Raw genomic sequence first — 113,985 nt, 5'->3', positions numbered from 1 at the left:
AATGCGTTAGAAACAAATGCATGAAAGAAAAAAAAACATTTAATTTTTTTTTAACTTTTGTCTTAGTTACCCCTCCTTCCAAGGAAATGAGCCTCAATTATTTGCACATGCTCAAAGCCAGGAAACACACACTTGCCATGTCAGACTGGCTGTGTCTTGGGACAATTTAGAGCAATTTCCCTCCTGGTCTGTTGGTGGCAGAGGAGCCCTGGCATTAGAAAAGGGAGGCAGGAGGCCACCAGGTTAGGGGGCGGGGGAAGAGGGAAAGACATGCCAGAGTGACTGGCAGTAGCCTTCCAGCTGTGGAAGCCCCCAGCAAGCCAGGGCCACTGCTCTGGTGCCTAGGGGATGGAAGCAGACTGGGCAAAGCCACCCAAGGCCCAGAAGGAGCCAGGGCAGGTGAGACAGTGCCAGGCCAGGCCAAGGCCAGGTAGTGAGTAGCATTCTCCCTGAGGGGGGTTCCATGAGCTAATGATGAATCTCCCCAGTTAAACATGTCACCATGGGGCTTGGAAGCCACAGATGAAAACCGGGGTAAGGTAATTACTTCCAGGGGGCTCCTGGTTGTGAAAAGAAATCACACTGTCATAAAAAATGCATGAATCAGCCAGCCAGGAGTAGGAGCGAGCCCCGTGCAGATTTAGAAAGCATGCGTGTGTTTAATGTTACTTTTACAGTAAGTTGGGAGCCTAAAAGGCAGTAAATTAAAATGAGAGAGTCGGAATCCAGCGGCCTGAGTGGAACACTTCTGACCCGCACTTGGGTGTCTTTGTTGTAGGAACACACACAAACCCTGGGTGTCGCTAATGGAAGTGGCACGTGGCATATTGTTGCTATATGAGCTGAATCTGCTTAAAGGTGACGCGGGCTCACACCTAGATACTCAGAAAGCTGAGATCTGAGGCTTGCAGTTTGAAGCCAGCCTGGCCAGGAAAGTCCCTGAAACTCTTATCTCCCCTGAACTGCCAAAAAAGTCAAAGTGAAGCTGTGGCTCAAGTGGTGAAGTGTTAGCCTTGAGCAAAAAAGCTGAGAGACAGCGCCCAAACCAGGACTGTCAACAGTAACAACAACAAAAACAACACGTGTCAGAAAAGAACTTGGGAAGTTCTGCTGGTTTTTGCTATCTTGCCCAGAGTGGCACAGCGTCACCTATGAATGCCTGAGAACCTTCTTCCTCCCCTTGTCAGTCTGCTTGGAGCACTGTGGGCTGGAAAAGCAGATCCTGAACCCAAGAAATGATGTTCAAGCACCATTATAGTCGGCTTTGATCTAGGGGTTGGAAGAAAGGCAGAGAAGAGGCTGCAAAGGCTGCCTCACCTTGACAGTACCCAGACTTGTTTGCCCTTGAGTTCTCTCCCCTCCCCCCTCCCCCGCAATGTGCAAGTGTGCATTTGGGAATTTTCAAAGTTCTCTCCCCCCCCCATGGGGACTGGAATCATCTAGGGATGTTCTGGGGTCACCAGGGTTCACCCCGGCTCCATGAGTTCAGCCTCTGCCCAAATGAAGACCCATGCCTGTCTGGAAATGAGAATGTAAAATTAAGTCAGCCACCACTCCAGGCGTGCTCTGTCTGTCTGTCTGTCTGTCTCTCTCCATAGCCTCTCCCCGCCCCCCAAAAAAAGAATTTCCAAGCTACACAGTATTTCATAGACCAAAATAGATTTTTATTTCCAAACATAATTCAGATATGTCTTCATCGAATTATTTCTTAGAACACTGATACTTGCAACTTGAACAGGAGGAGAAAGAAGCCCCAGTGACTTGAACGTACATTCGCTGAGGAGCCACGAGGGGCCCAGTGCCCTTCCCCATGGCCGGGAGATGGGAGGCTCTGTTTCTTTTGCACTTGATATGAACTGAGATAACACACATGTGTTCCAAGACATTCATTTGGCTCCAATACTGCTTGCTTTCCCAGAAAGCTTAATTTATTGCAAATGCATGTGTTTAAAAAATTACAAATATGACAAGAGGGTATGGGGGGGTCCCTCTGTGCTGTTTACATAATTGAACATTTTCAACAATGGAATTCATTTATTTTGGACACCAAAACCCACTACTCAGCATTTATACACATGTGCACACACGGGCATATATATGCACACACGTGCATACAAATACACACACACACACACACACACACACACACATCACCACCTGCTCCATCCTGAATAAACCACACTGCACCAGTTCTACAAATTGGTCCATATCAGGTTAGTGTGGCCAGGTCTTAAGAAAACAGGGCAAACCTGCCCATGTAGACTGGTTCAGAGCAGTAATGTGGCAACTGGGCTAGTGCCTCTCGGAGGGGAGGGGGGGGTGCTTCTGAGAGGCCCAGACTCCCAGGCCTGGCAGCTTTTGTCAAGAGAGAAGGCTGATGACAGTAATCAGTCTCCAGAAGGGGAGATTGGGGATGGGTGCTGTGGAAGGAGAGGGCTGGCCTTGGCCTTGACATGGAGAGGAAAGCATCCATTCTGGAAGCTTCTACTGCTTGAGGTGGGGGCACAGAGCTGAGTCCTTGTGCTAGTTACTTTTGCACAGCTAGGACCAAAATATCTGAGGAAGGCATGGGGGAGAGATTGATTGGGGCTCTCACTTCCGGAGCATCAGTCCGTCACAGTGGGAGGACGTGGCGGAGTGGCTTACCTTGTGGTGGCCAGGAAGCAGAGAAAAGAAAAGAATAAAGGAAAGGGCCAGGGCCAGATACGGCCCCAGTGATGTTCCCCGCCACCGTGGCCTACTTCCTCCAGTTGGAACCACCTGCTCCCTCTATCTCCCAAGTATGAATCTATTGACTCTTAAAATTCATCGTTAGGTCCGAGCCCCCAGGTTCTAAGCATCCTGGCAAGGGCCTCACCACCCCTCTCCCCCAAGAGGTGTGGGGTTCTAATCTCCAAGGTGTCGCTTGGAGACACCACGCTCTCCTCCATAACCAGGTCATCACTCTCCTGGGAGAGAAGGAACACCATTTCTAAGGCAGCTGGAAGAGTTTCCATGGGATAAGAGACCTTCCCTGTCACTAGAGAGTGTCAGCCAGGACCAGAAGTTGCTTCTACAAGATCTGTCAAGGACTGGAGCTCCGGGGAATCGTCTGGGCCCAGATCTCCCACAGACCAGGCACAGAGGGTTTCTGCTGTTTTGAGCTGGGACTAGGAGTCCACACTGCCCAGCTGTGCTTCTTGGGGAGAGTGAGGGAGGGGGCTGTATAGACCCTACATACAACTCATATCTTTCTCTGTCCTCCTCCTCCTCCTCCTCTTCTTCTTCTTTTCCTCCTCCACCTCCCCCTTCTCTGGGCCTGCTCAATGGGCAGTGGCCTTGGGAAGTAGGCTGTGCCTTCCCCTGGCCCAGTGATCCCTGGCCTGTGCCTTCTCCAGGTGCAGACAATCATCAGCCCTACCTCTACCCCTTGGCACTTCCAGCTCCTGATGGTGGCAGTGTGAACTAGAGAGTTCCCTAGCAGGCATGGGCCTAGGACAAAGCCGGGAGCCATGATCAGGAAAGGCCTTTTCCCCAACAGGCTAATCAGGGGTCTACAGGGGAAAAACTATCGTGACTGGAGTGAAAAGTTCCCTACCATGAGAGAAAGAACATTGGGCTGGGAGCCCATCATGCCTGGGTTCGGCTCCCAAGCTGCTTGCTTACCAGCCGCTTGCTTGTAGACAGGCAGCTCTCCCTCTCTGTGTCTGGTGTCAGCATCTGAACACAAGGCCAGGACTCCCAGCACAGGTTAGGTGGCAGGCATACTGCAAGTCCTCAATACGTGCTCTTACCTCTCTTTTCATCAGAGTGGGGAGAGGAGCTGTAGGCCTTTGTTCCTCACTTCATTGAGTTGCAGGAGGAGACTGGCCTGGTGTCCTTGTTGCTGAGCACGCCAGAAAGACAGCCAAGGATCCTTTGAGGAAACTGAGGCTCCTTTCTGCAACTTATCTTCTGTCTGGATGAATGGTTGGGTACCACTGTGTAAACAGCTGTGATGTTGCCATGACAACCAAAAAGGCAGGCAGGTGCTGTGTGTGTATGTGCCCGTGCATGTGTACGAGCTGAGTCTGGCTGAAAAATGTGCTTTTATACCAGAAGCTTTTGTTTTTAAATGTCTTTTTGAAAATAAATTCCAATGTGTATCTTATTTGGAAGACAGAAGATATTCCTCTTGTGAGCAGGAGTTGGAGAAATGTGGGCTGGTCTTAACCCTTTAGTTGTAGCCCTCTGTGGGAGGAGCTTGTGGGCTCTGTCTAGGGGGTGATAGAGGTTTCCTGCTTATCTCACCCAAGTACCAGACTAAGAAAAGGTGATTTCAATTGTTAATGTCCTAATTTTGACATAAAGTGAAGGAAAGAGAAAGACAGGAAGACAGAAAAGGAGGAAGGGAAGGAAGGAGGGAACAGGAAGAGAAAGAAAGGGGAGGGAAGGAAATAAAGGAAGGAAAGAAAAAAGAAAGGAAAAGGAAAAAAAGAGTCTAGAATTAGGAGTCTTCCTTAGGGACAAGCGTTGGAGAGCGGGAGGAGAAAGCCTCAGTGCTCAACTACTCATGTCTGCCATGGCTGCAGTAGTCGAAGTAGTGGCCTACTTTTCTCCTCCTATGCTGGTCTGGACTGGGGAAAATCAGATTGGGGTGAGGGAACAGGGGATCCCTGCTGGACCGAGTAAGTGAAGAGGCTCACTATCAGAGTGTGCCAGTGAGAAGATCTCTGAAAACTGGCTTCAAGGGAAGGCACTGGTATCCCCAGTGAGGGGCCTTGGCCCAGTGCCTGCTAGGACAGCCTCCCTTGGGCCCTGAGCTCCCTTGCTTTGTAGAATAACCAGAGGCAGGAGGTGAGAGGGGGCAACAGACAACCTTAATCTGCAGACAAACGGCTCACCAGAGTGTACACTACCAGTCCAGGAAATCCTAGCTTGCCATTTCCAGATACAAGGTTTTCCCTTGGCTATAGACTTATACTGTCTGGGAATAGAAGTAACAATGAATGGGGTAGTGTACTGTAGCCCTCAGCCTTGGACTTCCTACCACGCCTGTGCTCTGAGACCCAGCAAAGCCCAGGGATCCACCTCCACTCCCTGGCAGGCCCAGCCAATCTGCTTCCTCCTCCTGTTTTGCCAAGTCCTCTCCCTGTGCTGTCCAGTGTCCTGACCTCCTCTATCCATCTCCTCTCTCTACCTGGTAACCATGGGAACCTCCCAGATGTAGGGTACCACCCTCCTGCCTGCCTTGCCCTCCCCCATCTCCTCTCCTGCCTCATCTCTGGGAGGGCATACAGCAAAGTCAAAGGCGATGGCCTATGTCTGGTTCAGTATCTTGTGAGGGACTGGGAGCTCCTTGAAGGCAGGACCTCAATCTTAGTTACCCATAATCTTCCAGCACAAAGCCTAGATAGAATAGAGACCCAGAGCATTGCTGCTCAACAGAGGGGGAAAGAGGCAGAGGCACACGAATGGCTGGTGGATATATGTGTATATATATATTTACATGTATAGGTGTATAGATGTATATGGGTATAGATGTATATGTATATATGTATATATATATTTTTCCCTTCTCTAAAGACCACCACTGGTGACCTCTGCCTCTCCCTAGCCCAGAGCCATGAGCCACATTCCCAGGGTACCAATTGTGCCCTCCCTTCTCATGGACTTTCCTGACTGGGCTGGCTTCCAACCATGATTCTCAGACCTCAGCCTCCTGAGTAGCTAGGATTACAGGCGTGAGCCTCTAGCACCAAGCTGAAAATTGGGTTTGATCCGATATTGTCTCCATGCCTCTGTCTCTCTTTCTGTCTCTCTGTCTCTGTGTCTCTTTCCCTCCACCTTTCTTAAATAGTGCTAGGTAGACATAACACAAAACAGCACCATCATGACTTTTCAATGCAGGGTCAGTAGCACTGAGTTTGTCGCCATCTCTGGCCTCCGATGCCTTCTGTCCTATGTCCCTGTCTGCCCTCTCCAGCTGGGCCGTCTGGGGTATGAAGCAGGTCTACAGAGCTCTGCCTCCCCATTAAGCCAGGAGAGGAAGAAGTGCCACCTCCTGTCCCCTCACTCCCACACACCCCTGCAACGCAGGCGTCTGCATCTTCATGCCCAAAGGAGCAGCAGAATTCTCCAGACCTAGAGGACTGACCGAGGGCCCAGCTTCCTGCCAGAAGGCTAAGGTGAACAGAGCCCCAGAGACAGAAGTGGATAACACTGCCCAGCTCCCACTTCCTCCACGCCCAGGAGGGTGTTGGTGTCCCAGAAACACCTCTGGCTTTTTAATATAACCCTGTAAACCCTGCTGAAGCTCTTGCCCAGGCTGGGCACACTGGAGATGCACAACTGTGCCACTCACGACCAGAGACCTCCGCCCCTCCACAGGGTGCCTACAGGGGTCTCCTGACCTCACTTGCTGCCTGGTCCACCCTCCGCCCATCCTTACCGCATCAGTATATGCTGGGGGCCGTCATGCTCTGGAGATAGGAAGGAAAGGACAAGGGAGGACCAGCAAGGGGGTAACCAATGGTTATCTGGTGGGGTCTCCATTCCCCCATTCTCTTGTTCACCACACACACACACACACACACGCACATGCACACACACACGCACACGCACACACACAGTCAGGATACTCTAGGCACCCTCTCTCTCTAGAAGGGGGCGACACGCAGGTTTCACGGCACACCCCGTCCGAGGGCTTCTGTGGCCTCTCCATGGCTCCTGCTGGAAGTGTTAGCGACACAGCAGCCATCCGCTTCCACTCTCAGCAAAAGTGATTACATTTTTAAAAAGCTTGCAAAGGCCTATTGTATCCTATGATAACTATATTGATACAAAGTAATGAAAACACCAGTTTAAAAAAAAAAAAGCTATGCAAACAAGCACGTTTTATGGCATCAGTAACGAAGTTTAAAAATATAGAGACGTTCCTACCCACCAGCCCAACTATTGCGATTCTCCCAACCTTCTGTACGCGTGATCCCCATGACTCAGGTGACAACAGGTGACACCAGGTGACATATAAACAGCTCTCCCCTTCTCCCTCCAGCACACACTTCCTTCTTTTTTCTCAGCACTGAGGGTGGAACCCAGGGCCTCACACAAATGCTCTGTCTCAGCCTGGCCTTTGCTCTGGGGAAGGGGCTGAGCAGGTCACAGGTTCGGATCTGGCCTAACAGCCTCTTGCTGTGTGCCTATGGGTGAGTCACACCCCTTCTCTGGGCCTCCTATTTCTGACCGGTGACACGGGAGAGTGGAAAAGGAGCACCCTGGCCCAGCGTTAGCCTAAGGTCTCAGCCCTGGATCCTTCAGGAAAGCAGCCACGTAAGGTTGGGTTCCCAGCACCCAGAGAGAAGTGCTTTTCCTGTCAGTGCCAGGAGCTCCCTGGCACGGCTCTTCTGAGCCATGATGCCAGCTCTTCCTCTTCACTGGGCCAAACATGAGAGCTGCCCCTTGGCCTAGGATTGGAGGGGATTGGTGTGCGTTGGAGAGCCATGGCCTCGCTGAGCAGGACCCTCTGAGGGCCCAAGTTTCCCTCTGTTTAAAGTGCCTCTGTCTCTAACACTACATTTCCAGAACTGATACAAGGCCTGAGGATCCAGTACCCCCAGGGCTCCGACCCAAAGTTCAACAGACAAAAATCCACAGGCAAAGAGTGAGCATTAAGTATTTGCTTAAAAAAAAAAAAAAAAAAAAAGACTGTCGGTTTACAAAAAACATGATCCAGTTTTAAAGCTCTTAGGAGCTATCCCAGAATCCTTTAGAGAGGAAGAAACACTTCCCACCAGCTTAGAGGCCTGCCTAACCAGGAGTCACCAGCCCTATGGTCCCATGCAGGGTAAGTATGTATGGGCATGCTTGGCCAGTGGGCCCAAGGGCTGTACAGGAAGGCCCTTAGACAGGCTCCACCCCCAGGCCCAGGCCTTCCTCTCTGTCTTGGCATCCATCCCTGGTCCCTGACCCGCAGATACCCCTCTCTGCCCTCAGCTCAAGTTCAACATGCATGGAGAAAAAAAGCCACCAGCAGGCAAGGGGACACAGATCTCCCAGGGCTCTCCGGGGCCAATGCTGAGTTGGTTTCACCCTTTTGAGTGGAAATAAGAAATCATTCCTTTTTTGCAGGAACACATAGACCCAAATCTAACCACCTTCACTAGCGGGGGTGGGGAAGCTGCTTTTCTGCCAAGGGTCATCTGGATATTTATATCATCATCATTTGTGGCCCAGATAAAATTATCCACACAGGCCAGTGGACACAGAAAGCCCAGGGAAGTTCACGAGAAGCACTGGTGTCCATCTATGATGGACCAAACCATTTCATAGGCCTTCTATGGCCTGTGGGCTGGGCAGGTCCAGCATTGTGTCAGCCTCTGGTGATGGTCACTTCGGTGTCTGCTCCATGGCATGAAATCTCTTGAGCTTTACAGAACTAGCCTGGCAGGTCTGCACTCACTGTTGGTAAACTGAGTCCCTGGGCTCTGTGTGCTTTGTAGGCTAACAACTCAGAAGACACCATTCCCTAATATCTGGCTTTACGCTAAGGTTTCTGGGTAAGAAGTTGCCAAAGAAGAAGTGGATTATGGTCCCTGGGTTCTGGGCTGACAGCTGACACAGCGCCATGACACCCCCCCGGAGAGATACACGGTCAGGAAAATTCTCATCTACAAATAGACATCATACATGAAATGGTAACAGGAGCCTCTGCATACAGAGCCGACGACATCCTGAACACAGAGCCCGAGTTGCGCACAGAATACATTTAGTATAGACAAAGACGATGAATGCTGTATAAAAAGTTAGTCTGCCCTGGGAACCTGCCGGAGACATCCATGCAGCCGTGGTGGATCTGTGCTCTCTAGCTGGTCCTGTCTCCAGTTTTCCCACCAGGGAGCCCCAAAAGGAGCCTGGGGCGCGCTGGAGGCTGCAGAAGGTACCTCACCTGGGCACCCCAGTGGGCTAGGTGGGCGGGGGGCCGTCGTAGCGTAACATGAGCGCAAAGGAGCGGGCGAAGTTGTTGGCCAGGGCACAGCTGCGCCGCTCCTTCCCAGCTGGGAGCAGGAAGAGGAGCAGCAGCAAGAGCAGGAGCAAGAGCTGCAACGGGAGCGCCAGGCGGCAGGCCTTCTGCAGGAGGGAGCAGGGGCCCCAACGCCGCCGCCGCCATCGCTGGGCCTGTGGGACCAACACAGGACAGGACGTGAGAGGGGCTGGGGGCTGCCACGGGGGAGGAGGGGCGGTCTGCACCTCCGTTTGCCTACCTGTGAAATGAGTTTGCCAGAAGCTAACACCTCTGCAGTCCTCTCCAGCCATGCAAGGTGGGGGAGAGAGAAAATATATGGAAAGGAATGTTCTAGGCGTTCACATACAGTGAGACCAGGAGGATGCTCTTAGGAGAGGAACGCCTATGTGCATCTGATTATACAAGATAGTATTTATCAAAATGAACTCCAGGAAATGGAAACAAGGGTTTTTCTTCGTTGGGGTTTTTCTTTTCTTTTTTGTCTTTGTTTATCTGTCTTTGGGAGGGTAAGGGGGGGAGGACACAGAAATGGGGAGACAAAGGCTAAACAAATTCGGCAGTGGTGCTAACTAGACACTGTTGAAAGTGAACTTGTGGGTGGGGATGGGAGGGAAAACCTGGGAGAGAAAAGGGAAGGGGTGACATTGTCCAAAAAGAAATGTACTCCTTACCCGACTTATGTACTGTAACCCTTTATTACATCACCCTTATAATAACAATAAATTTTTTTTAAGAAGGCACATTCTGCTGCTGATTACAGACAGTCCCCAAGTGATTTTTCAGCTTGACAATGGGATGAAAGCAACACCCATGCATAGAAAGCATCTTGCTGATTGTGTGATAGTTTTGATCTTTTCCTAGGCTAGAGACAGGTAGGGTAGGTGTCCCCTGCTCTCTGGAGACGCCGAGTAGCACCCAGTGAGCCCTAAGACCAGAAGGAAGGTGAGCGGCCGGCCCTGAGCTGGTGGGCGGGGCTGGGTGGGTGCATTCCAGGCTTATTCCACTTGCAGGATTTCCCTCCCCTGGTGGCTTGATCAGGACAAAAAGCCCATTCAACATGAAGGAGCATCTGCGTGCGCATGCTTGCTGGCGGTCTGCAGGGCAGACGCCAGGTTAAAACCCCAGATTCTCATAGGGCGATGACGATGGCTCCATACAGACTTGTGATGTCGTGAGACAGTGCCTGGCGTGTGGAAGGTCCCCACATATCCACTGCCACCACCGCCACCGGCCCTTTCTTCCCATCCCATCTCCTGCTCCCCCTCCCCCTTCCGGCTCCTCCTCCCCTGTGCTTCCTCTTCATTGATGCCACCTTGAAGGTGTCTCACCCCCCTCGGCTGGAATGCCCACAACAGTACCAAAGGGCCCTGCCTAAGTTCTGTGGGGACCCCTGGGTTGTGGCTCCCAGGGTGTTGTGACCGCTAAAAAGCACAGGCCAAGAGCTGGTTTGCTCGGGAAATGGAGGCCCTCTTGGCCAAGATATGGCATGCTGCGGGGCAGCGGAGCAGCTTTCGGAACTTGGCCAGGTAGGCTCCAAGCTGGATGCTACCAAGGTGACCTCGCTGTGTTTCGAGAGGTGAAGGGCCTGAGCCCGCGTGCTGGTGCGGTGAGACTCGAAGGAAGGCAAATCAGTAGTTTGGGTCCTAGCACTCTATTTGTGCTACTAGTTCTGTTATTAAAGATAGCCCTAGCTGGGAGCCAGTGGCTCACGCCTATAATCCTAGCTACTCAAGAGGCTGAGATCTGAGGACCCTGATTCAAAACCAGCCAGGGTAGGAAAGTCCATGAGACTCTTATCTCCAATTAGCCATCAGAAAACTGAAAGTGGTGCTGTGGATCAAGCGGTAGAGTCCTCATCTTGAGCTGAAGAGCTGAGGTATAGGGCCCAGGCCCAGAGTTCAAGCCCCACAACCAACAGAAAAAAAAAAAAAGATAGCCCTAATACTGTTATTTTAGAAGTGTCTGCTAGCTCTCTGCAGAGCACACACAGCCACCAATGACAAGGCTAGCAAGGATAATGGGGGTGATGGGGGTGATGGCGATGGGCGTGGGCGAAAGATGGTAAAGGGTGCTGATGGTGATAGTGGAGATGGCACTGAGGGTCACATTGAGGATGCTGTGGTCATGGTGGTGGTGATTATAGTGGCAATGATGGTAACTGAGGATGGTGGTAGTAGTGATTATGGTGATGGCAATGATAACGGAGATAGTACTACAGTGAGGATGTTGGAGGTGATGGTGACAATATGGTAGTGATGATGGTGGTGGTAGCAATGGTGACAGCATGGTGATGGTGGTGGTGATTGATGATGGTGGTGGTGGTAATGATGTTATCATAGCAAAGGTGATGCCAAAGCCACAATACTGGGTAGAAAAGAAGAAGCCAAGATGACAGGCTGGGAAGGTGGCTTAGTGGTAGAGTGCTTGTTTAGCATGCATGAAGTCCTGGGTTCGATTCCTCAATACCACATAAACAAAGAATGCAGAAGTGGCACTGTGGCTCAAGTGGTAGAGTGCTAGCCTTGAGCAAAAGAAGCTCAGCACAGTGTCCAGGCCCTGAGCTCAAGTCCCAGGACAGGCAAAAACAAAAACAAAAACAGATGACAGTTCTTCCTACTACAGTAGAAGTTCTTGATTGTTAAACACCAGGCTTATGAGTGTCCATTACAGCACCTGACACAGTAGGATGTCATATAAATGTCATGGCTAGGAAGATCTTGCTATCTAGCCAGAAAGCTCGTGAAATGTGACATTACACTATTTCCTCTAAGCTAAGACATGGACTGTAAGGAGCATCATTATTTTATCAGCCATGAGGGAAGTAACCTCCATGGACTGGAGGTTTGATTGACACACCCATGGAATGCTGGGGCAGGAGGCATAATCCATCCCATGGGGACGGGCAGAGACAGTCAACATCTTCCCTCCGCTGAGCAGAAGGGAACAGGGTTCTCTTTCCTGAAAATTTGAGCTCCCTCAAATTTGCAATCTCAAAGGTACACTATCAGTGTGGTCCAAAGATAAAGAAAACCAAACATGGCCTACAAGCAGGTTTGATTTAAAGCAGATCCGGGTGGGCAAGGTCAGGAAGCGATGACTGCAAACACTCTTTGGGAGAAGAACTAGATCGGAATGGATAACTAAATGCCCCAGATGAGAAAATGGGAAGATTTATGAATCTTGAAACAATCAAGTGAAAGAAAGGCATCAGTGGCTCACACCTGTAATCCTAGAAGGTTGAGATCTAGGACTGAGGTTCAAAGCCAGCCAGAGCAAGAAAATTCATGAGACTCTTATCTCTAATTAACTACCAAAAAGCCAGAAGTGGAGCTGTGGCTCAAGCGGTAGGGCACTAGCCTTGACCAAAAAAGTTCAGGGACAGTGAAGGCCCTGAGTTTAAACCTCAGGCTGGCACGTGCGCGCGGGTGTGCGCGTACACACACACACAGACACACAGACAGACACACACACACAGACAGACACACACAGACACACAGACACACAGACACACAGACACACAGACACACAGACACACACACACACACACACACACACACACACACACACACACACACAGTGAGCCAAATGCTGCTCTCTGTGGCTGACTACCTGCTGCCTGAATGTCAAGAGCCCACACTGGGCCATGCCGAGAACTGTGTGCCCATCCTCCCTGCAGATGACGCTGGTTCAGCCAATTTATTCCTCAAGCTAAAATAAAATCAATGTGTGTCTCAGGACAGCAACACCACCACATCCTGGACCAGTGCAGGGCTTGAGCTGACACACTGCAGCTCAAGGAGCACTTATGCCTCATGTGTGTGTGTGTAGACACGTGTGCACGTGTGCGTGCATGTGCCAGGGATGAGCATCCAGGAGCACTGTGCTGCAGGCACATGGGCAGTTGCAGATTTAATAAATCTTAATTACTGTTTATACAAACAAGCAGGCTGAAGCCATGGATGGAGCCGGAGCCTTCGCCGACTTAAGAGCCAGGAGAGTAAAAAAAGTATAGAAAACCAGCCATTCAGAAATAATTAGCTTAGGAGCAAGCTTTTTTCTTTCCCTTGGACTAAAAATATGTGGAATGTTTTTTAAGTTGGCAAGATTACAGCCTTGGCAGACAGCACTTATTTTCGACCTGTCAGGCCTGTATGTGTATATATGCATGTATGTAGAGCTGTACACACACATACACACACCCTAACTAGCAAAAAAAAATCCCAAAAAACAAAAACCCTCCAACCCCAACTCAAACAAGTGGAGCCCTGGTGCCATGAGGCACTGTTTGGAGTTAGTGGAACCTTCGGCCTGGGGAGAGGTTCTGAGGCCATTGGCAGCTTGCAGTTAAAGGGGATAGGGGACCCTAGTCTTTTCCTCTTCTTTCTGCTTCCTGGTTGTGAGGTGAGCAGTTTTGTTCTACCATACAACCCCTGCCATGACATGCTCCCTTATCACAGGCCCAAAACAAGAGGCCAACTGGCCAGACTAGAACCGCATCACCATGGGCCAAAATAAACCTTTTCTCTTTGTAAGTTGATATCTCAAGTATTTTTATAATAGCAACAGAAATCTAACATAGCAAGACTAGCAAAAGATAACGTGAGAGCTAGTGGCTCATGACTGTAATCCTAGCTACTCAGGAAGCTGAGATCTGAGGCTCGTGGTTCAAAGCCAGCCAAATCCAAGAGAGTCTTATCTCCAATTAACCAGCAAAAAAGCTGGAAGTGGAACAGTGGCTCAAGTGGTAGAGCACTAGCCTTGAGCAAAAAAGCTGAAAGATAGCACTTAGACCCCTAGTTCAAGCCTCAAGACTGGTGCGCATGTGCGTTCTCTCTCTCTCTCTCCTCTCTCTCTCTCTCTCTCTCTCTCTCTCTCTCTCTCTCTCTCTCTCTCTCTCTCTCTCTCTCTCTCTCTCTCACACACACACACACACACACACACACGTTAATATGAGGATCAAACCAAACTTTTTTTTCATCAAGAGAAGCACAGTGATGGCTATAATCCCAGACACTCACGGCTGAAATAGGAGGATTGCAAGTGTGAGGCCAGGTTGAACTACATAGTGAGACCCTGTCAGAAGCAGGGAGAGAAAGGGAAGAGGGGAAAGAAATGAAAGGGGAGGGGAAGAGATGGGAGGGGAGGGGACAGGACCTACAGAGGTGCCGGGCCTTCATGTAAAACAAATGAGAGCCTACTGCGTGTCAATGGTTACAGAAGGAACTTTGCCTGCGATTCTCTTGGTGACTGTCACTCATTCATTGGAAGACAGTGATTAAGTGACTTGCTAAAGGCCACACACACTAGTGGGAGAGGGGGGGACTCAAATCCAGATTGTCAAGCAATGGTTCGCAAAGTGTATTCCCCAGCAGCATCAGTGTCACCTGGGAATTTGCTAGAAATGCAGATTCATGGCCCCCTCCAGGTCTACTAGATTAGAGTTCCTGGTTCTGGGGCTGGGGTGTAGCTCAGCAACAGAGCCAAACAAACAACATGGACTCTCTAGAAACAGGCCCAGCAATCTGTCCTGTCCTGCAGCTCCTAATTTTCTTCCTCCTACAGGCTCAAAGCCAGCCAGCATGGAAGCCAAAGTTTCATACATAGCCCAGGAGAGCAGATTTTTGTGGCCCCTTAGATTCTTCTTGCTTATCCATCTCACAAAACTGTGCCCAACACCTGCTGGCCATAGCTGAGGCAAATCTTGGGGTCCTGCAGGCCCTGCCCAGCCACTGTCCTTGGGAGCTTTCTGACCCAGAAGCCCACGCTGCAGCCCAGGAGCCCGGGCACCTCTTTCCACCCAGCCAGGAACATGGCCTTGCAGGATCAATTGCTCTCCTGTTCCCTGTCACGTTCCCAGAGCAGAAAACAGAGCTTGGCCCAAGCTTAGTGCTCCATCAGTACTGGCTTCTAGGTAGACTCAGGCATAGGAGCTGCATGAGGAGTTGAAAGCTAGAAGCAGTCTGGCCCTCTGGTCTTAGGGCAGCTATTTTCCACCAGGAGTCACCTGGCTGGGCCATGATGGATGCCTACTCTTTTCTGCCACTCTCCCCCATTCTAAACTTGGGAGGAACCAGCTTTTGGCTCTAGGTATCTCTCTACAGAGCACAGTTCATGCAGTCTTCAGTGTTGAAACAGGAAGTGAAGAAAAGCAAGATTGGCATTCCCATTTAACAGACGGGAAAACTGGGCCACAAAGGTTAAGCCACTTGCCCAAGGCCATAGAGGGGGTTGGTGCTGGGCGCAGGGTACAGCCTTGGTCTGATAGCCCCGCCCAGTTCATGGCTTACCCACTCCCCCGCCCCCACAGGTGCCAGGCTTGAACTTAGCCAGCAGCCAGGGTGTCAGGGCCCCGTATGGGCCAATTCTTAGCAAGAAAACAAGTGTATTTCCTTTGGAAATGGCCACCTGGGGACATTTGGCAGGAGCTGGACACACTGCAGGCCTCAGGGAGGCCTCCTCCAAGACATTCCCTGGAAGGCTAAAATGTAAGCTTGGGTATCAGCGGCTAGACACCAGCGGGGAGCTGCATGCCACCGCTGAACAAGCCAGTTTCGCTTGCTGCTAAGGCCACTTGGGTGTGGCCAGGTGGGTTCGGTGAGATGCCATCACCCAGCAGAGCAGGGTAGCTGGTACACAAGAGGCAGCTCAGGTATCCCGTGCTGAGTGCCAAGAACCAGTACCCCTTCCTATCCTTCCGGCTGCTTCTGCTCTTGCTTCAGCTACAAACAGCCCTGTGCGTGTCTCTGTGGGCACAAGTGGAACCCCGTGCCAGACAGAACAAGGGGATTCCACCACCACCTTCTTAGAGTGGTGTGGAGCCCTGCAACCCCTCTGTCCTGAGAGTGGCCCCATGGTCCTTTGTCCCCAGAATGGCCCCGGCTCCTGGGACAGTTCCAGCCGACACCTGCTGTCATGGTCATTTATGGATAGCTTCCTTGTCCCTCCCCATGAGCCCCGATTCTGATGAGGGCCTGGCACCTCTGAGCCTTCTGTACACCCCCACGGGTCATTCCTGAGCCTGGCCTTTCCAGGACCCCACCCACTACAGTGCAGAACCACTTTGCCATCAACGCGTCTCAGATCTCACAGAACCTACTAGAAAAACCCAGGTATCCTGCCCCCAGGGTCATTGCAAGTTCCCCCTCAGCTCTGTGGAGCAGATGGCAGACATGTACGAATGTACGTACCTTCTGGAATCCAGTCGGCCCCCCTGGAGAACTCTGCGTCTGTTATTGCAAGGAAGGAAAGAAGGGGGAGGGAGGGGAGATGGAGGTGAGTGAAATTTAAATCCCAGCAGAACGTGTAATGGAATATTCATTTTGTCAAGGGAGCGATTCGTGAAAACTTCTGGTCATCTGCACAACGGAGCCAGCAGGAGATTCGATTTAATGAGCTTTTGAACACACTTCGGGCCCAGGTGGGACTGAGTCTGGGAAGGCCTGGGCCAGGCGCTGGGGGACATGGCCGCCTGGCTTGGTCTGGGCTGACATCTAGTGGCTGACATCTTGGGGACCAGATGCCTGGAGTCTGACCTGGGCCTGGGAGGAGAGGCGCCTCCTCGGGCCCCCTCCTGGGCTTCACCCTCATGGTCCACAGGGATGGACAACTAGCCTCTCTATAGATAGGTTAGAGCGCTGCGTTAGAGCCACGGTTGGTTACTGGTGTCGCTGTGGCTATTCTGTGTAGGAGGCACGGAGGCCCAAGAGGAGAGAATCCTTAGTCAATGCCAGGCAGGGGGGCCAGTCGGGGAGGGGAGCTGGACCTCAGGGCCCACTCAAGCCCAGTGCAGCACCCCCTTGGAGACCACGTGCGGATTCTGTCAGAGGAAGCCCCTGAACTGAACAGAGAAAGGCACCGACAGCTTTCTGCATGGCAGCCCGCAAATGAGGCCCAAGGCTCTGCCATGATTACTGTCCGGACGCTGGCCGCACAAGGCAGTAGGTGGCCAAATGCATCATGGGAAGCAAGAACCTGTCTTCTCCCCCCCACCCCCACCTCCAAGCTGTCACCTAGGTATACACAGGGCCCACGTGTGTCCCCAGCCCTGTCCTTCCTGGGGCCTGGCTGTCCCCTGAGCACCTACCAGGAGCTGGCCAGAGTCCTTGAGCTTGGACTTGTACAGCATCCAGCGGTAGCGCAGATCTTCCAGCTCCTCTGAACGGTCCCCTGCTGGACCCAAGCGAAGAAGGTTCTCAAAGAGATGCTGACCTTCTGGGACTCGAACCTCCAGCTCCTGAGGGAGAAGGCAGAGTCAGAAAGAGCCGCTTCTTGTGGCTTGTACAGACGGGCAATCAAGTGTCACTGCATGGAGAGGCGGGCAGAGAGCTGGCAGACAGAACCCATAATGCAGTAACTTCACTTTATGCCATTTCAAGCCAAGGCCTGTAATCAGTTCTCTGGAATGTTCCAGAATGGCCTTAAGTGTGGTAGGTCAGTTAGAATGCTAACCAATGGGGTCCCTTCCAACTCTGACATCATTAATAAAGTGACCACCATTGAATGATGTTTCCAAGGGCATTTTTGAGCCTGACAGACTTTTCTACACAGGCAGAGTACTGTGGTCTCATAGCATGACAACCTGAATACTACGGTATGATATTGGGGTGGTTCAAGGCTTTATAGGCAGGAGCGTGATTTGAAATGTTGTCTTGGGCCTGCCCCCTCCATCCTTTAGCCGTATGATATGGGGTAATTGGCTTAGCTTTTCAGAGCCTACTAGAATGCCAGTTGGAAAACAGCAAAGGAAGCAGGGGAGCTAAAAGCTACAGCCATCAAAGGGTTAACAAAGAGTACCATAGATCAGATGAACTCTCAAGAAGAGGAGGGGGACTGGAGGTGTGGCTCAGTGGTAAAGCACCAGTCTAACATGCATAAGGTACTGGGTTTGATCCCAGCACAGAATAAAGGAAAAAGCAAAAACTCAAGCAAGGATGAGAACCAGGAGGGAATGTCTTGTGTGTCTGGACTTCCGTTTGCCAGTCTGGCAGATGAATAATTAAGAAATACTGCTTTTGGCAGCCTCACAACGTAAGGAGAGGAAGAGGGGGAGTTCCCTCTTCAGTGGAGACTTTTGTTCACTTCACCCTAAGAGTAAAGGTGTGAGCCTGAAGTGAACCCCAACTTGTGTGTACTTGCAGCCCAGCTCCAGCATCTCAGTGGTCCAGAGGAACTTGGACTCAGCACCCTCAGACTGATAAAGCCCCTACTTCTTAGCAATAATAAAAATAAAAATGAAAAGCCCTCTGTGGAAAGATGACTCTACATCTCAGATTAGCCATACACATAATTTGTCAAACACAATGCCGAGCACACAATCGAAGCTACCACATCTAGACACAGGCTATCAAGAAGAAGCAAAAATATATAACCGACACACTGCGAAAATCCTGGGCGATGGGAAATTTCAAACCACACTGTAAAGCAGCTATATTTACTCTGTCTAAAGAATTAGAGCCGGGCGCCGGTGGCTCACGCCTGTAATCCTAGCCACTCAGCAGGCTGAGATCTGAGGATTGGGGTTCAAAGCCAGCCCAGGCAGGAAAGACCCTTATCTCCAATAAACCACTCAGAAAAGCAGAAGTGGCGCCGTGGCTCAAGTGGTAGAGCACTAGCCTTGAGCTGAAGAACTGAGGGACAGTGTCCAGGCCCAGAGTTCAAGCCCCACTACCGACAAAAAAAAAATTAAAAAATATAGGGGCTGGGAAGGTGGCTCAGTGGTAGAGTGCCTGCCTTGCATGCCTGAGGCCCTGGGTTCAATTCCTCAGCACCACATAAGCAAAAAGAAAAAAGCCGGAAGTGGTGCTGTGGCTCAAGTGGTAGAGTGCTAGCCTTGAGCTGAAGAGCTGAGGGACAGTGCCCAGGCCCAGAGTTCAGGCCCCACGACTAGACCCCCCAAAAAATAAATAAAAAATAAATAAAAATAATTATAAAGCAAGATGGGCATTGGTGGCTCATGTCTGTCATGCCAGCTGTACAGGAGGCTGAGGTCTGAGGATCCCAGTTTGAAGCCAGCCTGGGTAGACAACATTTTGCCTTCAATTAGCCAGCAAAAAACCCAGAAGTGAAGATATGGCTCAAGTGGTAGACTGAAAAAAGCTAAGCAAGACTGAAATCATGAGTTCAAGTCCCAGTACTAACATACACACACACACACACACACACACACACACACACACACACACGCACGCACACACACACACGCACACACACGCACACACACACACGCGCGCACGCGCTAATAGAGTTTTCTAAAAATACCCTGGACAAAAGATGTAGGAGTTTGAATCATTCTCCAGCAGGATAAATAAATAAATTTCAATCTCTACCACAGTACACTTTTATAAAACCAAAGAGTAAGCCAGGAGGTCCAGGGCCTGATTAAAGAGTCATCTTAGATGACAAAACAGAGCTCTAAGCCCATCCTGAGCACTGTACTCAGTGTGTAACACTGATTAACCACCAAAAAGACCTGAGTGGAGCTGAGGCTTAAGTGATAGAGCACTAGCCTTGAGTGAAAAAGCTTAGGGACAGTGCCCAAGTCCTGAGCACAAGCCTCAGTACTGGTGCGTGTGCGCGAGACCCCCCACGGACAAGGAACCAACCTGCAGTTTTGTCTCTCTGGCCCTCACATCCTGGGCTGTGGTGGTTTTCATTGCGATAATTCGGATCAGCTTGGAATTTTCCGTCTGCAGCCACTGCTCGAAGTTCCCGAACAGCCTGGAGAAATCTTCACGGCCGCCCTCCCTTGCCTCCCGCAGGCCCGCCTGAGGAAGTCACATGACCAGGGGTCAGAGGTGAGCAAGGCCCTCTGGGGATTCCACAGAGGGGCAGGTAAGGACTGGGTGCTGAAGGGAGGGAGAGGCTGGCCAGTCCTGCGGGTTGGCAAGGTTGTAGACTACAGACATACTCCATGGGGAGACGAGGGAATGACCCGGAGCGTGAGTAATTGACATTCTCAGCCTGGCTTTTGAACTCCTGGGCTCAAGTGATCCTCCTGTCTTAGCTTCCCAAGGGCTGAGATTACAGACATATGCAATCACACCTGGCCTGACAGATTGTTTCTGAACAACAAGCAATACAATTCTTTTCCACATGGCTCAGGTTTTTCTTTCTTTCTTTTCTGGTCCTTGAGCTTGAACTCTGGGCCTACAGGCTATAACCCAAGCTGCTTTTACGCTTCAGGATAGTGCTCTCGCACTTGAGCCACAGCTCCACTTCCAGCTTTTCCCCAGTCATTTATTGGAGATAAGAGTCTCATGGGCTTTGCTGCCTGGGCTGGCTTTGACCAATGATCCTTAGATCTCAGCCTCCTGAGAAGCCAGTGTGCAGGTGTGAGCTACCAGCACCCAGCTTATGGCTCCATTTTGGGGTTTTTCTGTTTGTTTTTAAGACAGTAACCGCTGATGCCATGTAGTAAATATTTTTCAGTGGGGGGGGGTCTCTGAGTCCCCTCTGTGACACACAGCAAAAGCAGCCACCTCCTGCCCCCCCAACACCCGCCAGACTCACCCCACGCCGCCTCCTGGGAATAGGATCCCCGGGGTTGACGAGGAAGCCAGACTTGGGGATGTTGTTGGTGAAAACCAGCTTCCTGTCCGAATCCACTGGGGTCATCCGCAGCTGCCATTTCCTCCTGAGGCCAGAAGACAGGGAGGGGGATGGTCCATCAGGTGGAAGCTCTGGGGTCCCACGGTTCGGCTGCTGACCACAACCTCGAAGTCATCTCTGAGGGGTGGCAGGGCGCTGCGGGGCCCATTCCCACCCTGTTCCCAACTTCCACCCACATCACCCCCTCCCCCCAGGTCCATGCACAACCCCAGAGATGGAGAGAAGAAAACTGAGGCCCAAGCCAGACAGGATGAAGAGATAGAGCCCTGCTTCTCATGGCCTGATCAGAGTCGCCAGCTGGGCCCAAGTGTGCAATGACCTCCACCCGGCCCCCGGCGCCATGCCTGGTACACAGGCTGTCCAGCACCTGCTCTGCAGACAGCAGGAGGGGGCCACCTCTCACCTCAGCGCTGCCTCCTCCAGCTGCCTCAGGGCCTGCCAGGACTCCTCCAGCTCCCGGAGCTCCTCCCGGACCACAGCCGCGCCCTCTGGAGAAGTCTTCTCCATCACCAGCTGGCCCATGGCCTCCACCAGTGGCAACTGGGCCTCCTTGCCTGGGAGCTCCGCCAGCAGCCTCTGAGGGACACAGGGACACGGACAGTGAGGTCCCAGGAGTAGAGAGGGCTCTGCCGCCACCCGTGGGAGCATCGGCGGTAGAGGCTTGGGAGGAGGCCGGTAAGGCAATGAGTAGCCATCTCACCTCCACCTCTTGGGGCTCGGTCTCCCCGGAGCCTGCCTCTGCCCGGTATGACGCCAGCATCTGTGTGACCACAGCGATCCACTGTCGTAGCTCCAGCAGCCGGTGGCTCCAGGTACAGTGCTCCCTCACGCTCTGCCCACACCTGTCCACCAGGTCCTGCGGCACAGCCCAGAGGGCCAGGGTGGCCTGAGTGTGGGTGGAGGCAGGGACCCGGGCACTGCCTAACCCCTGCAGGACTCTCAGGCTTCCCCCAACTCCTAACGCCATCAGGAACAGCACAGGGCTGGGCCTCCCCTCTGCCCAGGCCAACTCCGGTGAAAACTGTGCTTCTATGGGATGGATGGGGCGTGCCCAGCTCCCATCCACCCCCGGCACGCCAGCCCTTTGCAAAACCACTGGGAAGCATCAGGTAAAATGGAATTGGGTATGGTGGTTCGTGCCTGTAATCCTAGCTACGCAAGAGGCTGAGGTCAAGAGGCTCATGGTTTAAGACCAGCTTAGGCAGAAAATGAGATCTTATGCAGAAATATAAAAGAAGGCAAAAGGACTAGAGGTATGGCTCAATTGGGAAAGTGACTGCCGAGCCAAGCACAAGGCCCTGAGCTGAGCCCAAGTACAGCCACACAAACACAGGAGTGCCTCCTGACCCAGCCATCCTGCTCCTGATATGGATAAGCACATTCCCCATGGCGGAATGTTCTAAAACAAGCGTCACATGCAAAGCCCACAACCGATGCCAGCTGGATTTCAAATCTGAGGCTAGAGTTGCCCCTGAGGGTCAGGTGTGCCAGGAGGGCATAAAGGACGCTGGTGTTAACCTGGCTTTTATCTGACTGCTGTGACTACTTGGGCCCAGTTGGTGACAGATCCTTGTAAGTTTTAAAAATCTGAGTCAGGCACCAAGTGGCTTGCTCCTGTAATTCTAGCTACTTGTGAGGCTGTGAATAGGAGGACTGCAGTTTGAGGGCTGCCCAGGCAGAAACAGTCACAAGACCTCTTCTTAATCCCATGGCCGTGTGCCATGGAGAACACCGTCATCCCAGCTATGGGAGCCGAGCCGAGGGCTGGCCTTGTCAGTTCCAGGCCAACGAGCACAGAAACATCAGTGAGACTCCATCGCCACAGAAGGAGGCTGGAGGCGGTGGCACGTGCCCCAGAAACACTGAGGGCACGAGTGGGTGAGGGACCCCTGACTCACACCTGAGTTTTCTTCAGGAAAATGGACAGACCTAAGCCTCCGTCAGAGTCCCTGCGTGCCCAGCCTGGAGAAGCCCTGGGCTCCATTCACTGCACGAAGTGGAACAGATCCGGTGAGAATGCCAGCCAGTGCTCAAGTGGCCACTAGAGGGTGCTGCTGACAAGGCTCTGCAGAACCTGGCTTACTGCAGCCTGGCTGTCGTGACCCAGGCAACCTCAGCTCTCTGCCCAGGCAGTGGCCCCGGTTCCCATGCAGAATCATAGCTGCGGGCTAACTGCCACCTACCCGACCCCGGAGAACACAGCCTTGCCTGCCTCGTTCAGGCTGTGTCTCACCCATGGTGCCTAGAGCAGTCCCCAGTGCTGGGTAGTCATCTGCTATCCGAATGGAAAAGGGAAGGAAGGAGTAAGAGAGGAAGGAAGGAGGGAGGGAAGGAAGGAAGGAAGGAAGGAAGGAAGGAAGGAAGGAAGGAAGGAAGGAAGGAAGGAAGGAAGGAAGGAAGGGAAGGAGGGAAGGAACAGACAGGCCCCAGGCATGTAGGCTTCCAGGGCCCGGACCCAGTGGCTTCTTGGCCCTTGGCTGTCCCCCTACCTCCAGGGCCCTCTGCAGGGTGTGGTGATCAGAGCAAAGCTGGTCCAGCTGGTGCTGGTGGTTGGATTTCTCCTGAATGAGGGGCCTCACCGCCTCTATTTGGACTCCCAGCTCCATACTCTCTCCTTGCAGTGCCTGCAGGGAGACGGGAAAAGGTCAGCTGTGCATCCTGCTTCTGCCTCAGGGAGAGACTGAGGGGCTCTGGGTGAGAGTCCAGGGAGAAGGGGGAGGGGCTCTGAGAGAGAGTCCAGGGAGAAGGGGGAGGGGCTGAGTGAGAGTCCAGGGAGAAGGGGGAGGGGCCAGGGAGAAGGGGGAGGGGCTCTGAGAGAGAGTCCAGGGAGAAGGGGGAGGGGCTCTGAGAGAGAGTCCAGGGAGAAGGGGAAGGGGCTCTGAGAGAGAGTCCAGGGAGAAGGGGGAGGGGCAGTGAGTGGGAGTCCAGGGAGAAGGGGGAGGGGCAGTGAGTGGGAGTCCAGGGAGAAGGGGGAGGGGCAGTGAGTGGGAGTCCAGGGAGAAGGGGGAGGGGCAGTGAGTGGGAGTCCAGGGAGAAGGGGGAGGGGCAGTGAGTGGGAGTCCAGGGAGAAGGGGGAGGGGCAGTGAGTGGGAGTCCAGGGAGGGGAGGGGCTTCCAGGATGGCGGCTCCCCACAGCAGCAGCTACACCATAGGCTATTCTGATAGGCCCCTCTCAGAGCAGATAAAAATTTCAGACAAAAATATTCTGGAGGCATCATGAAAACAGTGTGGGCGAGGCCAGACGGCGTCCGCAGCGCAGACATCAGAACCTCACACGCTGACTGACCCTCACTCCCAATGAAGATTCACCGCTCCTTTGGTCGCATGGTGAGTGAGTCCCAGAGGACACTCATTTTGTGTATGAGCCACAACGGAATTTTAAACGACAACCACCAAACTGGGTGCCAGTGGCTCACGCAGTTAATCCTAGCTACTCAGGAGGCTGAGATCTGAGGATTGCAGTTCAAAGCCAGCCTTCAAAGGCAAGAAAGCCCATGAGATTCTCATCTCCAGTTAACCACCAACAAAAAGCCAGAAGTGGAGCTGTGGCTCAGGGACAGCACCCAGGCCCTGTGTTCAAGGACAGGACCCCTCCCCCCCCATACACATATACACAGAAAAGACAACATGCACAACATGCATCACATGCATCACATACATCTCATGCATTTGGAAAACCAGAAAGCACCTCATCCAGCCAACAGTGGTCAATGAGCAGCCAGTTTGCAGTATACATGGTTTATTCAATGGAAGGCTTCTAGACTCACTAGGAAGTTAGCAAGGAAAAAAACAAAACAAAACAAAAATAGAGAATCGGGAGGCAGGGTTAAGTGGTAGAATGCCAGCTCAGTAATTACGAGGCCCTCCGTTCAAATCCTAGTCCCAGAAGAAGAAAAAAATTGCCAGGGGCAGGGGCTTATTCTTGTAAAACTAGTACTCGGGAGGCTGAGAGATAGAGGATTGCAGTTTGAAGCCAGCCTAGGCAGAAAAGTCCACAAGACCCCCATCTCCCATTAACCAGCTAAAAATATCAGGCTGGAAGTGTGGCTCAAGTAGTAGAGCTCCAGCTGAGCAAGCAGGCTGCCCTGAGTTTAAGCTCCAGTCATGGAAAAAATAAAACAAAAGCAAAAAAACAAGTATCAATGTTGGACTTTGGAACTCCAGAGTAAATAAAGGATCTGTTTCTCATTTTGCTCCATTCAATAGCCCTGTGGAGGCCAGGAAGCATCAGATAAATAAATAGACAAAAAGTCAGATCAAGTGAGATGGATCACTACCCTGGGCTCCAGCTCCCTGCTGCTCCCCAGTTCCCCTTGTGAGGAGGGAGGGCAGCTTCTGTGCACAACCAAGCCTCCACATGGGGTGACCAGGGCCCACAAACCCCCTCACCTGCAACCTTGAATGCTGGGCCTGTTTTCCAGGGATGTCCCTCTGGAGCCCTTTCTCCGCCTCCATCCTGACTTGCAGGTCCAAGAGCTTCCTCTGCAGGGGTTCAAAAGCAGCCCCAAAGTCTTTGTGCTGGACAAGCAAACTCTGCAGAGACAGAACCAGGCTGCTGCAAATTAAGTGCTTACCTCCTGGGTACCTACTTGTATGCGTAGACTTGCAATCCAGTTGCTCCCATGAGTACTGGCGTGGGAGTCTGTCCATGGGTCACAGCTCTCTCCCAGTGACACACTTTGATCACACCATTTTAGAACAGGGGCTGGCAGCCTCCCCCCACCCCATCCTATTAGAGATCTCTTTGTACAAATAAAGTTTTATTAGAACAAAGATGCAGCCATTTGTCTCCACTGTTAGAATTTGAATGACAGCTGAGCCAAGGGCCCTGCACACATAGATCCCCTCTGCTCTTGCTCTTCACAGTCTGTGGGCCCTTGCTTAAGATCGACATCGTGATGGGCCCTAGGAAATGCTGCCCTGCTGTCTCTGCCACTGGCTTGTGTCTGTTCCATGGGGAGACCTCAGCTTCCTCTCTGTGTCCCCCTAATCTTCCAGTTCCTGAAACCCAACCTAGCTCTGCCAATGAGGGTCAGAGCCCAGGGTGAGATTGCAGCCTTGGAGTAAAACAAACAGCAGTATGTGCAGCCTGAGTCTTAGCCCCGCCATTTCTAGACCACAAGCCCCTCGTTTGAGTGCCTCTGAACCAAGACAAACCTCCTCATGGGGTCCCTGGGGTCAGATAGATCACAGGTGTGAAGCTCTTGGCAAGAGCCTGACCTGCAGCCAGCGCCCCAGAGATTGTAATCATTATGGTCACCATAATCAGAGACCCAGCGGACATTCATCATACAGAAGAGGCTGCTCACAGAATTTCAAGCTATGTAGGCCAGTGCCAGCGGCTCACATCTGTAATCCCAGCTACTTAGAAGGCTAAGTTCTGAGGAACACAGTGCCAAGCCATCCCTGACAGAAAAGTACACAAGACTCTCATCTCCAGTGAACCAGCAAACATCCAGAAGTGGAACTGTGGATCAGGTGGGAGAGCACCAGCCTCAAATGGAAAAAGGGATCCTGCCAAGGCCCTGAGTTCAAGCCCTTGTACTGGCATCGAGAGAGAACAACAAAAAAACAAAAACAAAAAAAGCTCTAGCTTTGTTTTAGTGTGACAAGAGTGTGTCTCCAGTAACACCCATATTCCTAGCATGTGGTTGTTTCATCTTCACAATTACTCTTTTTCTCCAAGCTTTCCTGTCTCTGAGGAAGATAGTTCAGTTGGATTGCGGTTGGGAGCTGGCCAGGGAGCCAGTTCAAGGGAGACCAGAATCCTTTTACACATAAAGGGCCTGAGATTGCGGGAGACAAAGAATCACCCCCAGGGTCACAGTGGCAAGGGGTAGAGCTGGGATTAGAACACCCCCGGGGCATCCTGAGGGTCCATCCACTCACCTGCAGCTTGCTCCTTCTCTGCAGAAGGCGGTTGTGCAGCAGGTCCCTGTCCCTCACGGCCCCCGCCACCTGTTCCAGCAGCGCCTGCGCTCTCTCCTGACCAAAGACGCTATCCAGCAGGTCTGCCTTCAGCGGGAGTGCGGCCAGCTGCTCCTTCAGACGAGAACTTTCCACCAGGGCTGCCTAGGGAACCCAAGCCCCCTGTGAGCCACGGAGCACACCTGGGCTGGCGCATAGGAGGCCCGGGAAACAGTAAACCCGAATGGGAAGACACCTCCTCGAGGAAGACGCGGCAATAGTTCTTCTCTTCGCCCCGCCCCAATCCATCACCTTGGCCACGCCCACGATGCAATTCTGCCTCCTACTTGTCTCAGAAATCCCCCCCGCCACCAATCCCACCTCCTCTGGCTGCCGTTCCACACTCGGCTCCTGTGGGGATACCGCAGGACTGCCTTCCCCACAGTGGCCCACGCCATGCTCAGCAAGGTGGGTGTCCAAGGGAGATCTCCATCACTGACAGGGTCTCTGGGGCCCTGCTAGCACCCTCTGGGAGACACAGACTTTACTGCTTTAAGCCACCTGTAAACACCTAGGGTTTAAGGGCAGCCTCAGAAAGGAAGGTGCCACAGCCGGGCACTGGCGGTTCACACCTGTCATCCTAGCTACTCAGGAGGCTAAGATCTGAGGATCACGGTTCAAAGCCAGCCCAGGTAGGAAAGTCCGTGAGACTCTGATCTCTAATAAAAACCACCAGAAAACTGGAAGTGGCGCTGTGGCTCACGTGGTAGAGTGCTCATCTTGAGCTGAACAGCTGAGGGACAGCGCCCAGGCCCAGAGTTCAAGCCCCTCAACCAACCAAAGAAAAGAAAAGAAAAAAGGAAGGTGTCAGGCGTGGCCTGCCATTAGGATTTATTCTGGATGATCTTTGGAGATCTGTCACAGAACTCAGAGGAAACTGGAGGTGTTTGCCCAGGCTGGCTCCTTCCGTTTCCCTCGGCAGACAGGCGCGGGAGGAGCCGGCCCTGAGGCCAACAGTCAGGGTGAAGGTACCGGCCTGGAAGAGAGGCTCACAGGCCACACGCCAGGCTGGCACCTCTCCAGACACATGAGTCAGCCGGCCTGGCCCGAGCAGGGTTAGTACCTCGATCTGGGGCAGGAAGGTGTGAATGGAGGGCAGGTCTGGCAGGCTGGCAGTGACGTCCAGGAGCCGCTGGGCCAGGGCCTCCCACAGCTGCAGATCGTGCAGGGGGCGCTGGAAACGCTGCCACAGCTCGGCCCCCGTGGCATTGCGGAGCCGGGTGCTCAGGGCCTTCATGCTGCAAGGATCAGAGAGGGGCAAATGGAGAGGAGAATGTGCGGTTGGGGACCAGCATGGGTTCCCCGGAACCCAGTGTGCACTTCTCTTTCCTACTTTTTGGACTACAGGCAGTAACTGCAGTGATAGGTATGGTAGGTAGATGGCAGAGACCTCTGAGCACTGATATGCAAAAGCACTGGGCAAATGCAGCAGCAGTGCTCGCTGGACACTATGTTGAAAATGAACTGTATGGGCTGGGGAGGTGGCTCAGTGTAGGGGCTGGGAAGGTGGCTCAGTGGTAGAGTGCTCACGTAGCATGCATGAAGCCCTGGGTTCGATTCCTTAGTACCACACAAAGAGAAAAAGCTGGAGGTGGCACTGTGGCTCAAGTGGTGGCCTTGAGCAAAAGAAGCTCAGGCATAGTGTCCATGTCCTGAGTTCAAGCCCCAGGACTGGCAAAAAAAAAAAAAAAGCATTGGGCATGGCTCAGGTCTTTCTGAGGTCATACCTACAGACTCTTTATTATTATTATTATTTTTATCATTAATTATTTTGTGCTGGTATTGAGGATTGAACTTGGGACCTTCTGTTCTCACTTGGCTTTTTCACTCAAGGCTGGTACTCTAACACATGAGCCACAGCTCTACTTCTGGCTTTTTGGTAGTTAATTAGAAATAAGAGTCTTTCAGATTTGTGTGTCCAGTGTAGCTTTGAACCATGATCCTCAGATCTCAGCCTTCTGAGTAGCTAGGATTACCAATGCAAGCTACTGGTGCCCAGCTTAAACTTATAATTTTTAAAAAGATGAGTAAGACAGGCACTGGTGGATCATCCCTGTAATCCTAGCTACTCAGGAGGCTGAGATCTAAGGATCTCAGTTCAACCCCAGACCAGGCAGGAACATCCATGAGACTCTTATCTCCAATTACCCACCAGTAAAACCTGAAGTGGTACTGTGGCTCAAGTGGTAGAGCACTCATCTTGAGCTGAAGAGCTGAGGGACAGTGCTCAGGCCCGGAGTTCAAGCTCCACCACCCACAAAATAAATAAATAAAAAGATGAGTAAACAACAGAAAGGTAGGTCTAATACCCAAAGCTACTCTGCCCCCTTGGGCCTTTGCCAATCTAGAATCTACAAGACGGAGCAAAGCTCTGCCCCCTCCATCTACCCCTCTGCTGCTTTGCACTCAGGAAGTCCAGCCCCTTACCCACACTGCCTCAGCATCCCACAGGGGATTCAGGCCCTGTCCCAATTTACAGATGTGGGCCCAGCACAGCTGTGAATGGAAGCCTCCATCATTCGGAAAGAACCCCGTAGCAGGCAGAGGTATGCGACACACCGAGGCTGCAGGCACCTGAAGCTGTGTTCAGGACACCCTGAATTCACACAGCTGGTACACATTCCCACGCGGGAAGCCTTTATCCTATAGTCTTTGCTGGGCAAGGAAGCTGGGCAACTGGGTCTGGGAGCCCAGGGGTCAGGTCAAGGCTGGGCTGGCATGCACACCAGCCACCCCCACAGATCCATGCACACAGGCTCTGATGGTTTGGTTTTGGTGTAGTCACTGGCAGAGAATGGCTCTTATCAGTGATCTCTCTCCCTTCCGGCCATCACACACTAAACCTCACGCTGAAGTGGCGCACGGAGACCCAACAGAAATGGAATGAGCTGCCTGGAAAGGAAATCATGCTCGACATGGCCTAGGACAACCTCAGTCAGCGAGCAGGGCCACCTCCTGGAGAGAGGCCAGCAGTGTGGGGCATGCCCCTACCCCGGCCTCGGCCCCCACGTACCTCTGATACTCCTGGATGGCAGCCACCACATGAGCAGAGAAGGACTGCAGGTCAGGGAAGGCGAGCAGCTCCTTCAGCTGGACCTGTAGCCGGTCCACACGAGGCTCCTCCAAGGCCAGTGCTGCCCTTGTGGCCTGTAGGACAGGACAGCACCATGGGGGGAGGGAATGTGAGAAGGGCGCTGAGCATGGGCCAGGGAGTGTGGCCCACCAGTTTCTCCAAACTGGTTACCAAGGGCAGGAACCAGAGGCTCCACTATCGAGTTCAGTCCCTGTTCCCCACCTAGAGCGTGGCTTCCCTGCCTCCCTTAAGTCTTGAGCCACACCTCCACTTCCGGCTTTTTTGCTGGTCCACAGATTCTCACAGAGTCTCACAGATTTGTCCGCCTGAGCTGGCTTCAAACCACCATCCTCAAGTCTCAGCTTCCTGAGTAGCTAAGATGACAAGCATGAGCTACCGGTGCTGACTTGATCAGTGACTTTTAAGCAGAGGCTGAGTACTTGGGAGTCTGATCATGGGGGTTCAATGACCATTGCCCCTTCTGTGCATATGAGGGGGGCGTCAAAGCGGTCCCATAGCAAGGGGAAGGGGCAGCAGGTCCTGGGTGGAAAGACGGTGCTGTAGGGTGACCTGGTTCACAAGGAGGCTGGATAAGAGACCACAGAGGGCTGGGAATGTGGCTGAGTGGTAGAGTGCTTGCCTAGCATGCATGAAGCCCCGGGTTTGATTCCTCAGTACCATAAATAGAAAATCTGGAAGTGGTGCTGTGGCTCAAGTGGTAGAGTGCTAGTCTTGAGCACAGAGAAGCTCAGGGACAGTGCCCAGGCCCAGAGTTCAAGCCCCAGGACTGGCAGAGAGAGAGAGAAAGAGAGAGAAAGAGAGAGAGAGAGACCACAGAGCGAGCACTTACACACACACTCTCAACACATAGATACTGTGCATAAAGGTGAAGATTCAAAGGAAGAGAGGAAATTCAAGAGTGGTGGAGAGGAAGGAAATGGGATGATTTTTCTCTAAACCACTTCTTTCATGGAAATAACCAAGGCGAGGAGGGGAGGAGGGGTGCTGATCCACGAGTCACCCCCTGAGTGTCCCCACAAAGACCCACATGCCATGGGCATGATCTCAGCAGTAGTGCTGTTGGGAGGTGCCATGAACTTTTGTCCCTAATGGGACATCCCTGGCTCTCTGGGGGTGGGGGTGGGGCTGAAGGGGCCCCTAGGGCCTGAATGTCCCAGGGTTATTCTGCTTCCTGCCTTATGATAGGCCCAAGAAAATGCAAATCCCAGACCAGAGCCTCCCTGACCCTGAGCCAAAACCTTCACTCTTTGTAAGTGAATTGTCTCTAGTATTTCATTACCGTGCCATGAATGTAGGTCATCTGTGGAGTGGACAGGATGGGGTGTCCTCTGATTGGGTGTCTGGGTCCAGGCCTCCCCGGGGCCCCCCCTCATCACAGGCATCCTTGGCTCAGCACCCCCACATGCATCTCTCTATGACGCATTCCTTCTGGCCCAACATTCCAAATCCCTTCCAAGGAAGTCTACCCCTCATCTCGCACCGGCCAGGGACGGGCTCTGAGGTCCACGCCTGCAGTCCTGTGCTTCCTCTGGCCTTGCTCTTCTACCCGCCGTGAACCTTGACCCTCATTGAAAAGTGTGGACAGGCTCCATCTTGACTGTTTCCCCCAGGGCAGGGGCCAACCGCTGCTTACCGAGCAGCGCCTCCAGTGAGCCACCAGCTGGTCCTCCGTGGCCCCGGGCGCCATGGGCTCCAGGCCCTGCTGGCCCAGCCGCTCAAGGCTCTGCCTGAACTCCCGGAGCTCGGCTTCCAGCTGCCGGATGCGCTGCTGGCAGGCGCCCTGGGACCGCAGCAGGCCCTGGAGCCGCCCATCCTCCTCCTGCCAGAGCACCCGCAGCTTCTCCAGAACCATCCGCATCTCCTCCAGTTCAGCCGTGAGTCTCTCCGCACCCAGGGGAGAGGTGTTCCCAATGACGGCCGGCACCCTCTCCTCCAGCCTCGCCAGAGCCTCCTCACCCCTGGGGAAATCCTTGGCGATGTCCTGCGGGGGCGAGGGGGCGGGGGTAAGGAGGAGAGGGGACACCAGAGTGGGGGGGTGGGGAGAAAAAGCAAATGTGAGCAGGGCACCTGTGGCTCACACCTGTCATCCTAGCTACTCAGGAGGCTGAGATCTGAGGATCATGGTTCAAAGCCAGCCTGAGCAGGAAAGTCTGTGAAACGCTTATCTCCAATAAACTACTCAGAAAAAGCTGGAAATGGTACTGTGGCTCAAGTGGTAGAGCACTAGTCTTGAGCACAAAGAGGCTCAGGGACAGCACCCAGGCCCTGAGTTCAAGCCCCGGGACTGGCAAAAATAAATTAATTAAATTAAAAGGAAAAATCAAATGTGTGTCGCACATTCCGGATCCAGAAGGCAGGCATAGGCTGATTCCCAGATTCCTGAGCCCAGAAGCCTACCAGCTGCCCAAGGCAGGGCCACGGGCTGAGCCACACACGGGCTTCCTTTTCTCATCAAGCCATTTGATTAAGTCAAGAAGCAAGTCTTCTGTTGTCTTCAGCATTTCCTAGCATTTCTTCTGTTTCTTCCTTTATATTTTTGTGCCAGTACTGAGGCTTAAACCCAGGGCCTCACACTCTTGCTTGGTTTTTTTTTTTTGTTCAAGGCTGGCACTCAACCGCTTGAGCCCATACCTCTACTTCTGGCTTTTTGATGGTTCATTGGAAAAAGAGTTTCATAGACTTTTCTGCCTGGGCTGGCTTCTAAGCCTGGATCCTCAGATCTCAGCCTTCTGTGTAGCTATATTGCCAGTGTGAGCCACCAATCCCTGGCCTCCTGGCAGTTTAAATTTTTTCCTTTTAAACAAACAGGCTTAGAGCCATTGGCAGTCAACACTTAAATAGAAACTAGGGCTAGGCATCTCACACCTATAATCCTAGCTACTTATTAGGCTGAGGATTATGGTTCAAAGCCAGCCCAGGTAAAAAAGCCCATGAGACTCTCATCTCCAATGAGCCACCAAAAAAAGCCACAAGTGGAGCTGTGGCTCAAGTGGTAGAGTTCTAGTCTTGAGGACAAAAGCTCAGAGACAGCACCCAGGCCCTAAATTCAAGCCCCAGGACTGGCACAAAAACTGACTGACTGAAGGACGGAACTTGAGCCTGGGTGCTGCAGGCTTCGGGCAGTGCTGGGGCTCTGGTTAGGACTGGAAGGACTAACCTGCAGGGCAGCCAGGCGGAGCTCTGTGGTCAGCTGGGAGTTCCGTCCCAGGCAGCTGTGAACCTTCTCCACCACTGCCTTCAGCCACAGCTGGAACTCGTCCACACTGGCCTGGTACTGCTCGTGCTCCTGGGCAATGCTGGCCAGTAAGTCCACCCGCTCCTAAGGGCAAGAGACAACTGCCATGAGCCTTCAGAGCCAGCGGTGCCAGCCTGCTACATCTGTGTGGATGGGGAGGGGAGGGTAAACAGCCCACATTCAGTCCTGGCAGTAGAAACTGAGAGGTGTTCTTTATCTCAAGTAGCACCACGTCAGAAGATGGGTTTGAAGGCCCAGATGCTGACCCTGGCACCTGCCTTCACTACAGCTGGTGTTCTTTCTCGTGTCCAAGGAGTGGCACCCGAATGGGGTGTGAATACAACTACAATGACAACACTGCCCGGAGCACGGGCCTGAGAGTCTTCACCATGGTAGATTTTCCACACACAACTCCTTGAATCTCCTGACCACCTATGGTAGCTTCCCATTAGGATCCCGGCTTAGCGACACCCAGCCTCCTAGAGGTGACGTGACTGGCCCAAGGCTGCTGGACCAGCACAGGCTGAAATGCAAGGCCAGATGCACGGGTGCCTCTCGCTCCGTCCACAGCAGCGGCTGCAGGGTAAGCCACAATTGGCAAGCCATTCCATGAACGTGGCGATGCTCCCTGCATAGTGGGAGTCTTCGCCATTCCCATCCAGTCCCACTGCGGGCCAAACCACCCAGGTTGGTGTCTCGAGGGTAGAGGGCATCTGAGGGAAAGACTGTCCCTGCTGTAAGCCTCAGTCACTGTTCCTAGAGATTAATTCACAAACCACCCATGCTAGCGCTGTCTCCCTAGAGCCCTACAACTATGGCTCCCGCTGGCACCAAGCCCAAGCGAAAACCTTGAATCTTAGTGTTCAAAACCTCACAGGGTGGACTGAAAATGAGGCTTAGTGGTAGAGTGCTTGCCTAGCATGCATGAAGCCCTGGGTTCGATTCCTCAGTACCACATACACAGAAAAAGCCAGAAGTGGCACTGTGACTCAAGTGGTAGAGTGCCAGCCTTGAGCAAAAATGCTCAGGGACAGTGAGTTCAAGCTAGCACTGGCATAAAAACAATCAAATAACAGGGAGAGAAAAACTGGGAGGGAGCAAGGGAAAGGATGACATTGTCCCCCCTGAAAAAATGTACTATTTATCTGACTTATGTTACTGTAACCCCTGTATACATCACCATTATAATAACAACAAAAATCTTTTTAAAAAATCAAACAAAAAACAGGGTCAGGTGGCTCATACCTATAATCCCAGCTATTCCAGAGACTGAGATAACTGAAGTCAATGGCCAGTCTGGGCCCTATGAATCTGTTTCCCAGAAACTTTAAAGAAAAGTTGTTCTTGGCCGGTATTTTGCCACAGCAATGGAAGTCGAGTTTGGAGGGGGTTTGTGCTGTGGGAAGCCAGAGGGAGGGAGGGGCCTCGGTGGACAAGTACTTCCACGTGGCTGATGTGGACTGCCACCTCACACTTACAATCCCACAGTCTCTGCCCTGCAGGACGCAGGTCCCGGAACGCTGGCCGCACCCACAGGGCTGAGATTCACACAGCAAATGTGAGTCCCCAGCAAGAGTAGACGCACAGTCACTGCTCAGGCTGGGGCTTTGCAGACCACGCCCCTAGAGGGTCACAGGGGGACGCTTGGCTCCTCCACGTTCAGATTCTGCAGCAGCCGTTTCCAGAGGGCGCTGTGTGCACCGCAGCTGGCACGTTAGGCTCTGTGGACACTGCGCACAGGACGGCCCTGCTCCGTCACCCTTCTCTGGGGACGTGTCACTTTGACATGAGACATATATTATTCAGCTCTCAGTTTTTGTCCCCTGGCCCCCATTCAGACATGAACTTGCCACATGAGCCCTAATGTGCTTTTTACCAAGTTCAGAAAGCTGAGATCTGAGGATCAAGGCCCAAAGCCAATCCAGAGGCTCATCTCTTAACTAGCCAGCAAAAAGCCAGAAGCAGAGGAGTAGCTCAAGTGTTAGAGCACCAGCTGTGAACAGAAAAACTCAAGCAAGAATGCAAGGCCCTGAGTTCAAACCTAAGTGCTGGCATGCACACACACGTGTATATGCACATGCACACACATATGCACATACCTACATACACACAAGTTCTCTGGAATATAAAGCAGACAGATAAATGATCTTAAAACTTTTCCTAGCTACTTATATATGCTGCCTCTCTTCAAAATCTAATAACAGTCAGGGCTAGGAAGATAGCTCAGTGGTAGAGTGCTTGCCTTGCATGCATGAGGCTCTGGGTTCAATTTCTCAGCACCACATAAGCAGAAAAAAGCCAGAAGTGGCGCTGTGGCTCAAGTGGTAGAGTGCTAGCTACCCAGGCCCAGAGTTCAGCTCCCACAGCTGGGGAAAAAAAAAATCTAATAGTAACTCACTTAAACCTCTGCAGCAGCAACAGCCAAGTGGGAGAAGAGCTCTCCACCTGACAAGTGGAAGCAAAGAATTAGACCAGGCCCTTCCAGGAAGTGCTCAGAAGTCTCTCTGCAGTACTGCTTGCAGCAGAAGAGGACCCCTGATTGGGGCGATGCCTTTGCATCTCTGCCCTGTGGTCCTCAAATCCATGTTCTAGCCCCTCCCATTCCTGCAGGTTCCCCCCCCACACTTCGATCCTGAGGGTCAACCTCCAACAGAACCCTGGGAAACCAGCCCCGCCCCGCCCCACCCCTGGACGGGCTGTGTGGAGCATGTTGGGTTAGGAGAGGCCTGCGGAGACTGTGTGTGCGTGTGTGTGAATGATGAGGCGCTGCCACCCAGGGCAGCAGAGAGTAAACAAACTGTCCGTGATCGGAAGCAGGCGCTTGCGAGGACTGGCGGCCGGCAGCCATCCACAAGAGATGTGTGCCAGGCACGGCCAACAGCGAGTGCAGTCCCAGGGGAGGGTGACAGCGCTGACGGATGGGAGAACGCCCCACCTTCTCATTAAACCAAACAATGAAGCCATCTGTAGTGGGAGCCTTGTCAGAAATGTCACAACGCAAGCCATTAACAAGGGCAGCCTGGATTTATGTCCCTGCAAAGGATGCACCGACCATGGCGAGAAGCCAAACTCCCCTTCTCTCCGGGCTGGAGCCCAGGACGCTGCTGTTAGCCTGGCGCTTTGGAAAACAGAAGCCGTGGGTTAAATATTAACCAGCTAGCAGGGCGCTGGAGGCTCACACCTGTAATCCTACTAACTACTCCTAACTACTCAGGAGGCTAAGATCTGAGGATCTCAGTTCAAAGCCAGCCAGGAGAGAAAGTCCTTGTGGCTTTTATCCCCAATAAACTACTTAGAAAAAGCTGGACATGGTGCTGTGGCTCAAGTGGTAGAGTAGTAGGCTGTGAGCACAAAGAAGCTCAGGGAAAGCACCCAGGTCCTGAGTTCAAGCCTTAGGATTAGCAAGGGAAGGGAAGGGAAGGGAAGGGGAGGGGAGGGGAGGGGAGGGGAGGGGAGGGGAGGGAAGGGAAGGGAAGGGAAGGGGAAAACTAGCAGACATTCCTGGTACCAGCCTACCTGGGATGCTGGCCTTCCCCTTGTGATGATTTGCATGGCCATACTGCTTACTTCTAGGCTAGGCCTGGAACCCCGACCAAGAATCGTCCCTATCCCACCCCCTACCCCCACCCCGCCAGGGTTGAGCACAAAGGAATGGGGTAGGGTCCCATCCACACCAATGTCAGAAGCTTTTGCTAATTCACATGCTGGATGTCTATGAAAACAGATTTTTCTAGATGGAACAGGGCCTGTTGGACATGACTGTTGGAAACAGACTTGCATGGGTTAAAGATGTCAGCAAATACAGTGTGCGGAATGAACCTCCCTGCCCCGGGCAAGGTCTGGGCCCCAGCAAGATTCCCAGCTGCCCACTCCAGGAATGCTTGGTCGCTGGGGTAGCTCTGCCAGGCCAGAGTCTTTTGTACAAGGAGAGGTCTTCACCCAGGGTGCAGGACAGGTGTCCAAGGGGAATCTGGGCCACAGATGATCTTTGGGGGGCCACTGAATGGGAACTACTCCCCCTATTTCCTGATGCCTGAGAGGAAGCCAGTGCTTTTCCTCCTCCAGAGTCGAAAGGCTGGCCGTGCCCAAGAGGTTGTTGTCTGGGGCTAAGTCACACTGTACCCACGAGGCCTTGGGCCTGTAGAAGCCCCCATCTCTTGCCACATGGCACACAGTCCACCCTAGTCCAACAGCTTCTCCACTTTCCCAAGGTCCCGGTGCACCCTGGGAATCTATCAGAGGCTCTGGCTCGGAAAAGCTCACGCACACATCCTGTGAGAGACTTCAGAGTGGCTGAGGTCCCTCCGTCCCCCCCTCACCCCTGTGGCCAAAAACAGCCAAGTAAATTCACATCTAGATGCAGGATCTGGATCAACCCACGTGCAACAGCCCCCCGTTTCCACGTGGTGGCTGGTGAGGCCGGTGGAAGCCACTTCTGGGTGTCAGACAGTTCAGGCAGCAATGATCACCAAAGAGTGCTTCATTATCATTTCACCCTGAAGCCCTGAGCTCTGAACGCCATAGAAATCACAAGAGCCAGCCTCTACCCCTCCACGCCTGCCTCCTGACCGCCACCTTCCTCTGCTCCCTGCACCTGCTCCGGACTGTTCATTGGCACAGGCCCCTGTCTTCCATCAAGTCACCAGGGAGGGGCTGTGGGGCCTCTCCCAGGCCTGAGAGACAGGCCTAGGGAAACCTAGCGCTTCTGCAGCTCTGTGTGCTGGGACAGCTCCTGCCTGGGGCGGGGCGGGGCGGGGCAGATGGCTCCCATCCAGGGTGAGCCTTCCTTCATTTGATAAATAGTTCCGAGCACCTGCCGTATGTCAAACACAGACACATGCAGTGTCTATTTATTCTCATGGCTACTGGAAGGAGAGAACTTCCTCTATGTTGGAAACACACGCGCAGAACTCCTCCAGCCCCTGGAACCTGGCCGTGGCAGGGTGAGACTCCCCAAGGCCACACTGGGAGGAAGCAATGGAGCCTGGCTTCGAACCCAGTTCTTTCCTAATTCAGGACCAGAAACGTCTCCTGATGGATTCCTTTCTCTGTTGATTACACAACTGCTTTCCTGTAAGTTGCTGGGAACTGGGAATCCTCCAGTCCAGCCCAAGAGATAGGCCACCGCAGGAAGGAAGGGAGAGCGGGTGGGTGCTGTTGGATTGCAACGTGCTCACAGCCCATTAAACGTGCACTGTGCCAGCCTCCTGGGAGTTAGGAGCCGGGCTGGGCCATGGGGCTGCAGTGGGAATGGACTTCCACTCTGCAGAGAGGCAGCGCCCTGGAGAGGCTGCCCTGCCCCTGTCAGCCACAGTATCAAAAGGAAGCCTGGAGCCAGGCGCCAGTGGCTCACATCTGTAATCCTGGCTACTCAGGAGGCTGAGATCTGAGGATCGAGGCTCAAAGCCATCCTGGGCAGTCGAATCTGAGGGAGACTCTTAGCTCCAATTAACCAATAAAAACAGGAAGTGGCTCATGGTAAGGTACTAGCCTTGAGTGAAAAAGCTCAAAAAGAACCTGAGGCCGAGTTCAACCCTGTACTGGCACAAAAACAAAACCAGTCACTTTCCAGCATGTATCACCAAAGGCCTGATACATGGCCTGGCCAGGCGGTGGGGGGGGTGGGGGGGTCAGAGTTCAAGCCTAAACAACTTGTTTGACTCAGGAAACAAAGGAACAGAAGCAATGTAGGTAACAAACATGAGCCCTGCTGAGGACAGGGAGCACCACGGACTCACAGACTCCTCCGAGGAGACAGCCACCATCAGACAGACCCTGGAGCGCCAGCTCCTCCACAGCTGGCAGAGGCTCTAAAGCCTCTGTGTGCTTATAAAGAGCGCGCATGCAGTCCGGATCCAGGAAGAATGCAAACATTAAGGCACAAAGACGTTACTTTAAAACAAAAGGTTAGGTCTGGGGATGTGGCCTAGTGGTAGAATGCTTGCCTAGCATGCATGAAGCCCCAAGTTCAATTCCTCAGTACCACAAACACAAAAAAGCCGAAATGGCACTGTGGTTCAAGTGGTAGAGTGGTCGCCTCGAGCAGAATAGCTCAGGGACAGCGCCCAGGTCCAGAGTTCAAGCCCCATGACTGACAAAGATAGATAGATAAATAAATAAATAAATAAAACAAAAGGATAGGTACTCCTAGGAAACAATCAAATACTGTTTCTACAAAAACAATAATTGAATCTACTAATTCAACAAACTGCTTCAGACTCGAGGCCAGGATGAGGTGAGGTATGAACACAGAGGCTGTCAGAGGGCTGGGGCAGGGCCAAGTGAGGGCAGAGCAGGACAGGTTAGAGGGGCCAGAAGAGAGCCCAAGGGGAAGACGTGGGAAGTGAGGAGGAGGCAGGGAGAGCGACAGAAGGCGCTCGGGAGGGAAGCTGCTGGGTGAAAATGGACATCACAGTCCATGAGCGAGCAGTCAGCACATGTGCAGGAAGTGTGTTAAGCCCATAGCAACCCTCCATGTGAACAGTAGGAGGCTGTGTGGATGCACAGGTGGGTGGACGGTTAGCAAATAAGTAGGGTTAAACAAATGGGTTAGACAGGAAATGGTGAGAGGTGGGTGGGTGACGCAGTACACAGACAGAATGGATGAGCAGATGGGTGGGTAAACAAGTGGGTAAGATGATGGGCAGGTAAATGGATGGGCGGGTAGGTGGTTAAGTGGCTGAATAGCTAAGTAAAAGATAGCTTGTTTTAGTGGGGAGGTAGGTGAATAAGAAAACAGATGAGTAGAAAGGATAGATTCTCCTATAAAGGACTGAGTAGGCAAGTGGGTGAGGGGAGTGTTGGACAGGCTGATGGCTGGGAGGGTAGGTGGGAGGTGGAGAGTGAGTGGACAGGTAGATGGATGGTGGGGGGTAGATGGATAGATGGATGATTGACAGGTAGATGAATGGATTTACGGGTAGTCAGTAGATAGAAGGGTAAGTGGACAGAGGGACAGTAGACAATAAAGTGGGTGAGTGGTGACTGGGGGATAAGTAGGTGGATGGATGATAAGTAGGTAGGTAGGTAGATGTGTGACAGGTACGGATGGATGCATGCATGGATGTATGGGTAGATGGATGGATGGATGGATGGTAGGTAGATGTGTGACAGGTATAGATGGATGATGAATGGATGCGTGGATGGATAGGTAGGTAGATGGGTGGGTGGGTGGGTGGGTGGGTGGATGGTAGGTAGGTAGATGTGTGATATGTATAGATAGATGGATGAATGGATGCATGGACAGATAGGTAAGTAGATGGATGAATGGGTAGATGCATGGATAAGTAGATGGATAGATGGATGGGTGGGTGGATGGGTGAGTGGATGGATGCATGGATGTAGGTAGGTAGATGTGTAACAGGGATGGATGCATGGATGGATGGATAGGTAGATGGATAGATGCATGGATACATGGTTGCATGGATGGATAGGTAGATGGATGGGTGGGTGGATGGGTGGGTGGATGCATGGATGCATGGATGGATAGGTAGGTAGATGGATGGGTGGGTGGATGGGTGGGTGGATGCATGGATGCATGGATGGATAGGTAGGTAGATGGATGGGTGGGTGGATGGACGGATGGGTGGTAGACAGATGACAAGTAGACGAATGTGGTGGGTATGTAGGTAGTGAAGGGCTGAGTGGATGGGGTCACGATGGACAGCAGGCGGTGGTTTGGAGCGGGCACACGGCGGAGGGTTGGGTGAGGCAGGCAGCGGGTAGCTGGGTACAGACCCATCCTCCAGGCCTCACCTGGGCTCTGGCCTTCACGGCGTCGTAGTCGGCCTTCATCCTCTTCTGGGCCTCTCCGTCCACGCTGGGGTCCCCGATCCTGTTGAACAGCGAGGCCGCCTCCTCCAGCAGCCGGCCCAGCAGCACGGCCTGGTTGTCCACGTTGTGCAGCAGCACCTGGGCGTGGCTCAGCTGCCACTGCTTCTCCTTCAGGCCCAGCTGCAGCTCCGCCGGGGGCTCCAGCGTGACCGTCATCTTCTGGAACCAGTGGTAGAACTCATCTCGGGCCAGCAGGTACTCGCTCCAGTGCAGCCACACCCACTCAATGCGGCTGTGGGCGCGGGGACAAAGCCGTCAGGGAATCAGCCCCGCTGCTGACCCACTCCAGTGCCAGGGGCTGTGTGACAGGGGCAGGATGGTGCTCTCTCTCTGTGCCAAGTGCCACTGGGTTCTAGACCCTTCCTGAGTTCTACAGGATGAGACCCCCTGCATCCTATATATAAGCCCTCAGGTGAGGCTGCTCCTCAGCTCACCCTCTAATCCAGCAGCTCAGGCAGCCCCAAGCCACCAGGACCCAAATTCTAGCCCTGAATCCCCATAGCCGGTGCACAGATTCCTCCAACCACTTCTGCCTAGTGTTAGAACTCTGTACTCAGTAGCCCCAGGCCCTTTGCACATGCTGCCTACAGAAGACTACCCCAGAACCATGCCTACTAATGCACAGAGCACAATGGTATCTGTGGGTTGGTTCGTGCCTGCCAGCTGGGGGCAGAAGATGTAGGGGGGAGCATAAACTTGCAGGATAACTGCCTCGTCCTTGCCTCAGTTTCCCCATGTACAACATGGACATGGCTTTCTCTTCAACCAACATCAAGCCATTCTGTTTACAATTTCAGGCGAAAGGTCTGCAGGACCGTCCAGGCTCACTCCTGCTTTATGATGGAGAGGAAGCCATTGCTCCAGCTTCCTCAGCACCACCCGTACCACGCACAGCAAGGTCCCTGCTGCCATTCCTCTAACTACCTTCAGGGAGCACTGGATTACCCTCCTGGACCAGAGGAAGCAACTGAGGCTCAGAGAGATCAAGCAGCTTCCCCATGGCTGCACAGCAAGTAGCAGAGCAGGAATCGACGCTGGGTGTGTCTGAGTCTCTGTCTCTCCCACACCCTGACTCTTGGGTCCTGGCAGAGAGAGACCCTGGCTAAAGTGCCAAAGCTAGCCTGCCTTGATGCTGGACCTATTAGGACTTGCTGGCCAGACGCAATGGCTGGAACACTGGAACCGTATCTTATGAACATCAATGGTAATTAGAAAGAGTCAGGCTGGGCTCCAGTTCCTGGGGATCCTAGGACTGGAGAGCTGTCCCTTGGGCTGAGGTCCCTTGGGCACAGTTACCCGGCAGGCACTGCGGACACAGGCCTGGCACGGCTCCCCGGGCTGCCCTACCTGTGGCAGTGAGTCATATAGGTGACCGTCTCCTCCCACTGGGCCTTGATGTCCCTCAGCTGGGCCAGGATCTCGGGCTTCTGGTCCTCAAGGCAGCATGCCAGGAGGGCTTCGGCCGCCTGCAGCACCAGGTCCACCTTCACGCGGCCCTCGGGCTCCAGCCGGCAGATTTTCTGTGTGGACACGAAGGCCAGTTTCCGGAGGTTAGGCAACACCCAAGCAGACATGGCCTGGGGAGGACTGGCCAGGCCTTCTGGGGGAGGGGGGGGGAACCTGGATTCCCTCAGATCATAGCCTGCAGCCCCGCTTCCAGGCCAGGGGGGCAGCCTGTGGAGGGGAAGATGGAGGCCTGGGGGTCAGCCCCACGCAGCCCGGCCTGCCCTGAGAACATAGCCCTCCTCCCTGCCAGATCAGCCGTCTTCCATGCACTTCTCATTCATGTCACCGCGGGATTAATACTACCTACCTCTCGGCGAATGGAGAGAGGAAGGGTGGGCAAAGACAGTCAGAATACTCAACATGCACATGTGCACCAGGAGGCTTGAGGGGATGGGCGGTGGGAGGCACCAGGGAGGGAGCAGTACTCGCGTCCAGGTGCACTGTACTAAGCAGACTTGCTGAATTGAAACCCCTTTACACAACTACTCAAAGATAATTAAATTAAGCCAGGCGCCGGTGGCTCACGCCTGTCATCCTAGCTACTCAGAAGGCTGAGCCCTGAGGATCATGGTTCAAAGCTAGCCCAAGCAGGAACATCTGTGAGACACTTCCTCCAATGAACCACTAGAAAACCCAAAGTGGCGCTGTGGCTCAAGTGGTAGAGCACTTGACTTGTGCTGAAGAGCTCAGAAACAGTGCCCAGGCCCAGAGTTCAAGCCCCACAAATGACAAAAAAAAAAAAAAAAAAAAAGATAATTAAATTAGATGAAAATTAAACGAAGAAAGTGCATTAGTGGACTCAACTCTATGAGTGGATTTGTGCAAAGCTGTTCCCCCGGGGACAGATCCTGGGAGGCTTTGGGGGCCTGTGGTGGATGGCTAGCTCAGGGGACCTCAGAGCCTCACCCAATTCCCTGAGCCTCCAGGAGGCTAGGGCCCTGCCTCTCCTATGGCTCCCGCTCCCTTCTCTCGTGAACATGTCCCCTAACACGCACCTGGCATCTCTCATCTCACCTGGGCCAGGCTCTGTGGAGGACCAAGCTGTCCACTCGACCTGGGGCAGGTGGGGCTCTCTAGCTGCCATTAGCTCTTATTTTATTTTTTAGTGCTGGTCCTGGGGCTTGAACTAGGGCCCAGGCAATGTCCCTTAGCTTTTCTGCTCAAAGCTAGCGCTCTACCACGTTGACCCACAGCGCCACTGCTGGTTTTCTAGTGATTACTTGGAGATAAGAGTCTCACAAACTCCCCTGCCCCTGCTGGCCTCGAACCCCGGCCCTCGGATCTCAGCCTCCTGAGTAGCTCCCGTCTGCTTTCCCACTCCTGGCCAGCAGCTCAGTTGCTCAGTGTCTGCAGTCAAACACAACTAAACAACTCCAGTGCCACTCCCTCGCCCTGCATGACCTTTGTGGCTTGAGAACTCTAGGTCAGTGGAAGACGGAGGTTGTGGTTCTGGTGTCCGGGGGTCAGATGTCAGGAGGCGGCGGGGAGCACAGCCTGGCTGACACTGTGCCTCTGGCTGTCACTAACAGCCCACAGTGACCTCTCACTTACGCGCTTTGTACCCACTGAGCACTCGTGTGCCTGCACCTCCAGCTCAGCTGCCGGCGGTCACATTCCTCACGCTGACGCCAGGGCCTGGTTGTCTCTGTCTGACCTTTCTCTGCAGATAGGGTAGGAGGGCTTCTGACGTGTCAGATGCTGCAACCCGACAGCTGTGACCCCAGGCAGATCAGTCAACCCTGCACCCCCCTTCCTTCCCTGAGACGGCGGGAACACCCCCACTGTGTCAACCTCACCTCGTAATTTTTTTTCAAGTCATGTTGGAGCCGGGCGCTGGTGGCTCACATGCATAATCCCAGCTATTCGGGAAGCTGAGATCTGAGGATCTGAGACTCTTAGCTTTAATTGGCCACCAAAAAAGCCAGAAGTAGAGGTATGCTCAAGGCTAGAGCCCTAGCTTTGAGCAAAAAAAGTTCAAGCACAGCGCCTGGGCCCTGAGTTCAAGTCCCAGAACAGGTACATGCATGCACACATGCGTGTGCACACACACACATCATATTGAAACTGGTTGCCAGTGGCTTACACCTATAATCCTAGCTACTCAGGAGCCTGAGATCTGAAGAGCATGGTTTGAAGCCAGCTGAAGCAGAAAAGCCCCTGAGACTCTTCTCTCTAATTAACCAGCAAAAACCTGGAAGTAGTGTGGCTCAAGTGGTAGAGTACCAGCCTTGAGTAAAAAAGCCAAGCAGAGTGAGCAGCCCAGTACTGTGCATGTGGGCACATGTGTGCGTGCTTGTGTGCACATGCATGCACACCCACACACCAGCTCCTAATGTTAGGCGTTGAGTCAGAATCATGGAGTTTCTTACTGGATGTAAAGCCAATGCTTCACAAGCACACAGGAAAGCTGAGGTCCCGAGAGGGACGGACTCTGAGGTCACCCCACACTCCAGCACTCAAGGAAATGATAGTTCAGGTCTCCGGCTCTATGGTCACCCCTCTTACCCTCTGGCCTTGGGCAGTCCACCTTCAACCAGGGGCACTATGCTGGCAGGCCAGGCTGGGGCGGGGTGGGGGAGAGGGGGCAGGGGAAGAAGGCACAGGATCCAGATCTGGGGATCCACCCCACTACGGGGTTCAGAGGACAGGCTCCAGTCCTTACCATCAAAGCACAGCATCCAATGGAATTTGCTAGAAATGGAGAGTCTCAGGCCCTGCCCCCAACACACCCAATCAGGTTGTGCACTTCAACAAAATCTCCAGGCATCTGTGCATCCTTCAGAGTTTGAAAACTACGGTGAGGAGTCCGCGTCTCTCCCTTAGCAGATGGAAAGCGTGGGGCTGAAGGGGCAGCGCCAGGACCAGGGAGGCAGGGGCCAGGGAGGCCGGGGCCGGGGAGGCCGGGGCAGGGGACACAGGCCCCAGAGGGCCTCGGGACCTCCGCTTACCTCTGTCTCCCGCAGCCGGGCCTCCAGCGCCGCGCGGGGCCCCTGGGTGTTGTCATTGATCTGCAGCCGCTCCTGGATGGCCTTCATCCACTCCTGGGCGTCCTCCATGCTCCTGCTGAAGCCCTCCTGGGGCTGCTGCGTCATGGCACCTGCGGGGGTGAGGATGGGCCTCCCACGGTCAAGCAGAGAGCTGCAGAGAGGCCCCAGGCAGCCCACAGCCCGTCTGGCCACCAACTCCCTCCCGCAGCTCCCAGTGGCACCTCTTGCTGTGGCGGGGTCAGAGAGTAAGCCTGCTGTGGGCTGCAGAGACACACACCGACCCCCCCCCCCAGCTAAGCCCTCAGGACCCCATAGTTCCTCCAAACTTACAGGCGGGGGCTGGCCAGACTAGTGTGCTTCTCACCCACCCCACACACACTGCCCTCCTGGCAGCCCATTGGTCAGTCTTGGGTGATGCTTGCTCTCCTGACACAGGTCATCCCCCCCCCCCAGCCCTCCACCCCACCCACTGGACTGCTAGGTCAGCCTTACCCTAGGCTGTGGAAGCAAAGGCTGACTTTTCTCGTGCAACTTGCTTAAAATCCCACCAATTCTAGGCTAAAACTCTTCTGTCCTCCAGTTCTAGCTGTCCGCTAATAGCAGCTATCACTTGCTCTGGATTAACGTTATTTATATCTGTAATTCATAGAAAGGATTGTGTCTGGCTTATCTTCCAGTCTCCCAGGATGCCGTGCACAAAGTAAGCCCTGTGTCATTGAGTAAGGTAGCTCAGAATGGGCATAAGGTCTAGCACACTGAAAAACAAAGCTCCCCATGCCATTATTTAAACTGACAAAACAACATATATGCCCCATACTGGGAATTGATTCTGTCATTGATGGCTTGTTTTTGAGAATACTATGCAGCCAACAAAAATGTAAGCCTCACATGAATTTGTGAAGATGACTATGGAGGACAGAATCCTAAAAAGTGAGACCCATCTGTACATCCAGCAATCACAACTCTACTCCTAATAAAAGTAAAATAAAACATCATCAAAAGACACAGCTCAAGCCGGGCGCTGGTGGCTCACGCCTGTAATCCTAGCTACTCAGGAGGCTGAGATCTGAGGATAGCGGTTCAAAGCCAGCCCGGGCAGAAGAGACCATGAGACGCCTATCTCCAATAAACCACCAGAAAAAACCGGAAGTGGCGCTGTAGCTCAAGTGGTAGAGCGCTCGCCTTGAGCTGAAGAGCTGAGGGACAGCGCCCAGGCCCAGAGTTCAAGCCCCACGACCGACAAAAAAAAAAAAAAAAAAAGACACAGCTCACAGCAAAGGTAGGGGAGTCTCGCCATTAGAGGTCCATGTGAATATTCTTCTTCTCTTAGGTAGTTATGAATTCTCCAGAAGGGACAGCTATTGCTATTCAGTTAAAAAATAAGCCGGGCACCAGTGGCTCATGCCTGTAATCCTAGCTATTCAGGAGGCTGAGATCTGAGGATCATGGTTCAAAGCCAGCCCAGGCAGGAAAGTCCATGAGACTTGTATGTCCAATAAACCACTAGAAAACCAGAAGTGGCGCTGTGGCCCAAGTGGTAGAGCACTCGCCTTGAGCCAAAGAGCACAGGGATAGTGCCCAGGCCCAAAGTTCAAGCCCCACAACCAACAAAATAATAATAATAATAATAATAATAATAATAATAATAATAATAATAAAGTATTTTTTGAACATGGGTTAAGTTGCTAGTTGTCTTTTCTCAGCCTTTGCTTGGTTGCTCAATTAAGCTCTGGCTGGGAATCTGGGCCCTGCCCAGCAGTCCTGGTTGGATGAACTTTAAAGGAGAATTCTTTTGTTTTTGTGTTGTTTTATTTTGGCCGGGGGGGGGGGGGGGGATACTATGGCTTGAATTTAGGGCCTGAGCACTGTCCCGGAGCTTTTACACTCAAGGCTAATGCTCTGCCACTTTGTATAGCTCCATTTCTTGCTTTTGGTGGAGAGGGGGTAGTTAGTTGGAAATAAGAGACTCAAAGACTTCCCTGCCCAGGCTGTCTTTGAACCACAATCCTTAGATTTCAGTCTCCTGAGTGGCTAGGATCATAGGCGTGAGCCACCAGCACATGGCTGTCATTTTTTTATTAGTACCTATTATTTATACAAGGGGTTTTCATTGTGGTATTTTCACATACACATACAATGCATTCTGATCAAAGTCAACCCCCCCCTTTTATTAAAGCAATTTTGGCAGGTTCCATTCTTCTATTTCCATAATGCATGAAACACAGCATTCTTTGCCTATGTTTGCTTCTTCCACCCTCTCTGTTCACCTTCTCTCCCTCCTGCTGGTACCAGCCCCCCTACAAATCCTGCTTTACATTCTTGTCATCCATTTTACAATTGTACAAAGGGTATATCACACACACACACACACACACATACACACACACATTTACTTTAATCAAGTGGTGCCCCTTCTATTGCTCTCTTCTTCCCATCAAATAGTCCCACAATCGGAGTTATGTTTTATGTGGATAACTATATACAGATACATGTCTATATGTATAGCTTTTAGGTCTGGAGTCCACCTGCAGACTCCTCTGGATATGCGCCCCTTGTGGCATGGTGGGGTCAGAGCAAGATCTATTGAGTAAGTTGAAGAGCTCTGCATCCATTTCCATAGTGGCTGCACTCATTTACATCTCCGTCAACAGCTTGGGAGCATCTTTCCCCATCTCTATCCTCACCTGTATTTGTTCTTTGTTTCTTGTCTTCTTCAAAGACAAGGAGAACTGGAGAGAGGCCAAAGAGTCCACCGGAGAGTGGACACACTGGACATATGCTAGGGTCCACACCCATTTTCCAGGGCCCACCCTGTTTGTTTCAGAGCTGTTTGGATTCTGAATGCCTCTTTTGAAAAGCAGGTTGGAAAGTTCAGGCGAGCGTTACCATTGGTCCTTTGTGTCTCTCAACTGTTGTCTTGTCTGGCTTCCAAAGGTTCTGGTGTATTGTTACAGAGAAGGAATGAAGAGACCAAAGGCATCCCCGGCATGCCAAGTGACAGGGCAGCAGGGAGAGGGGAGAGGTCATGGAGGCAGCGGGGAGCTTGCTGGAACCCTCTCTCTGGCCATGCCCACTGTGGACCTAGGGCCCGATGGGCTGAGAACCTGGCGTTACACTATGAAGCACAGGGGTGGCCGGGCCAGCTCACACTGAGCTCACGTTGGAGCTCACACTGGACTCATATCAAGCTCATGCTGGACTCACACTGAGCTCACACTGTACTCACAACAAGGTCACACTGGATTCACGCTAAACACGCTGGACTCACACTGGGGCTGCAGGCAAAGCTCAGATCTGGTGTCTTTGCCAGAGCTGTCAAACCACTTTGCTTCAATTCAGTGCAGCACCCAGGAATTTAGCACAGTCCACCTAGGCCACAGTCAGCAGCCCCGCCCCTAAGTGGCCTTGAAGAAGCTAGATGGCAGATGAGCCCCAAGCTGGGGGACGGGAGGGCACATTTAACCTGTGCTGTGAATCCCTTCTCAGAAGAAAGGTTCAAGCCAGGGGCTGGGCTTACCCCTGTAATCCTAGCCACTCAGGAGGTTGAGAGCTGATGACTACCAGCCCAGGCAGAAAGGTCTGCAAGACTCTTGTTTCCAATTAACTGTCAAAAAACTGGAAGTAGGGGCTGGGAAGGTGGCTCAGTGGTAGAGTGCTTGCCTTGCATGCACGAGGCCCTGATTTTGATTCCTCAGCACCACATACACAGAAAAAGCCAGCTGTGGCTCAAGTGGTAGAGCACTAGCCTTGAGCTGAAGAGCTGAGGGACAGCGCCCAGGCCCCGAGTTCAGACCTCACGACTGGAAAACACACACACACAACTGGAAGTAGCCAGGCACCAGTGGCTCATACCTGTAATCCTAGTTACTCAGAAGACTGAGATCTGAGGATTGCAGTGCAAAGCCAGTCTAGGAAGAAAAGTTCTTGAGACTCTTTACCTAACAAGCTGAGGTGAAGCTGTGGCTTAAGCAGGTGAGTGCCAACCTTGAGTAAAAAGGTTAAAGAACAGAGCTCAGACCCTGAGTTCAAGCCCTGGAAGGAAGGGAAGGATGGAGGGGAAGGAGGGAAGGGAGTGCAAGAGAAGGTGAAGGAAAGGAAAGGAAAGGGGGGAGGGAAGGAAGGAAGGAGAAGGACGCAGGGAACGGAGGAAGGGATGAGTGAAGGAAGGAGGAAGGACATGCACAAAAGGCCATCAACACCTGGCCAGAGATCAGGAAGGCATTCTCCCCAGGGTCCTGTGAAAGCTATCCACCCTCGTAGAAGCCAGGGTTGGAGATGGGGGCTTGGGGGTGGAGGTCCAGGGCCCAGGTGTTTGCCAGGTGAGTGTGGCAGAGCCAGGAGCCCCTGGCAGGAGCGCGGCCAGCCTGACTTCAGAGAGCAAAGCATCCCTCGGGGAATCTGGACAAGCTCCCGGCCCTCTTCCCATACCCAGTGGCCAGGGAAGCTGCTGATACACAGCCCCTCCAGCCTGGGCTCCCACAGTTCCCCCCCACCCCCTCCATCATCCCGGGGTTTCCTCCCCCACAGCCCCTCCAGCCTGGGCTCCCACAGTCCCCCCCCTGCTCCCCCTCCATCACCCCAGGGTTCCCTCCCCCACAGCACCGCCAGCCCATCTGGAGCCCCAGCACCCAGGCTGTCCCCACACTTCTCTGTGCGGGTTCACTACCGCACGTCATCCTGCCCTTCCTCAATATACATGGTGGACGGATGGCCCCCAGAACTGGGTAGACTGTCCTTACAGTCCAACAAGGACTTCCTAAAAGCCCACATAGGGCGGAACTGGAGCAAACGCCCCACCCCTTCTGCCTCGGTTTCCCCATCTGCATGCCAGGGCTGTGGTCTGCCAGTCCCCCAAGGAAACCCATGTGAGATTTCATCCCCAGCGTGAGGACGCTGCCAGGGGCTGGCTCTTTAAGAACTAATTAGGTCAGCAGAAGGCATTAGCACTGCCTTTGTAGGACTCTAATTCTCAGGGGGAGTTAGCCCTGCTCCTCTGTGGCTGGGCTAGCTAGAGATGGGGTTGTTAAAGCTGGATGTACCCCATCTGGGTCTGCCCAGAGCCCAGTAAACCTCTATTCCTTATACATCAGCCTCTCTCAGGCCTGTTCTGTTAGAGTAACAGTGTAGTAACAGGGAATGGACTGAGAGAGTCTGCCAGGGGCCTGGACATTGTGGTTGAGTAGGCGCCATGTTCTCAGGGCCCCCATGGGGTCAGGCCCAGCCCTAAGCCAAGCCCAGTGATCAGCCTCTGCCTCTGCCTGGCAGGCTGGTTGACATCCGGGCTCCCTCTCTCTTGTCCACTGCCCCTACCCTGGCTTTAGTCAGCTTGGGGCACAGTTTCTACATCACCACCTGTCAACCCCTAAACCACCCAAGGCCCACGGGAGAAGGATCCAAGGGACATTCTTTTTTTTTTTTTTTTGGTCAGTCGTGAAGCCTGAACTCTGGGCCTGGGCACTGTCCCTGAGCTCTTCAGCTCAAGGCTAGCGCTCTACCACTTGAGCCACAGCACCACTTCTAGCTTTTTCTGCTTATGTGGTGGTGAGGAATCGAACCCAGGGCCTCATGCATGCAAGACAAGCACTCTACCACCTTCCCAGCCCCCCATGGGATATTCTTTATGGGCAGGAGGTTGACATTTTGGTTTTGGTGGTGGTGGTAGCAGTGGTTTTGTGGTCATAGGGCTTTACACTCAAGGCTTGGGCATTGTCCCTGAGCTCTTTTGCTCAAGGTTAGTGCTCTATCACTTTGAGCTACAATGCCACTCTGGTTTTCTGCTGGCTAATTGGAGATAAGAGTCTCATGGACTTTCCTGCCCAGGCTGGCTTTGAACCATAATCCTCAGATCTCAGCCTCTTGAGTAAGCTAGGATGACAGGCGTGAGCCCCCAGCCCCCAGCGAAGCTGATGTTTTAAAGGACAAGACAGTAAATACTGTAAATCTCTATGGAACAAGCCTTCTTCCATGTTGGGACTCCATGATTTAAGTCTGTCAGATGCAGATGGACGGACCTCAAACTGGGTTTGGCTTACAGCCAAATTATAGTTTGTCAACTCCTGTCCCACTCAGCCCAAGGCCTTGGCAGGGTACCAAAGCTGCCACCAATGCCACAGGCATATGCCTGTGACAAGCAAGGCAGGCCTTGAGGTTAGCTGTGTCACAAAACCTCTCTGAGTAGATCTCCTCATCTGGAATAATTATTATGCATTAAGTAAGTAAATTTTAAAGAAATGCCATTGAAGAATCAGTGGATTCCATTTACTTTAAGTAAACCAACTATGTTGTACTATCTTTTAAAAATCTCATTATATATATATATATATATATATATATATATATATATATATAACATCTTAATTTAGGCTTCCTTTCAATAGTTTTCTAACGGGTTAAGATTCTAGTTCAGTATGTTTTATAACAAAGAATATGTCATATACTCAATCCACATTCATGTAGAAAGATTTGTGGCTATATTATGTTATTTACCTTCTGTTATATTTAAGTATTTACTATTATAATAATGATTTTGTTGTGCCTATAAAGAAAGAAAATAGCCAGGTGCTGCTGGTTTATGCAGGTAACCCTACTCAGGAGACTAAGAACTAGAGAATCACAGTTTGAGGCCAGCCTAGGCAGCGAAGTCTGTGATACTCTCATCTCCAATTAATCAGCAAAATCCAGGGCTGGAGGTACTGTCAAGAGTGCCAACAAGGAGAAGGCAAGCCAAGTAAGCACATGGCCCTGAGTTCAAACCGGTACCAGCAAGAAAAAGAGAAAGACAGACAGACAGACAGAGAGCATCAGAGAGAGACAACAAGCCAAGTAAGCACATGGCCCTGAGTTCAAACCGGTACCAGCAAGAAAAAGAGAAAGACAGACAGACAGACAGAGAGCATCAGAGAGAGACAACAAGCCAAGTAAGCACATGGCCTGAGTTCAAACCCTGGTACCAGCAAGGAAAAGAGACAGACAGACAGACAGAGTCAGAAAGACAGAGAGGAAAGGAAAAGAAATGAGAGGAAGAGAGAGAAATAAAAAAGAAAGAAAGAACAGATAGAACAGAAAAGAAGAGAGAGAAGGGGAGAGAGGAAGGAAGGAAAGGGAAGGGAAGGGGGAAGGAAAAGGAAGAAAGAAACAGAAGATGAAACAGAAGATGAAACAGAAACTCTAAACTTTTTAGGCATTTCTAAAAAATGAAAATAAAAAGGAAAGAAGGAAGAAAGAGAGAAAGGAAGGAGGGAAGGAAGGAAGGAAGGAAGGAAGGGAGGAAGGGAGGGAGGGAGGGAGGGAGGGAGGGAGGGAGGGAGGGAGGGAGGGAGGGAGGAAGGAAGGAAGGAAGGAAGGAGTGAAAGAAGGCAAGAGAAAGCAAGGAACTATGAATGTCTAGGAATTTCCAAACATAGCAAGAAAAAAAACTGCGGGCAGGGATAAAAATAAGCTGAGCGCAGGCCACTCTGGGGCGGGGCGGTGGTGGCAGCGGGCGGTATGCTCTGGGCCAGTCTGAGCAGCCCAGCCTGGAAGAGCAGGGGAGGCCCAGAGGACACTGACCCTTTCTTATTCAGAGCAGACAGTTCTCAGGGCTCAGAGTTCCAGTGGTTACCAGAAGAGCATCAAGAAAAGTGCTTGTTTTTCTGAATGGCAGGAAAGTCAAGTGGAGCCAATGCCTGCAATCCTAGCTGCTCAGGAGGCTGAGATCTGAGAATGACAGTTCAAGGCCAGCAGTGGAGCAGACTAGAGTCGGCTGGTGAGAAGGTAAAACTTGGATGAAAAGCCATTGGCTGAGACGCTGAGACCACCTGTGGGCTCACCTCTGCAGCCTCCTGGAGATGTGCTGGGAGGGAAAGATCCAGGCCTGAGTCATCGCTTGGAAGAAGAAACAGAGCCACAGGAAAAGTCAGGGGGAATGGAGGAAGCTGAGATGGCCGGGCGCCGGTGGCTCACACCTGTCATCCTAGCTACACAGGAGGCTGAGATCTGAGGATCACGGTTCAAAGCCAGCCCAGGCAGGAACGTCTGTGAGACTCATTTCCAATAAACCACCAGAAAACAGGAAGTGGCGCTGTGGTAGAGCGCTCGCCTTGACTGAAGAGCTGAGGGACAGCGCCCAGGCCAGGAGTTCAAGCCCCAGGACCAACAAAAAAAAATAAAAAATTGCTGCTCAGGCTATAAGGACGCTAAGTGGCACAGGCAGGACTTGAACCCAGGACGATGCAAGTACAAAGCCTTTGCTCTTGGACCTCACAGAGCCCTCGTTTGTCCACCCCCACCTAGACCTGAAAAAATATACCAAGTGCAGGGTAGGAAGGCCAGAGCAGCCCACCCGCTGCAGGTCATCTTCAGAAACACCCAGGGTCTAGAAAATTGACTCCAAGACATAAAGCCAGGCACTGGCTCAAGACTCCGGAACTGAAGACCACACACTGAGCCCCTAGCTGAGCCCAATCACCCGGTGCTGTGCCAGCCCGCCTGCCCACTGACTCTGTCCGGAAGGTGTGGGAATCACGACTCAGGCAAAGCCCACCTCTGAGGTCAGAGCAGGTAGTCCCTGAGGATTCTCCTGGGTCACCCTGGCTGACAGGGGCCACACACCACAAGCGGAGCCAGTGTCCTGGCGGGGGCCTCCCCCAGGGCCATGATTCACCCTGCCTCTGTGACTCAGACCAGTCTGATCACCCGAGGCTCCACCCTTCCCCCCTCTTCCTACCAGGCCTCCTAAATGTGGATGGAATTTCAGGAACTAAGTGCAGCTGGTGTTAATCCCAGAGCTTATTCCAAGTGCATTGTGGGAACATGTCTCGTCCCCCCCCACACACACACAATGCTGAAGTCACTGCCCAAAGCACCAACAGGATGTCCCCTCTCCTGTGGCATCCACAGAAGTGACTCTGAGAGCCAAGTGTCAGAGGAGGCTGAGGGGCTCTGCCCAGCACAGCCTGGCATGGGACCCGGTGCCCGCACCTCAATCTTACAACAGCCCTCCAAGGCAGCTGGGTTTGGAGGTAGCAACAATCACTAGGTTACCTGCCACCCTAGGGGTAAACACACAGAGACCTGGATGGGTTAAAGGGCTGCATGGAGCCTACACAGGCTTTGGGGTACACCCAGCCCCTGTGTCCACAGCTACATAGTGGCTCTCTGTATCTGCATTACACATCTCTAGATCAACTATCCATGGACCACTTTGATCTCAGGTCCTCGTGTTTGCTGGGCCAGCTTATTCAATGGAAAATCTTCTCCCTGCGTCCCTCCCTCCCTTCCCCACCCCGTTTAATTGGAAATAGCATCTTTAGAGCTTTTCTGCCCAGAATGGCTTCAAACTAAAATCTTCTGGATCTCAGCCTCCTGAGTAGATAAGATTACAAACGTGAGCCACTGGCATTTGGATTAAACACATACACACTTTTTCCTGGTCATCCAGCAGATTTTCACATAACATGTACATGCCTGTAATCCTAGCTATCAGGAGGCTAAGATCTGAAGATCCAGATTTGAAACCAGCAGAACATACAATGGAAAGACTCTTATCTCCAATAAACACACCAGAAGCTTAAAGTGGAGGCATGGCTCAAGTGGTAGAGACTAGCCTGGAAAAAAAACTAAGCAAGAGCTCAAAGCTCTGAGTTCAAGCCCTAGTACTGGCACTAAATAAACACACAAATGCTGGGTATAAGGCTATTGCTTGGTTTATAGATGGGTTGCATATCTATAAATGTCAAACGTATTTCCAAGAATTGTGGCCACATACACACTGGACAACAATGGGCGAGGCCAGTGTTCCAGCCCTAGAGCTCCTAGAACTACCTGGAAGGTTTGTGGAAGCTGTCACCAGGCCCTGGCCCAGTGTCTAAAATATGGGCCGGTAGGGCCTGAGATCTCACCTAACTAGCTTCCCTGCCACGTGGGCTGGGGGAGCCAGGCTGCGATGGAGGGGCCTGGGACACAGCACCGGCTCCAGCTAGGAGGCCTGGATGTGATTTGCCAAGTTCCAGGGCCAGTGGAGAACAGGAGTTACCAGGTCTGGGGCAACATGGGCCAAGATTCACAATCTGAAAGCCATCAAAACTGACTTGGTGTCCAAACCAACCTCACCATTCTTCCCTCCACTTCTCCAGAACCATCCAGCAGGCTTTCTCCCTCGTGGTAGAGAAAGACAGTGTCCCTGGGCTCTGCACACCTCCACCCTCCCCTTCTCACCTCCACCCTCCCCTCCCCACAGCCACCTCCCAGCTCCCGGGGAGCAATGCCTGGTAGCTGCTGTTTAATGAATGGACCTGAGTGCTCAGCTGATTCCCCACAGTCAGAGTCACCTAGGGCAGCTGGTAGCTTCCCAGGAGGACAGAATGTCAGTGACCACCAGCTCTGTCACGGGCCTCCCTGTGGCCACCCTGCCCCATAGCCTCCAGGAACTCTGCGACCCCCCCCCCCACCTTTCCTCCTCTCCCACCGGCCCACACCCCCTCCCTCAGGGAACTTGATGGCTGTTCTGAGAGAGGAGGGGAAAGGTTGGTCAGATGGGGAGAGGCTGCGCCCCTCTTCTTCCTGAATCCTGGGTGACCAAGATAGCATGCCCCAATGAAAGCAAAGCTCCTGACCACCTGGAGCTGACCCTGGGAGGGACAGGTGGGTCTTCATTTGGAAGGAGATGGACAGTGATCACCCAGATGCCAGAGGGACTGAGACTCAACCACAGGGATTTCAAGAGGGGACCCCACGAACCTCTATCAGGCTTATTCCTGGGCCCTCTCCCACTGAGAAGCCCATTCTGTCCTCCTCCTCGTCTGGAAAGCAGGTAGGCGACCTCGTGTGGCACACCAACCCGCCAGTAGCCAAGAGGCCATCCGTCCCTTCCCTGGTGCCATACTCCCACTTCCAAGTAAACTGGGCTTCTGCTCCCACCTTCCTGCCTCATAATCCTTTATGTGCTGGAGAAGCCGCCACTCAGGGGGTGCGCTCTGCCCTTCAGCTCCATCCTCACTCCGGAGGGCGCGAGTCCCAAGGAGGAGGAAGCAGCCCAGCCCACCCCACCCCTACTCATACCTGTGGATAGAATCGCCCAGGTCCTGGAAGGGAGGAGACGTCTCTCTAGCCCCAGGCAGCCAAGTCCAGGCATTACATGAGCCCCAGCGCCCAGCACCCTGGCCAGGCCAGGTGGGACGAGCCAGAAAGTCGCCTCTGGTGACTGAACCTGTCCTCGCCTTCCTCACCCCACCCAGCCTCTCGGACCAACAGCCTCCCTGTAGCCCGCCCCAGCAACCCTGCCCCTGGTCTAACTGGCCCCGGGAGTCAGCTGTGTGCCAAGCCGGGTCTGCCCATCTCCCCAGATAGAACCTCAGGCAAGAATCTTCCCCTGAACCCACCAGACCGGCCAGGCAGGCTGGCCCCGCCCCCTGGGCATCTCCAAGGAAACCAGCCACCACCTCCCAGGACTGTCGATCACAGTGACCACTGACACAAGGCCACACCCATGGACCCTTTGAAGACACACACTGTGATGCCCTGCAGGACACCCAACCTCAGCTTTCAGGTGGCTAAAAATGTCTTTCCATTGAAAACCACAGCATCCCCAATGTACGGTTTACATTTCTTATTTATAGGGTTTGGCTTTTTTTCATACTTCAAACTTCCTAGAGAACTCATACATAGTCTCGAAGAAAAATCACAATTTGAGATACCCAGGTCTGGAGGCCGATGGCGGCTTCCTCCCCTTAGGAACCGACCTCAGGGCTGAGGCTCCCATCGAAACCTGCAACCCTAACTGAACCCCGCAAGCCAGCTAGTTCCTCCTGGGAAGTCCTGCCCATGCCAGCTGCCCTTGCTCACTCCTTCACGCTAATTTGGTTTTCTTTTTCTTTTTTATCACTATTGGGTTTTGAACTCAGGCCATGAAACCTGCTAGGCTTGCTTGCTAGGCAGGTGCTCTACCACTTGAGCCATGCCTCCAGCCCACCTTTTTGCCTGTTATTCTGTTGATGGAGTCTTAGCGGGCTTTTCTATAGGTTAACCTCAAACTTCAATGCTCTACATCTCAACTTCAGCTAGGATTGCAGATGTGAGCCCCAAGCATCCAGACCCCTCAACAGATCCTTTTCTGTTCAGCTTGCAGTCATGCTGTGGGCAGCCTCTCCAGTTTAATCCCCTGGCAGGAAGAAACTGTCCCCTTCTTGAGTCTCTAGGGGCCCTGGGCTCGTGCCATTGATGGCATCTTTAGCAAGCACTCCGTCAAAAGCTCCAGGAGGTGGACCCTGACAATGGCCCATTTCAGTGAGAGAGCTGAGGCGGGGGTGTACAGCACAGGGACAGGGCCCAACCATTCCACTGAGCTGGTTGGCACCCACAGCAGGAGGTGCTGAAGAAAGGAAGGGCCAGCTCATCCTAAAGCGGATGGCTGGAGATCGGGGTTGGCAGTACTTTCCTTGATAAGTAAGAAACTTCCCGCTGGGTGCCCCTGGCTCACACCTATAATCCTAGCTACTCAGGAGACAGAGATCTGAGGATCATGGTTCTAAGCCAGCTCAGGTAGGAAAATCTAGGAGACTTTTATCTCCAATTAACCACCTAAGCACTGGAAGTAGAGCTGTGGCTCAAAGTGGTAGAGTGGCAGTCTTGAGCAGAGAGCTCAGGGACAGTGCTCAGACGCCAAGTCCAAGCTCCAGGACTTAAAAAAAAAAAAAAAAAAGGAAGGAAACCTCATATCTAAACTGCACAATGCAGTCAATTTCCACATGTATATCTCACCTGCAAAAGCCACACTCAAGATCATGAACTTATCCATCACTCCGCCACCTCCCTGCCCTCTTCATAATCTGCGCTCTTGACTCTACCCCATTCTAGGCAACTGCTACTTTCTCACAGACACTGTTGATTAGTCTTTGTTTCTACAGTTCCGAACATACATGGGATAGAGAACACAGCACGTCTTTTTTCACATACATGTCAGGGGTGGGAATTTGGCTTCTTGCACTATAATCACTATGAGATGAATCACATTGTTGCTGGTTGTGATGATTCATTCCTTTTTATTGCTAAGTAGTATTTCACAGAATCCTTACACCAGAAGTTGTTTAGTCATTCACAGATAGTTTTGGCTAGAACGAATAAAGCTGCTATAAACACTTGTATATCAGCCAGGTATGGGTAGCTTATGCCTATAATCCTAGCTGCTCAGGAGACTGAGATCTGAGGATCGACCTTGGTCAGACAAATCTGAGAGACCTTTATCTTCAATTAACCCAGAAAAAAAAAAAAACAAAACTAGAAGCAGAAGTATGGCTCAAGTGGTAGATTACCAGCCTTGGGTGGGAAAAGCTAACAGAGAATACAGGTCTTGAGTTCAAGCCCCAATATTCATGTCCATGCTTGTTTGCACACACCTGCGCATGCACACACATACTGCATCACTTTTTTTGCTGTTTCCTGGGATTTGAACTCAGGGCCTCACACTTGTAAATCAGGTACTCTACCACTTGAACCATGCCCCTGACCCAAAATTTTGCTCTGGTTTTTTTTTGGGGGGAGGGGGGTCCGGTCGTGGGGCCTGAACTCTGGGCCTGGGCGCTGTCCCTCAGCTCTTCAGCTTAACGCTAGCGCTCTACCACTTAAGCCACAGCGCCACTTCTGGTTTTCTAGTGGTTTATTTGAGATAAGAGTCTCACGGACTTTCCTGGCTGGCTTTGAACCTCGATCCTCAGATCTCAGCCTCCTGAATAGCTAGGATTACAGGCCCTCTGGGCCTGGGCACTGTCCCTCAGCTCTTCAGCTCAAGGCTAGTGCTCTACCACTTGAGCCACAGTGCCACTTCCGGCTTTTTTCTTTTTGCTTATGTGGTGCTGAGGAATCAAACCCAGGGCCTCATGCATGTAAGGCAAGCGCTCTACCACTGAGCCACCTTCCCAGCCCCATGCTCTGGTTATTTTTGAGATAGAATCTTTTCATCCTAGTCAGTGTGGATCACAATCCTCATTCCACCATAGCTGGGGTAACCACTGTGTACCACTTTACTCAGTTTTTGGGTTGAGACGGAGTCTCACGGACATTTTTTATCTGAGATGATCTGGACCTCAGATGCCTGCATAGCTGGGTTGAGATGAGGTCTCACATCCCCTGGGATGGCTTCAAAGTATTATCTCCCCTATCTCAACCTTTAAAGTAGCTGGGACTAAAAGCATCTGCACCAGATACACCTGATTTACATTCACATGTGTAATCCAGCACCCTCCACTGGCTTCAAGGACTCTGCCAAGCCCTCTGCTCAGAACTCTCCTCCCTGCAGGCTTCTGACAGTGCCCAGCACTCAGCCTTGGCTAAAGCCCCAGGGAGTGAGATGCTGAATGACAGACTCTCTACAGCCAGCAAGGACCTGATCCAACTCAAAGGTCCCTGCCCGCCAACTCCTTGAATTGGCTGAGGACACAACCAGGCACCTTGAACCAACAGGCAAGAGTGTGTAAAGGCAGAAAAACAAACAGATTCATTCAAGCTTCCAGTGCACTGTGGCCGCCCTCCTGCAGGCCCAAGCTGGGACCTGAATCCCAGACACCACACATGGCTGCAGTCTCTGGCCCCAGGGTCCATCAACAACCCCTCAGAGCCCAAAGCCCAAGTTCATGCAGTGCCTGCATCAGTATTAATGGCCGGGCCGGGCCTTTCCTTGATCTCAATATCCAGAACAGAGGCTGACACACTATAGGCACTTATACTTTGTAAATGGAGAGATGGATCTGGAAAATAGAAATTAGAACTTTCCTCACTGGTGCTTGGTAGGTACTCAAAATCTACTCAGGGGGCTGGGAAGGTGGCTCAGTCGCAGAGTGCTTGCTTTACATGCATGAGGCCCTGGGTTCAACTCCTCAGCACCACATAAGCAGAAAAGGCCAGAGGTGGTGCTGTGGCTCAAGTGGTAGAGTGCTAGCCTTGAGCTGAAGAGCTTAGGGACAGTGCCCTGAATTCAAACCCCAGGACTGGCACACGCATGCACACATTCAACAGCGTGAAGTCAGAATCTGGATCTGGAGGACAGAATACACGCTGCCCATTCAGGGAAAGCTAAAAAGGTGGAACCCAGGGTCACAAGTAGGCTCGAACACAGGCCACGAACCCCAAACCAAGCCTTGGCAATGCTGTAGAAACAAACATGCCCACCAGGTAGATGTGTTAATCCCACCCTGTCAGGAGCAAGGAAACAGAAGCACACAGATATGGAATGTTCTCACAAACCTACAAAGCCAGAATTGAAGCTCCAGCCACATCTGGAGGCTTCCAGTTGCTAAGTGCCACCTGTAGACATGAGGCCAGAGCCCACTGGGTCAAAGAGCTACAAACCATTCTTCATAGTGGTTTTTTTGGTTTTTTGCCAGTCCGGGGCTTGAACTCAGGGCCTGGGCTGTCCCTGAGCTTCTTTTGCTCAAGCTAGCACTCTACCACTTAAGCTACAGCTTCCAACTTTTTCTGTGTATGTGGTACCAAGATATCAAACCCAGGGCTTCATGCATGCAAGGGAAGCAAGCACCCTACCACTGAACCCCATTCCCAGCCCATCCATAGCAGTTTTATCACCATGGACTGACCTAACTCTCTTTGGATAAGGCCTAAGGCCAAGTACTAGCCACCATCAGCTAGCTCACCCATGGCAGGCACTCCACCACCTCAGCCATGCCTCCAGCCCAGCTATTTCAGAAAGAGTCTCATAGACTGTTCTGCCCCACTGTTGACTTTAAACTTCAGTCTTCAGTGCTCAGCCTCCTGAGTAGCTAAGATGGAAGGCGTGAGCTACCATCGCCTAGCTCTAAGGCGTCTCTTTGTATCACAAACTTGCTCTTAAGAAAAGGAGTGACTAGCCGGTGGCTAGCTGGTGGCTCACGCCTGTCATCCTAGCTATTCAGGAGGCTGAGATCTGAGGATCGAGGTTCAAAGCCAGCCCAGGCAGGAAAGTCCGTGAGACTCTTATCTCCAATTAACCACTAGAAAACCAGAAGTGGTGCTGTGGCTCAAGTGGTAGAGCGCTTGCCTTGAGCTGAAGAGCGCAGGGACAGTACCCAAGCCCAGAGTTCAAGCCCCACGACCGACCAAAAAAAAAAAAAAAAAAAGAAAAGGACTGGGCTGGGAAGGTGGCTCAGTGGTAGAGCGCTTGTTTTGCAGGCCCTGGGTTCGATTCCTCAGCACCACATAAGCAAAAAGAAAAAAGCTGGAAGTGGTGCTAGCCTTGAGCTGAAGAGCTGAGGGACAGTGCCCAGGCCCAGAGTTCAGGCCCCACGACCGGACCAAATAAATAAATAAATAAATAAACAAACAAACAAACAAACAAAACTTAAAAAAGAAAAGAAAGAAAGAAAAGGAGTGAAGCCAGGCACCAGTGGCTCACACTTGTAATCCTAGCTATACAGGAGGCTGAGATCTGAGGACCTCGGTTCAAAGCCAGACCAGTCAGGAACGTCTGTGAGACTCTTATTTCCAATAAACCACCAGAAAACAGGAAGTGGTGCTGTGGCTCAAGTGGCAGAGTGCTTGCCTTGAGCTGAAAAACGTCCCCCAGGAGAATCTTTACCTGAGAACAGAACAAACTACCCATCTGATGCAGTGGTCAGTAACCTCCATTCCTGCCCAGGGCTACATCAGAAGTCTGTCTCAAGTACCTCACAGATGACAGGTAACAAGTCTCCTCAACCTCAAGTTCACCTGTGATGTAGGATTGCCCTGGAAGGTCATCTGACAAACAAGGGCCTATGGATTGGATAAAATGTCACCAGATACCAGTTAGGACAGCAAGAGCCCCCGTGCATAAGGCCAGCATGGTAATGGCCACAGGCCATATTCATTAGGACACTGCTGAGGAAGATGGAGAAACTGAGGCTGGGAAAGGCCAGCTCCTCTACCCAGGACCAACAACTACTGAGTTGGGAAGGAGCTGGGCTCTGTCTGGTCCCATCACAACCAATTGGGGATCCCAGGGCAGACACACTGTCCAAGCCCCATGGCAGATGGGTCTGGAAAGATGGCACCAGGCACAGTAGGCAGGCCATACCCCATGTCCCAGGCAGGCCCACACCAGGCCAGTTTACCACCTCTGCCAGGCGTGAGAGACGCTATCTTCATTTGATGACAAATGTGCTCAACGCCTACACCCTACAGTGATCAGTCAGCGCCCAAGATCACAGAGCTGAGCAAGCCGGGGTCCGCCGCCCCTGCGGCTCCTGTCTCTCAGACGACCTGGCCTCGGCCTCATTCCTCTTCCAGAAAATGGGCTCAATATGGTTGAAGGCTCTCAGCATTGCTGAACCCCCTGCCTTCCCCATTCCCCAAACTCCCACACACTAGACTTACTTTTTCTTCCTTTCTTTCTTTCCTTCTTTCCTCCCTTTTTTCCTTCCTTCCTTCCTTCCTTGCTTTCTTCTCTCTCTTTCTCTCTCTCTTCCTTTTCTAGTTAGTGGGATTTGAACTCAGGGCCTTCCACTCTCACTTAGCTCTTTCACTCAAAGCTGATGCTCTACCACTTGAGCCATAGCTCTACTTCCTGCTTTTTGCTGGTTAACTGAAGATAACGGTCTCTTGGTCTTGGGCTGGCTTGGAGCTACCATCCTCATATCTCAGCTTCCTGAGTAGCTAGGATGACAGGCGTGAGCCACCAGTGCCTGGCTTAAACTCTTCCAAATGCTGCTGTGGTCCAGGACTGTGGCCTGCCTGCTGGTGTCAGGCTCCGGAGGAGCTGTGAGCCACGGAGCCCGGCACCATCAACCCGTGTGCGAGCCTCATCCCTCCCTGCAGCCTCCGCCCAGGGAGACAACAAACCAGCAGCCCCTGCTCTCCATCATTACTGTCCTCCTGGAACGAGTCCAGAATGTTCCATGGAGTCCCTGACATGAAGTTTTCCTAACCTTCCTTTCTGCTGGATGATCTGATTTTTATTGTATTCAGTGCTGTTTTTTTTATTCTTAGTCCGACTGAAGCATGTCTAAGTTTTTCATTTATTTAACAAGCAAGCAAGCCCCCCACCGCGGTTCTGGACTCGGCGGCATCTATGTTTTTCGGATCAGGCGCCATTGCCTTCTTAGGGCTCTGCCTTTCTCTCTGGCATCAACAGCCCGCCTTCTTTGAAGAGCCATTCTGAACAAAGCCACAACACTCGTGGTCTTCTGGCCTGGGGCAGCCTGGCTCTCTTGAGGGTCAGAATGGGAGCCAAATCTGGCTGGGTGGGGGCCCGGGCAGGGCGCGCGCGCGTGAGTCACCGCTCTCTCTGATCTTACACAGAAGGCTCCTTCAGCCCCCGCCTGGCCAGCATGCCCCATCGCCGCTCTGAGCCCGGACCCCGGAGCCAGATGGTCTGGATTCAAAGCAGACCTCATGGCTGAAAACCCACACAGCCTCCACGAAGCCGACTGCACTGCTCTGACGGGCGGGGCGGGGCGGCCGCGGTGTGGGGACAGCCACAGCATGAGCCTCCTTTGAAGCTGGAGATACTGGCAAGTCTCAGAACAGTGCTGGCGCCCAAGAGCTGTAGCCTAGGTGTTTATTAACTAATAAACCTGCCCACGTGACCATCCGCAGAGAAGGCGGCAGAAATACCCTGCATCATCCAGCCACATCCACTCCATGGAACATTCTGGACCATTTGTAGTGAAAGATGTGAGCATGAACACCCAGGCATTAAGATGTGCACTCAGGCCGGGCATGGTGGGACAAGCAATGACCCCATAGTGAGGCAGGAAGATCATTTGAGTTCTAGGCCTCGTTTTTTGAGACTTTGTCTTAAAAACAAAGCAAAAAGCTGGCACTGGTAGCTCACGCCTCTCATCGAAGCTACTCAGGAGGCTGAGATCTGGAGGACCAAGGTTTGAAGCCAGTCTAGGCAGGAAAACTTATGACTCCATCTCAAAATAATCATCAAAAAGCAAGTCTGAAGACATGTTTCCCATGATAAACACCAGCCAACCAAAAGTGAAGCCCTGAATTCAACCCAGTATCAATAAACAAACAAACCAGTCTGAAACTGAGTCTGGCTTCTCCTTTACTAGCTGTGTGACCTCAGGAAGTTCATTCACCTCTGTTCCTCCATTTCCTCATCTGCAAGATGAGGGTGACAATGGCACCTACAAGCATGCAGACAGCCTGGCAGGAGCCGGGGCCCCCACCTCTGCAGCACAGGCGCCGCGGGAATGGCTCCACAGCAGCTGCACGGACAGGCGGATAGCATGCACAGCCACTTTGCTTTCCAACGAGAAAAATGTCTTCCAACCTTCCAAGTGGTTTGTCCCAAAGCAAGACAGGGCCAGGCCCAGGTGTGGCTCATACCTGTAATCCAGGCACTAAAGAGGCTGAGATCTGAGGATCTCCAGTCAAAGCCAGAGTGGGCAGACTAATCCCTGAGACTTTTATTTTCAATTAGCCAGTTTAAACAACAACAACAATAACAACGGAAGTGGGGTATGTACCAGCTGTGAGAAAAAATAATACTAATATAAGGACCTGAGCAGGGTGCTGGCGGCTCACGCCGGTCATCCTGTCTATTCAGGAGACTAAAACCTGAGGATCGAGGTTCCAAGCAGCTGGGGCAGGAAAGTCCATGAGACTCTCATCTCCAATGAACCACCAGAAAACTGGAAGTAGTGCTGTGGCTCAAAGTGGTAGAGTGCTAGCCTTGAGCAAAAACAGTTCAGAGACAGCACCCAGTGCCCAGTTCAAGCCCCATAACCAAACAAACAAAAAAAGAATACAAGGACCTGAGTTTAAGTCCCAGGACTGACATACACACATAAAAGCAAGCCAGAAGCACTTGAACTTGACTGAATGTAATGCCCACCCCTCCCCAAGTTCAGGGAGGCACAGTTGGGGGAAGCAGAGGTGTCACAGGGGGCCAGCAAGACAGGTTCAGGACCCTTCTGACTTCCCATCTTCACAGCCTCACACCCCACCCAGACAGCCCAGGCTGCTCAGAGGGGCAAAGTCCATCTCCCTCCATCTAGCCTCATCTCCCACTTCCCAGACCTTCCCCCTTCCCCACCCTTTCCCCCACCCCGCTAGCTAGCTAGTGCCGACCCCTCTGCCCCTAGGAAGCCTCCTGGGATTTCTCAGGGGGTAGAGGACTAATGCTGCTAAATACCTACCAGGTTCACAGGCAGAGTGTCAGCAAGGCTACACACAGCTCACAATCCCTACCGCTCATGGTTAAATCAGAATCATTAACTTTTTTTCTTTTTTTTAACAGATAATGAAGTTGAGGTTAGGTTCAGAGTGGCTAAGTAAACGGAAAAGGTCACACACCATGTAATCTTGCTGTCTGGTCCTCTCCACAGAGCAGAATGGAAGGGCTTTTAAATTGTAACCGCTCTGTGGAGGTCCAGGGTAACATTCACGGAAGGGTGACATTCGAGAAGAGCCTGTCACTCCTGCCTGCCTCCGAGCTGAGCCCTTCAGAGCCCTTCTCCCGAGCACCATCCTTCTCCAGTCTCCTGGCCATGGTTAAGAAGCTGTGCAGATTATAATTAGTTCATGTGGGTTCCTGCCAGGGCCTGGTGACGCCCAGTTTATGATGTGTCTGCACAGGCCAAGGGCACCGCCTCGGGGCCAACTTTCCTTCCTCCCTTCCTATTCCTATAGCTCAGCATAAAGGGGTTACCTGCCCGAAGGCTCCCCTGAGGCCCCCCAACACCTCAACACTCACCCACCCACCCCTAGGCAGTGTCCTTAAAGTTTTATTGGAACACAGCACCCAGCAACATTCACTGGTTTACACATGTGTGCAGCTGTTTCCTGGAACAAAGGAAAGCAAACACAGCCATTGTCTGGTTGTTTCTAGAAGACATTTGCCACCCCTAGCCCCTATAGTAGAAGCTAGAGCCTGGCTCGCTGCCAGCCCCAGGGAGCTCCTCTCCCACCCCTGCCAGCTCCCCCCTCCCCCCGCACCACCCCACACCATGATCTGTTTGGTGCTGGGCCTTCCTCTTCAGTACCGCCTCCCCTCCCCCGTCCCCCCCCCACCCCCCGCCGCCGCCCCGCCGGCTGCAATGTGAACCACACCAGCCCAGAGACCCAGGGAGCCCCTGTAACCCAAGCCAGTAGCACCATCCTGTGAACCAAGCACCCCGTGCTCCCACCCTCCACCCTGTGCACAGCAAAAGTGCCAGGTGGGGGGGGTGAGCCCATCTGGCTGTGTCCACCCGTGTCCTCAGACCTAACTTGGGGCAGGGATCCCTCTCCACCTGGGAGGGCACAGGGTGGGCCGTCCTGGCGCTCGGGGCTCCTCAGTCACCCAGGTCCATGAGGGAGACCACAGGGGCCTGTCACACTGCCTCCCCCCAATGTCTGCAACTGGGGCTCCAGGAAAGCCAGGCGGTGGGCTTCCCAGGGGCCTCCCAGGCTGCCCTGTGGGCCAGAGAGGTGGACAGGGGCAGGGGGAGGGGGAGGGCCGCCCAGATGTACAATTGCCCGCCCCTCAAGGGCCAGACTGGGAAACCCAACCTGGGCTTGGTGGTCTGGGTGTCAGGTGACCCTGGGCGCCCTCACCCTCCCCACCCCGGCCCTGATGAGCCTCACCTGGGTCTGCCGGGATTAGGTGCCCCATGCTCCTGTGACCCCATCCAGCTGTGTGCATGTGCTCTGGCGTCTGCACGTGCTCTGGCGTCTGACCGGAGCCATGATTGTTTCCCATGAGTCGTTTTTTCATTCCACCCATTTAAACTTCAATTTCATTTTAAAAGGAGACAGAAATCTTAGCCAGGTGCCAGTGGCTCATGTCTGTAATCCTAGCTACTCAAGAGGCTGAGATGTGAGGATCGCAGTTCAAAGCCAACCTGGGCAGGAAAGTCCAAGAGTCTCTTATCTTCAATTAACTACCTGAAAACCAGAAGTGGTGCTGTGGCTTAAGTGCTAGAGCACTAGCTTTGAGTTGAAGAGCTCAGGGACTGTGCCCAGGCCCAGAGTTCAAGCCCCATGACTGACAAAAAAAAGAAAAAAAAAAAAAAAAACAGGGTCAGCAGAGTCAGGTCCTGGTAGCACCTTGTAATCCTAACTACTCAGGAGGTTGAGATCAGAGGATCAGGGTTCAAAGCCAGCCCAAGCAGGGAAATCCATGAGATTCTTATTTCCAATGAACCACCATAAAGTCAAAATAGAGCTGTAACTCAAGTGTAGAGCTAACCTTGAATGGTAAAAAAGGACAGCATCTAGGTCCTGAGTTCAAGCCCCAGGACCAGCACAAAGAAAGTGAGGGGGGGAAGGGCAGGGGAAGGAGGGAAGGAGGGAAGGAGGGAAGGAGGGAAGGAAGGAAGGAAGGAAGGAAGGAAGGAAGGAAGGAAGGAAGGAAGGAAGGAAGGAAGGAAGGAAGGAAGAAAGGAAGGAAGGAAGGAAGGAAGGGAGGGAGGGAGGAGAGAGGGAGGAGAGAGGGAGGAGAGAGGGAGGAGAGAGGGAGGAGAGAGGGAGGAGAGAGGGAGGGAGGGATGGAGAGAGGAAGGAAGGGAGGAAAGAGGGGAGTAGACTTATCTAATACACTGTGGACACTGTGGCTTGTTTGCTCCGGAAGCCTGGAGACAGAGTGGGAAGAGGAGGAGGAGGGCAAGCAGGGGAGGGGAGAGGAGAGTTGCAGAGCTGTTCTAGAGATGTTCTCCAAAACTAAATCCAGAGTCTCGGGGTCATTTTCCCCGACACAGGTGGGAGCTGCGCTTTGCCAGGTTTCTAATCACTGTGTCCCACAGTAGAGCCCACGCCCACCCAGTCCCCCCACCCCACCCCCAGCATCAGAAGGATGACAAGAACAAGCAAAAGGTCAGGTGGGGAGGACAGAGATGTGACTCACCCAGTGCCTGAGCAAGGGCCACTCCTTCACCGCAGCACCCACCGGTGTCCCCAGCCCAAAGCCCAGAGATCTGAGCCCAGGCAGCACTGAGGAGCGTGCCCCCAAGGCTTGGGTAGGATGTGAAGATATAACCCCACCCCAGGCTAACTCTCTAAGAGGAAAACGATTGCTCAGGTCCCTTGGCCTGACAGGTCCGGGAAGGACAGCACCGACCCAGCGCTGTGGCCAGAATCCATCCCCACCCCCTTTGGGGCAGGGCCTAGCTAAGGAGCCAAGGCTGACCTTGAACTTGCGATCTTCCTGATCTTCCTGCCACCGCCTCCCTGGTGCCACCTTGCACAGCTCCTTATTCCCTTTCACAGAGCCTGGACCACCGCCAAGGGCACCTGAGCCCCAGGCTGACTCAGCAGCAGCTGGCAGATTCAAGAATCTGCCCCGGGTGGAAGCTGAGCAGCGGCAGCCCAGGTGCTGAACTTTCAGCCAGCTCTAGGGAAATGAGTAGTGTCCGGTGAGCCGGGCTGGAGGGCGTGGCTGCCTCAGGTGAGTTACAAGTTATACCACAGGTGTCAGAACCAGGGTCCCCACCCCGGCCCATCAGATCGTATCAGTAGCAAGGAGGAAGGCAAAGAGGAAAGCCAACCTGTGCTTTGCATAGGGAGAAACGCTGCCAGACACCTCGCTCTGTGGGGTCAGCTAACAACCCTACTGACCTCTGACCTTGAGGTCAGCCCTAAACACCAGCCCAGCAGCTAGATTAGGGGATCCCCGCCTCCCACTTCAGACAAGGGAGTTGATGGTGCCCCCAGAAAAAGACAACAGGTGTGGTGGTGTATGCCTATAGTCTCAGCTACTTGGGAGGCTAAGAAAGGAAGGCTTTCAAGACCAACCTGGACATCTGTTGTGAGATTGGTTTTAAAAAGTAAAAGTTTAGCCGGGCACCAGTGGCTCATGCCTGTAATCCTAGCTACTCAGGAGGCTGAGATCTGAGGATCATGGTTCAAAGCCAGCCTGGGCAGAAAATCTGTGAGACTCTTACTTCCAATTAATCACCAGAAAACTGGAAGTGGTGCTGTGGCTCAAGTGGTAGAGTGCTAACCTTGCGCTGAAGGACAGCTCCGAGGCCCAGAGTTTAAGCTAAGCCCCAGGACCAAAAAAAAAAAAAAAAAAAGTAAAAGTTATCTTCTTACTGCTGGTGACTCACACCTGTCATCCTAGTTACTCAGAAGGCTGGGGTCTGAGGATCATTGAAAGCCAGCCCAGGCAGAAAAGTCCAAGTTCGTGAGACTCAACTCCAATTAACCACCAGAAAACCAGAAGTTGAGCTGTGGCTCAAAGTGGTTAAGCACTAGCCTTAAGTAAAAGTTCTTAGAGTCTTTCCAGAAACCCCTCCCAGGCCTGAGTTCCCCTTTCTCAAGGCCCCTTTGTGTTATTCATGTTTAAGCTATTTGCTCCTGTATGCAAAGCCCAAACCCTAAGGGGCTTAAGGTTGCAGGGCTTCTAAAAACACAATAGGAGGGGCCTGTTTTGTTTTATTGGTTGTGTAGCTTGAATTCAAAGCCAGACGCAGTCCCTAAACTCTTTTGCCCAAAGCTAGCACTCTGCCACTTAGAGCCCCAGATCCACTTCTGGTTTTTGAGCTGTTAATCAGAGATAAGAGTCACACAGACTTTCCAGGCTGGGCTGACTATGAACGATGATCCTCAGATCTCAGCCTCCAGAGTAGCTAGCCCAGCTTAAAAACTGTTTTTTGCTAAAAAGCATGGAGTACTCACTCACTTGGGCCCCTATATTAACGCAAAGCAGGGTAAAAGCACCTGCGCAAGCCCTCCTTTTCATCCGTGTCCTTTGATCTGAGCATTCTGTCCTCTCATCTCTTTGTAATTACCTGGGGCCTTAGCAAGAACAGGCTTTGGTGTTAAGCATCTTGTGACATAGGCAAACTGCCTCTCAGACAGCACGAGTCCCCTTATCATCTTACAACAACAGCAACACTGCCCCAAAGAAAGAAAACAGACGTGAGCCAGGACAGACAGAGCACCTTTCAGGCCACAGTGGCAGGCTTGCTCCTGTTTCCTTCTGGTCATTAAGTGACATCATAGGGTCTCCTCCAGAGACAAAGTTTGAGATAAAGGTCAGCCAGGTACAACCCAGCTGACCCAATTCTTGGTCTAGAAAACACAAAGCTCCTGGCAGCACCCATGTATACATGTTTATACCGTATAAACACATCACATACATTGCAGATGCAGTTTTCCCACAGAATAATGCATCCTAACAAGAGTTTTGCTTGTTTATTCACTGGTGTGTGTGTGTGTGCATGTTTACTGGGCCTTGAACTCCAGGTCTTTTTTTTTGTTATTGTTGTTCTTTTTACCAGTCCCAGAGCTTGAACTCAGAGCCTGGGCACTGTCCCTGAGCTTCTTTTGCTCAAGGCTAGCACTCTACCACTTGAGCCACAGCACCACTTCCGGCTTTTTCTGTATGTGTGATACTGAGGAATCGAACCCAGGGCTTCATGCATGCAAGGCAAGCGCTCTACCACGGAGCCACCTTCCCAGCCCCAGGCCTTGCCCTCTTGCCCAGCTTTTTCACTCACCGCTAGCACTCTAGCCATACCTCCAATTCCTGAACAAATCTCCCTCCTCTGGCCTTATGATGTCTCTTTCTTTGGCACATAGGGGCGAGTAGCCAGACCCGACATGTAATCCCTGGAATCTGGGTCTGGGGTGGACACCTCCAGTTTCTATGTCATCCATCAGATTGCCACCCACAGGAGCTGGACAGGGCAGTGCCACGCCCTGCCCTCTGCCACCCAGTGTCCACGGAGCCAAAGTCAGTAGGGAGAAGAACGCAGTGGCGCGGCCAGCGTGGGTTCCAGGGCGGAAGGGCCGGGAAGCCAGCCACACACGCTGGCTCTCAGGCAGGCTTGGCTCCCAAGAGCTCCGTGCCTAACCCTGCGTCTTCCTGAGGCAGATACATACAGGAACGCACAGGGGCCATCTTCTGCTCCCTTCCCAGCGGAGCCTGTGCCCAGGGTGCCCCGCCCGGGCCTCTCCTTGGCAGCCACGTGGTTTTGCCCAGTGGAAAGAAGTGACCATCAGATGCCACAAGGCAGAACTTTTGTTTAAAAAAATACTTTTTTTGTCTACAGTTACTTCTGAGCAAAGTTGAGCTTGCATTCGCCAAACACATAAATAGGCAAGTTATATAAGCCAGGCTGGCCGGCTGCCTGGACAAATGGCCGTCGACCTTGGCAGCACCCGCCAGCTCACGTGTCACCTGAACCCACCAGCCCGTGCTGGCCATGGCTCAACAGCTAGTGGTAAAGTGGGGGGGGGGGGGGGGAGAACAGTGTGTGGGCGGAGGAGTGGCAAGTGGGGGCGAGTGGGTGGGCCCTGCCTCCCACAGGCCGTTGGTGTGCCAGGGCCCAAGTGGCATGAGTCATAGAAGGGATTTCCTCTGCAGAATGGCCCAGCAAGTTGCAGAATGAGAACAAGATGGCTAGCTGGCCTCCCCACGCCTCCCTCTCCCACCCCCCTCCCCCGGGGTTTGGGCACGAAGCATCACAGATAAAGGAGAAAACACGGAGAAATGAAACATAATAAATATGAAAAGGACCAAACCCAAAAACTTAAGCAGAGCCAGGAAGTAACAACCACACGAGCGGAGCCACCGCTGTCCTCCTTTACATCCTCCGTTTAAGAACAAGAGACAAAACTTATTTTATTTTGTAGGTCGTGGGGCTTGAACTCTGGGCCTGAGTGGTGTCCCTCAGCTCTTCAGCTTAAGGCTAGTAGATGGGAAGGGATGGGAAGGGGAAACAAAGGAGGAGGCAACAATGCTTGATAAGAAATGTACTCATTATCTTGCCCATGTAATTGTAACCCCTCTGTATGGTATTTTCACAATAAAAAATTAAAAAAAAAAAAAAAAAAAGAACAAGAGACAGACAGACAGAGGCTGGTAGCTCACCCCTATAATCCCAGCTACTCAGCAAACTGAGATCCAGCCCTGGCAGGAAAGTATGCGAGACTCCTAATTCCAATTAACCAGCAAAAAGCCAGAAATGGAGCTGTGTTGTTTCAAGTGGTGGAGCACCAGCCATGAATTAAAAAGCCAAAAGACAGTGCCCAGGCCTTGAATTCGAGCCCTAGGACTAAAGAAAAAGACAGACAAGACAAAACGAGAGAGAGAGAAACATTTGGGGGGGAAATTGCATCCCTATTGAGGTTCTTTCCCCATTATACTCCCCTAAACAATCTAATACAACTGCGTCCACACATTTACATTAGTTACTGGATGAAATATAGAGCACAGCTTCAAGTATTACAGAAAAGCCAGGCACATTGATGAAAATGAACTAAGCAACTCAAGGGCAGCGATGGGAGGGAGGGAGGGAGGGAGGGAAAAAGGGAACAGCTAACCCTAAGCAAAAGAAATGTACTTATCACCTAACGAGGAAGAAATAGTTATACTGTCAAAGCTTGTAGAATTCACAAACTCTATAGACCAGGCAATTTGCCTTGTGAAGGTTAAAATGTGTTTGTGACCTTAAATATCACTATCCTACTACACTGTGAAACTGGTGAAATTTATGTCATCACTTAATCTCAAAATTATTTTAAAATAAAATAAAAAACAGAAAAGCCCGGCATGGTGGTACATACCTGTAATCCCAGGACTTGGGAGGCTAATGGAGGAGAAGCCAGAACTGGAGAAGCCAGTCTGGGGCTCCACAGCAGAGACCTCATCTCAAAAGGAGGAGGAGGAAAAGAAACCCTTCAAGCATACAGGAGGACTGCGTGGTTCTGTGAGGAGCATTTCATATAAATGCCCTGAGCCCCATGGGTTGCCCTTGGGTTGGGGGAGGGGGGGGAGTGTCCTGGAACCAATTTCCCCAGGAATGGCAGGGAGACAGCTCTCCCTTCCGTCTAGGTTCGAGGACTCATAACAGCCCTACCCAGAATGCTTATCAAGCTGCAGCTGAGTAACTCCCATAATCTCCAAAGGTAAGTGCTAGAGAGACAATCAAAGCAGGAGATAAGATGGCTTAAGGCGGGGAGGGGGGGGACGGGAATGCACCTCGGGTGGCTCTGCTCTGGGATCTGAGTGGATTTTGAGGCCATGGAATGGCTAGGGAAGGGCAAGGAAAGGCCACCGGCGAGAAGAGCCTGGCCATCAGGGAGAATAAATCGGCTGTGGGGAGGTCAGGCATCTTCAAGATTCTGGGTGTGGGTCCCACATTGCATTGCTCCCCATGAGCTGGGTCCCTAGCGAGACCAGTAAAGTACTGTGCCTCACCTTCTCTCGAGACTGGCGCTCACCTCTGTGTTCTGGGAATAGTAAGGGGTCTACCCAGGAGGGGGAGAGGAGAGGGGAAGAGGGGGAGAGGAGAAGGCCGGGAGGGAGAGCAGACACTTCCCTCTGGGCCGAGAGGACTGAGTATGAATAGGTCACAAACAAGGAATCAGAGTCAATATCAACAGCAACATGCAAGACCAAGGAATCCCTAATCTTATAGAATCTTCTAGAAGGTGCGATCTTAACCAGGTGTCCTTGGGATGTGAGGAGGCAGGGGAAGGACTGCAGGAAGAGGTGACCGCCTTCTCACAGGTGGGTGAGGGCGGTCCAGGTGCCTGGGTTTGCGAGGCTCAGGGACAGTCCAGGCTGTAGTGTCAGAACAGGGACAATGCGCCAGCGGCCTCCCCCCCCACCCCCAGGCTGGGAGTCGCCCTCCTGGGGGAAGGGCACACCGCAGGAGCACACAGAAGGCCAAGCTCCAAGGTGAGAAGTCGCCTGGACTGCCAGGAGCCCCAGAGATCCATCTCCAAGCCTCCATGTTCAGAGCAGGAAATGGAGGCTGGCCAGTGAAGGACAAACGTCTGCCCCTCCCTCCCAGTGTAGAGGAGAAGCTGACCCCGTGAGTCAGCCTCCTGTATTATTCAGCAAATGCCACTTGGGAGGGACGCAGCCCTTCCCAGATCTTAAAAAACAACTCTGGGCTTCATTAGGGTCCAACCAGGGCCAGCTCGGTGGTGATATCTTCCCATTTCCATGGCATTGTGACGTCACACCACCAGCCATAAGGACACAGACATTGAGGGAATGGAGGAGCCCTGGCCTGGGGCCAGGAGGTCTGCCTTGACACCCACAAAGCCATCTCTAGGGCCCAGCTGATCCAGCATCTCGTCCCCACAGCAGCCACCGTCTCAAAATCCAAGTGAGGTATCCTGAATGAGGAAATCCGACAGGCTCCCCAAATCCAAAGCTTTGTGATCCCCCAAGTGGAAAATTCCACCACTGACCTCAAGTGATGGGTCAAAATGCAGGCTCACTACAATCCCTGCATGGACGAGCCTCAGAGCAGGTGCACCGGCAGAGATGAGAGGAAATTCTTTTGGGTCCCAAGTATCTCATTATGTTTATGTATGTGTTCCCAAGTGTGGGCAACTTCTGAGCTGGGAACTGATGGCTCACCCCTGTAATGCTAGCTAGCTACTCCAGAGGCTGAGAACTGAAGATCATGGTTCAAAGCCAGCCTGGACTTGAGCTATGGCTCAAGAGCACCAATCTTGATAAAGCTAAGAGAGTGTGCAAGGCTTTAAGTTCAAGTCCCAGTACACACACACACACACACACACACACACACACACACACACACACACACACACACACACACACACACACACACACACACACACACACACACACACACACACACACACACACCCTGATCCCAAGCATTTTGGATAAAGGACACATAGCCTGCATTTAAAGCCAACCCTCGCAAAACCAGCTTACCTGTGTGAGCGTCTCTCTCATTAGATCCTCTCGAAACTTCTGCCCTCTGTGTTGTCACCTGTTAGAAGACAAAGGGATCCCTAGGTCTGTGACCAAGCACAGGACACATGGGGTGGGACCTGAGCTGGGGTCCTATGCCCAGGGAGCAGGTGGAAAACGAAGGCCAGCCGCGTATCAGCAGAAACCCGGGCTGGAGCCTGCAGTCCCGGGACCCCGAACCTCTGAGTCCCATCCCGGCACCTTTGTTTGTTGCAGGCAAGACAACAAACTCAGGACCAAGTGGCGGTGTGGCCAGGTGGGAGCTGTCTCCTGCTGAACCTTCCTGCACCTGACAGATGGAAGGATCCGCCCAAGTATTTTCAGGCCATTTCCCTGAGGCCTGCCCAGGCTAGACTGAGCCCGGTTGGGCGGCCTGTGATTTCAGCTCCAAAGGAGTGAAATTACAGCAGCACCTTAGCCTCGTCCTTTCAGATCACCCTCTAGGTGAAAGCGCTGCTCCATCCTCAACCAGGAGCAGCACCTGGGGCCAAGCTGCGTCTCCCTGCGCCTCCACCAGCAGCTGAAATGTGTTAGAGCAGATCTAGCCAACAGGTGAGAAAGAACAGCTCTCCTAGGAGCACTCAGAGGAAGGAAGATGCTAGGCACTGCTGTGTTTCCTTTCCAGATATTCTGTTGTTGTTTTGGGGGTCTGGGTCCTGGTTCTGAGCGTTTTCACTCAAGGCTGGTGCTCTAGCACGTGAGCCATACCTTGCTTGCAGCTCTTTGCTGATTAATTGAGGAGTCTCAGCTCTGTCTTTCTGGGCTGGCTTCCACCATTGCTCCTCATCTAAACCTCTGCCTCCTGAGTACTGGGATTACAGCTATGAGCCAAGGAGGCTGGCCATTTCTGGATGTTTTTGCTCCTAAATTCTCGAAGTGTATCATGCACACTGCGGGCCATAGCTCTCTTCTGGCGTTGCACCTTGACGATGAAGGAATCAGTTTATCTCAGGTAAGCCGGGTGTCTGTCTCGAAGCCTGCCCTTGAGAGGAGGCTGTGGCCCATAGGAGTGGCAGGCTGCGTCCTCTGCAGAGTGATACACAGGTGTGGCCGACAGGTAGGTGTGCCATCCGCAGATTCGCATTCCTTGTTGACATTAGCTGTGCACGTGTCTCTCGATGGTTGTTAAACCAGCAGAATGGTCCAGGTGGCAAAGGCTCCTCCCAGCTCAAACATGCCAGGATTTTATGATTCAGAAGGATAAGCCATTAGGACTTCAAAACATCCTGCTGATCGCTGAGCCCCTGAATCATGAAAGCCATCATGACACGATTTGGGAAAGAGGGAGAACTCCCAAATAAAGGGAACTCATCTGGAACTCCCACCAGATTAACATTTGAATCCAGTGGAGGGGACCGCTTGCCTGAGAGACCATGCAGACATGACTGATACTCAGGAGAATTTGGTACTCTCTGCACTGTGTAAGAGTTGATCTAATGGAATGTGTATATCTCCTATTTGTCAATGAGGAAGCAGAAAGATATTTGCAAGTAACACCCATTAGCCCTTCTATAAACTGGAGAAACACCGAAGTGTGGATCCTACTGAGAGCAAAACAGGCTTCTCCTCAGTTTCCCCAAAGACAGCCGCTCTGATTTCACATAAACATTCCTTGGCCTTTTTTTTTATTTTATTTTAGGCAGGGTGGGATGGGAATGCATGCCTGTAACCCTAGCACTGGGGAGGCTGAGGTGGGAGGATTGAGAATTGGAGGCCAGCCTGCTACACAGTGAGATTTGTGGGCAACCCCCCCCCACAACAACAAAAAGTTCTTCACTTTGCAAACTAGTATCTCTTGAGAAGACAGAAGCAAAGCGTAGTAAGAAACAATGACAAAGACTTTCCTTGTAAGCGCCCCTCCCTCCCCTTCACTCTCCTTCCTCCCTCCTCCCCTGTGGTGAACACTGACTTCCACGATGGCTTTCTTACCATCCACCCCTTACTTCTCGGCTGTCCCCCCTGCCCTTCGCCTCTGGCGACTCCCTGCCCATCAGCTGCCTGGCTTCAGGCTCCCTCCCTGAGCCTACGAGCTGAGATTCCAAAGGGAGGGGCAAAAGGGCACTTTTCTTACTCCACCCTTTGCCCCTCCAGAGTCCAGTGTCTTAGAGCTGAGAGCTTATAGATATTACAGGAAGGAAATGTTCTGGGTCCGTTTTTGCTCTTTTTTTCCCCCAGCTGACTCAGTGGGCCTGATCTGTAGTTTTTCCAGTGATTCACGTTACATTGTTCTGTGTGTGTGCACACACACCCTTGCGCCAAAACTGGGCTTGTACTCGGGATCTCCTAGTCTTGTTTAGTTCTTGCTGATTGTACCTCTGCTCAAGGTACACTTTCACTTCCTGCTTTTTGATGATTAGTTGGATGGGAGAATGTCTCAGATTTTCCTGCTGACTTTGAATCTCCGAGTAGCTATGATTGCCAGGCACCAGTACTCTGCAAACAGGCCAGCAATGGCAGCCTGGTCACCTGTCAGTGTTACAGGTGAGAGATGGCAAGAGATTGCAGTTGCTTCTGAATCCCCCTCCTCCCACCCCATCGCCACCCCTGCTCCTCCCCCATTCCGTCCTCCTGCAGTCAAGGGCTTGGCTTCATTCTGGAAAGACCCTGAGGGAGGTGATGCAGGACCACTCACCACCAGACATGGGGAAAGCAAGGGAAGGGACAGAACTGGGGGAACCCAGATATCCAGACCTGGCCCCCACACCCAAACGGTGGCAACTGCTCACCTTTGCTTCCAAATGGAACATCTCATTTAATACTACAGCACCCTGGGGCTGGGAATGTGGCTTCGTGGTAGAGTACTTGCCTAGCATGCATGAAGTCCTGGGTTCAATTCCTCAGCACCACATACACAGAAAAAGCCAGAAGTGGCGCTGTGGCTCAAGTGGTAGACTGCTAGCCTTGAGCTAAAAGCAGCTCAGGGACAAGTGCCCAGGCACCTGAGTTCAAGCCCCAGGACTGGCAAAAAAAAAAAAATACTATAGCACCCCATGACACCCTCTTTTCCCAAGGAAGGCTATCAAAGCTCTGCTGCAGGACTGCACACAGGTAATCTGACTTGGCCACCTCCATTCCTGACAGCTGGGCAGCCGGAAGGCCCAGATGCCCTTAGACTCTCAGAGCCTCTCACATCCTTCAAAGACCCAGCTGGTCCTGCCAGCACCTCCCACAGGGGCCAACCCAGCACCCCAGCAGCCCCGGCTCGGGTCTCTGCATCACCCACCAGGCCAAGGGACCGTCCAGGCTGGGCCAGGTGCACAGCCACAGACAGCATGCAAAGCAGGGATCGTTTCCATGGAAACGCCAGGAGCCCATCACACCCAGAAGGCCCCTGCAGGCCAGGTGCCAGCCTATGCCCTCCCTGAGTGAGAGACACCAGCCCAGATTCCCATCAGCCCCTCCGGGTCCCGGGCTTCCCCCTCCCCCACGCAGCCACCCCTCACCCCTACCTCGGGCCTCTCTGGCTCGGAGAGAGGGAGCTGGCTTGGCACAGCTGCGGCTGTCAGCACACCCTGTTGTCCTGCCTGAGGAATGTGCAGACCCACACGTGTTAGAGCGTCCCGCTGGGGCACGGTTAACACGAAACTGAGCAAAACAGCTCTTGGCACAAATGTGCCCCTCCTACTCCCAGCTCCTGACCCTGTGGGCTGTTGCCCCCTCCATGTGTGTGTGTGAGTGTGTGAGTGTGAGAGAGGAAGACAGAGGAGGAAGGAAGGAAGGAAGGGCGAGTGAGAGAGAGAGCGCGCACTAGGTTCTGCTACTAGCTGTGCAACCTTGAACAAATCACTCCTCCTCTCTGGGCCTGCTTCCTCTCCTCTTGAGAGATGAATGAAGCTCAGAAAATCCATGACTGCCTGATGCCCCTGGCTCACACCTGCAATCCCAGCTACTCAGGAGGCTGACATCCAAGAATCGATTTGAAGCCAGCCTAGGCGGGAAAGTCCATGAGTCTTATCTCCTATAAACTAGCAAAGAGCCCAAAGTGGAGGTACGATTCAAGTGGCAGCGTGCCAGCCTTGTGCCAAAAAGCTAAAGAACAGCACCAGGCTCTCAGTTCAAGCTCCAATATGGGCCAAAAAAAGGATGGTGACTTTGTGACATTTCCCCTTGCTGGAGAGGAAAGCCACTGCCCCTCAGCGGGTGACCGAGGCACCGCCCCCAGCTCGGGGAGCCCGTCAGCCCCACAGAGGAGAGCACTAGCAGGAGAGAGGAGGAAAGGGTCCCGGAGCCATGACACGATGCCTGGTATTCCCACCCCGGTTTTCAGGCTGAGGCTGCGGTGGGCCGGGCTGCTGTGTGGGCTGCGGCTCCTGGATTAGGGGTCAGGATCTGAAGATCCTCATGGAAAGTCAACATCCACCCATGTCCCCTCCAGCCCTGCCAGAGGTGGGAAGGAGGCTCAGAGAGGCTGAGCCCCGGCCCCAGCATCATAAAGAAACTTGGTGGACAGGGTGGGGCTTTCTCCTCACTATGGGCTCTCCAGGGCACTCCCAGCGGGCCTCGTCCCCAGGAGGGGTCGCCATGCCCAGGAGGGGGTGGTGATGGTCAGGAGGGGGTGGTGATGGTCAGGAGGGGGTGGTGGTGGTCAGGAGGGGATGGTGGTGGTCAGGAGGGGGTGGTGATGGTCAGGAGGGGTGGTGGTGGTCAGGAGGGGATGGTGATGGTCAGGAGGGGGTGGTGGTGGTCAAGAGGGGGTGGTGGTGGTCAGGAGGGGGTAGTGATGGTCAGGAGGGGATGGTGGTGGTCAGGAGGGGATGGTGGTGGTCAGGAGGGGGTGGTGGTGGTCAGGAGGGGGTGGTGGTGGTCAGGAGGGGGTAGTGATGGTCAGGAGGGGATGGTGGTGGTCAGGAGGGGGTGGTGGTGGTCAGGAGGGGGTGGTGGTGGCCAGGAGGGGTGGTGGTAGTCAGGAGGGGGTGGTGGTGGTCAGGAGGGGTGGTGGTGGTCAGGAGGGGGTCGCCATGGTCAGGAGGGGGTGGTGGTGGTGAGGAGGGGTGGTGATGGTCAGGAGGGGGTGGTGGTGGTAAGGAGGGGTGGTGATGGTTAGGAGGGGGTGGCAATGGTCGGGAGGGGGTCGCCATGGTCAGGAGGGGTCATGACCACCAGGACGGGCGTCTCTCACCCTGCACTCTCCGCCGAGGCCAAGACCCGCGGCGGGCAGCGGCAGCAGGTCGGCCCGCGCCTAGCGAGGAGCGCGGGGAGCCGCGCGCCCTGGCGCGGGACGGGGCTCGGCCCACGCCACCCTCCCGCGCAGGGAGGGAAGGCGCCGGGTTTTGCCGCGGGCGGGGCGGCAGGATTTGAACTGAAACCGGCCCGCCCGCCCGCCCGCCGGCGCTGACACGCCGCCCCGCGCCGCCCCGGGGTCCCCGACCGGCCGCGCCGCCGACCCCGGAGCGCGCCGGGGACCCGGGGACCAGGCCCGGCCCCCTCCCGCCCCATCGGCCCGGTGTCCCGCCGTCACTTACCGGCCGCAGCGCAGCGCGGAGCGCCGGGGCGCAGGGCGGGCGGCTGGGCCCGGCCTCCGCGGTCCGAGCCCGAGGCGGGGCGGGGCGGGGACAGGGACCACGGGACACCAGCCGGGACACCGCCGCCCCGCCCCGCCCCGCCCGGGCCCCACCCGCCCGCCCGCCGCCGCGCACCCGGGCTGGGCTCCTCGCCCTGCGCCCGGGAGCTGCGGTCCCCAAAGGCCACGCTGGGGAGCGGGGTCCGGTCCTCACCGGACGGGGCGCTGACCCAGGGCGCCCTCCACGCCGTCGGCCACCTGCCGGGTGCTCGGATCGCCCCCCGCCCCGAGCCCCGAGCCCCAGGGTTTCATCCACACCAAGGACCTGGCACCAACCCCAGACCCCAAATGTGCGATTCCCCCTCCCCGCCGCGTCTCCCCCCGTACCCCGGCTCAGACACGTGCCCTCGGCCCACCAGAGGCTGAAGTCAGGATTATAGGCATGCACCACGATGCCCAACCAATTTAAAACTCGTATCTGCCTCTGGACCTTTGCACTGCAGTCGCCTTTGGACTGGGGCTTGTACGAATCACCTCTTGCCAAACACATACAATGTGATGGCCCGAAGTCTTCACACTGGGTCTCTCCTCCCTTCCCCCAGGCCCAGCAGCCATTCAGACACATTTTGAACCATCCGGGGGCTGGGGCCCTGATATATATATATATATATATATATATATATATATATATATATATATATATATATATATATATATATATATATATATATATATATATATGTATATTTGTTGGTCATGGGTCTTGAACTCTGGGCCTGGGCACTATCCCCCAGCTCTTCAGCTCGAGGCAGGCGCTCTACCACTTGAGCCACAGCGCCACTTCTGGCTTTCTGGTGGTTCATTCCTCCTCAGGATGGTGCTGGCTTTGGGAGGGTCACAACCCTGGCTTCACAGCTTACCTGTGGCCAGCCAGAGGCTTGAAAACAGCTTCAGGTCCACAGCTTCCAACAAGGTTTTTTTTTTTTTTCCCTGTGTGTGTGTGTGTGTATGTGTGTGTGTCAGATTAGGAAAGGGGCGGGAGAATTAGCTTCAACCCAGGATTAACACAGGGCTAGGCCTAGCTTGGATTAGAATGCCAAGAGGTCAGCCACACCTTGCTTGGTGGATCTCCATTATTAAGTCATAATTATGCAGAGCTGCCCTGGGTCCAATCAAAGGGCCTCCCCTGCTTCGCGCGTGACCGGCTCCAGGTGTCTATTCTAGGCCTGTCATGCCGATTGCCTCACCGGCCGTTGCCGCAGGCCCTGGGGTTCCGAGCGCCAGGCAGCAGCTTCACACAGTGACTAGCAATGACTAGAAATCCTGCTCCAGCTTTTCAGGATGCTTTCCCACAGCAATCCCTTTGTGGTCAGATCTCTGCAATCATCTTCCAGGTAGTCAGGACAAGTGTAGTTTTGTTCTTTGAAGGAATCGAAGGCACAAAGAGGTCAGATGATGATTTGCTAGAGTTAGGCCTTGCCATGGCTCTGGAAATCCAGGCCTCCAGCTCCCCTTTGGCTGCGTTGTGCCCCAAGTTGCAGCTTGAGGCTTGTTACTCATCTCTGATTTCCTCTTCTGAATCAACGGTCTGCTCACAGGAACTTCCGTCCTGTGGGTTTGCCCCCGCCTCCTCCAAGCTGTGGCTTTAAGACTCTGGGTCCGGTATTCTCACTTCAGTGTATGGTATACTATAACCCTCTTCCACTACACACACCTGAGGTCTAGACGCTAGACTCCAGCAAGATGGAGGAGAATGAGGAAGAGACTCCCACGCACAGAAGGTGGAAGTGCAATGAGTCTGTGGCCAATGGAGACCCGGTAGCTCCATCTACAGAGGGGCTTGCCCCACCTGTGACTAACACAACGCACAGCACCAATTTCAGGACAGTGGAAAGATTCAAACTCAGGGACAGCCTTAACTGTTGCTGATTGCTTATTTAACTGAGTGAACCTTGGCAAACCAGGTGGGAACAGTGGTGGTATTTCACAGGTGAGTATGTATGTGAGGTGCCAACATGCTCCATAACTACAGAGTGCTACTGAACATTATTCTTATAGTTGGCTACCCATTGCTTTTCATAAGTGTGATATAGTCATCAACTAATATTATTAATAATATTTTAATGTGTGTGTGTGTGTGTAAATATTGGAGCTTAAACTCAAGGCCTTGAGCTGTCACTTGGCTTTTTCCTCTCATGGTTGGTGCTCTACCACTTGAACTGTACCTGCACTTTTGGCTTTTTGCTGGTGAACTGGAGATAAAGAGTCTCTCAGATGGGTCTGCATGGCTTGGCTTTGAATCTTAATCTTCGCACCTCAGCTCCTCAGCAGCTAAGATTACAGGGATAAACCACCAGCACCCAGTTTTATTGTTATTGTTCTTTTGTGGTGCTTTGTGTATGTTAAGCACATGCCATACCACTCCTAGCCCAAGGCCCTAGTTTCCATTCAGTGGTGGTCCTTTTCTACTTTAAAATAGCACATACACGCCATACACTGTGGCTCATACCTGTAATCTTAGCTATTGAGGAAGCTGAGATCTGAGGATTGTGGTTCAAAGCCAACCCAGGCAGCAAAGTTCATGGGACTATTATCTCCAACAAACTACCAAAAAAAAAAAAAATGCCGAAAGCAGGGCTGTGGCTCAAGTGGCAGAACTTTAGTCTTGAGCAGAGAAGCTCAGAGACAGCTCCCAGGCCTGAGTTCAGCACTAGGACAGGCACACATGCACAGAAAAGGAAGCCCAGGGGCTAGGAAGGTGGCTCAGTGGTCGAGTGCTTGCCTTGCATGAGGCCCTGGGTATGATTCCTCAGCACCCCATAAACAGTAAAAGCCAGAAATGGTGCTGTGGCTCAAATGGTAGAGCACTAGCCTTGAGCTAAAGAGCTGAGGGACAGTTCCCAGACTCAAAGTTCAGGCCCCACAACCGACCAAAAAAAAAAAAAAAAAAAAAAAAGAAAGAAAGAAAGAAAAGAAAAGAAAGAAAAAGAAGCCCATGCACTCACACCTGTAATCCTAGCTACTTGGGTGGCTGAGATCTGAGCTTCATGGTTGGAAGCCAGCCCAGGCAGTTAAGTCCAGGAGACTCTTATCTCCAATAACCAGCAAAAAGCCAGAAGTCAATGTATGGCTCGAGTGGTAGAGCACCCATCTCAAGCAAAAAAGCTAAGCCAGAGTAGAGTGCAAAACCCTGAGTTCAAGCCCCAGTACGAGAACAACAACAACAAGAAAAAGATCCAGCTGACTGATAAAGAAGAAAATGTGGAGCGAGCCAAGTAGCAGCTGAGCTGGTGGAGTCTGAACTCGGAGAGATCCAGGCATGAGCTGCCCTCTTCAGCATTGACTGCTGCTTACAGAAAGGAGAGGGAAGGAAAATGTATCTGAGAATTCTGGCAAAGAACTAGGGGAGAGCCCCTCTGTCATCTCTGGAATTGAGCACAGGAAACTCCGCCCGGGGCCTCCAGAAGCAGCCTGGAGAGCAGCCACCAGAAGGGCACTAAAATTAAGCCTTTTGGAAATTCTGACTCACTGGGCTGTGGGGCTGTGTGCAAGGCACCACACGTCTTCCAAAAAGCGAAGTTCTCTGTGCTCTCCCCTCCCCTCCCTTCCCCTGTGGAGGGCATGTGCACATGGCTCCCGGGGAAGCCGCAGCTGGGTTAATTAGCTGGGGGCGGGGGCTGTTATCCAGGGTGGCTTCACACCCTAGGTAATTGCACACCAAAGCAAACTGCACACTTCATAGAGGTCATTTGTTTGTTGTTGATGTGTTATGTTCACTGAAAGATTAAGAGGAAAGCTAGGATGACTTTTCTGGCTTGTGCAATGCCTCAGTTGTGAGTGGGTAAACTGAGGCTAGAGGGCAGGAAGGAGGCGCCCTGGCTCAGGGTCCCAGGGTAGAAGTTTATGATTCCATCTCCTCTCCCTCTCTCTCCATCTCTAGCTAGCTAGTGGTGGATTGAATGATGGCTGTTGACTAAATATAAATGGACAGCTCATATGGGGGTCTCCATTTCTGGGGCACTCCATCAGAGAAGTACGGGGCTGGGGTGGAGGGTGGACCTCCCCCAGTTCAACTATCAGCTTCTCTACTCCCTCGCTCCCTTCTTTTTTCCTTTTCTGTGTATGTGTCAGTACTGGGGCTTGAACTCAAAGCCTTAAGCTCTTGTTTAGCTTTTTCTTTTTTTGGGGGGGAGGAGGGGTCCGGTCGTGGGGCCTGAACTCTGGGCCTGGGCGCTGTCCCTCAGCTCTTCAGCTCAAGGCTAGTGCTCTACCACTTGAGCCACAGCACCACTTCCGGCTTTTTTTTCTGCTTATGTGGTGCTGAGGAATCGAACCCAGGGCCTCATGCATGCAAGGCAAGCACTCTACCACTGAGCCACCTTCCCAGCCCCTTGTTTAGCTTTTTCACTGAAGGCTGGTGCTCTTCCACTTGAGCCAAACCTCTGCTTCCAGATTTCTGCTGGTTAACTGGAGTTAAGTCTCTCACATTTGTCTGTCTGGGCTGGCATTGAACCTGGGTCCTCAGAAGCTAGGATTACAGGTGTGAGTTGTCACGCCCGGCTCTCTTCTTTGTTTTCTGTTGCTGGTTCTCCACATTACCCTGATTCTTCCTGCTAGAGTCATTCCCTGAATTTCAGGATGAGAGCCCCACTGCCCAGCTCCATCAGCTTCTCTGGGGGCCCTGGTTTCTTCATGAGAAGCTGTTCCCCACACCCCCATCACCAAGGGGACACCCTTAATGAATGGTAGGAGGCACTGCAGCCTGAGCACTGGGACTGGAGTAACCTGTGCCGATCTTCTGAAAACACAGAGTTGTGCTGCCTTTATAAAATAAAACAGCAGAGCAAGAGGACTAGATGTCAGGGTGAGCGGGCTCCAGCGGGCTCACACTGCTGACTGTCACCCCTGCATTTGTCAAGCTGTGACTCAAGAGGAGTGAAAAGTATCTTCCCAGTTAGCCACTCACTAAAACAGCACAGGCCTTGGGTTCTTTGTGTTCGATAGATAGCCTCACAGATCCTGACCCAGCCCAGCTACTACGATACTCGATACTCACAGGCACAGCCATGTACAGAAAAGATCGAGTACAACCTTAAACTCTGTTCCTAAAAGAGATGATCCTTCTAGAACAGGCTTGTCAGGTTCTTCCCACCAGTGACAACCCAGGCCCCTCCTCCTCTTCTCGTGTGAGTGTGTGTGTGTGAGTGTGTGTGTGTGTGAGTGTGTGTGTGTGTAATTCATGTTTTAAGATCATGGAAATTCACATGTGGCTACAAGAAACTACAGAGTGAATCCCTGCACACCTCCTTCATCATCATGGAAAACAGGGGTAGGGAGTCTCTCTGGGGTGCTGACACAGACACCATTCACATCCAGAACATTCCCCTGCCCCCAGGGCTGTCCTGTGCTCTCACTTCTGTAATTTCATCATCTCAAGTCTGTTACATTTCCATGTGGCGATGCATACCTGTAGTCCCAGCGCTCAGGTGGCTGAGTCAGAATGGTCCTCAGACTCTCACAGAATGCCACCTTAGGGATTGGCTTTTTATCCTTCACGGTTCTCTGGGCAGTCCTGCAGGCGGCAGCTCCTTTGACTTGCTGAGTTGTATTCCACGGCGACTTGAACCCTGGAGGGCATCTGGGTGGTTTCTGGTTTGGGGCTTATGGGTAAAACTGCTAGAAACTCTGATTCTGAGTGTTTACATGTCAAGTTACTGGTTATCGTCTCCACAGGCAGACCAGCCCCGCCCCACACTTCTACTGACCCCATGATGGACTTCTCCAAGGACATGAGTGTCATGATCACCTTGGTCCAGGGCTGTGATGTGGAAATCCAGCAAAAGCTCACTGGGAAATGAGGGTGTATCGGAGGTGCCACATTCAGATGCACAGAACAGGAAATAACAACACAGCACGTCACCAGGTGCTAGACAGGATGGTCAGGAAGTGACTGCTAGGAACAGCAGAGACAGAAGTAGAACGAGGCTGGGGTGAGGAGAGGGTCTCAGGACCATGGGTTGTGAGCTTTTTCACTGTCACTGAGCTTTTTCATCAAGGCTGGTGTTCTACCACTTAAAACACATCTCCACTTCTGGCTTACTGGTGGTTAATTAGAGACAAGAGTTTCATGTCCTTTCCTGCCCAGACTGACTTTGAACTGTGATTCTCATTGATTTTGGAAAAGTAAAGTTTTGTCTTAAACTGGTTTCTTTTCTTTATTTCTTCTTGTCGGTTGTGGGCCTGAACTCTGGCCCTGGGCACTGTCCCTCAACTCTTCAGCTCAAGGCTAGTGCTCTATCATTTGAGCTACAGCACCACTTCCGGCTTTTTCTGCTTATGTGGTGCTGAGGAATTGAACCCAAGGCCTCATGCATGCAAGGAAAGCGCTCTACCACTGAGCCACCTGCCCATCCCCAAACTGGTTTCTTTTCAAGATGGAATTAAGACCCACAGCAGATTGTTCCAGAAGTAGCAGCTGGTGTAAGTGTATTTTGAGATCACTTGTATAGTGTTAATGTTATTTCAAAGTCACCTTATGTAAATAACATCTAACTTTATTCAAACTAGCCAGTGATGAGCAGATTCTGAAGCTCATCTCAACCAATCTGAGCAGAGGGGTGGGGCCTGCTACATTAGAGATAAACGGGGGTGGGGGTGGGGTTCAGCCTACCTGTTCAGTTTGAGATTTTTGGCTGATGGCTTTACCTTCTGTGGAATAAATTTTGCCTTCTCAAGACACTTACTTTGTGTTTATTGTTGTGATTTCAATGGTTCTTGGGGAGCACATTAAAAAATTACAGGTGTAGGGCTGGGAAGGTGGCTCAGTGGTAGAGCACTTGCCTTGCATGCTCAAGGCCCTGGGTTCAATTCCTCAGCACCATATAAGAAAAAAGCCAGAAGTAGCGCTGTGGCTCAAGTGGTAGAGTGCTAGCCTTAAGCTGAAGAGCTGAGGGACAGCGCCCAGGCCCAGAGTTCAGGCCCCACAACCGGACCCCCCCCCAAAAAAAATTACAGGTGTAAACCACCAGCACCTATACTCTTAACCATTTGAACTCTCAGTATGGCAGCAATAATGAAGGACCATGTTCTGCTCATAAGTAAAATTCTGATCCATTTCTTAGGCTGTATTTCACATTGAGCTTTCTTGTCTCCCAAATGCTAATGAGATCATTTCATGTCAAGGCATATTGATCATTTAAAATGTTTTGCATAAAGAAACAATACCAGCTTTAGGAACTGCCAAGAGAGAAGTCTGTGTAATGTATCTACTGAGAGAGACAGACAGACAGACAGAGAGGAGCCCAGATGAGGGGACTCATGTGTGCACCCATGTGCATGTGTGTGTGTGTGTGTGTGTGTGCACAGTGAAGTCTCTGGTTATGTTGATCGTTTTCAAGCAGCAAGAACACATGGCTTCATGGCACAAACCACTCAGGGCCTCTATAATGTGGTTTTGTTTTCTGGGAATCACTAGTACTAGGAAAGCCCCACCCTGCTCTGCCCAAGAGAGCGGTGTGGCTCCTCCTCCCCGCCACAGCCCGCCCACCGCCCACCGCTTCCCTCAGAGCTGGGTTGACACAGCAGCACCCTCAGAGCCTGCCCTGTTTGCTGGTTGGTTTTTGTTTTGAAATCCTAGTGCAGGCCAAGGGTTGCAGCCCCGAGGGACTTGGCAGAGCTAGGGGCCCCCTAGAACAAAGGGGGCCCTCTGGGTGTCTCCCTGGGCTGGGCATCCCGGGGGACCTAACCCACCACCCAGTCTTGTCCCCTCCCACCTTCCTGGTGAAAGCTGTCGTGACTGCGAAGAATAAAAGTGACGAACAAGCTACTAACTTGAGGATCTGGGCAAATGCCCGTTTCCGTGCTGAATTGAATCTCCAAATCAAATTCTGTAACAAAACCCAATCCCAGGAGAGGCTGGGAATGAGGAAGGCTGCCCAGGGCGGGGACAGGAATCTTTCTGTTCTTGCTCCCTGGAACCATGTTACTGGGGGTTGCTGAGGGTTTCTCTCCTAGCTCTGAGCCTGTGGTGATGAGTGACAGGCAGGGGCCCGGGGCAGGGCGGGGCTGCAGAGGTGTAGTTTTGCTTCAAGTGAGGGTGGCAGAACTCAGGCAGGCATTTGTCCCACCCCCACCAGGCCCCAGCGGAGCAGGCGGCAGGGAGGCCCGCTCCTCCCCCCCACCCCAACTTAAGTGCTCATAAATGTCAAGTGGGACCACATGTCTGTATAAAACCCATTGATCCTGCTGGGTGCTAGTGGCTCTGGCCTGTAATCTGAGCTAACCCAAGAGGATGAGATCTGTGGATGGAGGTTCAAAGTCAGCCTCAGGAAGCAAGTCTTATCTGGCAGTGAAACTCTTAGTGCCAATTAGTCAGCAAAAAACCAACAAACATAAAACAGAAACGACCCCTGTTGATCTTGATGCCAGTTGCTGACCCTCCAGGCAGGTTCCTGACAACTGAGGCTGTTTCTTAGAATCCCCTATAATCCAAAAACCTGCAGGGTTCTGTAGGTGACTGGCATCATTCAAGGAAAAAAATACAAAACTTATTAAGATTGCTGCAAATTCTCACCGAGTCTGCCTAAGATTTTAAAAAGTATAATCCCAATTTTTGTTTTTGTTTTTGTTTTTGTATGTGTCAGTACTGAGGTTTGAATTTAGAGCCTCGGTACTGTTCCTCAGCTATTTCACTCAAGGCTGGAGCTCTACCACTTGAGCCACAACTCTACTTTCAGCTTTTTGGTGGTTAGTTGGAGCTAAGAGTCTCATGGGCTTTTTCTACCCAGGCTGGCTTTGAACACTAATCTTCAGAACTCAGCCTCCTAACTAGCTAGGGTGGCAGGTGTGAGCTGCTGTGCCCAGCCTAAATTTCCTTTTTGATGGTGTAGAGTTGGTGCACAGAAGGAAACAGCAAGTGCCGCTATGTGAAGTCAGTGAAGAACTGTATTCAGCAGCTAAGGTGGGCAGGAGGGAAGCCAGCACTGAAATCCTGGTGGTGTTGGGTAAACCAAAGGACTGGAGGGGTCGTGCAATGGGGTCAGGTCACCTTTACCCCAGTCTGTGCTATCTGGCTCTTCCACAGGAATTATTACTGGATCCTCTCTACTCTGGTCATCACTACAGAGATGCCCTAAAAGCTCTCACACAGACAAAATCACAGCCACAAGACACTGGGCAAATCTGCCCTCGAGTCCTGGATGTTGTGAAGTCTCTGAGATGGATCCAGGAATTCTTTTTGCTGCAGCCCAGGGTTTCCAGCAAAATCCAGGAGGCCAGGGGCTGGACCTGGCCTCTGCCTGTGGCTTGGGCATCAGAGCTTTGAGAAAGCACCGACCACAAGCTCCTGTTCCTCTGCCTGCTCTTCTGTCTGCCTCAGGGCTTTCCTTCCTGTTTCACATATAACCTGATGATTTGGTTCCTCAGGTACCTTGAGAGTCCCCAAGTCCCGTGTGTGCTCATTCCCCTTTGGGGTGCTCTGTCCTCTTCTCCCTGCTCCCTGCATCAACACGGAGCCACCAGCCCACAACCAGCCCACCACCAACTGCTTTTCCTCATCCCTTCAGCCTCTGCCAAGACTGCCACCCCAAGGGTTGTATTTCATCACAGTCTCCTGACTGGTCTGTCTCTTCAGCCACCTGTAGTCTATCCGCAATGCTCAAGCCAGGTGACCACTGGGCTGCCCTGTGCACAGGTCACTGGAACGTTTGTAAGAAGTGCTCCAACAGGCTAGGAAGGTGGCTCAGTGGTAGAGTGCTTGCCTTGCATCTATGAGGCCCTGGGTTCGATTCCTCAGTGTTAGAATTACAGCTGTTAATGAGATAAATGAGCCTATGGATGAGATAGTCTGATAGTCTGATAGTCTGGATAGTCTGAGTAACGTTGTGGTATGCCTGGTAGGCCGAGGAAGTGTTGTGGGAAGAAAGTTATATTTACTCCAATGAATATAATAGTAAAATGTGTTTTGGCCCATACGTCACTTAGTGTATAGCCGGTAAATAGGGGAAATCAGTGAACGAAACCGCCTATGATGGCAAATACTGCTCCTATAGACAAGACGTAGTGGAAATGGGCTACTACGTAGTATGTATCATAGAGTACGATATCAAGTGATGAATTTGATAGGACAAGTTACATAAGCAGAAAAAGCCAGAAGTGGCGCTGTGGCTCAAGTGGTAGAGCGCTAGCCTTGAGCTGAAGAGCTGAGGGACAGCGCCCACAAAGTGCTCCAAAGGCTCTCACCTCCCACCCTCCCCTCAGCCAGTCTGTCTCTGCATTGCTAGGAGAAACCACTGGCCTCCCTCAAGGAGGCCCTGGCCTCCTGATTCCTCTTGGAAAGCCCCTCCCTTTGATGTAGAAACACTGCACCCTCCTATCTAAACACATCCCCCCCGGGATGGGGCAGGGAGCGAGCATGCACTGATGCACTGCCCCACCACCTCCTCTAGGTGTTTGGTGACATCCTTGCATAAGGCCCTTGGGAACTGGGACCCACTCCCTGCACTCTGCTCTCCTCTCCTTGCGGGGGAGCAGCTGTGAATGCCTCATTCTTCTTCTTTTTCTTGGTGTTGAGGATTGAACCCAGGACCTTGGATGTGGTGAGTAACCAACCCAGTGATATTTCTCCGGTACTGGGGCTTAAAACTCAGGATCTTGCACTCTTGCTTACTTTTTTGCTCAAGGCTGACACTCTACCATCTACCACTCTGAGTCACAGCTCCACTGCCGGCTCTTTGCTGCCTAATTGGAGATTTGTTTGCTTCTCTGCCTGGGCTGGCTCCAAATCTTAATCCACGGATCTTGGCCTCCTAGCAGCTAGGATTACAGGTGTGACCCACTGGTACTCGGCTTGTTTCTTCACCTTCTAGCACCTGTGGAAATCACCTTACGTCAACCAGGGCCCAGAAATACTACATAGGAAAAACTTCATGTTGAGCTGTGTTCTCAGCAGTGTGAGTACAACCTCACCCCCACCTAGGAGCAAATCTTCTGTGGCGTTTCCACGCTCCCCAGGAGCACTGAGCACTGAGCACTGTCCTCGCTATCAGATCTGTAACTGTGGCACCCCCCGTGATCATGCTCACACCACCCCAATTTTAATAAAGGCCCCGAGATGCAAGAGAACCAAGGCTGTGGCTCAGATATGTCAGAGAAGCAACAAATGGCTTTTTATTATAACTGACAAAGTGAAGATACAGGAAGATTTTGGGGGGGGCGGGGGGGGTCGGTTGTAGGGCTTGAACTCTGGCCTAGGTGCTGTCCCTGAGCTCTTCAGCTCAAGGCTAGCACTCTACCACTTGAGCCACAGCACCACTTCAAGTTTTCTGGTGGTTATTTGGAGATAAGAGTCTCATGGACTTTTCCTGCCTGGTCTGGGGTTGAACCATGATCCTCAGATCTCAGCCTCCTGAGCAGCTAGGATTATATATGTGAGCTACTGGCACTTGGCCACAGTGAGCTATTTCAAGAAACTATTCACATGACTTTTATTACACTGCCCTAATTGTTTTGCTGTGTATTACTCATTGTTAATCTACCACGGAGATCACCTTTGCCTTGGGTACATAGGGGGAGGGAAAAAAACCCCAGCTAATGTAATGGTCTATACTCTGTGATTTCAGGCACCCACCAGGGGTCTGGAGTTACATCCCTAGTGGAAAAGGGGGGACCAATGTATTATGAGTGCACAGTTGGGAACTTTTCCTGTGGGTTCTGTTTCATGTTCTTTGAGGATGATGTACTGAGCACACACACTGCAGGGCTGGGATGGTGCTGTATAAATGACGCAGGTGGTCCAGGAAACGATGGTCTAGTAGGGGGCAAGATAAATAACCTTCACTCCAGAGGGGTGCTGGTCCCCAGTAGCAGTCAAGTGGGGAAGGGGTCACGTGCTCTGCGTGGATGGCACAGTCCATGGCATTCATGAACACCTTTTGTAGGCAGTGATCGCCGAGGCTCAGGGGTGGCCAGGCCCGTCACCCAACTCCTCCCAACTAGTCAATATGGGATTTCTCCTTAATACTGTGCAATGTTCTGGCGTGTGGAACAGTGGGAATGCAGCTCGGCTTATCTCGCATAATGAGGGTGAAAGTGGTCCTCTGGTTTGATTACTGATCTAGGTTTTTTGAGATGAGGTCTTCATTTATAGCCCGTGCTGGCATTCAACTCTTTGTCTCCTGCCTGTTCCTGCAACTGCAATTATGCCTGCCTTGCTAGCTTGCTTCAAGTTTAAGCTCTGTGTATGTGTGCGTGTGTATGTATGTGTGTGTGCTTCTGTTGGCAATTTTAAATGTTGCTCATTCCTTAAACTTGTTTACAGAATGTGGGATACAATTTGCTTTCATCTTTTCAGACTGTTTCACTATGTACCCACGGCTGGCTTTGAACTTTCAATCCTGCTTCAACCTGAATGCTGGGATTATAGAAGCATGTCAATGTCACCGTGCCTGGCTTATAGTTTTTCTAGGTGACTTGCAAGTGTTATGCAAACCTCTGATGACAGGTAGTGACATGTGAAGGCCCCTCTTCCATCGTGATTCTAAGATGCTGAGATTTGTCAGAATGTGTTGTTTTTCAGAAGTCTATTGACCTGTCAGTTTTTCCTCCTACTTTCAGACAGCCTTTTCAGTTTTCAGCTTCTAACCTGCTGTGGCTATCTCACAAACCCCCAAATAAGAGGCCTTGAGCGAGCGAGGAGTGGCTCCTAGAGCTGCAGTCAGAGACCCACAGCCCTTCCTCACAGACCCATCCAGTCACCCAGCGCCCCCTGCCGGCCCTGCAGGGTAAGGCTGACTCACCGTAAAAATCCCTTCTCAAAAACCAAAGGGCTCTGAAAGATGACGTGTGTTATTTTTTGAACTCAAGTAGAATACCCTCCAAGAGATTATTGGCTCTGTCCCCAGCCAGCCAACCACACGTGTGAACTATCACAGGGTTTCAGCTGTGCTGGATGAGAGGAACCCATGGGGTATCAGAACAGGCCGGCCCTGCACAGCTAGCACTGCAGTGACACTAGAAAAACGCAGGGTCCAGGGCAGGAGAGCCAGCCTTCTCCACAGTCAGTACAATATTCTGTGGGTCACTTAATTTCCTAAATAAGACTATGCACTTTCTGTCATTCTTAGCAGAATATAACTGACTTAGTTTTTAGGTTTTTGTTTTTGTTTGTCACAACCCTTTGTATGTTTTGCCAGTCCTGGGGCCTGAACTCAGGGCCTGGGCACTGTCCCTGAGCTTCTTTTGCTCAAGGCTAACACTCTACCACTTGAGCCACAGTGCCACTTCCAACTTTTTCTGTTTATGTGGTTCTGAGGAATTGAACCCAGGGCTTCATGCATGCTAGGCAAGCACTCTACCACTAAGCCACGGTCCCAGCCCATGTCACAACTCTTTGAAAGCCTTTCATTTGCTATCACTAGGCTCTACTTCTGGTCAGTCTCTCCATATCTGACCCAAACCACCTTTCTTGGCAAAACTGGGCTGTTTTTACTACATGAATCATTGACCTTTGAGGTGATGAGTCCCACGATAGCGAGATTTATTTATTTTTTACCTCTTTCATTGTATTATAAAGGTGATATACAAAGGGGGTACAGTTATTACAAGTCAGGTGCAATCTTTTTTAATGACAGAATTTATTTTGGCAGCACTCGAGTGTGAACTCAAGGCCTCATGCTTGCTGAGATGGCGCTCCACTTGAGTCACACCTCCATCTAGCATTTTGTTAATTGGAGATGGAACTTTGTGGACTTTTCTACCCAGGCTGTCACTGAACCTCGATCTTTGGATCGCAACCTCTCAAGGAGCTAGGATTACAGGCACAAGCCACTGACACCTGGCCGTGAGATTTGAAGGCAGGGAATTACTAAGGCTCAGAGGTTTCATAAGTTCAGAGTGAAATTCCAACTAATCACAAAGGGTATTTAAAAGCAGGGCAATGTAGAGATGGATGGTTCCAAAGCAAGCAAAGAGAGCTTCGACGACAGCCAGACCTAGGCTTTCAGGCTCCAGGCACTTTGTCAGAAGTCGCTGTAATGTAATAGTAGTCACAGAAACTATCTGTTGATAAAAACAACACCCAGTGCAAAACTAACATTTTTTGTGAAATGCGCAGTGGAGGAAAAGCCAACAATTCCTTCATGTCCTAGAATCAAAATGCTGAACAAATCACATTTAACACTCAATGTACAACCCTGATCAGGCTTTGTTCCTTGGAATAAAAATAAAGTTCCCAGAAGAATCCAGTCCAGCAGAGCAATCTTAAAGGCATACAATGAAGGATTCTGGGCCTCGGTGGAGAAAGGAACACAAGGGCAATGAGAGGCTCCAAGGTGAAAACTATGGATTCCACCACTTCACTGGATCTCTGGACTACAGTTGTCATCATAATTTTACAAAGCATAACAACCTATATCTGTATCTATATACACATATGCACAGAGCCACTATTCAGATATTTAACTTTCTGGTAATAGTGATTCCTTGCAGTGGTTAAAATTTCAGAATAAAAACTGCCTGTGAGGAGAGCACTATGTTTAAAGGAAGCTGTGCATAGTCACTCATACCTGTAATCCAAGTTACTCAAGGAGGCTAAGATGAGAAACAAAGTCAGCTCAGGCAAAAAAAAAAATCCAGGAGTCTATCTCCAACTGACTGGTAAAAAGCAGGGCTGGAGGGGTGGCTCAAAGGGCAGCATGCCACCTGAGCTAGTGAAGAGAATGAGGATCTGAATTCAAGCTCTGGTAGTGGTCAGACATCAACAACAAAAATATAAAAAGGCAACCAAGCATTAAAACCTATTGAGAATTATGAATATTAGAAAGCGAATACAGTTTCAAAGTGTCAGACAACCATTACCTAGAGACTTTCCTTCCCTTCTTCACTCTCTCAAGACAGGATCTTGCTACATGCGTAAGACCTGCCCTGAACTCACCTCCCCCTCCTGGAAGGAAGGGCCATTGCTGCTGCCCACATGGGGAGGCCAGCCTAGGCGTGGGAAGGCAGGCCTAGCCAGGCCACCTTCCCTGACTCTGACATACAGGCCTTCCTAGCCTGTTCCCTGTGCATGATGGGGTGGTGTGGTACAGAAGGGCCAGGCAGGCTAGACCTAAGAGAATACAAATAAACAAATCCCCCAACGATCCCCCTGCTGCCCCCCCTCCTCCCTCAAAAAAGCAGCCTTATGAGGGAGAGGCAGGCAAAGTCAAAGTCATACTTCTGGTTCTAGGCTGGGCCTTGGCTGGTTTCTCCCAGTGCCTTATTTCTGGTGGAGTCTGTGAATCAAGTCAATCCCATGGTTGGTGGTGATACTCTAAGGGACCCAAGGAGAAAGGTTTCAGGTTCCAGCTTGAGGCCTTGGAACTCTGGATCTTAAACACTATTTTAGCTCAGGAATGCCTGGCAGCTCAGCGACTGTGTGATCTAAGCAGCCACTTTTCTCTTAGGACACTTGCAGAAATCTGGCCAGCAGGGAAAGACACTGAATCCCAGGAAGGCTCTTCCATCTCAATACCCGTCCTTGTTGAGGAAAAGACAGGCAAGGGCAACCTGTCGTCCTCCGGCATGGGAAGAGGCGGGCTCACATCTGTCAGGTTGTTGTACTGCGGCTTCCCTGATGAATTTGCTTTGGAAATGTGGGTGGGAACGAGGATTTAACCGAAGCCTTTTCTGTACATATGCACAGGCAGGAAAAACAGTTTTAGGATGCTGGGGTCATTGTATAGTTACATGGTGTGATTGGATTTGGTTAATTATATTTTGTGACCTAAATTCTAGGATTCTTACAAATTCTTATGATCCTTCCCTGTGAGGAAATCTGTGGGGAACACAGGTAGCAAAGATGGCCCTGGGAGGAAGTTCAGTGGGCAGAGCCAGATTTGTTTAGGTTCAGTGTGTAAACAAACTCATGGAAGCTTAGGTGCATAATAAGGTATGGCCTTTCAGTGACTGGTTGGTTCCATTTCCTCCCCTCCCACGCAGTCTTTTGCTTTAAAAAGGGGATGCTCCCTGTTAATAAACGACTCCCTCCTCCCTCGCTTGCTTGGTTTGACTCCCGGCTTCGTCTGATTGTCTCTTGGGCTAAGGGAGGCTGGGGAACAGGCGGGCGAGCAGCCGCACTTGGCACTTACCTCTCCTCGGACCACAGGGACAAAGACCCAACACTTCCCCTACAGCCTTGATAAATATCTACAGGGAAAGATCACAAATTGCTATACACTTTTATTAATAAATTCAAAATGATGAGAGGGTGCCTGTGGCTCAAGCCTGTAATTCTAGCTACTCAGAAAGATGAGATCCAGAAGATAGGAGCTCAAAGCCAGCCCACAAAGAAAAAGTTTGCTAGACTTCATCTCCAAAATAACAAAAAATCTGGGCTGGAGATGTGGATTAAATGGTCAAGTGCCAGACAAGCAAGTGTGAGGCTCCAAGTTCACACCCTCTCTACTGCAAAAAAAAAAAAAAAAAAAAAAAAAAACAAAAAAAAACAAACTAGAGGCTATGGGAAGATTTCTCAAGGGTATTTTTGTCCTGTAAAGATTTCCTTCATGGGCTGGGAATGTGGCTCAGTGGTAGAGCGCTTGCCTTGCATGCATGAGGCCCTGGGTTCGATTCTTCAGCACCACATAAGCAAAAAGAAAAAAGCCAGAAGTGGAGCTGTGGCTCAAGTGGTAGAGCACTAGCCTTGAGCTGAAGAGCTGAGGGACAGTGCCCAGGCCCAGAGCTCAGGCCCCATGACCGGCCCCCCCCCCAAAAAAAAAAGAGAGAAAAAAAGATTTCCTTCTTTTTTTTTTTGTCAGTCGTGGGGCTTGAACTCTGGGCTTGGGCGCTGTCCTTGAGTGCTTCAGCTCAAGGCGAGCGCTCTACCGCTTGAGCCACAGCTCCACTTCCAGTTTTCTACCGGTTTATTGGAGATAGAGTTCCACGGGCTTTCCTGCCCAGGCTGGCTTTGAACTGCGATCCTCAGATCTCAGCCTCCTGAGTAGCTAGGATTACAGGCATGAGCCACCAGCACCCAGCTGTCCTATAAGGATTTCTAAAGAGGGCTGAGAAGGTGGCTCAGTGGTAGAGCGCTTGCCTTGCATGCCTGAGGCCCTGGGTTCGATTCTCCAGTACCACATAAGCAAAAAGAAAAAAAAGCCCGAAGTGGCACTGTGGCTCAAGTGGTAGAGTGCTGGCCTTGAGCTGAAGAGCTGAGGGACAGCGCCCAGGCCCAGAGTTCAAGCCCCACAACTGACCAAAAAAAGAAAAAAAAGATTTTTAAAGAAAAACTTTATCATATGCAAAATTTAGATGTTTTTGAAGAAATAAGTTTAAATGTTTTCTTTATTCTCTTAGAACCTCTGCTAGGGCTGGGGACAGGCTTAGTGACAAAGCATTTGCCTGGTAAGTACAAGGCCCTGGGTACTGTCGCTGGCACAGGAAAATACTGTTTTTATTTTTTTGCCAGTCCTAGGGCTTGAACTCAGGGCCTGGCTGTTGTCCCTGAATTTTCTTTTTGCTCAAGACTAGCACTCCACCATTTGACCCACAGCTCTACTTCCAGCCTTTTGGTGGTTAACTGGAGATAAGAGTTTCATGGACTTTCATGCCTGGGCTGGCTTTGAACCTTGACCTTCAGACCTTAGCCTCCTGAGTAGCTACTAGGATCATAGGAAGAGCCACTAGTGCCCAGCTGCTTCTGATTTTTAATGATAGCTATAATCTCAACTAAATAAAACATTTCCCAATGCTAGGAAATATGATACCCCCATTATTGCTCTATGTTCCTTGCAAGTTCTTTCCCCCCTCCTTGGCATTACAGGAAAAGAACTCATTTCAAATAGACAAGAGACCAGGTAGCTTTTCAGAAACAAATCACCAATATTTATTTTGTGTGAAAAAAAGTATCCCGTAATCCTAGCTATTAGGGTTTGAAGCCAGCTTGGGTAGGAAAGTCAGGTAAGAAAGACTCTTATCTCCAATGAACCAGCAAAAGGCCAGAAGCAGAAGTGTAGTTCAAGTGGTAGAGCATTAGCCTTGAACAAAATAGCTAAGGGACACTGTCCAGGCCCTGAGTTCAAGCCCCAATACTGGAAAAAAGGAGAAGGAAGGAAGGAGAGAGGGGGAGGGAAGGGAAGGCAAGGGAAGAGAAGGGAGGGAAAGAGAAAGAGGAAGGAAGGAAGGAAGGAAGGAAGGAAGGAAGGAAGGAAGGAAGGAAGGAAGGAAGGAAGGAAGTCTTTCTATACTGTAAGGATGGACAGAAGCTGGGTGACTTGGGAAGGAATTGAGGGTTTTCTTTACGGTGCAGGGTACCAGATTCCACGTTCACCTTCTGCAACAGTGCCTTCTATATAGCAGAGATGTCATCTCAGATTTGTACTCCTCTCATTTAACTGGAATCATTGGGTCTGCAGAGCAAACAGATTCTAACTGTGGGTCCACATTAGAAATAATTAGCAAGTATCAATCATTAATACTCAAGAGCCCCTCTGGGTTGATTTTCAGTTTACTTGGCTCAAATGATTTCTTTAAAGGCTCGCTTGCTGACCTGTTGATTTTTCTGACTTTAAATGCGAGCACCTCCCCACCACAGCCCAAACATAAAGGTCACCTATGCAGTATTTCATAAATGACTCAAGGTTTTACAAAAGCAGTTTGTAGCAGTACTTAAGTGTCCAACAGAAACCACTCGGTCTGCTAAACAATATCTCGACTGCACAGCTTCCTCTCACTGTTGGTGGATAGATAATGACACAGACAGTCACTATCACCGTGGCAACAGTACCCAGAACTATCAGAGGAAAATTGCACGTGTCACTGCAGGCTCTCCAGTGGCCACGCCTCAGCTTCCTCTGGTGCATGCTTTTTCTGCAAGTCTGGGGTGCTCTGGGGTACAGCCAACCCAGCGCAGGCTCCAAGACTACAGACGACTAGGCATGGTCCACCAATGCGAGCACCTACCCTCTCCCAAGCTAGACAGCACGTCAAGCAGTGGAGTATACGATGGACAGGCCTAATGGGCCTAAGGAAGCCTTCTTTCCCTCCTCTACCCCACAGAGCTTCTATCTCCTTCCCATTGTCAGCACTGAACAACAGCTTTGGAACTGGGTCTCCTTGAAGATCCCCTGCTAGCGCTGAGGGAGCCGGGCCGCTCAGGAAACCAACCCATCCATTTCTTTGTCTCTTTTTGAGTGTTGAGGGTTGGACTCAAGAATCTGAGGCCTGTAGGGTAACCGTAAGCACCCTCCAGGCCTCCTTTTCTTTTTGCGGTGGTATCCGGGGTTTCAATGCGAAGCCTCCAGCGAGCTGACTGGTGCTCTACCACCCGAGCCAAGACCTCCGCCCGGTCTGAGTTTTGGCTAGTAATCCTGGAGATGAGGTCCGGCAGATTTTTTCTGTCTGGGCTGGACTTACACCACGGTCCTGCGGATCTCGGGCTTCAGAGCGGCTCGGATCACAGCTGGGTGCCAGCGGGCCCATTTCCCTCTTTATTGCTGAGAAGGCGTGTGGGCGTCCCGCTGCGTCCCCCAGGCTGGCCCTGAACCCTCGTCCCAGGCTGGGACCATCTGGCCTCAACTTCCCGGACTGCTGGGGCTGCGGACACGCGCCGCCGCTCTACGGAGCCCAGGCGGGCTGGAAGGCCGGCGATGGCGCCGGCGACAGCACTGCACACGGGCGGGCACGCGCGAGCACGCACGCACACACACACACACGCACGTTGAACGTCCCGGCGGCGGGAGCCAAGGCTGGACGGGGCCCCGGGTTCCCGGGATCCCGGGTCCGCGTGCGCGCGAGGCCTCGGAGGTCCGGGACCAGGAGGCTCGGCGCGGAGGCAGGACCGCGGGACCCCCGGCCCGGCCCGGCTCCCTCCCGCCCCGATGGAGTACGTGGGCCCGCGGCCCTCCGGAGCCCCCGGGCGCTCACCTCGGCTGGGGTGACCGGCGCCGGCGGGCCCCGCCCTCCGTGACGACCCATCGCTCCTCGCACCACCTCCGAGCCGCTGAAGCGCCAGCAGAACCGACAACGGAAGCGGAAGCTCCTCGTGGAAGTGACCCCTTCCCAGAATTCGTCGGAACGGGAGAAGCCCCGCCCACCGCCGCTCCCCGAGGTCTCCGGGCCTCCCAGCAGGCCCTGTCGGCTCTGGGAAGGAAGTTTAGCTTCTCGTTGCCACGCAGCGTGACTCTGATGGACATCCACGCTCTCCAATCAACTGACAAAGCGGTGGTCCGCCGTCCCTGGGGAGACTGCGGGACGCGGCACCCCCCCCCCCCCCCGCGCATTTAAGGCCGATTCCACCTACTGGGCGGGGTCAGCTATCTGATTGGATAAAACTCACTGACTATGGGTCAGGATCGCCCAATCAGGGGAGCAGCCGGGAGCCGGTCCAATGAGGTCCCGGGCGGACGGGCCTGGCCGCCGTGGGCCGGGAGAGGACCCCGGGAGGCCGCCGAGGTTCCGTCCCGGGCGCTGGCGAACGAGCGGCGATGAACGGGTCGCTGGGCCGGGCGGCAGCGGCCGTGCTCCGCTGGGGGCGCGGCGCGGGCGGCGGCGTCCCGCTGGCTCCCGGCGTGCGGGCGGCGGGCTCGGGCGCGGGCGGCGGCCAGGCGGAGCGGCTGGACGGGCTGGTGAAGAAGGACAAGGTGGTGGTCTTCCTCAAGGGGACGCCGGAGCGGCCCCAGTGCGGCTTCAGCAACGCCGTGGTGCAGATCCTGCGGCTGCACGGCGTCCGCGACTACGCGGCCTACAACGTGCTGGACGACCCCGAGCTGCGGCAAGGTCAGCCCGCCGCGGGGAGGCCGACGGCCGACGGCTGAGGGCGCCGCGGGAGGCCGGGCCCGGGGGCCGCGGCCGGTGGGCCGGACTCGGGGTTTCGGGGGCCTGTGATTGGGGCCCGTCTGGGGTGCCAGCGGTGGAGGATCTTAACGGACTGCAGCATCTTGGCGGGGAGGGACCCACGGGGCCCCGTTCCCATGGCCAGCTCGGGCCGTGGCGTCCCTCGACCCTCACTTTGTGGCGCGTTTGTCTCTTGACAGCGTCCGAGAAACGTGATCAGTAGCATGAGTCCCCCGCCTTGTGGGCTGCCCAAGTGTGGCAGAAAGGGTACCCCAAGACTTGGAGAGCTTCTGCGGATGGGGGACCGGGCTGCGGAGGGGGGCTGCCCTGGTCCGAGGCACTGAGGTCTGAGGCTGGCCGTGGGATCCCGGGCTCCGAGGACCTGGGGCCCGTTCAGCTTACAGACACACGGCAGGGGGGCAGGGGTCGACGCTGATTCCCAGCGGGACTTATTTGGGGTCGGGTTGGAGGAGCAGGGGGGATGGGGAAGGACGTTTAGTTTGGGATCCTCAAGCGCTGGGAGCCACGAGAGCGGGGCCTGGGGCTTGGGCTGGAGAGAGGAAGCTACAAGGATTTCTGCCCCACCAGCTAACAAACTGCCATCTAGTACAGATCTCCAAGAGTAGCTGGCCCCTGTGTCCTTCCACTGTCCAGGGGGAAGCAGAGAGGGCCCTGGCAGCTAATTGGCAACTTTCATGCAATGTGTGAAGCATTGCAATGTGTCAAAGGCACTGGGACCCACCAGGCTTCTTGGTCTGGGTTGTTTGGGGATAGGTGGAGAAGTGGGGAGACTGCACCCTTTTCTCCTGGATTGGCCTGGGGTGGGGGAACCGGCCCCCACATATCCCTGGTGTCCAGTGCTCCTGTTGGATCACAGTGTGCTGGAGAGAAAGACTTGAGTGTCGGAATTTACTGTTCTCCATGTCTGACCATAGTGCATATCGCTGGCATCGTTGAGGCAAGCTCCTATTAATAAGGAAAGCAAATTTGAGTGAGAATCCCCTGTGGCCAGCCCCTGGACAAATTTCCTAACTGCATTTTTCTTAACAGTAAAGTCAAAATGATGAAAAACAACTTGGAGAAGAGACAGTAAGAGTCATAGAGAGCTTAGCAATCTCTTGGCAATGGTGGCTCCCACCTTTGTGGTAGTTTTGGTGGGTGGAATCCAAGAGGCAAGTGTGGCAGAGTGAAAGCCACTCAGACTGCTTGTAGGTTTTACCGTATTACCATGTGTTATGTTCATGGTCCTGGGTCTCCCTGATCAACCAGAAGTCAGCTGTTTGCTAGGCGCAGGCTTATCGCCCACAGGGGTCCTGCCCTTCAGAGGCAGCTTTTGGCTTCAGAGATAAGCGTCTGCTTGTGTAGCCCTCACCAGAAAGTTGTGTCATTGATACCTTGCTTAATATGATGTTTTGAGAGTCTTTGGCTTGTGAATTTACATTCTCCTGTTTAGTATAAGTGGAAATGAGCTATATTAAAATATGGCTAATAAACTGAAAATGAATGGAAGTAAGTACTGATAGCAAGAATCTTCCTGTTCTCTCTCTTACATATTTGAGTTTTGATCTCAAAACCTAAGTGTTCACATAACAGTGGAAAGAACCTGTTTCTTAACTTGAAGATTTCACTGGATTGTCATTTTGGTTAATAAGTATGTTGAATAAATAATTGGATATGTCAGGCATAGTGACTCACACCTGTGATCCTAGCTACCCAGAAGGCTAAGATGTGAGCATCAGTTTGAAAAGTCTATGAAACTTTTTTTTTTTTGGGTCCGGTTCTGGGGCCTGAACTCTGGGCCTGGGCGCTGTCCCTCAGCTCTTCAGCTCAAGGCTAGCACTCTACCACTTGAGCCATAGCGCCACTTCCGGCTTTTTGCTTTTTGCTTATGTGGCGCTGGGGAATCCAACCCAGGGCCTCAGGCATGCAAGGCAAGCGCTCTACCACTGAGCCACCTTCCCAGCCCAAGTCTATGAAACTTTTACCTACAATCAATCACCAGAAGGCTGGAAGTGGAGCTCTGGCCCAATTGGTAAAGTACCAACCTTGAACAAAAAAGCTAAGGACAGCACCCAGGTTATGAATTCAAGTCCCCCGTACAGAGTAATAATAATAATAATAATAATAATAATAATAATAATTGACTCTAACCTGTCTTTTGTGGCTTGGAAGATTGTCAGTTAGTGGCATGTGCTAAGTCAGCCTGGAGCGAGGTGATGTAAGCCTTTCCCACTTGGGGGCCTCCCTTGTTGGGACAGGTTAGGACCTGACCACAGGAGGACCTGACCGCACTCCCGTGAACCGCGCTCTTGCTGAGAGAGGCTGCCAGCCTGCTAGGCTGCTCCAACTGCGAGGCTGTCTCACCTTCCCCTCCTGCAGAGTCACTGGGACCTGCAGCCAGGCTCCTGCAGAAACAGCCTGACGTGGCAGAGGGCCCAGGCCCTGGGAACCGCGCTGTCTCCCGGGGTCTGGGAAACGTGAAGCGGCCTTGTCTGTTCAGGGCTCAGTGCCGCCTCACAGCCACCTTTGTTTCTGGGCTGCAGTCTCCAGACCTGTTAGTGCACACTTAGCCTTTGCCCTACAGAAAACCAGGAATGTGTCTTACGCAACCAGCCCGCTGAAGTCTGCTTCTGCAAAGCAGGCCTTCAGTGGCTGTGGTAGCAGGGGAGCAAAGGCTGCTCTTACGGCACAGTTTACTGTGTTTGTGCTGCGCTGTATGTGGCCCCTTACCTAGGAGCTTGCGGAAACCCTCTACTAGCTGCTGATCATTGTTATCTTTCCAATTGTAGAGTGTTGGAAGCTGTTCCTCATAGCCAGCTCTTCCCTGTACCTGCCCACTGGCCTCTTCATATTCAAAGCACCATTCACATATTCTTTTGTGTCTGTCTGTCTGGCTCTCTCTCCCCTCTCCTCCCCACCTCTCATATTTCAGTACATGGCCTTGTGCTCTCCCTTTGCCTTTTTATTCCAGGCTGGCTGGTGCTCCACCACTTGAGCCAGCCTCCATTTCTAGCTTTTTTTGCTGAATAATGGGAGATAAGGGCCTGACAGACTCTGCTGCCTGAGCTGGTTTTGAACTATGATCTCAGATCTCAGCCTCCTGAGTAGTTAGGGTTTTAGGTGTGAGTCACCGTCACCAGTGCTGGGCGAATATTAAGATTTGGAAATAAGCTGAGCCTCCTGAGCATCTGGGGTGTTCATGCAGTGTAGCCTGCCGCGAACGATGAAGGCGGCTGAGCCTCTGTGCCTGCCTGGTGGATCGCCATGCTCTCTGTGAGAATGAAATGGCACCTGTACTTGGTCGGGGCCGAGGCTGCTGGAACTTGGCTGAGAGTGGAGCAGGCAGGCTTCCTCTGGAGGGCAGGGAGGAAAGCCCTCAGCCTGCTTGGGCTCTGAGACCCCCCTCCCTCGATTCCGTTCTCCTGTCGGGTAAAAGCACTCTTAGATGTCTGAGCATGCTGAGATCCAATAAAATTTTGTTTACAAAAGTAGGAAGAGGAAGTGGAGCTGTGGCTCAAGTGGTAGAACACTAACCCTGGGTGAAAAAACTCAGGGACCGCACCCAGGTCCTGAGTTCAAGCCCCAGGACAAGCACATCAAAAAAACAAGACTGAGAAGGTGGCTCAGTGGCAGAGTGCTTACCTCATGAGCATGAGGCCTTGGGTTCGATTCCTCAGTACCCCATAAGCAGAAAAAGCCAGAAGTGGTGCTGTGACTCAAGTGGTAGAGCGCCAGCCTTGAGCTGAAGAGCTGAGGGACAGCGCCCAGGCCCAGAGTTCAGGCCCCACAACTGACAAAAAAACAAAAACAAAAAAACCACCCTGTGTGAAAGCCTGAGCTCCCCCGGTGGTGTCCGATGATCGCACCGTAGCCCCAGCTGCCCTGCATTCTGTCCCCATGCTGCCCGCTTCACCTGTTCCTCCGCAAAGCGCCTCAGTGGAGTCGGGTAGAGATGTTGGCACTGAGAGAGCGGCCACCCGGCCCTAGCCCTGTGCTGGCGGCTTTCGGGGAGCAGTTAGGTCTCGTTTGATGGGCACAGTAACTCTTTGAGAGGATGCTAGTCCCCTTTTGCCAACAAGAAGACTGAGGCTCGTGGTTTGGCTGGCCTGCAGGGGGCAGTTTATTTTGAGGTTCAGTGTGTTTCACAAATGTAGACCCTCATCAAAAGCAACAGGGAAAAATCTGTTGGGAAAGATTGAAAAGGCCGCTTTTACATCACACACATGAATGGTTTCTCTGTGTAAAAAGGTGTGTAAGGAAGCTTAGGAGAATTAAAGGGCGCTCCTGACAACTTAGACGCTTAATGATCCAAGGAGAGAGCCTTGCTGCCTGCATTGTCGAAAAGGAAGTTCCCACAGGCTGTATTGGAGCGCAGAGTTAAAAATGAGGACAAAACCCCAAGCCAGGCAGCTCCCGTGCTGACCTGCTTTTACTAGGATGACAGACTTGACTCTGGGTGCCTACTTATTAGTCCTGTAAATACACCCCGGGGGATTAGAAGTTCTTTTTTTTTTTTTTTTTTTTGTCGGTCCTGGGGCTTGAACTCTGGGCCTGGGCGCTGTCCCTCAGCTCTTCAGCTCAAGGCGAGCGCTCTACCACTTGAGCTACAGCGCCACTTCCGGTTTTCTGGTGGTTTATTGGAGATAGGAGTCTCACGGAGTTTCCTGCCCGGACTGGCTTTGAACCGTGATCCTCAGATCTCAGCCTCCTGAGTAGCTAGGATTACAGGCGTGAGCCACCAGCGCCCGGCTGGATTAGAAGTTCTTGAATAGCTAGCTGATTGATGATTGATTTTTGGTAGACACGCGTGACTGAGAAGCGGGCTTTTCCAAAGCCCATTGGGGATCTTTTTTATTTTTTGCTGGTCAGGGCTCTGTGCAGGCTGCCCAAGAACTCAAAGTTCCCCTGCTTGCTAGAGGACTACAGGTGTGAGCTACCACGCCCAGCTCGTGACCACTTGGTTCTGGCTGGGTTGTGATGTCTAGAGAAGTTAAAGCCTGTGACTCCTGGCTTTCTCTAGCTCTGTTATTTAAGCAGAGTACACATTCATATAAAGTGGTTGTTCAAGGAGGCGTTCATTGTGTATTTCCATTCATCATCTATTCCCCTTCTCTCCCCCACCCCCCCTTTCTTTTTCCCAGTGCTAGTACTGGGGCTTGAACTCAGGGCCTGGGTACGTCCCTGAACTTTTTCACTCAAGGCTGGTGTTCTACCACTTGAGCCACAGCTCCACTTCTGGCTTTTTATTTGTTAATTGGAGATAGGGGTCTGATGGACTTTCTTGCCTGGGCTGGCTTTGAACCTTGGTCTTCAGGTCTCAGCCTTCTGAGCAGCTAGGATCCCAGGTGTGAGCCACCAGTGCCCAGCTCTGCACCACGTCTCCTAAAAAGCCTCCAGAGGTGGAAGTGGGCGGGCTTGGAGAGAGGGTGGCCTGTCCAGGGCTTCCCGCGTGGTCCCTTGACAGTGAGATGCATCTGTGGTGGGGCTGGAGGCAAGGGGGAGGCTGGGGCTTCTTCTGGGTGCAGGCAGGGGTGAGCACCATGGCTGGTCATTTGCGTAACGCTCCACTGTCCCTCCACAGGCATTAAAGATTACTCCAACTGGCCCACCATCCCACAAGTGTACCTCAACGGCGAGTTTGTGGGGGGCTGCGACATTCTTCTGCAGATGCACCAGAACGGGGACCTGGTAGAAGAGCTGAAAAAGCTGGGGATCCGCTCCGCCCTCCTTGACGAGAAGGACCAGGACTCCAAGTGAGACACCGCGGGCCTGCGGGGCAGAGACCCACTGCCTTTGGAAGAGCCTTACCACGCCGCGTGCCACAGCCGCCCGCCTGCCTGCCTGGCCGTTGCCCGCCACGAGCAGGCCAACTCGGCGTGTGCTCTTTGCGTGAGATTGTCCCGTTGTGACCTTCACAACCCCACGCTGTAACAATTCACGTGTGGACACAATTCTTTCTGGCGTTGTCTTCTTCGTGGCCCGTCTGAAGTGTGTTAGTCACTTGGCAAAGATGCTATAGCCTCTCCCCGCCCCCCCCAATTGTTTTTGTAACTTCTATGCAGAAAAATGATGGACAAAAGAGAATGTGGTAGCTGGGGTGTCCTTTTTAAAAATAAACTGCCAGCTCAGCGAATGGCGTGTGAATGGTTGATCTGCTTAGGGGTGACTAGCATTGGCTCTCCTACTCGACCACTAAAATTGCCATGAGAATTGCAGGAGGCTGCACTCCACGTCTCCGGGAGACAGGTGTGAGGGCGTGGCGGAGGTGTGTCCTCCGGCCAGGTGGAGGAGGCCAAGGCCAGAGGAGGATGCCCAGCTGCTGACTCAGGTGGATGAAGGCTTGCCTATTTTTGGTTTTGTTTCTCTGACGGCATTGGGATTGAGCCCAGGGTCTTGAACATGCAAGGCGAGTTCTACACTGAGATGCATCCCCAGCAGAGTTTACACTGGGTTTTTCTTTGTTTCCTGTCATTGAACTCAGGGCCTGGGCACTGTCCCTGAACTCTTTTGCTCAGGACTAGCACGCTATCACTTTGAGCCACAGCACCACTTCTGGTTTTCTGGTGATTAATTGAAGGTAAGAGTCTCATGGACTTTCATGCCTAGGCTGGTTTTGAACTGTGATCCTCAGATCTCAGCCTCCTGAGTACCTAGGATTACAGGGCTGAGCCACCAGCATCCAACTGCACTGTTTTTTGAGTCAGGGTCTCACTTTTTATTCCAGGATTGCTAGGAAATCCCTGTGTAGCCCAGGCTTGCCTTGGACTTAAGCCTTAGCTTCCCAAGCTCAGCCACTACGGTGTCTTGTAAGACTTCTACAGGGCTTCTCCCTCCCAGTGTGAAGAGCCAGTGGGAGGGCTTCGCAGTGACCCACGGGAAGGAAGTCCCTCCTGTCCCAGGTGTATCCCTCTGCAGGAAGCTCTCTGTCGTCCATAGGGGCCAGATAGCATGCTTAGACCTGTATCCCTAGCTGAGCACCAGTGGCTCATGCCTGTAATCCTAGCTACTCAAGAGGCTGAGATCCACAGATCATGGTTTGGAGTCAGTCCAAGAGACTCATCTGAAGTAAACCAGCAAAATGCAGAAGCTAAAGTGTGACTCAAGTGATAGAGTTCCAGCTTTGAGCGAAAAAGCTAAGCCAGTGTGTGAGGCCATGAGTTCAAGCCCTAGTACTGCCACAAGAAAAGGAAATGCCTCCTTAGGGCTGCAGGGGCAGGAGGAAGGCCACCTTCGCATGATGACCACTTCCTTGAAGCCTTCCTGAGCTCCATTTCCTTCCCAAGAGGCCCAGGGCTGCTCCCTCGGCTGTCACCCCTCCCCCAGAGGTAGGATTCAAAAGGAAGGAAGTAGAGCTGCACTCTACAGAGACCAAGGGCTGGCTGTCACTGGCTGTCAGCTTATAGCTGCGTGGAGAGCAGCTCCTGCCAAGGTAAAGGTTTTCAGCGCGTGAACTGTACGCCCGGCCCGCTTGTCCCTGCTGTAGGCCAAGCCTGCACAGGCTCCTGTAGGAAGGACAAGCCGAGGGGTCCCGTGTGTCCAGCACAGGGTCTAGGAGCTGGGCGGGCATCTGGCAGTGTGGCAGAAGGGGAGACATTTTCTGGGCGGTTCTGTGAGTCAAGTGTAGTAGAACTGAGGTCAGATCATGCGTGGGTGTGACCAGCTGGCTTGGAAGCCCCTTCCCTAGCTTCAGTGGAAGAACCCCCCCAGTTTCCTCCACCTGTCCTCCCCCATCCACCCCTGTGATGCCTGGTGCATAGCCAACCCTTCTCTCCCTCCAAAGCCATGCAAACTCTGATTTGCCTCCTGCTCTTTCTCTGATCATCCAGCAGGGGGCGTGGCTGTGGTGGCCAGCGTGCAGGGCGGCCTCGAATCTCCTTCCTTCCTAGGGGTTGGTCGGGAGGTGCTAGGTGCTCAGCAGAGAGCAGTTCTCAGCCGTCCCAGCCCCTCCTGTGCTTGGGCACAATAGCCGTGCTATCCAGGTTGGAGCTGGACGGCAGGTGCCTGGCAAGAACAAGACCATCGCGAGACACCCGTTTCTGCTGCATGGGGCAGTCAGTCATTCTGCTGCCTGCAGTAGTCACCTCCAGGGTTTGCTTTTATGTGCTACTCCTGGGGCTTGAACTCAGGGCCTGGGTGCTGTCCTTTGGATATTTTTGCTCAAGCCTAAAGCCATACACAGCTCCACTTCCAGCTTTTTGGTGGTTAACTGGAGATTATAGTCTCATGAACTTCCTGCCCAGCTTTTTTTTTTTTTTGGGTCCAGTCGTGGGGCCTGAACTCTGGGCCTGGGCACTGTCCCTCAGCTCTTAAGCTCAAGGCTAGCACTCTACCACTTGAGCCACAGCACCACTTCCAGCTTTATTTCTTTTTGCTTATGTGGTGCTGAGGAATCAAACCCAGGGCCTCATGCATACAAGGCAAGCGCTCTACCGCTGAGCCACCTTTCCAGCCCCCTGCCCAGCTTTGAACTGTGACCTTTACACCTCAGCCTTCTGAGTAATAAGGATCACCAGTGTGAGTCAGCAGCAGTTGGCTGTTTTTCTTTCCTGACATTACTGGGGCTTGAACTCAGACTCTTGTTTCCCCAGTGGCCTTTTAGGTTTTGCTTAAGACTAGCACTCTGTCACTTGAGCCACAGTTCCACTTCTGGTTTTTTAATGGTTAATTGAAGATAAGAACCTCATGAACTTTCCTGCCTGGGCTATCTTTGAACCAGGATCATCAGATCTCAGCCTCCTTAGTAGCTAGGATTACAGGCATGAGCCACCAGTGCTCAGCACTTGCAGGGTTTAAAGAGAACCCAGATACATCTACCTCTATTAGCTGGGAATTTGTCTCTGACACTAAATGACCACATGTAGTGCATTTGACAGTCATCGAAGTGGAGTATCTCAGTTGCTTTAGGGGACAAGAGGGTGTTCAGCCAGAAAGATTACTGTAAATGATTTTCCTAAGGTTACAGTTTGACTTACTGCCAGTAACTGACTCCCTCCCCCCACTTTGGGATTGAACATGAAGCCTCATGCTTGCAAGGCAAGCACCCTACCACTTCAGCTTTACCCTAGGCTTTTGTTTTTGTTTTTTGCCAGTCCTGGCACTGTCCCTGAGCTTCTTTTGCTCAATGCAAGCATTCTACCACAAGCCTCATTCCCAGCCCCCTAGGTTTGTTTTGCAAATACACTTGCATGTCAGACTGCGATCCCCCTACTTCTGCCTCCTACGTAGCTGGGATTACAGGTGTGTAGCACTAAGCGGGCCCTTTCTTCCACTATTACTAGTTTTTGACTATGCTATTTCGTACTGTAAAGTGTCTTCTAACTATGATAGGGTTTTATCATGTGGAGGTACACTTGAAAGAGCACAGGTTAAGCTTGTGTTAATTTGAATTTATCAGTAGCAAGGATTATGATATTATGTTGATAATAATTAGCAGGGATGCTTTTTGCCAGATAAAGGAGGGAGAAGTGTCATAAGAAATTTGCTCATGAAATACAGGATCATTCATATGTGCTCCATCACTATCCTGAGAAAGTGACCAGCTGTGTGTGTGTGTGTGTGTGTGTGTGTGTGTGTGTGCGTGTGTGTGTGTGTGTGTGCTCCTGCACTACTATTGGAGCTCGAAATCAAGGCCTTCTGGTCTCTTGGTGCCACCAGGCGCTCATGACCCAGGGGAAGCCACGCAGGCCTGCGTGCAGACTGTGTTCAGAACTGCAGAGAGCGGAAGTCACCGGGGCTACAGAGGAGCCCCAGCCCCACGAGGCTGCACCTGCACTTCCGGTCCCTCCTCAGCCACTGCCTGGCCTGCTGTTCTGAGTGCTGACCCTTGCTTCCTGCCAGGGCTCATCCACAGTCCTTAGCCCTTTCCTTTGTCACAATTGGTCCTCTGTCCCCTTCTGCCTATTGGCAATGTAGCCAAAGTGACATTTTTATAGCTTCCCCCCCTTTGAATTTTAAGCTAGTTTATTTTTCTTCCCATAACACCTACACGTGATTGGTCACGTGGTGCTTATAAATGAATCTTGGAAATGAGCAGTCTCCTGGTTTTCTCCTTTCTACCCAGGCCCACTCCCCAGCGGCTGCCCATGTCTGTTTCTAAGCTGCTGCTTCTGATGGTTACTTCGGTGGGTTTTTGTTTTATACTGGTACTTGGGCTTGAACTCAGGGCCTCTTGAGTTCACTTGGCTTTTTTCACTCAAGGCCAGCACTTGACCACTTGAGCCATGCCCCCACTTCTGCTTTTTTCTGGTTTGTTGGAAATAAGAGCTCTTGGCTTTGTCTTCCCAGGCTGGTTTTGAACTTTGACTTTGAGTAGCTAAGATTACAGGAATGAGCTACCAGTACTGGGCTTCATTCTCTCTCTCTTTTTTGCTGTTGGTTGTGGGGCTTGAACTCTGGGCCTAGCCGCTGTCCCTCAGCTCTTCAGCTCAGGTCAAGCACTCTACCACTTCAACCACAGTGCCACTTCTGGTTTTTCTGGTGGTTTATTAGAGATAGGAGTCTCATGGACTTTCCTGCCCAGGCTGGCTTTGAACCACAATGCTCAGATCTCAGCCTCCTGAGTAGCTGAGCTTACAGGCCAGTGCCAGGCTGGGCTTCATTCTGTCTATCTTTAAATGCACAATTCTGTAGCACTGAGTGAGTTTTCACTGTAGTGCAGCCATACCAGCTGTCCCCAAGTCTGTCTCAATTATTTTGACTCATTCCATCCTAAGGACCTTTGTGCCAAAGATTTAATTTAACATTGCAAACTGACCCAAGCACCTGAATCTGCCATGACCAAGAACAAGGCCGTGAGGGAAACCGGACCGTGAAACTGGTTTGGGGGCACCAGGGGGCCTGTGCCTCGCCAGCAACAGATGCCCTCACATCCCGTCAACAGGATCCCTACTGATTTGGGGACAGGGGAGTTGGTGCAGAAAGTAAGGTAGCAAACTCTTTGAAGTCACAGACACCAGCATGTGAAACAGTCCTAGGATGAGTGATTTCCTTATCTGAGGAAGCGGAGGCAAGCAGCAAACAATTCGTATAAGCCTTTCTGTAACTCCAAGGTCCGCAAGTGTGGGTTCTGATGAGCTCACATTGAGGGCGGAATCGTGGGTCTCTGTAATGCTAGAAGCAATGGATCTTTCTCAGGGCACTCCCATCTTTTTGAGAGTCAGAGAAGGGCATTACAGTTCTCTTTATCAGAACTCACAGCTCAGCATTAATAGATTCCCACAGTTAACTTTCTTTTTTGGTCAGTCGTGGGGCTTGAACTCTGGGCCTGGGCGCTGTCCCTCAGCTCTTCAGCTCAAGGCTAGTGCTCTACCACTTGAGCCACAGAGCCACTTCTGGTTTTTTGGTAATTAATTGGAGATAAGAGTCTCACAGACTTTCCTGCCTGGGCTGGCTTTGAACCGTGATCCTCCGATCTCAGCCTCCTGAGTAGCTAGGATTACAGGCATGAGCCACCAGCACTGGCTTAGTTAATATTTTTTAACCATGGAGTGTCATGGAACTGCCTCTGCTTGACATGTTGACAGTGACGTCAGATGCTCCGTCCAATCACACTCGGATAAAATGCTTTTGGCCAACCTCCCTCCAGTGTTGCATTAGGCTAAGAAAACTTCCAGAGAAAAAAGTTATTTAAAGTAATTGAAAGAGTGCTGTGCGGGGTGAAGTTTCAATCTTTGCAAAGATTCAGTTGAGATGGCTTTGGGAAGGAATGAATGTTGCTTCCACCTTAGATCTTTTGCTTGAGGACATCAGCCTCAGCGGCAGTCCGGGCTTCTGACCCTAAGGCCTAGAAGTCAGGCTGCTTTAGCTCTGGTTGGGGGATGTGGAATTCGAATAGTGAACCCGCTGGGGTTTCAGTCTGGCCCGTGGGGCTCCGTGCAGGAATCTACCTGGGAGCAGGGCCTCCTGTGACTTTTCCTGGTGGCACATGTGTGTGTATGTGTGTTGTCTTACGTGTGATGGCCCATTGACCCCCTGACAGGAGGGCACAAGCTGTGTCCGCCTTGTTTTATTTGGCGGACAGTTAACCAGTGTTTTGTTTGCTGTGTGCCTCGGCCAGGATCAAACTCTTGCAGAGTCTCAAGTCTGATCTCAGACAGTGAAACCTCAAGCCAGCCCTTCACAAGTGTCGCTGGAATGCTGCTGTCCAAAAAATTCTTTCACAGAGGGTGTCATACCACCAATGACCACTAGATGGCATCCCTTCTTCAGGAATGATTTCTTCATCCAGGTAACTTTCTCTTGGCTCTGTCCACCATGCTGAGACAGTCTCTGTCTTCCACCAAGAATCCTGAAAAGCAAATGTAGCAGGTTTATATATGGCCCAAGTAAAGCCTGATTCTTCATGTCCCAGATTCTTCCACGCAAGTCAGTCCTGCTACCTCCCAGACGCCCGAGGTTAGAAAATGATTGTATTCCATTATTCTACTTGAACCCCCTCGTGTCTTTCCAGCCACAGATAATATGCAAAGAATATTTGCAAACACATGCATGTAGATACGGCTCTGTCTTTATGGAAACGGATTTGAATTTCTTATGATTTTTACATGTCATGAAATAGTAATTTTAGCTGCCCCTTGCCACTAAGTACTTAAAATATAAAAATCTTAGGCAGGCGCTGGTGGCTCAAGCCTGTCATGCATCACAGGAGACTGAGAACTAGAAAATCGTGGTTCAAAGCCAGCCTGAGTTGTCTAAAAAATAACCAGTTTCTGGGCATCTGTGGTTTATGCCTGACATCTTGGCTACCTGGGAGGCTGGCGTTTGTGGATCACAGTTTGAAGTTCACTCAGGCAGGACAGTCCATGAGACTTATCTCCAGTCAACCACCAATAAGCTGGAAGTGGGGC

At 52.3% G+C, this 113,985-nt stretch overlaps 2 protein-coding genes, 1 long non-coding RNA gene and 1 other non-coding gene across 4 annotated transcripts; 1 reads left to right on the top strand and 3 right to left on the bottom strand.

The window, feature by feature from the left end:
* Positions 1-1,655: 1,655 nt before the first annotated feature.
* Positions 1,656-80,366, bottom strand: LOC138833096 (nesprin-3-like). The gene is made up of 19 exons (XM_070031415.1): positions 80,295-80,366; positions 74,794-74,851; positions 45,174-45,322; positions 42,067-42,239; positions 40,642-40,951; positions 32,809-32,970; positions 31,285-31,632; positions 29,571-29,704; positions 27,621-27,795; positions 26,480-26,662; positions 24,980-25,123; positions 23,080-23,214; positions 21,291-21,446; positions 20,994-21,166; positions 20,492-20,615; positions 19,585-19,746; positions 17,067-17,216; positions 16,171-16,209; positions 1,656-9,135 (listed from the first exon to the last, which is right to left on the bottom strand). Exons 3-19 carry the CDS (start codon positions 45,315-45,317, stop codon positions 8,923-8,925), a joined length of 2,925 nt encoding a protein of 974 aa, XP_069887516.1. The 5' UTR covers positions 45,318-45,322; positions 74,794-74,851; positions 80,295-80,366; the 3' UTR covers positions 1,656-8,922.
* A 17,802-nt stretch (positions 80,367-98,168) lies between these two features.
* LOC138833094 (uncharacterized) lies at positions 98,169-100,546 on the bottom strand. The gene is made up of 2 exons (XR_011373789.1): positions 100,232-100,546; positions 98,169-98,715 (listed from the first exon to the last, which is right to left on the bottom strand). It is a non-coding gene; the product is annotated as an uncharacterized lncRNA (long non-coding RNA).
* LOC138833128 (small Cajal body-specific RNA 13) lies at positions 98,961-99,236 on the bottom strand. The gene has a single exon (XR_011373791.1). It is a non-coding gene; the product is annotated as a small Cajal body-specific RNA 13 (non-coding RNA).
* Positions 100,547-100,678: 132 nt separating the features above from the next.
* Positions 100,679-107,273, top strand: LOC138833093 (glutaredoxin-related protein 5, mitochondrial). The gene is made up of 2 exons (XM_070031414.1): positions 100,679-101,083; positions 106,722-107,273. The coding sequence occupies exons 1-2, from the start codon at positions 100,792-100,794 to the stop codon at positions 106,895-106,897; spliced, it is 468 nt and encodes a 155-aa protein (XP_069887515.1). The 5' UTR covers positions 100,679-100,791; the 3' UTR covers positions 106,898-107,273.
* The last annotated feature ends 6,712 nt before the right edge of the window (positions 107,274-113,985 follow it).

Source organism: Dipodomys merriami, unplaced genomic scaffold (genome assembly GCF_024711535.1).
Source record: "Dipodomys merriami isolate MVZ:Mamm:240054 unplaced genomic scaffold, mDipMer1.0.p SCAF_200, whole genome shotgun sequence".
Classification (NCBI taxonomy): Eukaryota; Metazoa; Chordata; class Mammalia; order Rodentia; family Heteromyidae; genus Dipodomys; species Dipodomys merriami.
This window is presented reverse-complemented; position numbering and strand designations above follow the sequence as displayed.

Excerpts from the sequence above, each read along its gene's own strand:
- LOC138833093 (XM_070031414.1), top strand. The coding sequence starts at position 100,792 with ATGAACGGGTCGCTGGGCCGGGCGGCAGCGGCCGTGCTCCGCTGGGGG. Across the intron at positions 101,084-106,721 it reads CGACCCCGAGCTGCGGCAAG|GCATTAAAGATTACTCCAAC; the intron begins GTCAGCCCGCCG and ends GTCCCTCCACAG.
- LOC138833096 (XM_070031415.1), bottom strand. The coding sequence starts at position 45,317 with ATGACGCAGCAGCCCCAGGAGGGCTTCAGCAGGAGCATGGAGGACGCC. Across the intron at positions 21,167-21,290 it reads CCGAGCCCCAAGAGGTGGAG|AGGCTGCTGGCGGAGCTCCC; the intron begins GTGAGATGGCTA and ends TGTGTCCCTCAG. Across the intron at positions 9,136-16,170 it reads GGCCGACTGGATTCCAGAAG|GCCCAGCGATGGCGGCGGCG; the intron begins GTACGTACATTC and ends TTGGTCCCACAG.